General features: G+C 42.6%; 7 protein-coding genes and 1 non-coding gene across 8 annotated transcripts in view; 5 read left to right on the top strand and 3 right to left on the bottom strand.

The window, feature by feature from the left end:
• The window catches only part of wrn (WRN RecQ like helicase), a 64420-nt gene extending 62214 nt beyond the window's left edge, over positions 1–2206 (bottom strand). Inside the window, exons 1-2 of the mRNA XM_042338600.1 lie at positions 2105–2206; positions 1–50 (exon numbers count right to left, since the gene is read on the bottom strand). The exon at positions 1–50 is cut by the window's left edge and continues 49 nt beyond it. Of these exons, the coding sequence (XP_042194534.1) occupies positions 1–26 (26 nt within the window). The 5' untranslated portion in view covers positions 27–50; positions 2105–2206. The remainder of the gene's footprint in view (positions 51–2104) is intronic.
• A 1184-nt stretch (positions 2207–3390) lies between these two features.
• LOC121849776 (transcriptional activator protein Pur-beta-like) lies at positions 3391–4329 on the top strand. Its single transcript, XM_042338645.1, has one exon. It carries the CDS (start codon positions 3391–3393, stop codon positions 4327–4329), a length of 939 nt encoding a protein of 312 aa, XP_042194579.1.
• A 26174-nt stretch (positions 4330–30503) lies between these two features.
• On the top strand, positions 30504–37114 carry LOC103187854 (trypsin inhibitor ClTI-1-like). The gene is made up of 6 exons (XM_042336823.1): positions 30504–30565; positions 31667–31766; positions 32041–32170; positions 35068–35096; positions 35204–35319; positions 36795–37114. Exons 3-6 carry the CDS (start codon positions 32116–32118, stop codon positions 36838–36840), a joined length of 246 nt encoding a protein of 81 aa, XP_042192757.1. The 5' UTR covers positions 30504–30565; positions 31667–31766; positions 32041–32115; the 3' UTR covers positions 36841–37114.
• Positions 37115–41007: 3893 nt separating this feature from the next.
• Positions 41008–59374, top strand: LOC103187856 (centromere-associated protein E-like). Its single transcript, XM_007907541.2, has 13 exons — positions 41008–41129; positions 42046–42131; positions 43535–43624; positions 45019–45137; positions 45550–45666; positions 46514–46595; positions 48298–48365; positions 50045–50119; positions 51769–51820; positions 53922–54009; positions 54147–54276; positions 56787–56906; positions 59314–59374. Exons 1-13 carry the CDS (start codon positions 41056–41058, stop codon positions 59365–59367), a joined length of 1155 nt encoding a protein of 384 aa, XP_007905732.2. The 5' UTR covers positions 41008–41055; the 3' UTR covers positions 59368–59374.
• A 730-nt stretch (positions 59375–60104) lies between these two features.
• Positions 60105–113394, top strand: LOC103187855 (centromere-associated protein E-like). Its single transcript, XM_042338588.1, has 42 exons — positions 60105–60116; positions 60201–60350; positions 62445–62562; positions 63871–64039; positions 65356–65467; positions 66403–66474; positions 66583–66717; positions 68610–68735; positions 72388–72522; positions 73925–74102; positions 74643–74797; positions 78752–79051; positions 79492–79737; positions 80425–80550; positions 80815–81081; positions 81540–81785; positions 82462–82587; positions 82871–83134; positions 83590–83835; positions 84531–84656; positions 84923–85177; positions 85643–85888; positions 86579–86704; positions 86910–87164; positions 87630–87875; positions 88566–88691; positions 88897–89151; positions 89616–89861; positions 91325–91450; positions 91731–91994; positions 93898–94161; positions 96192–96365; positions 97475–97696; positions 98991–99215; positions 101497–101712; positions 104114–104326; positions 105201–105404; positions 106805–106917; positions 107003–107100; positions 108736–108901; positions 111211–111515; positions 112487–113394. The coding sequence occupies exons 1-42, from the start codon at positions 60105–60107 to the stop codon at positions 112585–112587; spliced, it is 7755 nt and encodes a 2584-aa protein (XP_042194522.1). The 3' UTR covers positions 112588–113394.
• A 7411-nt stretch (positions 113395–120805) lies between these two features.
• Positions 120806–120878, bottom strand: trnaa-cgc. The gene has a single exon. It is a non-coding gene; the product is annotated as a tRNA-Ala (tRNA).
• A 7366-nt stretch (positions 120879–128244) lies between these two features.
• LOC103187859 (trypsin inhibitor ClTI-1) lies at positions 128245–132470 on the bottom strand. Its single transcript, XM_007907543.2, has 4 exons — positions 131932–132470; positions 130283–130311; positions 130060–130175; positions 128245–128574 (listed from the first exon to the last, which is right to left on the bottom strand). The coding sequence occupies exons 1-4, from the start codon at positions 131984–131986 to the stop codon at positions 128529–128531; spliced, it is 246 nt and encodes an 81-aa protein (XP_007905734.1). The 5' UTR covers positions 131987–132470; the 3' UTR covers positions 128245–128528.
• A 7563-nt stretch (positions 132471–140033) lies between these two features.
• The window catches only part of noa1 (nitric oxide associated 1), an 11168-nt gene continuing 7507 nt past the window's right edge, over positions 140034–143694 (top strand). Inside the window, exon 1 of the mRNA XM_042338577.1 lies at positions 140034–141333. Coding sequence (XP_042194511.1) covers positions 140034–141333 — 1300 coding nt within the window. The remainder of the gene's footprint in view (positions 141334–143694) is intronic.

Raw genomic sequence — 143694 nt, 5'->3', positions numbered from 1 at the left:
GGGAGATTACGCTGCTGATTGTTCATCTCTCAACCATGTGGTAAAATACTCTTTAAGAGAAAAAATTAAAAAAAATTCTTCAGTCAATCAAGACGTTACATCTCAGTAGTAATAGAAATAATTTCATTTATAGATAGTGATTTCACTCCTTGACCGGTTGCTGTCCATCACTGAGCAACGTTTAGCTGAGGTCAGGTATAAGACTGGTTTTCACTTTATCAAAACACTGGAATTTTACACCTTGATTACTCCTGGTGCTGTTTGCCACCACCTTAACTTAATCTCACAAAATTTGTCCTGGAGACTTCCTAATAAAAGATCAGTAGTTGCAGCAATTCCTATTGAATCCTGAGAGTTGTTGATCAGGAAGGTAAGCCATTCCTATGGACCAGAGCTCACAAAGATCAAACCAACCACAGCCCTTGAATGCACGTTCTAGGAGTTAAGTTGAAGACTAGTGCTTGAAGAGCATTGGAAGCAGGTTGAATAGCCACCCTTTATTTCTGGTACCAAAGGCATCTGAAAGATAGCACCAAAGTATGAGTACGTGACTGGAGGACAGTACTGGCAGCTAGGCAACAATACACACCAATACCTTGTCTTTTCTGACTTCAGATACTCAACAATAATTTTCATTCAGAAATATACATATATATATATTCACACTGGATAGTGTTTCAGACCACTGCCCAGTGACCGCTGCATAGTCGAAGAGGTAGGTTTTAAGGTAGGATACTAAAGGTAGATAAAGAGGTGATGAAGTGGAGGGATTGAAGCACTGTGGACCAATACACAAGCAGGTCCAAATTAACCACAACCATTAAATGGACTGCTCTGTGATACACCAAAATCTTCCCCAGTAACTTCCCTATAAACAGTGGTATAGGAGCTGAGGGCCAGGGATGTGCTAAAAGCAAGGATCCTTATTTCAGGTAGAAAAATACAGTTATATATATGCTGTATACATTTCTACAATTTTTGGAAAAGACTACTTTGTGCAAAAGTGTTCTCCACTTTTATTCTCCTTTTAATCATAACATGCTCTCGGATGCGATATGGAAATTCTCCAGTGAGAACACTCAAGATCCTCCTCTTCGATTACGCTTTTGACCATTATCCACTCCTTTCTTATTTGTTATTATCATGAAACACGTTATTCCAATAACTAATGAGATTCCCACATGCGAAATAGTTACACGATCGCTGAGCACTAATGACTCCTTCCCGGCCGGGTGGGTGGGGGGCGGGTGTAAGTAAGCGACATCTCCTGGGAGCTGGACTGGCTCCCCGGTGACATGCCTGGCAATGGACTGTCAGAATCGAGCCAGTGATGGTCTCTAGTCTGGTTCCTGAGCCAGGCGGGTCCGCTGTATTCCAGGGCTGATAACAGCACAGCCCAGTCTGGCTCATCAGCAGGACCTGGAAGGGCAGACCAGTCACTGGGGGCAGGGAGTCATCCCACTCAGCTCCTGTTAACCCTGCAAGCCAAAGCCCTAAGGGGTAGGGTGCCTTCAGCTCTCCTCTCGACTCTCTACCCCCTCCTCGCTCCCTCCCTCCCTTCCCTCCCCTCACCCTGACCATTTCCCACCCCCCCCCCCAAGGGTGGGCCCCGACCCAACTGTTCAGCGCCTTGGGACGTCCTCCTGACGTGAAAGGCGCTCCATAAATCCAATCTTGTTGTTGTTGTTGTTGTCGGGTGGTCCCAGCTGGACAAGCAGCGGGAAAGCTTGTCAGACTGCGGCATCAATGGCAAGTTACACGGGTTTAACTGGTTAGGCTCCAGCAGTTACCCCACCGCACGCTCTGGGGTCCCCCGAGCCTCGGCTCTTGCCAACCTGCGCCGAACACTGTCTGGAATGAGGCAAACAGGATGTGTCCCTCCAGCGAGAGACAGAGAGACAGAGAGACAGAGCACAGCGCGCACCGTCCCAGCAGCTGTGTGTGGGCTTTCCCTGTGGAGGTGAGGCCTGGGATTCTCGGTTTGGTTTGGAGACTCTGAAATACGGTGATGGGTTTCCTCAGTGGTTCACCACAACCGTTATATATAATATATAAAGCCGTCAGTCAGGGTGTGTGTGTGTGTGTGTGTGTGTCGGGGACTCACCGGGTCTCCGCGCCGCCGGTGTTTGGGCCGCTCTCTCCCTGCGGACCGTTTGAGACGTTCGACACCACGTGACAGCGGCTCTCGCGTTTCCCGCTTCGTCCCCACCGCGGAGGGGCGGGGGGGGGAGGGGCGGGGCGGGGGAGGAGCTACTTCACGCGCTGGCGCAGTCCGCACCTGCCCTGCGCGGTGACAGCTCTCCAAAGGATCACCACGCGCCTCCCTCCCTCCCTCCCCGATCGATTTACCTGCGCGCGCTTGGCTTGGCGTCGCGGCGTTCGAACCTCTCGGCGATCGTTAGGCGACGCCTGGACCACCAGCGCAACCGCCGCCGCCGCGGCGCGAGGGACGCTGTCCCACGGACCGTTGTTAGGGCAACGAGCGGTTTCCCCGCCCCTCCCGCCCGCCCAGCCAAAGTTTGGGCGGCTTCACGCCCAATCGGGCGGGTTTTTTGTTGCACTGGTGCGTTTTTTAAAAAAAAACACAAAAAAAGCAAAACAGCTTTGGTCGAGTGTCTAATTTTTTATTTTTTTTTAAGAAAAAAATGATAAACCCTGAAAAATCTTCCTGGGAAGGTCCTTTCTCTGACTGAAAAGATTCTTTTTTTAAAAAAAAACGATACGCGCGCGCGCGCGCGCGCACACACACACTGTACCTGGGAGACGGCGCGTGACATTGGGCTACTTGTGGTGGACTTTGGGCTACAAGACGTCGTGTAATTGCTGAGCAAACCCGAGCGTATGGGCTGAGCTGCCCGAGTCTGCGCTCGGAGAGAGAGAGCGTCTGTTAGTCTGTCTGTCGGTGACAGTGCAGAGAGAGAGAGAGAGACCGGGCCACACACTGAGGGCACGTCTGCCCCCCCCACCCCCGCGCCTCAGTTAGAGGACAACCCGCCGCGGTAGCAGCTGTTGCTCGACCCTCACTCCCGAGGCCGGTGAGAGAAGCGAGCGCTTCCCGCCAGCCCCTCCTCCCCTCTCCCCCCCCCGCCTCCGCCCCCCTTCCACCGACACATGGAGAACCGAGGCGGCGGTGGCGGCGACCACGATCCCCGCGGCGGGGCGGCGGCCGCAGCAGGAGCCGCTCTGGGCCCCGGCGGCCCGTTATTACCCGCGGCCTCGGGCCCGGACCCACCGCAGCAACAGCCCAGCCCGTCACCACCGCCGCCGCCGCCGCATCTCCTGCTACTGTCAGGTCGGCCTGACTCTCCTCCACCTCCCGCCGTCGCCGCTCCCCCTCCTCCCGCCGCTCCTCCTCCTCCTCCGCCGCCGCCGCCGCCGCTGCTGCTGATGATGCTGGAGACGGAGGAGTTGGCGTCGCGGCGGTTGGACATCCAGAACAAGCGCTTCTACCTGGACGTCAAGCAGAACGCCAGGGGCCGCTTCCTGAAGATCGCCGAGGTGGGCTCCGGGGGCCACAAGAGCCGCCTCACCGTCTCCATGGCCGTGGCCGCCGAGATGCGCGACGCCCTGGGCGACTTCATCGAGCACTACGCGCAGCTCGGGCCCAGCAGCTCAGGGGGGAGCGGCGGCGGAGAGGAGAGGCGGAGACCCCAACAACACCCACAGCAGCCCCAGCAGCAGGGCCCGGGGACAGGGAGGCCGGAGGAGCCGGGGGCTCAGCAGCAGCAGCAGCAGCAGCAGCGGGTGCTGAAGAGCGAGTACCTGGTGCGGGAGAACCGCAAGTACTACCTGGATCTGAAGGAGAACCAGCGCGGCCGCTTCCTGCGCATCCGCCAGACACTGAGCCGCGGGCCGGGCTGGGGCTACTCGGGACAGGGACAGACCATCGCGCTGCCCGCCCAGGGCCTGATCGAGTTCCGGGACGCGCTGGCCAAGCTGGTGGAGGATTACGGCGGAGGAGCGTCGGCGGCCTCTGCAGCCTCGGGCTCCGGTGGTGACGAGGCCGGGGCGGGGGTGGGGGGAGCCGCCGCCGCCGCCGGCCCCGAGGAGCTGCCCGAGGGTATCTCGGTGCCGGTGGACAACAAGCGCTTCTTCTTCGACGTGGGCTCCAACCGCTACGGCGTGTTCCTGCGGGTGAGCGAGGTCAAGCCCTCGTACCGACACTCCATCACTGTGCCCTGCAAGGCCTGGGCCCGCTTCGGGGACCATTTCCTCCGGTACGCCGAGGAGATGAGGGGCATCCAGGAGAGGCGCCGCGACCGCAGGGCAGAGCTGAGCCGCCAGCCCGCCGCCCCCGAGAGCGAGGAGGAGGAGGAGGAGGAAGATTGACGGCCACTAAACAGCCTCCAAACCCCTTGCCTTCCCTTCCCCTCCTTCCCCATCTGTTCCCTATCCCCTCTCTCCGGCCATCTCCACCACCCGCACAGTCGAGAAACAGCCCAATGCAATGCCTCAGACTCCAGCTTTATTCTGTTTGTTTCTTTGTTATTTTGGGGCCCAAACCTTTGGAAGAGAAAACAGTATCAACAACAAATCACATTTAGGTAACAGCGCCTTTCACTTTCCAAATCAGTGGAGTTTGATTTATAACCTCTTCCCATCTCTTCCCCTCCCCCCCCCCCCCCTCCTCCCCCTCCTCAACACACACAACTGGAGGAATTCCAAAAGCGTGGAATATCGCTGTGGTTTGAGTGGGTAACTAACGGTGCAATTTTTTTTACAATCTTTCCGTTCGTGGAGCCTTTGAACGATTACGAACACGAAGAGCACTTTTTAAAGATGAGTTGCGGGTGTTTGCTTTTACCTTTTAAGTAGCTGCGTCTCTGTCAAACTAAAATCAGAACGACCCGCACCTTGAAAGAATCTTAAAACAAGCATCCAAGGAGGAAGGGGAATAAGAACAAAAATCAGCACCCATTCTCCTCCTTGAACGGTCGGAACCCGCTTGCTGTAAGTAACGTTGTAGCAAACTGTTTTCCACTTGATTCAACCCACAATGAGCCAAGTGTCCCATTATTTTCCTAGAAGAACAGCTTTTGTACAGCTCTTAAGTTATAGAAGACTGTGGTCATTGTCATCATATGGCAATTTAAACAAAATAGAAGTCATCTGAAGTGTGTTTAAATTGGCACAAATGTGATATGTGAAGTTTTGCATGTATTGTAATAATTGTAATTTTAGTTTACCAAAATTGGAATGCTACTCTATTCCGAGAGTACTCTCCAAGAACAGTGTGTACCGCATCCAGTGCACGCACATCTTTTCCTCTCCTCCATTAAATAGTTGGGGGGGGGGGGGGTTCAAAAGCAGGCAATAACTCCATAGATAGCTCACTTTATATTGTCTGTTGCACTTTATAAACAATCTGTGACCAACGAGAATAAGTGCATTATAAATACAGTGGAATCCGCTTTTGCTGTACGCCGGTTTGCCCCCGGACGCTGGGTAAATCGAACCCCGATTCATTTGTATTCTTATCCGTTTTACGTATCCCACTGGCTACCGGCAAAATCACTCCTCACTCGGGCTTTTTGTGGTGTCCCCATCCCTGATGTAGATATGAAACATCAAATCGTGATTGATTGACAGCTGAGTCCAGCCATTGACAAGCAGCTGGAGTTGGGCTGTCAATCAGTGAGGGGGGGAACAGGAGGGATATCGCGATTGATTGACAGCCTGGAGCTGCTTGTGAATGGCTGGAGTGCCCGTCCAATCACAAGCAACTACAGGCTGTTGATCATAATGAAAAAAATCCTTGTATTTGATACAGCGCCTGATCCCGTCTCCGAGACGTCTCAAAGCACTTCACAGAATCGCCTCTAATCCGCTGCTAATTGATCCCCTTCCCGTCCAATGGGAACGGCAATGGGAGGGAGGAAGCTCCTCTGCTGGTATTTTGTAGTTAAACAAAGTAAATATCTTTTACTGAATTGTGTGACAGAGTAGTTCAACTTTAACCGGTTAGTAAACATTGCTCCAAGTGAAACAACAATATTATATACTATTATACGGCGTCGGCAGGGCTCCTCTGCTAGGCGGGAAGGGTATTTGAGTTAACCTCGGACACCTCTTAAGTCAGACAAAATGTCCGACCCAGATATGTCCATCTTAACCGGCTTCCACTGTATTTTATTCCATGCTCATATTGAATAATGATTGAACACACCACTGTGCCAGTGTGCGGCTTGTTGGTAGAATTGTCCCCAGACAAAAATGGAAGACCGAAGTGCATCTGTCTGAGGGGAAACTTAGACTTTGGAAATGCTTGAAATAATTGATCCCTGAAAAAATAAGTTCCTACTGCACTAAGTATATTATAACTGACAGATGTATAATGTATTTACTAACCTCTCCCATAAAGAACAGAAATGGGGTGTTAAACTCTCTCTTATGTTACTGGGGAAACCCCATCTCTAAAATGGATTTTTGTCCTGCATCAGGCCAAACTATTCCATAGTGTCCACTTTTCATCTTGAACAAAATGAAGATTTCTGCTGATCCTTGTTTCACTTGAGCACAAACATGTGATACCAACAACAGTTATAACATGAGTATGGAATAAATATGGTACATCATGCTGCAGTCACTTTCATGATATGAACTTTTGGGTAGCAACTCTGCTTGTGGCATCATGTGGACAACATTAATCCTCTGCATCACAAAAAGTGTATGGTTTAATAACAATTACTGACCTCACCGGGGATTTTTATATTCTCCCTTTGACCATGGGATGCACACTGTTGGATATGATCATGGTATCCCCATGCAGGTTATTCGGTAATGTTTTGACTGCTAATTGCACTATATTAGAGACATAAGTTATTACTTTATAACATCAGTTGCATCCTAACACATTTTAACAGATGTACTCTAGAGAACGTGCTGCAATTCATCAGCAGCCGTTCTGATGGAACTCCTCATTGAGAAGAAAATGCAGAAAACCCCAGCTCCGAGTATCCAGAATTCAAACCTGGCCTGAAACCAAAATAATTGTTTAAAAAGAATGTCATCAGGCCTGCCTGTGAACAGATTCCGGCACCCCAACTCTCCTCATTGGGCTGCAGGAATCTACAAACGTTGCACTGAGCAGCCCACATGATCCCCACTGCTTCCTGCCTCACCATCCATTGGTATCCGGTGGGTGAGTAACTACTCTTGTATATAGCGGTAGAAATTCATATGCAGCGCTTTACCGGCACTGCATATACATGTTTTGCATTACCAGCATTGTAATTGCACTTAGTTGGAAATTGTAGCTTGTCGGACCAGATCTCTTCCCCCACAGCCACCACCACTAGTCCAGCTAGCTGAGGGTTATCTACACAATACAGATAACTGATGCCTTCAAGTGACTTGTAGATTAGCACCTCATTTTACATCAAAAATCCTTAAATCTTCCCAACTCAGTAATGTTTATCTGAGACAATCAAGTGGAGATGCTGACAAAAGTACTTTAGTTCTTGTATGTCACGCAAGTCCACAGAAGGGAACCCCAAATGTTTGTATATTTTACAGTATTACTTTCCACACTGGGTGGTGTTGATGTTTACAAGGGGAATCTGTCCTTGTAACTCGTGTTGAAAATGTGACAGCTCTAAATTGGTCTGTAGCTTTCAGTAAACCATTCAATATTCTGGCAGGGATACTGTTTCAAGAACCAGTTGGTGGTATTTAATGTTTAATCTGTTGCCTCTTGAAAGTTCCTTCACTAAATAACTATTTCAATTGCCAATTAGGGTATGTTATATATTTGTGCATCTATGTACTTTCAGTTTGAGCACAAGGTTTCCTGCTTTCAGACAATATTTTTAATTTATAGAACAGCAGCTGTCAGTCCTCTGATACAAGTATTACCAGTGCCTCTTTACATTATGTAGAATGTATTGCACATGGACACTGCATACATACAAAGGAATGCTCATTTTAGCCCCAGCAGTGTCCAGAATTCTGAACCTTCTCAAAAGTAATCTATCAAGATTAAACAGGATCAAAGTTTTGCATTATAAATTTTAATCTATCTATTATTAAACAAATGTAGTCATTCATTACAATAAATGTGAATGATAGTACAGTCATAAATACTCAGAAGAATAGACTGGAATTTCTTGCCTGTAGACTGCATTAACTATTTATACGTGACTTCTTTAAAGATTGTTAGCAGCTATTTGATCATGGAAGGGTAACTCCTTGTGATTTTAGTTAAGCAATAGAGGTCTGTTTGTGTACTGTAGGTTGTAATTCACAGTAGATTTGATGGAACAATCAAACCATCTAACTTGTAAGCTTCTATAAGCTACAGACGTTGTTTCCATTGTATCTGCACAATATCTCTGGAAATGTGTCCATTTGTACTTATTTTCTTTTAGTTTGCTACCTAATGACTATTTGTCCTCACTATTCAATATTAACATTACAGGATGATAAATGACTGAGGGCATCATCATTTAAATTTAACTTTCACGTTTCTTCCATGTGTTTGTTTTTCAGCCAGCCTGATTTCTCTAGAATTTCTATTAATGTCATTATAGAAGCACATTATTTTATAGCACAAAAGGGGGCCATTTGGCCTATTGTGCTAGTGCAGAAAGAATTGGTAAATAGGGCACGCTGTGCAAGGAGAGGATTTCAATCTCATTTTACATTTTGTCAGGCGTTGGAGCAAGCTCACTCATGTCAAATTTGATCCATGGAGGGCAATCAGTTTAAAAAATGCTTTGGGTCCAGCTACAAGATGTGTAAAATTAATTTACGGTAATCGTGATCCAGTTTATAGCTAATATTTGGACAGGACACAATTTTCACATTTCAACCCCAAATTTGCAACCTCCCTTAGAGGAGAGGAGGTAAACCTGGAATGGAAGTCGCACTGAAGGAATAGGGGATTCTCTTCTGAGTTAGGGTAAGCAAGAAGACTGACCTTTATACCTAACCAGGGATTGCTTGAAGCTGGGTAACAAATGGACCATCCCTTATCTTTATAACCATAATATTCACCTCATGCCCTCCAAATATGAAAAAGGAAAGATTAATTTTAATCTGATCCCTTCAAATACAAATCCACTGCTCTGCCAGTATAGACTATTTGATTATTGAAGCACTTTTAATACATGAAATACAAAGTTTTCCAAAGTGAATTGTTGTATCCTTTAGGTTTTATTCTTCTTGTTTGTCATAATTTAATAGTCTTATCCATTTGAGTGCTTCAGGTTGGATTTATGAATCAGTTAATGTAAATTATACCTTAACATATTATTGATGTTTTAGTCCATGGCAAATTAGAGAAGCTTTCTTTAATAAAGAGCAAGATGATGATGATACCTTGGCAAAGTGATATTAAGTAGGTGTCTGCAGACTGACTTATTATGGACAAATTTCAAATAAATTGTCAACAAATGAGCTTTAAATGCAGTTGTCTCCCCTGCTGGCAGCCTACACCCTAGACACTGTTTTGATGCAGATATTTTGATGATTTTCTTTGTAAAACTGTTGTAAAACTTGTGGAGATTTCGCACATTTTGAATCTCAAATATAGTGCAATAGGCAAATGGTCCGCCATTTGTCATTTTTGATGCAGTTCATTATATTTACTGCATAGCAGAGTGTGCAAGGTCAACCTGCTTTTGTATTGAGTGCAATATAATTTGTACATGTGCTGGCATCTAGAACCCGCCTGTTTTGTGTTTGCTTTCCTGTTTGTCTTAGCCTACCTCTTTTTCACAACATTGCACCTTTCAACAGAACAGGTGGTAATTAAGATGGAGCAAAATATTACTTGTACTGGTATATATGTTTGAAAGAGTAAATAGTCTTTAGTGTGTGTGAGCATGTCTATATCTAATATACATATACACGTTATGTATCAAAAACACTCAAATGAGGAAAACTCCATATTGCTTCATTAACATAATATTTCCGTATTAAGAACACCTACATTGAAGGGTTAAGATTAACTAGCCTATCGTTAATGTATTCTTTATGTAGGATTTAGTCACAACACCAGCTCTCCTGTGATAGTGTTTCACCATTTTAGTTAAAGCTCTTGACATTTTCATAAAATATTAAATATATTTTGAATATTAAATATAGAGGCAAATGGAAAAGTATCTGATTCTATGACCATTTGATATTTTTTAAAAAATTCTTTAAGATCATTTTAATGGGATTGAAGGTTTTAAGGATACATTTGGGCATAAACTCTCAAATACTCTGTGGAACACTATAGTTCCTGGGATTGTGGGATTTAGGGACTTGCCTTCTATAGACACATTTCTATGGAAAACAAGTCCCTAGGATTGAATACCATATATCTGGAGGTTTTCTCTGTTACCTTTCTGAGTAAGGGAGATTTTTTACCTCTGGAATGCTTGCCTTTGAAAACAGATTAAGGAAAAGTTGGATAGAGTCCATCATGGAAAAATTGTGCTTAGTCTATGGATGGATTGGTCATGATAGTTTTTTTAAAAATGTCTTATTTCAGTTTTATGTTTTTCTGCATTACATTTGGAGCTGCACAATTGTAGAACATAAGTTTGTTTTAAATATGTTTTTGAAGTACTAATGGGCAAGAGTTTTGTGTTTTGCTACATTTAATAGAATATATCTAATGGGCACATGCAGGAAAAAAAAGCTTTATCCGAAGCATTGAGTATTCCAACTTTTAGAAGGCATTACTTGTGTGCAGCTTGGATACAAATGTTTTTTGTAGTGAATGTGTGCAATTCAGTTTTTTTAAGAATGTATCTTGGGCATGGGAATTGCAATGCATTTGTGTATGATTGTCAACGGAGATTCGGTAACAAATATATGTTTGGCTGATCTTTTTGAGTAGGTTCAATGAAAACCTAACATGTATGCTAAATCCACATATTTAAATAAAATGGCATCAGTTTAAACTGACAATCTGCTTTAAATTACAAAGTAGAAGACAGCACACAAACTTCATCTTTTAATCTAAATCAAGTATACGCTGTACATTTGTGTCTGGGCGAAATCCCAGAAAGTTTGTAGCATTCTGATTGGTGTTCTGTGATCACCAACTGAAATTGTAGTTCTATAGTAAATTAATTGGAACATTCTAGTAAGTAAATCTTGTGTGTTTTTTGGTCAATCCTGTTCGAAGCATAGCTTTATTTTACAGTCCTCCAAATTGACTAGCAATTGTACAAATTAAAAACGTATCTTGGGGATTCAAAAACCATTCCAGAAAGGTCATTTCAGATTTTTTCTATCCTGTTACATAGTGTAGGCGATTCGATGCGTTCTCGGTGTAGAAGGTTTGATGCACTCATTGTAAATTCTGTAGACTGAAAAGTGGATAATGTAGTTTAAGTAGTGTGCTAGTTTCTTGTTAACATTTTAGTGAGTGAAATCTTTTTTGCAGCTTATAAAATGACTAGTAAATGACCCATCCTAAATATGTTAAAGTAGAAATAGAGGAATGTGCAGCATCATTTTTTATTAGTTTTCAGTGGGGAAAATGGATGCCGGGGTGGTGGGGAGTTGGATACAAAATTGTTACTGGAATTTGTAAAATGTTAAAATTTTAGTAATTCTTTCCTTGGCCAAACAATGAGCTTCAGCAAAATCTGTCACAAGTTTAATAATTACCTTTTTTTGTTGAATCATTTTGTGTTTTTTGGGGGTCAGCTGGGTGTACAAGGCACGCGGAAACCCATCACCATGCTTAAGAGTACCAAACTAGACTGAGAGTTCCGTACATCCCACCTACACATAGAAATTCTCGAGGTGTTTATTGGGATGGAATGTGCATTCTCTTCCTGTAGGGACATATCCCACTTACCTAATTTTGGAAAGTATTTGGCACAGATTAACAAGAGCGAAGGCTTGGGGACCCCAGAGTGTGCATTGGGGCAACTACTGGAGTCTAACTGGCTATAATTGCAAAGCCTGCCATTAAAAGCACTGTCTAAAAAGATTCTCCGCTACTTGTTATCGAGCCGGCACAGACGCCATGGGCCGAATGGCCTCTTTTTGTGCTGTACGATTCTATGATTGTCCAGCTAGGATCCGATCCGTTAGAGTTTTGGCTTGCAGGGTTGATAGGCTGAGTAGCAAATCCAAGTCGTGCCACTGAGCCAGGCTGGGCTGCACTATCATCAGCAGTGCCCTGGTGAGCTGCGGACCCGCTTGGCTCAGCTCAGTCCACTGAGACGGCAAAGGGTTGGCTTCGATCTGACATTTTGTTGCAGAACATGTCACCTTAGAGCCACTTCAGCTCCAAGGAAACCCCACTTATCATCTCCTCCTCCCCCCCCCCCCCCCCCCCCCAGGACAATCTTGTGCTTTGACTTCCAAGTACCATTTTATATGGGAAGGGGTCAGAAGAAGCAATAGAAAATGTTAACTTTGTGAAATAGGCCTCGTGAGTTTATTCTAGTCAAAGGTTACTGTAATGTCATTCAAATAGAAAGTAGTATCAATAGAGATTCTGTATTTTTTCATTACTGACCAGGAAAAGCGCTAATGAGCTGCAGGTGAAAACATTTTGTGGAATAATTATTTATGGATCCCAACAGTTGCTCTGGAATTTTCCTTTCAGTAGCTTACATATTTTGTCAGCTGTGTGTTGTGAATTGTTCTGGTACTGGCATGGCATTGTCTGGTGATGTGCAAAGTGGTACAGATGTGTTCAACTAGTTTATAGCTGACTGACACTAAAAAAAAATGTGTTTGAAGTTTCCTTCCATTTATTTTATTTTTGTACTTTGCTACGTTTCTCAAAATACGTGGAGTTGAACAATATGATGCAGTTATAGCAGGCAGTACCTGTTCTAGTCTGAGATTGGGGAATGTATAAACAAGAATTTAGTAAATCTTTTGTCCTACATTTGCTGTATGAAGTATTTTGTAAATATGCTGTCAAATGCATTGGAGTAAACCTATATAACAAGTCTATTAATAATGCACTGTTGCTATTAAATATATTTCGACCTGTTTTAAGATATTGGTCAATTTACAGTTAGCCGGAAAATTGTTAAGATTCTAGAGATGAAATGTCCCCATTTCCTGTGGATACAAGTCCACCAATTTGTTTGCACTACAGTATTTGCATTCCCCTCCCTTTTTGAAACCTGGTCTATCTTCATTAAAGCCAAGCAATAGTCTTAATTAATTATATGAGCAGTTTGTTGTTGTCAGATTCCAGAGTGATTTTTGGCAGCTTTTTTTAAAAACCTGTGCATAGGCTGACAAACAGCAGGCCACCCACCACACCATTACTGAAGTGTGGACATTGAACCTTATTGCCTTCACTCTAAATAGTTGCCATGTTAGTGCTACATTGTGCCCAGTATCCTATTTTATAAAGTGCCCTCTTGTTTGACACCTGAGCTGGTGTTTTCCTTTTGTTCCTTGTTCTTTGGTACCTCCAGCCGTGGACTGGCCGGCACCTGAGCTGCTATAAAGCTGAATGTTTTACTCTAGGAATCGTTTCCTTTAATGTTGCAGTCTTTCTCACTCTGGTCTGAAGTCTCACACACTGAAGGAACAAAAATCTTCCTTAACAATAGGTGACGGTTTATATAGAAAGTCACACTGAAATTTAGAACATCGAATTTGACTCCAGTTGGTTATAGACACAAGACCATTACATTACTTACAGAGAACCTCCCATTCTCAGTGTTTGGTTATCTGGGTTATTTCTAACTGAAAAAAAAGCTCTTTGAGTGTGTACAGAGGCTTATTCTGATCCAAATAATTTGCCATGATTAATAGAAAGCACAGGTCTTCATAAAAATCAATTCAAGCACAAATTAGATTTTTAAATCGTAGAATATTAGAAAATAAGCTATTTGGCTCATCAAGGCTGTGCCTGTTTTTTCTCTATGTGAGGAATTAAATCCCACTTTCTTCCCCCTCATTCTCTTCAGTATTCCTCTTTTTAAAGGAACTATTGCATTTTAATAGAATCTGTGGTCTCTGTTTCAACAGTGGTTTATAACGGAAGATTCCATATCCTCCTTTTATAAGCTATTGGTGGAAGTTTGCCTTCAAACTGACCATATTTTTTCCCCAGAATTTTAATACAACGCAAAAGGGAACTACAAACGTATTTTAACATCAACCTTAAGAAGTTAAAATTGTAGATTACTTTCGTAAAAAGGCTAAAAAAATTGCAAAAATTCGGATCAGAATAACATGCTTTTTTTTAAGCTACAGCAAGTAGTTGTCCCAAATGCACTTTCAATAGGCACATTTTTTTTAATATGGTGCCTGTATCAAAGCATCAGAGTATGAATTGCTTTTAATCCACAAAATTAATTATAATTTATTCATATATAGCCTTTACATACAAAATAATCGCCTAAAAGCTTCAGATCTGGAATGAATGTTAACTTGTGCTGCATTTGGTTGCAGAATTCTGACTGCAAGCTGTTATATTGGTTCTGCAACGCATCTTAATAAAGGAATGCTACAATATTAACTCTTCCATACTGTAATATTAATCCTGCAGATTCATATTTACTGGGCCAGTTGCTAATAATTATTAATTCATTTGTGCCTCTCATTTCCGTTTTTTGAGGTGATTTCTGCAACAAAGAACCCAGTTCCATGATGTCAGCATATCAAGCTTCAGTGTTTGGATTTTCATCGTAAAACATGCCTATTAAAAACATTTCATCCAATGATAAACAGTTAATAAAGAGTTAGTTACAAAAATGTTGTTCCTCCTACCAAAATAAATGATGGGAGTTTGAAGTACAGTAAGCCATGTAGGAAACTGATTGGAATGGAAGGAATTGCAAGTTGGAATAGGTTGAAAATAAAAATACAGGACATATCATAAAGTAGAGGGGGGAGGGGAAGATAGCTGGTTGTAAAATGAAAACCCGTTGCCTTTGTTTTCAGTTTTAATCAAGTATTGTGGTAATTTTCAAAGATAAGTACTGTTTAAGTAAAATACAATTAGCTTTGTAGACCTTCCTCTTTGTCCCTTCACCTCACCTGCCAATTAGTGAATTTTAATGGGCTTTTTGATTTTTAACTTCCATAAATAATCGATTTATCTTTGCTTTGCATTTCAATGGTGTTCAAAGTAGACTTTCTATTAAAGATGTTACAATCTCATAAGGTGTCCTGTACATGAATTCTCAGCAAACGCTGAATTGGTAGGGATAGTAACTCAGCTTCTTTGCTTAGCCTTGCATGTCAAATTGTGTTGTTTTGACATATGCATGTGTGCAGATAACGCAGAAGGAATACTGAATTTATAGTATTATCGAGTATTATACCCATTTATTTTCTAGAATCAATGGATGCTAACTGTTAAATCTTTTCTAAAGAGAAAGCTGATATGCAAATTGTTCTTTGGTTAGTAGTTAGATGTGTTTATTGTTGCTGAGTTATAAATAAATAGTGGTATAAAGGCTTCAGCCTCAATGATGTTTCTGTATCAAAGCTCCACCAATGCTGACCAGAATTGAAAAGCACTGGAAGCCATTTATCAAAATTGTCTAACTTTAAAATGGCACCTAGTGTTAAGCATCATGAACATTAGAGCAAGTTGTGCATTCTGGCATTATTTTGCTCTGTCTCTAGTGGATTCCAAAAATGCTAGTTGTTAAAACGAATATCTTTGAAAACTGCTGAACGAAGTGCACTGTAGTTATACAGTACATAGACACTTAGTGTTTCAATTAGGAACTAGTTTTTGTATGGATCACGTGTAAGAGTTTAAGAGCTAAAGATGGTTATGAGATTGTGTACAGTAGTGCTTCAAAAGAAAGGAATCTTGTTTGCGGGTAGAGAATGTATTTTAATGTTCATGACTGCTCAGTGACATGTCTACTGTTGCTTATATCTGGTAGAATAAAGAGGGTGATTTTGGGGGTCTTCAGAGTGCTGCAATTTGGAAAAGTAAACTAGATAGGATTGTTGTGGCACTGATTGCTCAGTGTCACTCAGTATTAAAAGTAAGAATAGAGTGTTTGCAAATAGTTCATTTCAATCCCTGAATTTGTTAAAACAGCTACAGTCGAACTTCACTATAACAAACCTGCTCAGAACCAGCAGAAAAGCTTGTTATATCCGGCTGTTCACTATGGTAGGCTTTGGCGATTTGTTGCATCAGAAAAATGAAGAAACAACCAATTTGAATTGCACATCATTTTATTCTGTTAGAAAAACTATACAGTGTATAGTTTATATTATTTGTATTATTCATGCTTCCATCTTGTTAACCAGTCCAAAAAGATCCTCCGTTCCAAGTAATGACTGTGTGAAGTTTCACACAGTTGCGATTGTCTTTCTGAACTCATCCAGTGAAGGGATTAACTACTGGGCTTTCCACGTCATCACCAGAGGTTTCCTCATCCTCTCCCTGACTCAATGACACTGATTCAATAATGTCCTCCTCGCTCCCAATTCTCTCATGCATGTATTCTTCAAATTCAAGTTCCTGTCATTTTGTTTCTGAAATTACCAGTGTTATCACAATTTTCTGCAGACCATCCAGCATGTTTAAAGCAGTTCACACAACACCTTTCTGACACCTGCCCCCGTGCTTTGTGTGTGAAGTGCATGGCTTGCAGAATGTACACCTGGATTTGTATACCACTGTCCATGCTCTCTATCATCTCCCTGCATAGGAATGTTTTCGTAGCAGGATTTGAAATACAGTTAACACTCTGCTCTGTGGGCTGTAGAACACTTGATGCATAAAGGGGAGAAAGTGAAAAGCAGCAATTTACGCCATTGGTATTGCATTTTTCTGTCCAACCATATGATGCATTCAATCCAGGTGGCTCCATTCATTCAGGCTTTTTTTTTGTTTTTTGCTTTTTTTGTTTCTGCTTTACCAGCAGCATTTTTATATTTTTTTAAACATCTGGGATTCGCTGCTTTACTAATTAAAAAAGGGGACATCCAAGTTCCCAATTTCATTGCCAGCACTGGCCAGAGTTCTATTGGGAAAGAGCTGATTTAAAAAAAAAGTTCTGTCTCGTCAATGTTCTGAACGTCTCTCGGTCTGTAGTTCTGTATAAGAGATGGCAAACCATCAGCCAGCTATGAGCTAGTTAGTTCCGTCTCAACTGCACCATTCTCGCCATTGAAGGTCTTGCATTTTAAATCATGGCCCTGCTTGAAGCGATATAGCCATCCATTTGAACATTTGAAGTTTTGGAGGCCTAAAGAACAGGCAGATTTTTCGGCTTTTACACTTCACATCGCCCGACACTGGAATGTTAACTTCTCTGGCTGTTTTAAATCAGCAATACGCTGCTTCATCATGATCTTCATGTCTCCGCTCGACTGGCTTCGGCCTCCTGCTTGTCCCTCATGCCCTCCATTTCAATATCGGCACCACGTTTTCAGCCACTACACCCGGAAAATCTGGAACACTCCCTCAATGCCTTCGCCTTGCCCCTTCCTTCCCCATCTTACTCTTCGACCGTGTTTACGGTCATCCCCCGCCCCCTGGCTCAGCATCAGTCTCCACCACTGTCAAGCAATCTGAGTGCGTGGGGCATGCGATATACATATTCTCTCCAGCAATGGATGGGAGAATAGTCCCTCTGATGTAGAGAATTCTATAGTAACTGTCCTTTCTGATACTCTTTCTTCCCACCACAGTATGACACCGATCAAATTGCAGGCATGACTCCTGCTGACTCCATCACTCCATAATGCAGCGCTTTGAGACTTTACTGAGTTATGGCATCATCCTTTCCTCAAAATAATTGCTTTGTTTGCTCATGTTTTTGTGAAGTGGCATGCTAGCAAAAGTCTGTGATTTGGTCTTGGGTTGAAGAATTGGATATGAATAATAATCCTTGCAGATGATGTATGAAAAATTGTAAGAAAATCAACACTTTTGATTTAATTTACTTGGAAATTATTCTAAATTTATGATCATCTGCTGTTGAAATGATCATAAATTTAGAATAATTCGCAAGAAAATAAAATTGAAAGTGTTGATGGTGTCTTAGTAAATTAAGTTGTTGAATATTTGATAAGATACTACTAAATGTGTGTAAAATTTTAGTGCAGCCCTAGCCTCGAAACTAGACCATGCACCAGCCTGTAGTTTATAATTAATGAGGTCTCAGTTGGAAAGCTGCTGAGAATTGTGTAATCGGTTGCATTCCTCATCGGGTTTGGTTCATGGCAGCTCACAGACACTGTAAATAACGGTGTATGAAAACCTCACAGAACAGTGGTAATGTGAGCAGATCTGCCCAAGGTCTACCATACTTTCTGGAGAGTTGCAGCTTGTCAGCAAAAGCAGGTTGTGAAATGATATTGCTGATGGCTGTTTTTCACACTGGGGAGGTCAGTTCCCATGATCTGCTGCTACAGGATTGCTTCCTTGAAGGTTACATTGAAAGATGCAAAAATGAAAAATACGGCACTTGTACCAACCAGCCACTTCAGCAATTTTGATGCAAACAAAGCAAAAATATGGAAGGATTCACTCATAATACAGAGTGAATTACAGCGAAGTTCTTGAACAAAGTCCTACAATCATTGCTCTGAATGTTATCCTGCCTTTTATTTGTGATTGGTCAGACCCAGATATAATTGCAGTAAGCAGCTGATCTGTTTTTTTTTGAAGTTGCATATAATGAAACTGATAATTTTACACATACATTTATACTCGGTGTATATTGGAGGAGGGTGGCATAATGAAGTCATCTGTTTGGTCGGAGATGAAAATGATGCAATGTTCACTTAATAAACAGGCCCCTCGTGGAGATCCCTCCTCATTCATTGTGAATCACGCAGGATCTACAGAATCTTCAGGATGCTATAAATATTACAGTGTGTGATCATTCTGAAAAGTTGCCATCTGTTGTTGGGTACAACTGCATTATTCGAAACATTGATGGACCTTATCTTCTCAAAATAGTAGCAAAATCATTAAATAATAGCTTATCCCTTTTGAGGTAAAATGATTAATAAATGGCCCAGCATCACCTGGCTCTGTAGATATTTTACATGGGCTGAATTCCAAATTCCCTCCCCCACCCCCACTAATTCCCCCCAACAATTTGACATATATACATTAAATGATATACAAGCAGAAATAAATGCTCTTCCCAACACCAAATACTGTGGTGGAGGAGTTTAGAATTAGTTTGATTTCAGCTGTAGCAGTCAGTATTGATATTGATCTTCTGTTATTCCTTTCAAATGCCATTCATTTTGTATCAGATGGACCTTGATTGTTATTACTGCAAGTTTGCAGAGGAATACATTGAGGTTAAATAGTAGGAAATGCTTTTGAAGGATGTTCCTTTAGAAACTTTTTGGGGTACAGATCGTGTAACCAATCTAAATAGGCTACAGCACCAGTCCGATTTCCCCCCACGTATCATGTGGTCCAGTGAAATGCTCATCACCTTTTCAATTGAAGCTGCCTCAGAAGAGGTTGGCGATGATTTTTGTTATTAACTTTGTTGTTCAGGCTCTTAGTCATTTAATGTGTCTTGCCTATTTTAAAGAAAACAACTGCTTTGGTTAAGATTACGCTCTAATGGAATGTTTAAATAGTGCTGATTTTCTAGTATCTTAGGATGTCAGTGTGGTTCAGTTGAAATTGCTCCTCCCTCACTTCTGGGTTAGAAGGTTGTGAGCTCAAAGCCCAATATTGGGTCTTGAGATTAATAGTCTAGACTGACAGTCCAGTGAAATGTCTAGTGTGTGCTTATCAGAGGTGCATCCATCGACTTTTGGGATAGAGAAAAGATCTTTTTTTGTGCCTATTTTAGAATTCCTTAGAATATTTGTGGAGTCCTGCAGCTCAGTGGTTAGAGCACTCACCTCTCAAGCGAGAGACCTGGGTTTGATTTCCAGCAGGGTGAAACCTTGGGCAAATTTCCTTACTCCACACGCCTAATAATAATCCCTAATCATAATCTGTGCGCAATTGGCTGCTGCGTTACGCCCACAAATATACAGTCAATTCACTTTACAGTATATTCTGTGAAGCACTTTGAGACATCTAGAAGATGTGAAAAGCGCTATATCAAATGCAAGGATTATAAGATGCAGCTGGTTTAGAGAATGGATTCTGTCATTTGGCACCATTGCAATTACACAGCTTGTTGGAACGTCAAAGTATTGTATTGCAAGATTGCCCCAGTGGAGGTCATTTGATTTCACATAATCTGCCCATGCCTTCTAGTAATTGACTGTAAAAGAGCATTGGCAGATGCTTTAACACCTTGTCTCAAACTCACTATTTGGGCAGGGAAGGTATGTAGTCCAAGAAACATCAAGAGAAGATGAGAAAGTAAGTAGCTAAAATTATATCCTCAACAGTAGTGTGTGTTACATTTATAATAATAAAATCCATGCTCTTGTGTTACTGTTGCACAAAGTTCAGGAGAGTGCAGAATTCCCAGGTCTCAATTAGCATGGTTTGTAGTCGTACATTGTGGTTCTAGCAAGGAATTTTGGTATGGTTGCTATTCCCTAGGTATTCTGAAGAATATATCAATTATAGTTAGAAATATTAATGTTTAATTTTATCAGTTTCTGAAAGAAGGTTTCCTCATTTCATATGATGCCTTATTTTGACGCCCGTAATTTGGATATTTCTTATAGATTTGCACTATTTGATAGAGATGCTGCCCTAATGTGAAGTTTTTTTCATCTGGAAAGCAGATTCTCCATCATATCCTTCTCTGTTTGCCTTGCTGTACTGAAGCTAAATACTGTACTTGCATCAGAGCGCAGAATAAGAATTTTACAACTGAAGCCATTCGATCCATCCAGCTTTTGCTGGCTCTCTGAAAGATCTGTAAGTTTAGTCCCACTCTCCTGCCCTTTCCCCATACATCTTTTCAAATATTTGTCCTTTTCTCTCTTAATAGCTATTATGAATTTGGCTTCAACCACAGTTTTGGGTTGGGCATTTTAAGTTCTTAGTAGTCCTTTTAGTAATATTCTCTTAATCGCTTTGTTTTTTGGTGGTTCTTGTACGACAGTAAGTGTCAGCAGGGCATTTTAATCGCAGGGCTGTCAAGACCAAACCTAGCCTTTGCCAAAGTCCACCCCGGTTTACTTTCAGCAGCATTTGCTGCACAGTGATTAGGAGCAAAGATGCCTACGCTCTTACTTAAATTAAAACATTATGTTACACAATGGTCCAGTATACATCTTTCTTTGAAGAGGATAGGCCGGTAATCTTGTATTTTTAACCCAGTATAAAAGATGACTTATCACTGTTAAAAGGGTTACCAACACATTTTCAATTTTCTATGCATACTGTTGTGTACAAATTGCCCGGATGCCCTCTTAATACCATATCTTACCACATTCAAAGAACTGCTTGTAACCAAAGATGAAAAATCAGTGGACTTCTGTGCAATTGCAAATTACTATAACTGGAGTCAAGTGAGCATTCTGCAGCTTAGATAGCGAGTGACTCCATGCCCAAACCCCACCACTCGCCCAACGTTCACACATGCCCACACATTCCATCAGTACTCACAGAATAGTGGTCAGAAATGGAAACCCTAGTTGGCTTATTTTTCCCCTTCTCCGGACAGTGGACAGTGATGGGACCAATTATAGTGCTCTAACCTGTACATGACTGAGTTAAAGTAAGACAGAGACTTCTGCCACCTAGGGTGTATGGTTTAAGGTTGCCTCGTGCAGGACTCTTATCCATTTCACTATCAGTACAAACACTATTGACACTTAATTTGGGCAAATATTAATCTAAAACTACTAAATGTCCTTCTGATTTATCAAATCTAATTTATAGTTAGAAATATAAATTGGATCCTGATGTTCCTTTCTACTGTAATTATTACAGTAAATAAATCCATTTTTTCTTAGATAGGTTGGAGGTTATGTATCCAAACTCCCTTGTCATTCATTCCTTAGTGCTTTACAGGATATAACCTTTTGTGGCATAAAATAATTAAAATAATTATCCAAAAACTTCCAATGATTTTCCATTGAACGAATGAGAAACCATATAATCAACATGGGAAATGTAATTTTTGAACCTAATTGAAATAAGTGGCATACTAAATAAAAAGAACTTTGATAGGATTCAGTAAGGAGAAGGATATGTAATCTGTTGTGTGGGTTACATGTCCATAAACAGGTGTGAAATGTGTGGTTGACAATTTTTAATGCGGCACTGACTAATGTATCAGATTTTATAGTTCACACTCACATTTAATAAACTCAGACAAAGGAGATTGCACAATAATCTGAACCATCTTGTAGAAACTTAGTTACAGAGTGAAAGTGTTCATACTGCCTGTGACAGTGATGATTAATTTAGAAACCCATTCCTGCAATATTTCTTCTGTGATCAGGCAGCACAGACAGAAAATATCATGTGTTCTCAGTTGAATTAGCTTAAAAGGTTTGGATAACTTTGACGCACCCACTAAAATTGTGTTTAGCCCTACTGCTTCCTATGAAGTTCAATATCGTAGGTGGAATAAACAGAATACAATAATTCCATTAAAGTTGAAGCCTATCATTGGCAATACTACAAGACCAAGCAACATTCTCTTAATTCTTTCCTATTGAGTGAAAGCTGTACAAAACTTGCGGGGATTTAATTGGTGTTTTGAGTAAGTGCTCCGTTTAAGCAAATATTTTAGTTTACAGAACACCAATTAGTTGGGTGTGCTATAATACTGAAGTGTTTAGTATCCTGAGACTTTGCTCCAATTAGTTGGCAGTAAGTTTACTATTAAACTATTGCACTACTATACTGATTCAGAATCTCTTTTGGTGCTTAACTGTTTAAGAAACATTTGGCCAAAATTCTGCAATTTTGCACATTATGTAGTTCACCCTCTGAGGTTTGCATTATTTTTTTTAAGCCTGGCAAAATAAGGCGGTATAATTATTTTTGTGGTCTGTTCAAAGACTGTATATATTCTACTAGTTTTACTTTTTTGGAAACTATTTATGGTCATTTTACTTGTTGGAATTTTTATATCTTGCTGCTGTGAACCTGTTGCATGTATTTTTATAATGAAAACAAAATGACATTTTAGATGAACTTTTGTTAAAGATTATGTAGTTCCATCCCACTAGTAGATTTGTTCTGTTGCACCAATGTTACCTGGTAACTAGTTAATCTAATGACTATACCTTCAAACGCTGAAAGGAATTCTGGAACATGCATCCTCAATGGTAGGTTTGAGATGTAACAAACTTCCTTTCTGCAAAATCAGTCTTTCACCATGATGGTGAAACAAAGCTAATATAGTAATGTAAAATTTATACAGTTTTTGAATCACCAAATAGACCACGTGGGTGGGTGGGGGGAGAATGTGAGAAAATTTAATTTTCATTGTGAAAAATGTCTCAATCCATGTATTTGGGGAACCACGTTTCACATTAAAATGTCTTCTCAAAGGCCTTGTTAACTATTTGTGTATAACGATGTGTAATCCCTGATTACTGCTCTGTATTAATATTGCATATGATGCAGTATTGTGGCCTCCAATTTTTGCAACAAGCAGCATCATTTCAAACTTGTACACTATATGTGTTTAATTGCACTAATAATTGTGTATCTACCTGCTGTCTGTGTATGTGAGAGCTTCTGCTGGTGACTGCAAAAGATTTGTAATGTTTCTTATGATATCTGCACAGTGAAGCGATAACAGCATGAGGTAGTCACAAAATCAAGCACTTTACACTTTGAATTAATTTCTCAATGTTTTAAAACCTTGCATTTGATTTTGGAAAGATTTGGCTTAATTGTTACGGCTGAGTTTCGGTGGACAAAATGGCCTTTGCTCATCCAGAGAACCACAGACATTACAGCACAGAAAAGGGCCATTTGGCCATTGTGTCTGTGTTGTCTCTTTGAAAGAGTAGACCATTCAGTTTAATTTACCTGCATTTTCCTCATACCCTTGAAATTACTTATTTTTAAGTACGATATCTATCTGATTCCATCTTGAAAGCTAACATGAATTTAGCCTCAACCACCACTCCAAGTAGAGCCTTCCACATCCTAACAACCTCTGTTTTTAAAAAAAAAATCCTAATCTCTCCTATTGCTCCTTTGGTAATATTTTAAATTTAATATCCCTGACATCTTTCTCATTCAAAATATTGTATGTTTGTACATCTATTCAAATGTAAGTTTTCTTTCAGTGAAACCTGAAGTTTTTCAAAAGTTGTACAAACAATGCATAATTTAGAATATTTTGTCCATTTCGTAATATAAACCTTATATTTTCCCTGTCTATTATTGTCCCTATTTATAATAAATAATGTGCAACTTTTGACTTCTAACGTGACGATATTGGTAGTTTTAATATCAAAGATGATTTGTCACTTTTGTGCATTGGTATTAAAAATAACTTTTTATTTGGGGTTCCTGAGAAACGTAATGATAAGTTGTGGCACAGTAACACTTTAGTTATTGCATTTGATTCATATTTTGTTTGTATCAACTCTCAACTGTTCAGTATGACAGTATGGTATGTATTCAAAACAGTAGATGTGTTTTTTGGTAAAAAAATATTTTCTGGTATCTCAGAATTTGTAAGCAATTTTGTTTCCTGTTCTGAAGAGAAAAATTGCTGTATTCAACTCTACAAGCACACATAAACTGCCTTTTATTTGAATTGTGACAGCATGATATGTCTGAGATGAACAGAACAGGTCTTGATGCTAAACATTTTGCCTGTATGGCTTATGGAACGATTTCCACAAGAACAAGTCACATGAGTAAGCAATTGATGTCTGGTAAAACAAAGTGTTTAGATCAGCACATTATTGTTTAATGACAAGCCTTGACTACCATAAATGATTTTTTGCTACAAAATATTGCCGTTGTAGCCAAGCATCAAGCCCTTGTTACGGAAGAGATCATTTTTCAGGAGAAACAAATGGCAACAATGCTATTTGAAATGATGGTCAGGTAGAAGGTTAATTGTTAGTTTTACACCCACAGGACATAAACACACAAATATACCACTCGTTCCCAGTTTTAAGCATAATACAGGTTATCAGTTAGGTCCTTAAACTAGCATTGCCAAGAAACCACAAACTCCTGTGTGGAAAATGGGTATTTTCCACTTCAAGTCTACGTGCAGTCAAAGTGCACACAACATTTTCCACTTAATATGGTGCTTCTGCAGACCCTAACTGTGCTTGTGTGCAAATAAAACTTGAAGTTTCAAATACAAACATTCAATAGTGCTGTTATATTTGTATAGTAAATGTTCATAAATGACGTTTCATATCTGAAAAGATTTGTCATATGTTCCTTTCTAACAGTCACTGACAATCCATAAACAAAATTGTTATTTTATTAACAAAACTAAAAAAAAATATTTTTGTATGGAAAGTGATCTCTTCCCCAGAAGTCTTCAAATTCAGAACTGCTGTGTCAGCTATAAGAAATCTGTATTTATGTAATAAATTGCTTTACTGTATTAGTAAGTTGTGAGTCTAGTGCCGCTGCTATGTTTGTTATGCATTTGATACTGTATGTAAAAACTCATAATAAAAGTGGTAGTCTTGTGAAACCATACCAGGACTATTTCTTTATGGCCATTGAAGTTATAGTAAAATGCTTAATGATTAAAATATAAATCAATTCAGCAATGATACCGTAAATAATACAGTAGCATTGTTGACCAACAACTTGTTTTAAGCGATTTGCCCATTCGTCTCAGACACTCCAGGAGTTAATAACACCACAGATAAGATGTGCATTTTTATTGACTGGTTCATGCAATGACCTTGTCATGGCTTTATAACGCACATGGATTCTGTTCAGATCCTGATCTATGGCAGATCCATGGCACTGATGCCAATCACACATTATATACTTAGTTTCTAGTTAATACCCAGACAATTAACAGATACTATGTACAGTGGTTGAAAAGTAAGGTTGGATTTATTCATTGTAAAAAAAATATTGCTGTGCATGTCATGCCATCCAAATCTAACCAGGAGCCTTTTACTGCTGATTTGGTCATTTCTGTGCTGAATGAGACTTCTCCTGGGGAATGCAACAGTTTATCCCCTTTTGGTTCCCGATGCCAGAATCCAGATCAGCTAATATTAATAAATAAATGATAATCCTTGCATTTGATATAACGCTTTTCACATCTTCTAGACGTCTCAAAGCTCTTCACAGAATATACTATAAAGTGAATCGACTGTATATTTGTGGGTGAAACGCAGCAGCCATTTGCGCACAGCAGATGAAATAATGTCAGGTAAAACTAGATATTTTCTGTCCCCAACAATTATTAATATTATTATTATTTCCCACATTTGCAGTCCTTTGGCCTCTCATCAGCAATGTGCAGACCTGAATGAACTGTGAACAAGTGTAAACTGTAAATAATTTGACAGGCAGTGGTAAGAGTATAGAGTTTATTGCATAAGATGAAACATAAGGTTTAATAATCTAATCAAATTATACCAAACATAACAACACAATAACAATACAACACATCTGTGTGAGCAAAACATTTATCACACAGCATGCATACAGGGGTTGCTCAGTACTCCAGACAAACAACACACCTTAAAATACACAGCAGAGATCAACCCCTGGAAATCCCTCAAGTACAACTGATTCTGGTAACACATACACTAAACGGACCAGCGACCGGTAAACCCTCGGACCCAACCAGTCGTACGCAGCAACAGCAGTACCGACGATATAGGGACGACAACACGTAGCCAAGCACTGTTTTGTACTGCAGACTAAACAGTAGACCTGGGAGCACACTGGAGAGATCACAGAGCTATCACACTGAGTCACAGCGAGTGGCTCCTGGAAACCCAAAAGAAACAATCAGCTCTTAGCCCAACGCCTCACTTGTACTGTCTAACCTGACTTCTGTGTTTCAAACGGACCAACCACTACTACTGTTGTTATTACTTCTCTGCCTAGCAAACAGAACCAAAAACATATTACCCACTACTCCTCTTTCACTTTTCATGGTCACTTTCTTACTGGAGGTAAATTCCCTCACCCCTGTACACTATACATAGATACGCTAGAATCAACATCGATTCCACTGGGAAGTGTGCTGACCCTCTACACAACTCCAATTATTTTCAAAATTAATCTTTTTATGTGTTTCTAACTCCACCTCCCCTTGTCACAGAGATAGCCCCCACCCTTCACAGGCTGCTAACAATCTTTGAGCAGGCTCTTTTCGCATGGGAAAATATCTGATAAGGAGAAAGATATGGACAACTTCTGGGCAGCCTTCCACAGCCGGTTTGTTTCTCAGCCTCGAGATGGCAGGTGTCTGAGGTTGTAGCCTTTTTTTTCTGTGATCCATTGTTCTTACATCGGTGCTCAAGGACCCGATTGCTCATTATCTCAGAGGAGTGAACATCTTCCCAGGAAAATATGAAATGTAATCAGAAGCTGACCTCAACCCGTCCAGCGAAGCTCCTTTTAACCCCTGCTAAGCTAGTCATTCTATCAAACAAACCTTATTAAAGAATTATGGGTAGATTACATTCTAAATGCATATAAAGAGTAATTAAAAGTCTTAATAAACATTAAAAATCACAAATATAATCTTACACAAGGTTGATACTACAATTGATGTATCATAAAGAAGTAAGTCCCATCAGTCAGGGCTGGATTTGAGCCCATAATAATAATTCTTGCAATTGATATAGCGCCTTATCACGTCTTTGAGACGTCTCAAAGCACTTCAAGGAATATACTGTAAAGTGAATTGACTGTATATTTTGTGGGTGAAACCAGCAACCAATTGCGCACAGTAGTGTCCCACAAACAGTCATGGATTGAGTGACCAATTTATTATTTTTTGAAGGGATTATTACCCTCAGAAAAGCAATCCGCCAATCGATTAACAACCGGGTTCCTACTTACTGCTAGGTAAACAGGTGTGTGGAGTAAGGAAATTTGTCCTTCTGCTTGGAATCAAACCCAGGTGTCTCGCTTGTGAGACAAGTGTTTTAATCACTGAGCTACAGGATTCCACGTGCCAGAGATGAAAAGACTGATTAACCCCTAGTCCCAGTTTTCATGATGTTTATCCATTTAATTGAATGACAAGGAACATTTTTGTGTAGCAGCAACATGGAGTTGATGTGACCCTGATCTGTGCTCATTTCCCTAATGTGGGAAAGGCCTGATGTTGACCCCTCTTTCTGTTAGGCCACACTGTTGAGTTTTGCACTTGAGCACCTTTCAATGGGGGGCTGAATCAAAATTGTCAGAGCCTTCAAAATCAGTCCTCTTCCTGCTACTCAGCTGGAAGAAAATGTGTCATCAGGAGGTCCAAAGGACAGGCAAGAACATGTTTCTGTGGAATGGAAGCGGGGGTTGAATAACCAACTGAAATCTATGTTGCCACTTTTTGTAAAATTCCACATTATAAAAGTAAAATATAGCTTCATTTGATAGCAGTGTATACCTCAATAGTCTCAAAGTTCTTGGATTTTTCTTCATAGGCAAGGAATAAAATGCTTATGAGCAGTTGATGAACGATGCTAGTAACAGAAGTCAGAAACTCGGCTAAGTGAAACCAGTGTCCCACCGCACCATCACCTTGTTTGGCTTCACTTTGTTTCTTACTGTTGCATGAAACCAAGATGTTCCCCCTAGAAGGAGAGCGTGGGTTGTCATGGTACTCTTATCCTTTTTTGTATGTGTGAATTACACGTTCCAGGTGCAGGCTGAAAGTCACAATCCTTCACTTCTCATTTTTGTCCAAGTTTTGACCCCAGTCAGAGGGATCTCAAGAACATCCCACAACAACAACAAATTATATTTGATTAGTGCCTTTCATGTCAGGAGGCACTTTATTTATCTTAAACTATTCTCATTTATTCAAACAATAGTCTAAAACAGTTTTTTCCGAATGCAGCACAGTGACCCAAAAATAAAAACTAGCACGTGTGGAATCTTATACTTTTAAAAACCTGCTGAGTCTCAATAAACGAAAACCACTTGGAAAACACAGAAGAGGTCATTTGAACAATTTTACCTGTTCTGGAAAGGTTTGGGAATTTTGAGTGGAGCTAGATCCCTCTTAGACCCTTACTCAGGTCCCCGAATTTAGCTAAACTGTACCCGGTGCCGAGAGGACGGATCGGGCAGAACTGCCCCAGAACATGCCACATAGTTGTCCTTTGTCCAGAGACTTCTAAATAGCCTCATGGCAGCCATTGCCAGCCACATCCAGCAGATCACCTCGTCACCAGCCCTGTGCAACAACCATCAGGACCCGGCGTGGCTGGCCATGAGCTGGGCTTTCCCTCCCCTCCCCATGCACAGCGAGGACATGTCCAGTCAGTGCTGCCCTCAGGGCCGCCTGCAGAGACCAGGAGACCAAGGACCTCCTCTTCCTGGAATGTTGATACATGAAGGGGGTAGAATGGCTGCTCTGGGGATTGGTCCCTGGGGCCCGCAGTCACTGCACTTAGTGCTGACAGCCTCTTCCCAGAGACTTACACAGACACACACACCCACAGACACACTCAAACCCAGCCATACCCACAGACACAGCCATACCCACAGACACACACAGCTACACCCACAGACACACTTAATCACCTGGTGGATCAGTAACTGGGTGAAGGAGGCCTTTTGGTTCCCGAGACCTGATGGCTTCCAGAGGGACGAGTTGTTGGAGACGGCCTGCCTCAGGCTCACGCACGCTAGGATCAGGGGCTACGCACTAAGGGACACGCTGAAGTTCGGCTCAGCCGCGGCAAAGACAAGCCGGAACCGCTCCTGCACTAGCCACTCTCACATCCGCGTCACACCCCCACGTGTCAGGGTCCCTACCAGGGGAAGGGGGGCATCAGGGCGCGCTCACTGGGTAACTCACCAGCAAACCCAAAACTAAATATGTGTGTAGCCATGTAATGTACAGAGAGACGCTCGATGTGTAACCAAAAAGCGCCCGAAAATGTATGTATGTCTGCCTGTCTCTTCCCATAAGGGGAGAGCAGCAGAGAGGGAGGTAAGGGCTCACCGTCCTGTAGATAAAGGGAACAGAACCTCGGCGGGGAGACTGCGGTGACAGGAGCAGGACTGGTTGGGTTGATTAGTGTACGTGTACGGTGTTGTGTTTGCGATGTTTTCAGGTTTTTTTTATTGGGTAAACGTGTGCGTGTACAATACACATCGAGCGCCAATCGAAATCAGCAATCGCGCCTTGTCAGGGTATGTGCGGGTACCACATGTACGTCGTGCACACGGGGAGGGTTTCAAACTGTACTTAAAGGGAGCGTCCCAAAAAATGTGTGCACATCCTGTGTGCTGTTAACCTGGCCAACAGCAACAACAATATACTTTCAAAGCACCTTTAATGTCAGAAGCTCGGTGGGACCTGACCCCGGCCACTGGCTGTCCTCACATCTCCCTGCATAACAGGGTATCTACTCACTGAGGGGTTCAAAATGGGGATCGTAGAGAGGAACACTCGCCTTGTAACCAGAGTTGTCCCAAAATGTGATGTGCGCATGTGTGTACACTTACCTTTATTTTTTATATACATTCATGTATTTATATTTTATTTATGTAGGTCGGCAAAGCAGACAGGAAGATATCCCAGGCCGCTACAGAGGGGAAAAATTTTAACGGCTGGTGAATGTGGTGCTTAAACCCCTTTCGTGCTCCCCCCACCGCCCCTCACCACACCAAAATGCACCCCCGCAAATGGCCTGTTAGCCTGAACATTTTCTATCCAGAATCCCTTTATGCTATTCTCCTATTCGCCACCACACACATACAACATTTTATGTTGGGTATTGTTATCTTTGTTAACCCCCTTTCTTAAAAAGAAAAGCCCCCCCCCCCCCGCCACCACCAGAGAATTAACAGAGAGGTAATAGAGTTCTGCCAGCAAGAGCCGCTGTTGCACCCTGACGTGACCGGGAGCTCTGTGAGTGAGTGTGTGGCTGAACGTATGTGGGTGACTGAGAGTGAGTGTCTGAGAGTGTGTGTGTCTGAATGAGTGTGTGACTGAAAGTGAGTGTATGAGAGTGTGTCTATATGAGTGTGTCGATGTGCGTGTGTGTATGTTGAGAGTGTGTGTGTCTGAGAGTATGTGGGTGTGTTGGGAGTGTCTGTGTGAGAATGTGAACCTTGTTGTTAGTCGATTGGCGGATCGCTTTCCGGGCATAATAATCCTTCCCAAAGAACTAATAACGTGGTCACTCATAATAATAATAAGAAGAAGAAGAATAACCCTGGCATTTGATATAGCGCTTTTCACGTCTTTGAGATGTCTCAAAGCGCTTCATAGAATATGCTATAAAGTGAATATTGACTGTATATTTATGGGTGAAACATGGCAGCCACAAACAGTCGTTAATTGAGTGACCAAATTATTATTGTTTTTTTTTCTTGAGGGATTATTATCCCTGGAAAAGAGATTTGCCAATCGGGTTCCTACTTACTGCTAGATAAGGCAGAGGCGTGTGGAGTAAGGAAATGTGCCCAACATTTCGCCCTGCCTGGAATAGAACCCAGGTCTCTTGCTTGAGAGGCAAGTGCCCTAATCACTGAGCTACAGGTGTCCTCATGACTGTTTGTGGGACACTGCTGTGCGCAATTGTCTGCCAATTTTTCGCTCAGAAAATTCAGTCACTACACTTTACAGTATATTCTGTGAAGCGCTTTGAGACGTCTTGACGATGTGATAAGGCACTGTGTCAAATACAAGGATCATTATTATAATTCCAGGAAAGGAGGTTTCCAGAAGAGACATCACCTTCTCATGAGACAAGGAGTACTGTGGGGAAGGGACAGTACTTTTCCTTGGGACGTCCTCTCAACGTGAAAGGTGCTACACAAATGTAATTTTGTTATATAAAAACATGTTATTATTATGTCAGTATTTGGGAGGAACGAGATAAGCAAAGAGCACTCCCTGTACTCAGTGAATAGTAATATTAGAAGATCCTTGAATAAGCTTTATCCTGTGTTTGAGTAAAACCATTGCTTTACACGGAAACACTTGAAACACGTGTAATTCTTTATCTGTTGGTTGACACATTCATTCTATGTTGCACATTCCTCAATGAGTCATTGACCAGCCTTTCCTTTATATAAACCAGCACCGGTATCAGCAGTTTACACTGACAGACACGCAGACAATTACTAACAACAGTCAACATTTCTGCTGCAGCAACATGAAATCCTTGCCAGCTTTTGCTCTGGTTTCCATGTTCCTCGTCTGTGCTGTGGGTAAGTTCCTTTGTGGATTTTGATTTCTAACATTAGGTTTTTTATTTGCTTCTATTTTATAGGTGTTAGTCTGTACCTGCAAAACAGCCTTTCCACTTTAAGATGCGCTATTGTATAATGTAAAAATATCCCAGGTTGGTTTGGGTCAGGACTGTGGGGGACATAAGCTGAGAGAGAAAAATAAAAGAATTACAATATTGGACGTAAGATGATTTCTGAAAAGCGTAGCACAGTTGAAGGTGATTGGGTCTGAAAGGACTGGTAGTCTTATCAACTCGCCCCTTTAACTGCTTCGCGATACTGCATTTCCAATAATGATAATTCTAATGAATGATTATTATCAGCGCCTTGGGACGTCCTCCCGACGTGAAAAGCGCCCTATAAGTGTAATTTTGTTGTTGTTGTTGTTATCATTATCAATTAACTCCCTTTTTTCCAGTAGTTGATTACGCACTTTGTAAAGAAAGAAATTCTGGTATCTGGCCTGAAATTGGCCTTTACAACTCGAAATACTTACAGGCTGCCGGGTCAAAATGTGGATTCCGCGCCGACCTCAAACAGACTACCGCACATCCTTACTCCAACAATCTTCGCACCCGTCCTCCCGAGGAGCAACATCAACATCATCGCACACGGCAGTGGGGGGAGAGGGGGTGGTGGGGGTGGCGGGGCTGAGAGAGGAGAGAGAGAAGGGAACTCGTCTCTGTTGTTAGAAAATCCAAATAAGAGACACGCTTAAATGGATTATATTGGTTCTTTTAATACTCAGAATCCCAATAGTTTAATACACTCTGCCAATTGCCTGCTACTCACACATATAAGGTTACATAAGACTATATACTTGTATACAAATAATCAAACCATATTACCAAGTTCTAGTAGGTTGTTTCAGGTTTTTCAGCTTTCAATCTTCCGTCTAAAGCAAAGCACTTTCGAATCTTATAGCTTTCAATCTTCTGTCTTAAGCAAAGCGGTTCCAAGTCTTCCAGCTTTCAATTTTCTATCTGGCCTGCAGACTGCTGCAGTCTTCCTTCTTCTTTTCCAAAGTTTCTCAACGGGGTCTTTTATGCCCCCTTTCATCCAATCATTTGTCAAACCTTGAGCCATATAACCAGGTCACCAAGGTCTCAAAAACATCTCAGGATGTGTAGTGCAGGGCCCCACATCTTGTTTTCGTCCCCCCCCCCCCCCCCCCGCTGTTATTCTGTCTTTACCACACCTTTGTTCTGCTTCTTCACTCTACTTTCTTATCTTTATCATCCATCTGTCTCAATAGTTCCGTCTATCGATTCTACCTCTTCAATCTCACGTGGAGTCCTGTAGCTCAGTGGTTAGAGCACTCGCTTTGCAAGCGAGAGATCTGAGTTCAATTCCAGGCAGAGGGCGAAACCTTCGGCAAGTTTCCTTACTCCATACAGAGCCTAATAATAATCCCTTCAAAAAAAAACAATAATAAAATTGGTCATTTTCAATCTACGACTGTTTGTGGGACATTGCTGTGCGCAATTGGCTGCCGCGTTCGCCCACAAATATACAGTCAATTCACTTTACAGTATATTCTGTGAAGCGCTTTGGGACGTCCTCCCGACGTGAAAAGCGGTATATCAAATGCAAGGATTATTATTATTATTATTATTATTATTATTATTATTATTATTATTATTAAGTGTAGCTAAGTTTCCAAATTAACTGTTCCTTTCCTCTTAGCCCATAGTTCTAACTTTCCGGGTCTTTATTTCAACATATGATTTTGTATTAAAATGGCGAATCTGAACACTGTATTATCCTCCTGATGTGAACGGCACTGTACAAATGTAATTTTGTATTGCATGAATATGAAAAATACAATAAAACAAGAACAACAAATTACATTTGTAAAACACCTTTCACATCGGGAGGACGTCCCACGGTGCTGAACAGTTAAGAGATTTGCACGCGAGCTGTGGTTGGGATCATGTGAAGGCTGGGAGTAGGAGGGTGTCTGAAAGCACAGTCGAAGAGGAAGGTCTTGAGATGGGCCTTGAAGGAGGCAACGGAGGGAGCAAGGTGGAAGGACTGTGGGATGGAGTTCCAAAGGGTGTGGGCAGAGAGGCTAAAAACTTGCTCTCCGATGGTGGGGTGGGATGGGATGGGCGGCGGACATGGAGCAGATCGAAGCCCGCTGAGAAGAGAAGCCAGGAAAGACAACAGGAACATTCAAATAAAACATTTAGAGAATATAAAACAGGTTGAAAAGTACATGAAAATGATTGTTCTGGAAAATGATGGGTCTGAAAATTTCCAGTTTGAAACCTTTGCCTTAGTGTCACCAGCCAGCTCAGTACTTGTGTATTTGTTATGTTGGATCATAACAAAATCCAACAACTGTACATAAGTCATATATGGTACGACTTGTGCAAGTTTGACACACTTTGCATAAGTCATATTAAATGTATGGTCCCAAATGATATGACTTATGTGAGGTTTCCAGCGTGACCCAGAGAGCAATAATATCTTTCAATATGAACATAAAGGAAATTAAAACTGGGAGAGATTATATTATTTGTATAAATGTTTAAATCCTGATTTGTAACATGTTTTCTTAGTGTTTATACTCAATGTTTTGGAATGTATTGTACAACAACTTTCATGTATATAGCGTTCTTCACGCCGGAAGGCGTCTCAGAGTGTTTAACAGTGGCGGAGCCTGATGCCGAGTCAGTGGTGGGGGGAAGGTGACCGTAGGCACGGTTGAACAGAAAGGTCTTTAAACGCGACCTGAAAATGAGGAGAGTGTGGGCAAGGCGAAAGGATTGAGGGAGAGAGTTCTGTGTAAAACATAAGGATTGTTATTATATTTGTTTTGATGATTAAGTAATTAACCTAACCTTTTTTTAACCCTTTGCATAATTTTAAAGAGGCCAGAAAATATGTCACAGTCATTGAGGTAAGATGATCTTTAATGTTTTAGGTAAACCGTGTGCCTTAAACTTTCATTTTACTTTGTGCGCATTTCTTTTTGAACAACTGCAGTGATTGTGTTTTCTATTCCAGCCAAACTGTGAGAAGTACAGAGAAATGTTCCCAGCTTGTCCACTGAACTTCCGGCCTGTCTGTGGATCTGACGGTGTGACCTATGACAATGAATGCATGCTCTGTTTCATTAACTGGTAAACATAAACACATATCTCTGCTTTCTTTAAGAGCAGTTCTGTGTTCTTTAAGAGGAGCTGCCGTGTGACATAAGTAAAATGGGAAATGTTTGAACATCAGCAGCGCAGCAATGCAAGGCAGATAGCATTGAGTTAAAGTATCCGACAGTGTTACAGCACACACAAACCAACCATTACATCCATCACATCCGCAGTGATGTAATCAGAATCGTAAAATCTTACAGCAAAAAGGGCATTTGACCCATCGCGCCTGTGAATAGCTACCAACTCCCCCGCTCTTACCCCATACCTTGCGCGTTTTTAAGTATCTGTCCAATTCCTTTTTGAAAGCTATTAGCGAATCTGTTTCCACCATCCTTTCAGGCAGTGCATTTCAGACTGTAACAACTCTCTGGGTAAACAAAATTCTCCTGGTCTCCCCTCTGTTTCTTTTGCCAATTATTTTAAATCTGTGTCCTCTGGTTACTGCCCACCTGCTAAAGAAAACAGTTTCTCCTTATCTACTCTGTCAAAACCCCTCATGATTTTGAACCTCTGTATTAAATCTCCCCTCAACTTTCTCTGCTCAAAGGAAAACAATCGCAGCCACTTTCGTGTCTCCACATAATTGAAGTCCCTCATCTCTGGTATCATTATAGTAAATCTCCTCTTCACTCTCTCCAAGGTCCTGACATCCTTCCTAAAGTGTGGTGCCCAGAATTGGACACTTTACTCCCTGTTCTTATACTCTGTCTCTATTTATAAAGCCATGGATCATGTATGCTGTTAGAACAGCTTTGTCAATTTGTCCTGCACCCTTCAAAGATTTGTATGTGCGAATCTCCAGGTCTCTCTGTTCCTGCACCAGGTCATAAGCCTCCTTTTCCTGTTTCATTTTAATCCCAGTTTATTTAGTCATCAGGGAGCACAGCTTTGGATGCCCCACATAGGAATGTGTTCAGTTTTGAAGATGCTTAAAATCAAGCAGCTAAGATCACTGCACAGCAATGCGTGTTTAATTTTGTAATCCTTGCATTTGATATAGCACTTTTCACGCCTTCTCAATGTCTCAAAGCGCTTCACAGAATATACTGTAAAGTGAATTGACTGAACATTTGTGGGCAAAACGCGGCAGCCAATTGTGCACAGCAGTGTCCCACAAACAGTCGTGGATTGAAGTGACCAATTCATTATTTTTTTTTGAAGAATTATTATCAGGCGTGTGGAGTAAGGAAACTTGCCCAAGGTTTCTCCCTGACCTGCCGGGAATCAAACCCAGGTCTCTCCTTGCAAAGCGTTTACACATTATGCGTGTAAACATAAACACACATCTCTAGTTTCTTTAAGAGCAGTTCTGTGTTCTTTAAGAGGACCTGTTATGTGACATAAGTAAAATGGGAAATGTTTGAACATCAGCTTGAACAACAATCATATTAAACAACAATTCAATTAAGATTTTGATTTCAGCACAACTGATGTTCTCTACATTTCAGGAAACTCAAGGAAGATGTTGTTATTGAGAAGCTTGAAGAATGTTGAGCTAAATCTCACAAGAATCTAAGCAGTCTCCGGGTAACCAGGACATCTGTGAATCCAAATCACATCAATTCTCATCAATTCTAGTTAATCACCATTTGTTTGCAATGATTAGCCAAGTAGACTATTTACAAAATGTTGACATTTTACTAAAAAGTTTTGCACTGTGAAACAATACAATGTACAATAGTTTAACTATTTAAGTTAGTGATGTTCACACTGGTCCTATCCAACTCCTCTTTTCTAACAGCCATAATAAATGAGTCTTTGCACCTCACTGATTTTACAAATGATCTGTTATTTTTCAATGATTTCTGTTTTGAAGCAGGAAGTTGGACCAACATGTTTTCCGCTGAGCCTCAGCCTCCTCCCCACTCTGTGCAGGTCCAGCAGTGACTCTAGTCTCTATCCCAGTGGTCAAGTTTGGCCGGGGCCTGGAGATGACTTGAAGTTATCAGAGCCCACACGCACTGTTTCCTCAGCTCATTGCCTACACATAATCACTGAACCCTTTCCTCTCCTTCCCCCACACTCTCCCCTGCCCCACAGACACTCTTAATTATTGGGCTGTACAGTAAAACTCACGTAAGTCTGATCTGTTTAAATTGTACAATCTGCCCAAGTCCCGTTCAATTTCCTATTAAATCCACTTAAACTTACCTGCACTAGTCGTATTAACAGTCACACAACTCGTAACCCTGCTACCTCACTAACAGTAACAGTTTCCTGTTCTGTACTGCACACATGTACCGAAGATGAGGGTTTGACCAGCTATCAGGCAATGCAGATTAGGCTAATTAAACACAAATTATTGATAAGGATCGATTAGAAATTCCAGATTCTCCAGTTTTGCGAGGCAAATCCTGAAATGAAAATGGACATTGCCCCTCAATGTGATTTGCAGCCGCGGAATTTGAATGGGGGCGATCAGGCAGAGTGAATTAAGTGGTTATATCTGATTTAACATCTTAAAAAGTGATTGATAATTCAGTTACAGTGTTAATACCATCCTTCTTTGTAAGAGTGTATCTTCTATCTATTATCTATTATATACTAATAAAACGACAATATATGTCTGCGCTTCAAGAAGGACCTCAATTGACACATAGACATGATTTCTACCTCACCGGAAAGGTCTTGCAACATTTATTTATTTTCGGGTATTTCCTATCGTTCATGAGTTATTTTCAGTTTTGCGTTTTTCACTGCAATTACACCTGGTGGCTGCCGAGTCAAAGTGGTGTTGTGGCATCCTGCGTCACAGAGCACGTAAGCGGCGGGAACAAAATAAAGAACACAGACAAAGCTAAGTCACGACAACAACAACAAAATTACATTTTTAAAGCGCCGAGTCCGCCCACTGAGTCCTCCCAAAAGGAGTCCTCCCAGATGATGAGTATAGATTAAGATGAAATGTCTGTCTGTGTGTCAATCTACATTCCATGTTGGATCCTTTGGTCACAAGCGAAGCTGCAATAGGTACAGCTAGTATTCTAATAAAACAATTCTGTTTTGAAACCTGTTTGGTTTTTTTCCCATTCATGATACAGTACGTTATCTCCACGAGGTACAGTACTGTGCAGTACTGTATATAGAAAGAATGGGCTACCACAGCTTTAATACTCTCTCACATTCTCCCCCTCACATTCTCAATCTTTCACAGCTCTCTCGCTCTCAATCACACGCTCGAGCCCACCCACCAAACACAGACTCTCTCTACCTCACCCTTTCTTACCTCTCTCTCACATACATATACTCTCCTCTTCTCTCTCTCCCCCTCTCCCCCCCCCACCCACCAACCCCCACCTCTCCCACCACCCTCTCAATCATTCTCTCAATCAGCCGTGCTGGTCACTATCTGCAGTGGCAGGAGCCGGCGGTCGCTAAGGATGCAGTTGGTAAGAGATGCACTTGCCTTCTTGACAGACTGCAGCAATGGCAGGTATTATTTTCACTCTCCACGCTGCGTCCTCATAACCGCCGGCTCCTGCCACTGCCCTGGGAGGATACTCGGGTTTGAGGGAACGAAAATTGAAATGTTAGAAATGGTCTCGGGCTGGATAAAACCACCCACTGGGCCAGATGTGGCCCGCGGGCCGCCAGTTGGTCCACACTGTCCTACAACAATATGGTAGCACATTATTGTTGCAGATTGGCTGCTGTGTTCGCCTATATAAAAAATATGGTTGCTACAGTAAATCCTGTGAAGCTCCTTGTGATATCTCAATAAGACACTATATCAAATGCAACAATTATTGCAGTAAAGCTTGCACAGGTTGTCTCTATTTAAATTGTGCATGCACCTAAGTCGTACATCTACCCGAGGCGCATTCAATTTCCTATTAAATCCACTTAAATTTATATGCAATCGTCGTGTTTACCACAGCATAACTCGTAACATTGCTACTGCACTGGCCGCTACCACACTTACCGGCTGCAGGGTCAAAACTTTATTTCCCGTGCCTATCTCAAACGTGTCACTGCATCCCCACACTCTCCGGACCCTCCCTCCCACTCGGGGGGGGGGGGGGGGGGGGTGGGCAGCGCATACCATCAACATCATCGTACACGGAAGGGTTGGGGCCTGAGAAAGGAAAGAGCATCACCTGATGTATGGTGAGCTAGGTGGGGGGCAATTATGTGGAGAGTGAAGGGGACCCTTCATCGCATGAGCACTTATCAGCCTTGAAGTAGCATGTGCAGTGCTCTGCGTCACCACTTGCAGACAATGCCGAAAAATCACATGCACAATACAGAACAGTCAACAGGTACGGAAGACCGGTTTTGTACAGTACATGTTTTCTGCATATGAGATACCGTACTCTAACCAATATGCCACAGTGAAGTCCTGTGGGGTATTGGTTAGAGCACTTGCCTCACCAACAAGAAAGACCTGGGTTCGATTTCCAGGCAGGGTGAAATGTTGGGCAAGTTTCCTTACTCCACACGCCTCTGTTTACCCACCAGTAAGTAGGAACCCGGTTGTTAGTTGATTGGCGGATCTCTTTTCCAGGGATAATAATCCCTCCAAAAATAAGTAAATAAATAATAATTTGGTTACTCAATGCACGACTGTTTGTGGGACTCTCTGCCACCCCACTTGGAACTCCATTCCCTATGCCTCGCTCCCTCCCATGCCTCCTTCAAGGCCCATGTCAAGATGGCCTTTTCGACCGCTAATTCAATCGAGCTCCTATTCCCACCCTCCCTGCCTCCACCCCCTCCTGATTCCCAGGTCCAGCTCAGGTCCAAAGCCTTGACAGTCCTCCCATATCCCTTAATACCCTAATCTAACAAATGTCAATTCAACTCAAGTCTGGAAGATGTGATTGGAGATTATTGACAGCTTATTTATTTTTTTGCCCAATTTTCCAAATCAAGAATTCACTGAACATCTTCCACCCCCCACCCATGTTTGATCCCATGTTTGACACCCCCCCCCATGTTTGACACCCCCCCCCATGTTTGACACCCCCATGTTTGACACCCCCCCCATGTTTGACACCCCCCCCCATGTTTGACACCCCCATGTTTGACACCCCCCCCCCATGTTTGACACCCCCCCATGTTTGACACCCCCCCCCCCATGTTTGACACCCCCATGTTTGACACCCCCCATGTTTGACACCCCCCCCATGTTTGACACCCCCCATGTTTGACACCCCCCCCATGTTTGACACCCCCCCCATGTTTGACACCCCCCATGTTTGACACCCCCCCCCCATGTTTGACACCCCCCCATGTTTGACACCCCCCCCATGTTTGACACCCCCCCCATGTTTGACACCCCCCCACCCATGTTTGACACCCCCCCACCCATGTTTGACACCCCCCCACCCATGTTTGATCCCATGTTTGACTACCACCATGTTTGACGCCCCATGTTTGACTACCCCTACATTTGACCCCCCCATGTGTGACCCCCCATGATTGACCCCATGTGTGACCCCCCATGATTGACCCCATGTGTGACCCCCCATGATTGACCCCATGTGTGACCCCCCATGTGTGACCTCCCAATGTTTGACTAACGTTTAATGATTGGAATGAGGATGAACTGCTCACTGATTGGTCAATCCGCTTTGTTTCCGGCAGTGCATGTCCCGCCTCCCCCTTTGGCTTCCGGTCTGCGGCAACCAATCAGAGTGGAGCGGAGCGAGATTTAAACGGGTCGCGGCGGTTGGTGATCTGAAGCGGCGGAGCGGCGCGAGGCTGAGGATGGAGAGCGCTGCGGGAGACGACACCGCCGCCGCCGTGAAGGTTTGCATTCGTTTGAAGCCGCTCTTCCAAAGGTCAGTTTCTGAAAATACCTCCTCCTCCTCCTCCAGAGCGGGACCCCATCCCTCACCCCATCCCCATCCCTCACCTCATCCCTCACCCCATCCCCATCCCTCACCTCATCCTCACCCCATCCCTCATCCTCACCCCATCCTGGGCCCCATCTACAAACCCTTCACGGTCTTGCTGTCCCCCCTCCCCTCCCCCCCGCCCCTCACCTCTCCCCCTCACCTCTCCGACCACCTAACCCCCGCCATCCTGCCCGCTCCCTCCCTCCGCTCAGTGGGCTCCGGTCGGCTCCACACCCCCACCTCGCTCCCCCCCTCACCTTCTGGAACTCCATCCTGAAGTTCCTGACCCCCCCACACACACCGACCCCCCCACACACACTGACCCCCCCACACACACTGACCCCCCCCCACACACTGACCCCCCCCACACACTGACCCCCCCACACACTGACCCCCCCACACACACCACTGACCCCCCCACACACACACTGACCCCCCCCACACACTGACCCCCCCCACACACTGACCCCCACCCACACACTGACCCCCCCCCCACACACTGACCCCCCCACACACTGACCCCCCCCCACACACTGACCCCCCCCCACACACTGAACCCCCCCCACACACTGACCCCCCCCCACACACTGACCCCCCCACACACTGACCCCCCCCACACACTGACCCCCCCCCACACACTGACCCCCCCACACCCACCGGACCCCCCACACCCACCGGACCCCCCCCCCACACCCACCGGACCCCCCCCCACACACCCACCACCGGACCCCCCCCCACACCCACCACCGGCCCCCCCCCACACCCACCGGACCCCCCCCGCCCCCCCCCCCCCCCGCCCACCGATCCACCCTTCCCCAGTTTTCAGAAACCGATTGCATTCCTCTTTTGTGTGTGTTAGAGAGAGCGGAGAGCCTCCTGCGGTTCATTGGAAACAAGATGAACAAAGCCTTTGTCAGATTGATGGAACCAAATCATTCAGTTTTGGTAAGCTCTCAGGAGGCGTCTTCTGATGAACCTTCTTTTGTTTGTTGTGGGTATTTGGTTATTTCGTGGAAGAAATCCATGGAGCTTTCAATAACAACTTTGTGTGGTTCAGTTGGAGCATCTGAACCGTTTGTGAGATATGAGAATGCATTTGTATGAACAGGTTAGTTAAGCGACGAGGATCACTTGTAACTTTACAAAGTCACTCTCACAAAGACTATAGCACGGAAATAGGCCATTCAGCCCAACTAGTCCATTCTGATGTTTCACTGCACATGAGTCTCCACCTATTCCTTATACCCTCCTATTCCTTTCTCCATCATGATTTCTTTTCATGTTACACAAAAATATTTTCACCCACATCAGCACACTTTCGTATTGATTTGTACCTCCAACATCCATTTATTATTCTCCTTTCGCTTCACCTTTATCTCATTTCACTACTTCTGATCTGATCTGTTGATCTGAACATCAGAGCATGATGCTTGGGTGAAATGCAAAATGGCCTTGTGTAGGTCTTCGCAGCTCACTGGTACAAAGCACCAAATGAGTTTTTTGCTGTTACTCCCAAGAGAGTAACGACAACATCATCACTGGGACGGTGGAGCTGAGAGAGGAAAAAGCATCACCTGATCAAGCGGTGAGCGAGGGCGCAGGAGATGCCTGATCTTGTGTAGAGCAAAGGGGACCCATCTCTGTATTATGAATGGGAATTCTGCCCATTCATGTCATGACTGGAGCACAGCCTTGTGGCTATAAGAGCAGTGTTGTACTCACTCGCTTTTTTCAGGTGTCCTCCAACTAACGGCTGTGTAAAGTATAAGGCTGCACATATCTCTTTTTATAACTGAGACAATTAAGTGGACTCTTAACATGTCCCTTCAACTCTTACATAATTCACACATTTGTATCATTTCCCACTGCAAGAAAAATACAATAAAATCAGGGAAGACAGCAGGAACATTCAAATAGAACATTTAGAGATAATAAAACAGGTGAAAGAGTACATGAAAATGGTTGTACTGGAAAATGATCGGTCTGAAAATTTCCATTTTGAAACATTGCCTTAATGTCACCAGCCAATTCAGTACTTGTTTATTTATGTGTAAGTCATATCAAATCCGACTTATACATAACTTTATACAAGTCATATGTGATATGACTTATGCATGTTTGACATAACTCATACTTTGCATAAATCATATTAAATGAACTGTATGGTCCCAACTGATACGACTTGTGTGATGTTTACTGTGTTCCATATAGTTGACTTACCTTTATTCGTCCATAACTAAATTCAGTGATTAATGATCATAAGATCATACATTTCAAGGAATAAGGATTTTTTAAAGTTAGTTTAACTACTAATAGTTTCCACGTTTCTGAATTGTGGTTCCTTCTAGACCGAGTCTTCCATGCTGGAGAGTCAACACAAACTGTATATGATGAAGTCGCACACTCTCTTGTCCTTTCCACTGTCCAAGGCTACAATGGTGAGTGTTTTTTATTTTAAGTATCAATAAATTTATGTTCGAATAGTAGTATTAAACTCACATTAGTTGTCACGTTATTGTATAAGATAACCCCATTATTACGCAAAAAAAATTATAAAGAAATAAATGTCGGACATCTGAACCACTGGGTCACTGCAAATATCACTTCCTGCACTTGTTTTGTTCAGCTGGACACCCATCAATCACCCTGCTTAAGTGCATCCAAACTAGACTGAGAATTCCACACATGAATATATGCCTCGGTACATGGAACTTCCTCTCGTCCAGCAGGGAATGCAGACTCCACGGAGGAATGAATCCTGCTCAACTAATTCCAGAAAGTGTTAGGCAGTTTGGCTTGGTAGAAGACTACTTAGAGAGCACCTCATTGAGGTGTGTAGAATTATAATTGGGATTGAATAAGTAAACCCAGATCAATATTCTTTTTGACTAGTACCATGGAATCTTTAACGTCCACTTGAACAGGCAGCAGGACCTTAGTTTCATATCTTACCCAAAGGGCATCACCTTCAACAATGCAGCACCCCCCAACCACCCCAATCCTTAGTGCTGCTCTGGAGTATCAGCCTCAACACGGAGAGGCCATGGTCCAGATGTAGGGCTTTGAACCCACAACCTTTTGACTCAGAGGTCAGAGTGCTACCAATTGAACCAAGCTGACATGCAAGCAGAAACAGAGAACCAAGGCAGAAGATCCAATTCTTAAAATATTATCCACCTTTATGAGGTCCCCTGTGAACTGTTTTCTCTCAAGATTGAATTCACTGATATTTACTTTCTCTGGTGAGAAAGTGCTTTATTACAGATATTGTTCTGCATATGGATTTAATTTCTGCTAAATGTTACACAAACTGGATGTCATTTCTAAAGAATCCTGGTCATCTTTAGTACATAAGTTTTCTCTGGAACTCCCTCCTTCGAGCCCTCCGGTTCTATCAAACATTGGCTTTGACCAATGTATTTGACTGTGCATTTGGTCACCTCTTCTGCTCCTCCCAGCTGCTTGAGGCCCACTCTGCTATTGTAAAGTGCTCTGACACATTATTTCTACATGAAGGTCATTACGTAAATACAAGTTGTTGTGTTGAGCGATTTTACATGTTTAGAAAATCAAATCCTTGAGTAAGCATCCTTTTTTTGTATTTTACCTAATTTGCTCAAATAGCCTGGAATCCAATGCTCCAGGCCATTGTTAGACCAAAAATATTTTTATGCTGAATTTTTCATAATGTAAGATGTGCTGCAGTAATTTTTTTTACTCACCAGTCAAGATCCAAAATTAAAACTGCTGGACAGTGATTTTAGGTGTAGTTGAGTCAATATAACTTTATACACCTTTGATTTTTTAAAAAATAAAGTTTGTTTTTTGTCAGGTACTATATTCGCTTATGGACAAACGTCTTCTGGAAAAACTTACACAATGATGGGAAGTAAACTATCTCCTGGAATTATTCCACTGACCGTTCACAAGCTATTTAAAGTTATTGAGGGCGTAAGTAATGTTTCATGTTTTCATGCCCTGGCATTCAACCACAGGATCCGACAGTATACACCTTCCCGGTTTCTCCCTCCATCTTGCAGAGCTGGTGCACAGGGCTGCCATTTTGTCAAAGCCCCCCCGCCAGACCCTTCCCCCACCCCGCCGCCAGACCCGCACCCCCTCCGCCAGACCCCTCCCTCCCCCCGCCAGACCTTCCCATCTACACTGTGCCCCTCGCCCTCTTGGTATTATATTAACTGCTCTGCCTAGCGAATTGTGTTCATCAGTCCTATCGTGATATATTTTTTTGCTGAACCCATTTATCTTTTTTTTGTTAACTTACTTGATAAACTTGTACTAAGTAACTTAGTTTTGCTAGTTTTATCACAGATACTTACTTGTTCTTGTTCCAAAAACCCTGCAGGTGCCAAACAGAGAATTTCTGCTGCGTGTTTCTTATATGGAGATTTATAACGAGAATGTGACTGATTTACTGGTTAAGCAGAAAGGAAAACCCTTAGAAATTAGAGAAGATATTCAGGTAAGTATTCACTACTTGCATTCAGTTCTTCTCTCTTTCAGCCTTCCTCACCTCTCTCTTCCACTGCCTCCCCCTGCTCCAGCCTGAGTAATCATCGATGGTCATCTGTCCCATCACCCACTCTGTCCGCGAGGCTTATCTCTTAAAGGTAACGCCCCACCCCTTCCCACATTCACACCCTGTACAGCTCTCCGTGCCCCTCACAATCTACAGTTGTTTTCTCCTCCAAAACCTACACCTGCCCCCTTTGCACTACCAGATAACTGACTTCTGCAGTAACCTGTTTGTGTGTGTCTCTCTCTCCCTCGAATTTAACAGAGACTCGAGATCCACTTTTTAGAAAACACAACAGTTCTTTATTGGTCCTTAGAACTCACTATGTGGAGTCCTGTAGCTCAGTGGTTAGAGCATTCGCTTTGCAAGCGAGAGACCTGAGTTCAATTCCAGGCAGAGGGCAAAACCTTGGGCAAGTTTCCTTACTCCACACAGAGCCTAATAATAATCCCTCCAAAACCAAAAGCAATAATAAATTGGTCACTTTCAATCTACGACTGTTTGTGGGACATTGCTGTGCGCAATTGGCTGCCGCGTTCGCCCACAAATATACAGTCAATTCACTTTACAGTATATTCTGTGAAGCGCTTTGGGACGTCCTCCTGACGTGAAAAGCGCTATATCAAATGCAAGGATTATTATTATTATATTATGTTTTACTTGCACTGTCCGATCTAAGACAAATGGCCTCAACGTTTTATTTTTGTTTGAATGTCTGTTTTAAATAGAAGCTTTTGCGAAATGTATTCACTTTGCTAAATTGATTTTCTTGTTTATATTCCTCATCATTCAGAGAACAGTTTATGTTGCTGATCTTAACGAAGAAGTAGTTGCAACTTTTGAGGACGCAATGGCATGGCTAAGGAAAGGAGAAAGTGAGATTCATTTTATTTTCTTCAATGTTTAAGTTTATGTCAAATACATTTATGATTATTTACTACTTCAGCTGCTTTTTTAAAAAAAAATCAGGTCCTGCATGTAAATATAGAGTGAATTATTTCAACAGTTTCGATCCAAAATATTTTATTTACTGCAAAACAGACTATTTAATCCATCAGCAAAACTTCAGAGTGTCTCTTTTCGTGTTCAAGCCCATTCACTCCCTGGCACCTCCCTTCCTTTCCGACCTGCTCACTCCCCAATCCACCACCCAGTGCCTCCGCTTGACTGGCACCAGCCTCCTGCTCGTCCTTCGTACCCTTCGCCCCAGCCACTATAGTGGCTTTCAGCCACTATGCCCCAAAACTCTGGAACACTCTCCCTCCATCCGTCCGCCTTGTCCCCTCTCTCCCCTCTTTCAAGTCCGGCCTGAACACTTTCCTCTTCGACCACGCTTATGGCCACCTGCCGGCTTGGAGTCAGGCTTCGCCACTGTTAAGCACTCTGAGATGCTACCCTGTGTGGAGGGTGCTATATAAGTGCAAGTTGTTGATGGGTAGTTTGATAGTTTTAGATGATCAGAGAAGCTTTCTAGTTTGAGAGGGAAGGCACTTGTTTGAATTGTTCCAGGTATGCAAGTCTTGTTCTCATTTATGCCAATTCTTTATCTTTTCCATTCGTACCTTCAATCTAGTAATGCTGCTGTTTCCTGGATGCTCTCCGGTTGCACTTGCTTCACTTCATTTCCTGAAGCAAGATCAAGAACTGCCTCCTTCCTAGTTGGACTGGAGATGCACTGATTAAGGAAACAATTCTGTACACAGAAACGCAGAAAAACGCCCCAATTTCGGCAACGCCTCCTCGCTCCCAATGCTGTTCTCATTGGATAGGAACTGGACCAATTAGTGGGGACTTGCAGTGATTGACAGCCTGGAGCTGCTTGTGAATGGACGGGCTTCAACCAATCACAAGTGGCTCAGCTGTCAATCAATCATGATTTCCCTCCCTCATTGTGCCCAGTAGTCCCCCCCCCCCCCCATTGACAGACCAACTCCAGCAGCTTGTGAATGGCTGGAGTCCGCTATCAGTCGCAATTTGACCTCACCCATCTACATCCAGGAGCCGCTCCTGGCTGAATGGAGGTGCAGATGGACAGACCGAGTGCAATGTGTGTGTATAAATATATATATCTCTCATATTATGATCAAAAACCACTTGCACAACCTGCTTTTCGTCTTATTTTACCAACAAACGCACAAAGGTCAAAGTAAACCTGCATATGCCATGCGAATATGAGTTTTGAGATCACATGATTGCCCAACAACTGTCTATTACTCTTTTTTTTAGACTTGCCTCTTTGACAGAGCCTACCCTATGGGTCACTGCCTTCTCTCCCTCTCTCCTCTCCCTTCCTCGCTTGGTGTCCAGCCCAGCTATTAAGCAGTGTACAAAGTGCAATTGTGCATGAAGGGCAAGTTATTGTAGTTTAGATTTGGATTGAACAGGGAAGTTTCTAAATCTTTACAAAAATAGTCTATAGTTGCATAATTGATACATTTTGACTATTTTTGTTTGCGGAGAAATCCGAAAAGTAAGAAATGTATATCTAAAGTCTAACAATGTATCTAAAGTATCTTCATGCAAATGTATTTAATCTATTGACAGAGAAGTTTTGACTTTTTTGTGCTTTTTTTTCAGAGAACCGCCATTATGGAGAAACCAAAATGAATGAACACAGCAGTCGGTCACATACTATTTTTAGAATGGTTGGACTTTTTAATTCTAAATGCTTTTATGTTTATGCATTGTTCTGAAGAAAAGTAACATTTCAGATTGTTGACGAGCTACAGTAAAATGTTGTGGGTCATTGTATATGAAATTTAGTATTGCAAGCTAATCATATGTACAGTCACTACAATTATTATATAGGTGATGAAAACATGAACGAGTGTTTCAGCAGTGTTTGAAGTAAGATGGGATGAAGGCAGGTGAAGGAAGAAGGCAGTCCTGGTCAGGGACTGGATATGGGGTAGGAAGTATAACTGAGGATTGAACCTGATGCCAAGGTTATGTTCAGGTTTGGTGAGTCTTAGGGATAGGCAGAGAAGGTTATGGTGTTCAAAACCAAAGTTGAGAAGACATTGATGGGAGTCAAAAGAAGATGGCTTCCTTGCTGTCCATATTCAGCTACAGGAAGTTGGTGCTCATCCAGGCCTTGATGACGGACAAACGGGCAGTCAGAGCATTGGTTGTACTTGTCTAGCAGTGAGGAGGAAAAATAGATTAGGTGCATTCTGCATACGTGAAAGTTTATCCTGTGTCTACACTGATGTCAACAAGAGGGAACATGTAAATGAGAGCCTTGGGGTACACCACAGGTAATCTGGAGGATAAACCATTGGAGGAGATAAAATGTGTTGATGGGTCAAATAGGACTTGAACCAGGTAAGGGCTGACCCACTGAGGTAGGTGGTGAGGGAGGAGAGGCAGTTGAGGAGGGTGGCATGTTAGAAGCAGCGAGAGGTTCAGGATGGATGACAAGGAGGCAGAGGGAACCCTGATCACAGATAGAGGGAATCATTTGTAACCTTGAGTGATGTCTCGGTGCTGTGAGAATGTGTTTCAGTACTTGAAAAATGAAGGGCAAGTTTGAGATAGGCTAGTAGTTTGCAGAATTTGAAAGATCATGGGTGTTTTTTTGTTTGAGAAGGGGTATGATGACAGTGGTTTTGAAGGGGAGTGGGATTGTGCCTGAGGAGTGAAACATGTTAACTGTGGTGTGCAGGTGGTGTGCTTCATATGGGTGATGATGATTGATAGGGAGGAGGGATAAATGGAAGAAAAGGAGTGCAGGGATGGGGGCAGAGATTGGAGTATTGGTGGAAAATGCGGGGTAACTCGAAGACATGGGAGTAATGTCATGAGATGGGGACAGGAAAAGCATGCAGCTATCTTTGATGTGAAGAATATGCAATTCAGGAGAAGTTCCTAATATCAGTGTGTTCCAGGTTGGAACTTGAAACCCAAAGTCCAAACTGACACTCCAGTGAGGTCCTGGGGGTGTGCTGCATTGTCAGAGGTGCTGTCTTTTGATTAAACCAAAGTCCTGGCTGCCTGTTGAAGTGGAAGTTAAAGATCTCGTGGCACTATTCAGAAAGAGAAGGGAGTTTCTCCCAATGTCCTGGCCAACAATCCTCCAAATAAAATTTGTATTCACTCCATGGCTGTTTGTGGGAAATAATTGTGCAAATAGTAAACCCTATGAAGTCTTGAAGACGCAAAGTGCTATATTAAATACAAGGGTTATTATATATCATCTTTGAATGTAGGGATCCCACACTCAAGGGGGGTGGAGCCTTTGACCTGTTTTCCCATTGTTATAGCCTAACAGCAGAGTTTAAGCCAGAGTTATGTGAAATACAATTCACACATCTGTACTTTTCAGATCTTGGAAAGCAGAGAGAAAAATGATGGTTCAATGCCGGAATCGATCGACGAAGCAGTAAAGGTTGCTCATTTGGTGAGTTGTGGTCATTGTTTTAAGCTCTTCGAGACACTGAAGGCTGATATACGCAGTAAAACTCACTGAAGTTCTTTATAAATCATATAATTGCCCAAGTCATACATTTGCCCAAGACCGGTAAATTTCCCATTAGGTCCACTTAAACTTATCATAGAATTATACAAACAAAGGAGGCCATTGGGCCCATTGTGTCTGTGCCGGCTCTTTGAAAAGAGCTATCCAAATCGATCCCATTCGCCCGTGCTCTCCCCATAGCTCTGCAAACTTGTCCTCCCCAAATAATTATCTACTTCTCTCTTAAAAGTTGTGATCGAATCGGCTTCCACCGCCCTTTCAGCCAATGCATTCCAGAGCTGAATAACTCGCTGTGGGAAAACATTTCTCCTCACTGTGTCTTTTAAGAACTATTTTAAATCTGGGTTCTCAGGTTACCGACCCACCTGCCAGTGGAAATAGTTTCTCCTTGTTCACCCTATCGATCCCCTCAAAATTTTGAAAACTTCTAATAAGTCTCCTCTTAACCTTCTCTGCTCCAAGGAGAATAATCCCGGCTTCTCTAGCCTCTCCTGATAACTGAATTCCTGGTAAATCTCCTTTGCATCCTCTCCAATTCCTTGACATCCTTCTTAAAGTGCGGGACCCAGAACCGAACACAGTCTCTCGCTGAGGCCTAATTAGTGTTTTATAAAAATGCATTAGTTGTATCAATCACACAACTCGTAACCCCATTACCTCACTTGCTACTAGCAAACTTACCAGCTGCTGAGTCAGAACTTTGTTTCCTGCGCTTACATCAAACAGAACACTGCACATCAGCACCCAAACACTTTCTCCTTCCCAGGGGTGTAACATCAACTTATAGAGAAGAGAGCAAGTTATCTGATCACGTGGTGATTGCAGGGGCAGGAAATGCCTGATTACAAGGAGAGCGAATGAGTTAGGTCAGGAGGGGTAGGGTAGGAGAGTGATCAAAAGTGTGGTCAAAGAGGAGGGTCTTGAGATGCGCCTAGAAGGAGGCAAGGGAGGGAACAAGGCTAAGGGATTGAAGTTCCAAAGGGTGGGGATAGAGAGGCTGAAGGCCTGACCACCGATGCTTGGGCAGGGGACATGGGCAGGCCATTGCCTGCTGACCAGACAGGTTGATATGAGGTTAGCAGATTGTAGAGGTAGGAAAGAACAAGGTCAGGGAGAGCTTTGAAGGCGAGGATGGGAATGTTGAACTTCCCTCTGAGAGATGGGGAGCCAGGTGAGGGTGGGGGTGATAGAGTCATGAAACATGGTCTGGAGAGGACACGAGCTGCAGAGTTCTGAATGAACTTGTGAAGGGAAGAGTTGGGAAGGTCGACAAGCAGGGAGTTGGCATAGTCGAGCCTTGGTTCAATGAGTGAGTTGATTAGGGTTTCGGCAACCTGAGAGGTGAGGCAGTGGTGGAGCCGGGTGTTGTGGCAGAAGTGGGAGAAGGCAGAAAGAGTCATGGTATGGATGTGGGGTAGAAAGAACAGTTGAGGGTCAAATGAGACGCCAAGGTTCTGGACTGGTGATGCTGCCAGCGTCACACTTTCAGTCTTCTTTTCCCCTCACTATCCCACCACAGATACCAAATACTTGAACTTAAAATTGTATCTAACTACTTTTCATAAATGCAGAATTTGGTCGATCTAGCAGGAAGCGAGAGGGCCAGTCAAACGGGAGCTGAGGGTGAGTTTTTGTTTCAATGAGTTGTGCCTTTCTGAAAAAATTAGTTCAACGTTCAGCAGATCCTAGTTCTGTTCTGTTGAATTTTGGGCGCTCACTTAATGCATGATTTTTCTCCATTTAAATGTGCAGTTGTCTTTGGGAAATGAGGTTTGTACAGTGTGATTCAGGTTAACGCTTATTTAAACAACTGTATGATGCTGAGCCTATTAAAATCAAAACAGTACAAAGTGCCTCTGGATGATTCTTTGGTCACCCTGGCACGTATGGAAACCCATCACCATACTTAAGAGTATCCAAAACAAATTGAGTTCTACATATATATGCTACCTTGTATAATAATAATAACCTTGCATGGAAATTTCTGTCTAGAATGTAATTTGCATTCCCTGCTCCAGGGGAAAATGTACAGAACTTTTAACCTTATTTGTAAACCAATATTTTGACCTGCTCTTTATCCTTTTTGTGGCTCTTATGTTCTTTTTGTAAAACTCTGTACTTCAATCAAGTATAAATTTAACATCACTTCCTTACTTTTATATTGAATGCCATGTTTACAGTGCAACTTTGTTACAACATGTAATGTTTGGGATCCATAAAATTGCAACCCCCATTTTAGCAACATAATCGTGAGTATGACTGGTAGCCACGTATAAGGAGCAAGCTGATTGGTTCCCGCACTAAACAGGTTGTTGGGTCATGACTTCCAGTTCCTCAGATCACCACAGTGTCACTTCTTCATTGCTTGGAAGTGGGGTCTCCTTGGAGCTGAACTAGCTCGGAACTGGAGCTGACATGCTCAGCCACGGAACGTCGGAATCAAGCCAGCTCTCTGAGGCGGTCTCTAGTCCGGTTCCCGAGCCAGGGGGGTCCGCAGTATTTTAGAACACTGCTGATGACAGCACAGCCCAGTCTGTCTTATAGGCAGGACCTGGATGGCAGACCAGTCATTGGGGGCAGGGAGTCATCCCACTCAGCTCCTGTTAACCCTGCAAGCCAAAGCCCTAACGGGTAGGGTAGTCCTAGCTGGACAAGCTCGTCAGACACAATATCAATGGCAAGCTGTGTGGTTTTAGCTGGCTAGACTCCAGCAGTTACCCCAACGAGTTATCTCTGGGGTCCCCAAACCTTGGCTCTTGCCAACCTGCGACTAATAGTTTCTGGAACTAGGTAAGCAGGATACATCCCTCTAGTGAGAGAGTGTGCATTCCATTCCAACAATCCTATCTCTGGGATTTCAGGTGGGATGCATGAATTTCTCAGTTTGGTTTGGATACTCTTAAACATGTTTCAGACACCTGAGTGACCCCCAAAAATGGCCTGAAACTAAGTGCAGGAAGCTAAAAGCTAAATGATGGTCATCTTAGCTAAAATCGGTCACCACCTAATGTTTCTTCCTGTTTTTCCCTTACACACCAATGCAGAAAGTGATTTCAACACAATCTATTGAAAGGAAGTTGGTGAGCGCACAATATAATAATAATTCTAGCATTTGATATAGACGTCTTTGAGATAATAAAAAGCACTTCACAGAATATACTGTAAAGTGAATTGACTGTATATTTGTGGGCAAAACGCGACAGCCAATTGCGCACAGCAGTGTCCCACAAACAGTCAAGGATTGAAAATGACCAATTTATTATTTTTGGTTTTTTTTGGAGGGATTATTATTAGGTGTGCGGAGTAAGGAAACTTACCCAAGGTTTCACCCTTCCTGAAATTGAACCCAGGTGTCTCGCTTCAAGGCAAGTGCTCTAACCACTGAGCTACAGGCCTCCACGTAGAAATAAATTGGAAATGACTTCATGTGGAAATGTGGACTTCTACATGACTTCATGTGGAAATGAATTGGGTGTCAGCAAGTACTCCAGCTATAAGCAAATTTGCACTATAGTGTTATAACAGGGCCGCACTGTATAAAACCAGATTCCATATACCTTTTTATGTTTTCTACTTGTAATCCCAGCTATAAATCTCTATATCTGCACCCCTAGATGGCTTACTTTCTCAAAATCATTAACATAACATGGTACTCAACAATTCAAATCTGATTTCACTTTGTTTTAAGGCCAATGTTTGTAAAACTTTTTTTTGTATAACTTAGGTGTCAGACTGAAGGAAGGATGTAATATCAACCGTAGTTTGTTCGTGCTTGGCCAAGTAATTAAAAAACTCAGTGATGGACAGACGGGGTAGGAAACTGTTTTGATTTTTCAGAATAAGGTTATTGGAAGGCCATTTTTGTAGTTTGCTTTGTGACCTGTTTTCTTTAAAATAAATAAATCGCTGGGTGTTTTCGTATAGTAATTCAATATTTGTTTTCTTTTAGTGGATTTATAAATTACAGAGACAGTAAAATAACTCGGATCCTGCAAAATTCATTGGGTGGGAATGCAAAGACAGTTATCATTTGCACAATTACTACAGATGCTTTGGAAGAAACTGTTAGTACGCTTCAGGTATGGTGACCCTCTTTTGCTTGCTTCTGTGCCTATTGCCTCCCTCCTTCCCCCCGGCAGTCTCCTTAGCTCCACCCTCCTTTTATGCAAGTTTTCTGTATTTGAGCTAGCGCCTTTTCATGCCTTATCTTGATAGACGGTAAGGTGCCTTGTGGGTAGAAGTTTGAAGTAAAAAGGGAGTGGTCACTATATTAGGATTCCACCTTAGACTGCCCAATAGTGGCAAGGAGATTGGAGAGGCCATTTGCAAGTAGTTTAGAAAAGTAAGCAGCTGTTACAAAAGAATGGTAATAATAGGGGACTTCAACTACCTCAAGATTGACTGGAATAAGGAAAGTATTGAGGGGCAAAATGGAGTTGCATTTTTAGAAAGTATCCAAGATTGCTTTCTTAAGCAATTTGTGGACAGCCCAACATGAAGGAGGCAGTGCAAGATTCAGTTTGGAGAATTAAGTGGCCCAAGTAACTAATCTGGAGGTGGGGGAAAATTTGTGAACAGTGATTATAGTTAGATTCCATATAAGAATACTAAGGGAAAGACAGGACTTGGAGTTAAGCGTGTGAGAAAAGCAAATTGTGTAGAAATATCGTTTGCCGTTTTTCATAAGGGGACAGGAAAACAACTCAAAGTGATATTACAGTTGTATAAAACCCTAGTCAGACCTCATTTGGAATATTGTGTGACTTAGTGTTAGCTTATCATCAGTTATAGAGAAAATACTGGAATCCATCATCAGGGACAGAGTGATTGAACACTTAGACAGGTCGACAGGTATGAGCTAGTCAAAGAGAATTAGCATGGGTTTATGAAGGGCAGCTCATATCTGAGTAATCTAGTTGAATGTTTCAGGCGGTCACTGAAATGGTGGATTAAAGAGTGTCTATGAAAGTTGTTTATATGGACCTTCAGAAGGAATTTGATAAGGTTCCACCCAAAAGATTATTAGCGAAAATGGAAGCGCATGGAGTCAGAGCTGTGACGTGGTTTGGTATTGGTTGGGAGACAGGAAACAGGATAGGGATAAAGTGAACGTGACAAGTGGTGTCCCTCAGGGATCTATACTGGGACCTCAGCTATTCACCATATAAAATATATATATTTTTGTAGGAAGCTACAAAGGGACTGAGACAGATTAAATGATTGGGCAAAACTGTGGCAGATGGAGTTCAATGTAGGAAAGTGCAAGATCATCCACTATGGACCGAAAAAAGTTAAAGCAGAATATTTTCTTAATGGGGAGAAATTAAGAACCGTGGAGGATTGAAGAGATTTGGATATCCATATCCATAAATCACTAAAATCTAGTTCCCAGGTGCAAAAAGTAATCAAAAAGGCTAATAGAATGTTGGCCTTTATCTCAAAGGGCCTGAAATACAATGGGGAAGAAATTACACTTCAGCTGCGTGGAGCGTTAGTCAAACCCCCATCTGGAAACTGCATTCGGTTTTGGGCATCACACCTCAGGAAAGATATATTGGCCCTGGAGGGGGTGCAGCGCAGGTTCACCAGAATGTTTCTAGGCCTAAAAGGATTAAGGTACGAGGAAAGGCTTCATAAACTTGGATTGTATTTCTTTGAGTTTAGAAGGTTGAGGTGTGATTTGGTTCAGGTATTTAAGATGATAAAGGGATTCAATAGGGTAGTTACAGTGAAGATATTTTCTCTGGTGGGGGAATCCAAAACAAGGGTCATAGTCTTAGAATTAGAACCCGGCCATTTAAGAGTGAAATCAGGGAGCATTTTTGCACTCAAAGAGTGGTAGAAATCTGGAATTCTGTCCAAAAAGGCTATGGATGCTGGATCCATGCACGCCTTCAAAAGTGCGGTTGTTAGATTTTTGGTAGGTCAGGGTATTAAGGGATTTGGAGAGAAAGTGGGAAATTGGAATTGGAAGGATTAGTTGAAGTTCAGATTAGCCATGGTCTAATTAAATGGCAGAACGGGATTGAAGGGCTGAATGGCCTACTCCTGTTGCTATGTACAGGATTGTTCCTTAATGCATTAAGTTTTGTCCAGGCTGTACTTGAAAAACAAGGCGGTCTTGTCCGTGTTGTAAGTTTGGTCTGAATTGTAGTCACACAGAAATTCCAGGAGATGGGTCTTCCACTCTTCAAAGCGAGACTTGCCGACAGACTTATCCTCACTGCTAATATTTTTGTATACTCAAGCGATGCTGCTCCTTGAACTGATTGACTCACCCGTTGCTAGCGATGACATTTTCTGCGCCTAGCTCACCAAGCCAGGCTTACCCTGCCGAATGGCTGGTAATGGAATAACCAATGGGACTTCAAACTAGGGGACTTTGCTTAACACAAAGTCTAGGTGAAAAGGTTTGGGTGAAAAAGGTCCATTGGGTGTTTGTTAGAGCCCTAAAATTTTCTGCATAGAAGGACATTTAGTTTATAATTTTTGTGTTGCTATCTGTTTTTCTAGATCATTCTTATCTTCCCATTGCAGCAGCAAATGTTAATGAGTACAGAATTGATTCCAATCTTATTTTTCATTTCAGTTTGCAAGCACTGCTAAATTTATGAAGAACACCCCTCATGTGAATGAAGTGTTGGACGACCAAGCAATGCTTAAGCGTTACCGCAAAGAAATAATGGATTTGAAAAATCGTCTTGAAAAAGTAAGTTGATGCTGCTGGTGACAAGGTTTGGAAACCCTAAGATTTTTATTTGCACAAAATCGTTTTTTTCACATTGGCTGTGGATTCCCTATTTGAGAAACGTCAGCGAGCCGCACAAGCAATATTTTGTGTTTCTCTCCAGAGATGTGACATTTTCACATTGAAAGGATGTTTCAAAGCACTCGACGCTGCTGGCTGGGCACCTGAGCTGGGGGTGGGAGCCGAGGGAAGTGGGATGGGGACAAGATGACTGAAAGCGCGGTCAAAGAGTCAGGTTGACGCGCTTTAGAGTATCCAAATCAAACTCCCTTTTTCTCCTCCCCCTCTTTCACCACCACCCCCACCCCCATAGTCCATAGTCTTCTGAGTTCAGATAGTCGAAGCTCAGTGCTGGGGGAAGTGTCTTTCGGGTGAAACCTAAAATGTCTGGTAATTTGTGGTTAGAGCACTCGCCTTGCAAGGAAGAGGATGGACCCATGTTCGATTCCCAGGCAGGGCAAAACCTTAGGCGAGTTTCCTTACTCCACACTCCTGTTTATCTAGCTGTAAGTGGGAACTCGATCGTTAGTTGATTGGCGGATCACTTTTCCAGGAGTAATAATCCTTTTTTAAAAAATTCCCAGACCCCGGCTGTGCCGTTACCTGCCGGGTGCTGCCGACCTCACTCCCGGAGGCCTCGCTACCACTATACACCTCTCACACTGACTCTGCTCCTGCAGTAACCTCGTGCCGGAACAGCTCGGTTTGCCCTCCTGCCGCTGCTCCTGATTATCTTCTGCCCACCACCCTCAAACTCGCTCCCAGTCGCTTCCCCCAGGTTCCTCTTCTCGCCCCCCGTTTCGTCGACTGAGGAAGTGGGTTGACAACGTTCACCTACAAAAAATGCAGTTGCTAGATAGCCTACATTAAATCTTGTGAATTGCTTTAAGACATTTCAATGATTTGATAAGGTGCTATTATTATTTCTCAAGTCCCTCCCTGTGCAAATAAAAACCCTGCAAACTGACACTGGTGATATCTTCATACCTTAAAGTTACTTTAACAAAGTTTGGCTTCCCTTAAAGTAACTATTTCAAATGCTATATTTATTAATAGGACACTGTAGGAAACAGAAAAATCAATTATATTTCTATGAGATTGTTTATTGAAGTATTAAAGATACAATGAATGCGGATTGCAAAGTAGTAAGTTAAAACTAATTGTCAATACTTGAAAGAGTATGTGATGTATGCCATGCCTTCAGCCACTACATTTTGGAAATCTGTCCCTCAATCCCTCCGGTTTGCTCCCTCCCTCCTAACTTTCAAATCCCACCTAAAGACCTTCATTTTTGATTGTGCAAATGGTCACCTCCCTCACTCCGTGGCTCGGTGTCAGACTCTGCCCTTATCAAGCATTCTGGGACACTATCCTGTGTGACGGGCACTATATAAACACAAGTTGTTGTATACGATCAGTAGCCTTGAAATTTTAAAGCAGCGTTCTGCAAGCGGACTCATTTTATAAAAGGACCTCATTAAAATAAAATACTAACATTCAAACTATGGCAACCTAGGTGGAGTAATTTTAATACCCAGTTGGTCCATAATCTGTCCCTTATGAATCCAGACATTGTTTAGTGTTTTCTGTACTGTAAGGAATCCTGAGACTCAAGTCTGCACCCATCATTCTCATGTGATGGGTGGTGTTTTCACCCATAAGGCCACCAATGGGGCTCCATATTTGTGGGAATTTGGGTTGGAGAGAGACTAAGAAAACGTATGAAGCAGGCCATAAGTTGTAGGAGCAGAGGGAATGTGTAGTCGAGTAGAATTGCAGTTTTAGAGCAGAGGTAGGGTGGGACAAAGCTGTGGAGACATTTGAAGATAAGGACAAGGATTTCAGTGCTGAGGGATAGGGAGTCAATGTAGCCAGGAGAGGTTGGTGACTGATTTGCAGAGCCAAGTGCAAGCCCAAAAAATATTTTTTTTTTGTTTCGGGAGACTTTCTTAAAGCGATTCACAGGATATAATCTTGCATTTATTACATCTTTGTGGCCTTATTACATCTTTGAGGCATCTCAAAGCGCTTCACAGAATATACTGTAAAGTCAAATAAAGTGTGTTTTGTGGGCAAACGCCAACCAAGTTGCGCACAGCAATGTCCCACAAACAGCCATGAAATGAAGAAACAATTGTATTGGGCGATTGTTGGTCAGGAAATCCAGAGAAACTCCCTTCTCCATCGGGTCACTTCACATCCACGGCTGTTTGTGGGACGTTGTTGTGTGCGATTGGCTACCGCGTTTCGCCCCAAAAATATGTAGACAATTCACTTTACAGTATATTCTGTGAAGTGCTTTGAGACGTCTCGAAGACGTGATAAGGCACTATATCAAATGCAAGTATTATTATTGTTATTATTACAGAACCAAATCAAATGCAACTCAGAACTCACTCCCGTCCAGAATTGGGAGGATTAACAGGGTCACAACCGAGCACCATTTTGTGAAGCCCAAAAATAAGAGGCTTTTGAATGTAGAATCAGCAACAAACCTGAAGAAACAACCATGGATTGAAAACATAATAAAAAGGTCAATAAAGATTCGATCTGTCCCATTTCTTCAAATGTTTAAGTTATTTTACATTAAGTCTGAAGTTTATAAGAAGTGACCTGGCCCCAACAAGTCAGTTTGGCCCTGAGTCAGAGTTGTCAATGAATATTCTCAGGCTTGCTAATGTTCTCTCTTTGACAAGGCGCTATATCAAATGCAAGAATTATTATTTTCTATTTGAATTACACCATGTGATCTTTAACATACTCTTGACAGACTGATGGTACCTCAGTATAACTTCTCATCTAAAGGCAGCACCTCCAACAATGCAGCACACCCTCAGCCTAGATATGCAATTGAAGTCCCGACATGGAGCTTGAACCCAGAACCTTCTAACTCAAAGGCAATAGTACTGTAAGCTGAGCCAGGCTGATCCACAAACTGAGCATTACATAGTTCTAGATTTTCTGGAGCTTGTGGAAGGTCGACTTGAGAAGGCCGACGAGCAAGGATTTGAGAAGTTGAGTCTAGAGTTGACTAAGGATGTGTTGAGGTAGTGGTGGAAGTTGGTGATGTTGTTGAGATGGAGGAAAGTGGATATGGTCAGACCTCAGAAGAAAGGTTTAAAAAGAGAGTTGAACAAAAATCCAAGGTTCTGAGAGGCCATGGGAGTTGGAGTGAGCGACTGGGAGTGTGCAGTAATCTCATTCCACATTCGACTAAAGTATGAAATTATAAAATTGCCTCCATTTGCTCTCTAGGTCACTTCTGAGACTCTTGCTCAGGCAATGGAGAAAGCTCAGCTGCTGGCAGAAAAACAGGGTCTACAACAAGAGCATGAGCACAAAATGAAGAATCTAGCCAGAATGCTTGTCACTGCTTCAACAGAAGAGAATTGGACAGAACTTAGGGTAAGCACATTCCTTGAACTGTTGCACAGTCTAATGATTCTTTAATGTTCCTTAATATTCTTCATATTTAATTAGTATATTCTGTGAAGCTCTTTGAGATGTCTAGAATACATGATAAGGTGCTATATCAAATACAAGATCTTAAATTTAAGTAGAGCTAACTTTGCTGGTATGAGAGAGGATTTAGCTAAAATAAACTGGGAAATTAGACTTAAGGATTTGACAGTAGACCAGCAATGGCAGACGTTTAAGGAGATAGTGCAAAATTCCCAGCGAGCACATATTCCTTTGTGGAATAAGAATGCCACGGGAAAGGTGGCCCAACCGTGGCTAACTAGAGCAGTTAGGGAAAGTATAAAGTTAAAGGAAGAAGCCTATAAAACAGCTAAGATGAGTTAGCTGGTCAGGTCTTAAAACTTATAAATCCCCTGGACCTGATGGCCTACATCCTATGGTTTTAAAAGAGGTGGCTACTGAGATAGTGGATGGCTTGTCTTTGATCTTCCAAAATTCTCTGGATTCTGGAACGGTTCCCATTGATTGGAAGATTGCAAACATAACACCACTATTTAAGAAGGGTGGGAGAGAAAAGATGGGGATCTATAGACCAGTTAGTCTGACTTCAGTGGTAGGGAAAATTCTTGAGTCCTTAATTAAGGATGTCATTATGGGATTCCTGGAAGACCATAACAAGATTAGGCAGAGTCAACATGGCTTTACAAAAGGGAAGTCATGCTTAACTAATCTTTTAGAGTTTTTTGAAGATGTATCTAGCAGGTTAGATAGGGGGGAACCAGTAGATGTAGTATATTTAGATTTTAAGAAGGCATTTGACAAAGTGCCACACAAAAGGCTATTGCACAAGGTTAAGGCCCACGGGATTAATGGGAACATATTAGCATGGATTGAAGAGTGGCTAATGGGTAGAAAACAGAGAGTAGGGATAAACGGGTCATTCTCGAATTGGCAGGAGATGTGACTAGTGGAGTGCCACAAGGATCAGTGCTTGGGCCTCAGCTATTTACAATTTACATCAATGATCTAGACGAGGACTTTGAATGTAATGTATCTAAATTCATGGATGACACTAAACTAGGTGGGAGAGTAAGCTCTGATGCAAAAAGATTACAATGGGATATAGATAGGCTCGGGGAGTGGGCGAGTAGGTGGCAGATGGAATTTAATGTGGGGAAGTGTGAAGTTTTTCACCTAGGTAGCAAAAAATGGAAAAAACGATTCTTTTCTAGAGGGGGAGAGATTAGATAGTGTTAGTGTTCAGAGGGATTTGGGTGTCCTTGTACACCAGTCTCAAAAAGTTAGTTCACAGGTGCAGCAAGCAACTAAGAAAGCAAACGGCATGTTAGCGTTCATTGCAAAAGGTTTAGAGTACAAGAGTAGGGAAGTCTTGCTGCAACTGTGTAGGGCCTTGGTGAGACCACACCTAGAGTATTGTGTGCAGATTTGGTCTCCTTATTTAAAAAAGGACATACTTGCCTGAGAGGGGGTGCAGAGTAGATTCACTAGGTTAGTGCCTGGGTTGAGGGGACTGACCTATGAGGATAGGCTGAATAAACTAGGGCTATATTCTCTAGAGTACAGAAGAATTAGGGGGATCTTATTGAAACATAAGATTCTTAAAGGGCTGATAAAGTAGACACTGAGGGTCTGTTTCCCCTGGTAGGAGAATCTATAACCAGCTGTCACAGTCTTAAAATTAAGGGTCAGCCTTTTAGAACAGAGTTGAGGAATCATTTCTTCACTTATGGAATTCACTACCCCAGAAGGCTGTAGATGCTCAGTCCTTGAACATCTTCAAGGCGGAGACTGATAGATTTTTAAAAATAGAGGGATTAGGGGATATGGGGATAGGACAGGTAATTAGAGTTAGATCTGAAGATCAGCCATGATCTTATCGAATGGCGGCGCAGGCTCGAGGGGCCGAATGGCCTACTCCTGCTCCTAATTCTTATGTTCTTATTATTAAACAAACAACTGACTTTCTCCTAAAATTGAATTGAAACATTACACTGCTGGAACAAAATTATGTAAATCAAAAATAATCTATAAAATGCCCATTTTATGCTTGCTTTACAGGCAAGAAGGAAGAGGAGAGTTACCTGGGCTCCTGGAAAACTAAAGCTCAGTTTATATCCGGATAGTGTTGCAGCTAAAAGAAACAAGTTGGATGATATCTTTCAAGAACTGGATGAAAGTTAGTGGAATAGAGAAGTTTGCAAAATCCCCCTTCAACATTTTTTTTAGAAACATAGAAATCTGAGGTACAGAGGGAGGCCATTCAGCCCATCAAGCCTAGACCAGATATTGCTTCAATCCCATCGTCCCACCTTATTCTCTGTACCTTTTCAAGCTTCGCTCTTTCATATTTCGCCCACAAAATACAGTCAATCCACTTTGCAGTATACTCTGAAGTGCTTTTGAGCCATCAACGATAAGGCTCTACATTAAATACAACGATTATTATTATCATTATATGCCTCTCTACTTCCCTATTGAAAGCTACAATGGACTCTCCCTCCACTATCCTACTTAGCAGAATATTCCATAACCCAAATGCACTGGGGAAAAAATAATTCTAAACTCCCTTTTTGTTGTGTTTGTGACTATCATAACTCTGCATTCAAGTTACTGACTCCCCTATCAATGAACCAATGGACATAACTTCTCTTTATTTACCTGAACAAATCCCCTCATGATTTTGTACACCTCAATTAGGTGCTCTCTTCAACAACAACAAAATTACATTTGTATACCTTCTCAGCTCCAATGAAAAGAGTCCCAACTTCTCCAATCTTTCCTTATAACTGTAGCCCTTGATCCCCAGAATCATTCTCATAAACTTCTTCTGCACCCTACCCCCCCCACCCCACACCCCGGAACTGGACGCAGAGAATTTGGGTTATGGCATGTTCTGTTGAGCGGGATGGTGGAGGGAGAGTCCATTGGAGAGAGTCTGATACTCCAGTTGCTGCTTAACCAGTGATTTACACCAGGGTTTGATTCACATTTTTGGCTCTTGGCTGTCAGATGCCCTATTTGAGAAAGGTCCGTGGGCCACATAAACATTATGATTGTTGCTGCTGAAGTTTAGTGCCAGTCCCTCAGAGATCACAGGGTGCCTTGTCTTTTTGAGATTTATCTTTTCAAAAGTCTCCAGAGAAAATATTATTTGCTGATTTCTAGGTTATGAGGTCATCACTGATGTTACTTCTTGCTTTGCACGTAAGAACTAACTGGCATTTTGGGAGCGAGGTGACCACTATTATAATGGATTTCACAGTAACAAATTAATATTAATTGTGGATTTTTAGAAGCTAGAAAATGTTTTTGCATACTGTTTTAACAACAGAAGTTTTTCTTGTCTTTTTCGTGCAAACCACCCTCCCCACCAAAATGTTAAGGAGAGCTAAATCTCAACTCTTGATTTGTACAAATTTGTTTTTGGATTCTTTAAAGTTTTTGCTTGAACAGTCGTTTTTTGTTTTTGTGGGGTAAAAAACAGCTGAAGATAATGAAGACTTTTGGGATTCCGGCTGTTCATTCAGTACCTTTATGGATTCAACAACTGAATACTCCGATACGAAACGAGGTGGAAGATCAGATCTGCAGAATATATCTGTCCCTGATATGAATGACAAAAGGAAAACAAGATCAAACCACTGTAATTGCAGGTAAGCATATATCTTGAAACTGACAAGTTGAAAGAGGGAGCAAGTTGTAGGGACTCTGTTGACATTCCAGAGTGAGGACAGAATGCCCACTGATAGTGGGGCAGATAGGACGGGGATGTGAAGTGAAAGGAGCGCAATAGTTGTAACATAATAGTAATTTTTAAAAGATTGAGTCCTGTAAATGTAGTAAAACTCTCCAGCTTGGCTCCCATTATCGCATTTTCACCATGGGTACTGACAGCAAGCTGCATGGATGTGCACTCCACCTCACAACCAGTGAAGAACCCCATATCTGTGTTTGCACACGATCAGTTTTCCTTCAACTCCAAAACATTGCCCAACTCTACCACTACCTCTCCTCTTGGGCCACTCAGACCTTCATCCATGCCTTATCAATGCCAGGCTTCACTCCTCCCCAGCTCTTGCCTATACTTGCTCCTCCTCATCCTTGATCAGCTCCATTGGCTCTCAGTTGATTGAGTTCAAGATCCTTGTTCTCATTCTTAATCCCTCCATGGTCTTGCCCCACTCTACCTCTCCCACTTCCTTCAACCCCACTGACCCACTGCTCCCTTCACTCAGTGTGCTTGCTTCATGTCGCTGCGCTATCTACCTCACCTTTGTCTTGTCGGAGGAACTCCATCAACAAAACTTGGGATTATAAAGCGCCCTCCATGCCGGGCGGCATCTCAGAGTGCTTCACAGTAACGGATCCCAGGGCAGAGCCAGGGGGAGGGGGAGGAAGGTGACCAAAGGCGTGGTCGAAAAAAAAGGTCTTCAGCCGAGACCTAAAAATAGGAAGAGAGAGGGTGAGGCGAAGGAAGGGAGTTTCAGAGCCTCGGCATGGTGGCTGAAGGCACTGCCGCAGAGGATAGAGCGGAGGACTCGGGGGGGACGAGGAAGAGGCCAGACCCAGTGGAACGAAGGCAACGGGCACTGTTTTGAGGAGAGAGGCGGTCAGAGAGGTAGGGAGGTGCAGAAGAGTGGTCCTCATTCACCTCCCGCCCACAGCTCAGGTGCCCATCGAGCACTGTCAATGTGCTTTGAAAAGGAAGGGAGTTTTTCTCTTCGTGGTATCCCGACCACCAATCCTCCGGATAAAATTTGTCGCGACTTCATGGTTGTTGTAAGACATTATTGTGGCCAATTGGCTGCCGGATGCCTGCGTGGTGCACAGTCACTGCAACTTTCAGTGAGTCCTGTGAATCAGCAAAGTGTTGGGGCACTGTATCAAATGTAAGGATTGTTATTCGTAATGCTAATACTCAAAATGTGTAGTGGATTTACCTAACAAAATTCAATCATTTATTCTTCAGTGAGAGTAATAATGGACCTTCAAACGAGGAACTAGTAAAAATGTACACTGAGCTGGAGCAAAATCTTGAAGACGTGATAAAAGAGAGAAGAGAAGAAAATAGGAAGAGCGAGGTTGGTTCTTTATCATTTAATCTGTTTACTTAAATCTGTCAATTTGTATTCATTGCAGCTAAAGTGCTGAAGTGTGCATATATATTTTATATATATATACACAACATAATATATATACACATACATACACACAGTGGAATCCACTTTAGCCGGACGTAGGGTAAATCGGATGACATGTCCGGCCCCGATTCATTTGTATTCTTACCCATTTTAAATATGCCTGTTAAATTTGAACGAAAATCCTGTTAATCTGGGTAATGTTGCACTGTCTCGAGCGGCTCCATTTGGCCACGAGTGGCTCCGGGATGGAGATGGGAGGAGTCTAAGATTAATTGACAGCGGACTCCAGCCATTCATACGTGACTGGAATTGGGCTGTCAATCAGTGAGGCGCGGAGCAATGGGGAAGAAACATGGGAGGAGTTGAATCGTGATTGATGGACAGCAGTTTCACAAGCAGCATCCGATGAATGTGGAGGGGATTGATACCTAGTGGAGCCCCGCAATTGTTCCCCTTCCCTTCCAATGGAAATGGGAGGGAAGAGGCGCTCAGCAGAGTGGAAAGAAAAGAACTTCAGGTACCGGATGCCTGGAAAATCGGACAAAACTCCCTGCCCCGATGTGTGCAGCTTAAACATTCTAATGTAAGTCAGTACCTTATCAAGTTTGCCCTAAGTGTCTGCAATAAATTGAGGTAGAACATTAATTTGATTTCAATATGGTATGAATGTCTAATGTTTCCTTCAGTTTAAGGATCTGCACAAAGTAAAATTTAGGCAGTTTTCTTGGTTTCTAATAGTCTTTGGTGGTGGCCCCACATTGTTGAGGATGCATTTCCCTGCTCCATTGGATCAATTTAGTTTTATGAATCCTAATTTTCAAATATGAAAATGAATCCATTGAAAATTAATTTCCTTTTTCATTTTTGTTTTGCAGAATCATGCAAACCATTTGCAGAAGCAGTTGATTGAAAGTGTTCAGCTTTGTGAGCTTCTTTACTCTGAAAAGGTATTTAAAGCAGAACTCCATCATTATAGCATGAGTAAAACATCCTGTGTTTCAACTTTTGTGATTTTTAAAAAAGAAAAGTTATGAATGAAAATGTCTACTTTCCAGAATGATGCCAAAATACTAAAAATGGAAATCGAGAAACAAAAGCAAGAAATAAGTGAACTGAAAAATCTAATGAAAGGAAAGAAGGAGATTGAAGAATTTGAGTACTTGGAAAAAGAAATTCAAAACATCACTGAGGTACTTTGCAAGTATCAATAGCTAAAGTTGAAAATATACGTAGCCTATTGTAAGTGCCCTGGGATGCTACCCTATGTGAAGGCTGCTCTATAAGTGCAAGTTGTTGTTGTTGTTGTAAGATTAAGAACTTCAAAAAAAAAAGAAGTTTTTTGCAGTTATTAAAAAATCCCATAGCTATGAATCCTAATAAGCAGTGAGAGGCCTTCAGTTTATCCAGCCTATTCTACCTTTAGGTGATCATAGCAGATGTTTTTAACCCATTTCCTTACGTTTCTCCATATTCATTAATACCTTATTTTACAAACATCTACAAGCGATTGCCCATGAGTAATGTTGTCCCTGATTATGGTCTCTAGAACCTAACTGACGTTAGGCTAACTGACCTGTAGTTACCAGGTTTATCCCTCGTCTGTTTTGAACAGCGGTGTAACATTTGCAACCCTCCAGTCCTCTGGCATCACTCCCATATCCAAGGAGGATTGAAAGATTGTGGCCAGAGAACCTGGTTCAGGTTAATTTGAATTCTGATTCAGAATCCAAAAAACGATCAATAAGGCAATCAGGATGCTGGCATTTATTATAAGAGTTCTTGAAGTTTCTTCAAATTTAATTTGACATACGGTTTTCACACAAGACCAAACCCAGAGCTGACTGCATGCCTGAGCGGGGGTTGAGGAAGTTGACAGAAAGCATGATTGGAAAGGAATAATAATAATAATCCATGCACTCAATATAGTACCTTATTATGTTGTTGAGACGTCTCAAAGCGTTTCACGGAATATATTGGAAAGTGAATGGAGTGTATGTTTTGTAGGCAAGACGCGGCAGCCAATTGCGCCTACTGATGGTGGGGCACAGCAGTGTCTCACAAACAGTGGATTGAGTAATTAAATAATTATTTTTTGGAAAGATAATTACCTTTAAAGATGCCTTTAAAGATAGAATTTGAAAGGTCTTAATTTGGTTTGAAAGGTAGGGCAGAAGGGGGAGAGGCTGAGGCACTCTGGAATGGAGGTCCAGAACAGAGGCACAATGAATGCTCATCCACTGATGGTAATGCAATTGTACCCACTGATGGAAGGGCATGGGATATGAAGTTAGCTGCGTGAGGGATGCAGCTGGGAATGGTAAGGCTGCACGAGATTATAAAGGGTGGTGTGAAGCTGGGGAGGAATGTGACCGTGAGGACAAGTCCAGGGAGTTTTATTTTCTTCCATCCCCCCCCCCCTTGCTTTAATTTGATTTCAAAACTGAATTTTTATTTCGAATTGCGAGGTAAAGGTTGTTTCATACAACAAAGAATATTTATGAACATTAATATTGTTCCTTAATTAGCTTGCGTTCAGTGACTCCTTTGCAATATCTTGATAATTCTCTGAGGCCTCTCTTTAATGTCTCTATTCTCGAGGCAGAATTTCACTGAGTAAGAAAACCCAATTTAATTCAGTTTCCTTTTTGTGCCGTCAAAATGTTGATTTTTTTTTTAGCATTAAATAGTTTTAAATTGTCACTAAACCATTGCTGAGGCCCCTTGGCACCATGATTCAGCTCTTCATTGTTTTAAGAAACGGTACCAAGTTGGCCTGTTTGTTTACAGTGTTTCCTAACTTATCCTTTATGTTAATTAACACGAACGGTGCATTCTGAAGCATTGCAATCTTCATATCCTTACCGTGTTCAGACCTGTGTGGGTTCTGTATTGTTCAGAAATCTGTGTATATAATTCAATGTTTCTGCGATTGGTCACGAGCAAGGTTACATATTGATTCAGTTTAGAAGTACAGGCCCTGATTTCAAGTTCTGTTTACACAATGCATTTGATTTACTTGTAATTGTTGTAACTCCTGCTAGCCTAAAATGAAGTTTGAAGATATTTTATTTGTTAATAATAGACTGAAATAATCAGCCAAGCGAAAAAAATACAACAAGATCAACAGATTTTAGACCTTCAAAACCAAATTCAACAGCTGAAAGAAGCGGCAGCAAGAAACCTGAAACTTTATACCTGCACAGCACAGGTAAGTTTAAAATATTTGCAAAATACAGTAGATTGCATTACATTGTAAGTCACTCAAGGTATATTAAAATAATTTTGGGCCCATAATAGTGCAATAGGTGGAATATTAAGAGTAATAGTGTGCAGGCCATTTGAAAACATGTACAAAAGTCTGTTTTTGATGAAAGAAATTATCACAGTGGAATTTTACTATTTTCATAGTTTGAGCCAGTTTTTAGATGACTATAGATTTTCAGACTTAATGAGTGTGTTCCAAGCTGATGAATGGTGGAATGGGGTGTGAGTGATTTGGGTTGTCTTCAAGAGATAATGATCTGAAGCTGGATTTGGAAAGGGATTTGCCCCTTTCGTGATGGGATCAGTTTGACTTCTAGGTGCATCATTACCCTGGTTCCTTGCATGTCACTTTCCAGATAGCCATGTTAACAGTAGTGGGGTGGAAGAGCCCAACGGCACTGGTGCTTAAGCCATACACAGCCAGGCTAACAGTTTGGATGATTTGGGTTGTCTTCAACCATAACAACTTGAATTTATATAGCGCACTTCACGTGGAGTAGTGTCTCGAAGAGCTTCAAAGATGTACCTGAACTAGAGCTGGATTTGGAAGGGATCTCTTAGGAAGAAAGTTGTCCTTTTGGGAATGTAGTAAAGGAATTGTTGGACACATTGATACCAGCTGGAGATGGAATTGGAATTACTATATCCTATTGGAGGTGGCAGAATACAGCAAGGGCATCCAACAGCTGCTGCTCCACAAAACCTTGCAAACTGAACTTTGAGAATTTTCTTTAAGGAGTAAGGAACAATTTGACTTACTATCTGCGTGGTATGTATTGAGCTATGGGTGAATTTGAGTGTACTCCTGATAGATCAAGCATGCATCTCCCGATAGATCAAAATTCTGAATTTGCAGATGTCAGCTTTACCTCGAGAAGAAACTTCGTCTTTGCTGATCCTGCAAACTAAGTCTCGGGTTAATCAGAAGGCAGATGGTGATTTGAACTCCTTGCTTCCTGCCAAATATGCCGATGCTATCATTTACTGTACCGAGCCACTGCACATCAAAACAAGCCAAGGCAGATGCCTTCCTTTAACGCTGCCAGTCAAGATGGGCAACCTTCTGGGGCAAGTCACTAATTGGAACGCCTTCACCCACATTTGCATAAGTAGTAAGGAACAATTTGACTTACTATCTGTGTGGTATATGGCAGCGCCATATTTTTGAAAGAAAGGAAAAAACAAACTCAACTAATGATTTATCAAAAAACCTCGAACATACCTAAGTGTAAATTAACTCAAGGGATAATAATACTTGCATTTGATATAGCGACTTGTCACGTCTTCGAGATGTCTCAATACGCTTCACAGAACATACTGTAAAGTGTAGTAACTATTTTGTGGGCAAATCGCGGCAGTCAACTACACACAGCAGTCTCCCACAAACAGCCGTGCATTGAGTGACCATATTATTATTTATTTTGAAGTGATTAGTACCCCTGGAAAAGTGACACAACTGGGTTCCTACTTACTGCTAGGTAAACAGGTAGGTGTGTGTGGAGTAAGGAAGCTGCCTGTAAATCGAACCAGGTTCTCTCGCCTCTAGCATCTCAAGTTACAACCACCTTCAAAGTTCACTGCCTTGGTTTTCAAAGCCAGATTTTTAAATTGCTTTACTGTAGCGGAAGCTGAAGCTTCCAACGGCTTTTGGTTATACAATTATATAGTTATAATATATGTAAGTATACAATTATACTCTGGTTTCACTGAACATCTGCATTAAAAAAAAGATGATTACACCATTTTCATCAGTATAAAATTATTTTCTGGTTGTCACATTTTGGGTAATGTTTGTATATGGGTATTTCTGTAACATTGAATTTGGTATGCTTTGTGGTACAGTCTTCTGGTGCACGGGCACACATTTTTACCTTTCCACTATCTCTTAGTTATAAATTTTACTTTCCCTTCTGACATGAATATGTTCTTAGACCATATACATGCATGCAATTTTTAAACATCGTTTTTTTCAAATCGAAATGTGCATTATTTTTGTAGTTACAAGCTCCTCTCCTGTACGCCTGAATGTATGTAATACAGTAAAACCTCCAAAGACCCCGTATAATTTTCTGTTCATTTTTAATAGTTCGGGTTACTGCTCAGGACTAATGTGGGTGGGCATGAATATCTGAACTCTGGGTTGGAAGATGCTGGCAATGTTTTCATGTATTTCATGTTGAGCTGTGCTGCTTGCGAGGAAGCTCCTGGTACCTGGCATCTGTCTTGTGAGGGCTCAAACCTGTTCATGTTGGAGGTCGAATTACTAATTAGTGACTATCCTATTGAGGGTGGGAAGATAAGATGAACTGGCCTTCAGGTGACATACAGACAAACCCTGGGTAGAAGGACAAATGGAGGGGAGAGGGGATATAGCTTGCCAGACAGTGCTTTCAATGGCAAGCTATATTTTTAGGTAGCTAAACTCCACCTAAGATTGAGATGAGATTGACATGGGTGAGAAATGGGTGGTGACACAGGCACAATCTGGGGACCCTAAGCCTGGACTCTTGCCAACATGTGCCTAATACTCACTCCTAGGTTAAGTAAGTTTGGAATGGAATTTGCACCCTCTGGGCCGAGAATGCAAATTCTATTCCAAACTCAGGAATTTCCATGTGGATGTTGGTAAATGAAGCTCTGTCTGGTTTTAATACTCTTAAGAATGGCAGTATAATGTCGGTTCTGGCATTTAATGGTCTTCCACATGTGAACAAACCTGTGTAAACCTAGTGTGGTTGCTTGGGGGGTGTTTGTGCTTTGTTGAGCCCAGAAGTTTCCCTGTCAGATTGACTCCTTGTATGACTAGGGTATGATTGCCTGCTCCATTTCCCACTTCATGAATGGATCTATCTGAAATGTATGCTTGAGGAGTCCTGTAGCTCAGTGGTTAGAGCTTTCGCCTCGCAAGCAAGAGACCTGTGTTCGATTCCCAACAGGGTCAAACTTTGGGCAAGTTTCCTTATTCCACACGTCTGACAGTAATCCCTCAAGGAAATAAATAAAATAACAATTTGGTCACTCAATCCACGACCGTTTGTGGCTCACTGCTGTGCACAATTGACTGCCACGTTTCGCTCACAAATATAGTCAATTCACTTTACAATATATTCTGTGAAGCGCTTTGAGACATCATCTCGAAGACATGAAAAGCACTATATCAAATGGAACGTTTATCGTTATGCACCTCAGAATATCTTGCGCAACTGAACAAGTGTAAAGGCCCATAAACTCTTTCAACATTTTTCACACTGAATTTTGACAATTTTGACCTTTGTTTTTAACAAAATTAAAACAATCTACAGACAATGTCTCTAAGCTATAAATAAAATAAATCACAATTTACAATACAAATTTACACTTGTTTAGTGCATTTCAAATCAGGAGGATATCACAAATCACTTAACAATATTGGCTTGGCACCCAAACTGGGGTGGAGCCAAAGGGGGTGAGGAAGGGAAAGCTAACCGAAAGTGCAGTCAAAGAAGTAGGTCTTGAGATGGACCTTGAATTTGGGGTATAATCATTCTGTGGAATGAGGAAATAGACCGTCATTTCATAGTTGTGTAAATTCCAATATCTTGATTTGTATTCCTCAGAGTGACGGTGAGGATTTGAAGAAGCAGATTGTGCAGTTACAACAATCACTGAATGATGCTGAAATCTTAATATGTGATGGAAATAAGCACTCTGCCTTTCTAAGAAGTGAAAATGCACAGATGAAGGAAGAAATGGTAATACAAAAATTGAATTATTTGTTGATGTTGATCAATGTCAAGGTCTCACCTACAAATCCATTCACTCGCTGGCATCTTACCTCTGAATTCTCCTCCCCGACTTCTCTGCTCGCTCCCTCAGCTCAGGGGTCTGCTGTGTCCCACTCCCTCTCCATGCCGCCATCGGTGGTTGAGCCTTCAGTTCTACGCCACTCATCTCTGGAGCTCACCCACCCTACCACTCCACCTTGCCTCAAATCCTACCACTATGAACGTGCCTACGGCCATCCCCCTCTCTCCTTCCCGCTCTTCCTTGCTTGGTGTCCGAAGGTGAAGGGTGCTATATAAATGCACCTTGTTTGTAGCTACTACCTCCATTCTCATTTCAGCATTCTATACATACAGATTAATTTGCTAAAATCGCTCCATGCCAAAAGTGGTAAATTCATTTCTTTAAGTTCTTCAGAAGTACCGTCCTTGTGAATGACCTTTTTTTGAGCGATTAGAAATGTTGCCTCAGTGCTTCATTTGCTGCTTAACTTTATAAAGTATCAACCTGGCTCAGTTGGTAGCACTTACAACTGAGTTAGAAAGTTGTAGGTTCAAGCACATAGAATTGAGCTCACGTAGTCTAGATCAACCCAACACTCCAATGCATTACAGGGACTGCATTGTACTGTACATTGTACTGTTGGACATGCCATCCTTTGGGAATGAGATGTTAAACCAGGGTCCCATCTGCCTCTTTAGGTGGATGTTAAAGATCCCATGTCATGACTCAAAAAGAGAAGAAAGTTTCTCCTGATGGCCAACAATCTTCCAAATAACATTAGTAATTTACTTCATGGCTGTTTGTGGAACATTACTGTATGCAAATAGGCTGCCACATTCACCTACAAATACAGAGCAAACTATAGCCAGAGAGACAAACTGAGAAAGGTAGAAAATTAATTAATTAAAAATTAAATTGGGCTGGCACAATGTGGTACTGTGTTTTTTGGTTGGCAATGTAGCCCTATTGTATTTTGCTTGATGACTTGATATCCACATTAGACTCGGTGTCAATTTGTATGGATATGGTTTCAAAGTTTCTGTGCTTCAGATCAAGAGTGACACCGGGAACTTTAATGTTTCTGATAGGCTATTGTGAGATTCAATCAAACGCCTCTATTCAGCAACCCCTTGTTAACAACCCCCCTGGACACCCAGGTTCACACATCAAAGCACCCTTATTCAGAGGCCACCTTATTTACATTAAGGACACTTTGGCCCAGTCCCCTGATACGTTGCTGAAGACAGCTTTGACTGTATTTCTTATCAATGTAGCAAAGTACACAAATCAAAAATAATTTCATTCAAAATGAAATCTCGTGTTCTAAAGTAATTTTTTTTTCTTTCCCCTCTAACATTTGATCTGAAGAATGAAATGAGAATGAACTATCAGCAGATGGAGAAGGACACACAATTGTATCGGAACCAGCTGGATGCTGAGCGAACACGCTACAATCAAATGCAAACTGATATGCAGAAAGAGTTGCAGCACGTTTTTATTGAAAATACCAAGCTAACAACTCTTATGGATGGAAAAGTTCCCAAAAGTATGTCACTGCAATTTATCCCAGTCACAAAAGTATTTGCTATAGAGGCGATTTGATTATAGCTAGGCATACAGTTTTCCAATTTTAATTCGTAAAAAAAATTAGTGTTATGCCTGGACCCTCTGCCTCCTCCTGCCACCAGGTCTCATCGAATTTCCATTGTTAAATGTAGATTTTTATATACCATCTATTATTGTTTTGAACAACAAACATGACTAAGTTAGGTCACTTCCTCCTCCAAAAAAATTGCAGAAATGCCACTGATTTTGTTTCCTTTCAGCGAATTGAAGGACTGTCGATTCATTCCATTAGTATATGTAAAATAGATAATCTGTGTTCAGTAAATGTCATCAGAATGAAGGTATAGAATGAATTATTTTGGATGTTGAGAATTAAATGAGTCACAGTGACCCATTGTACTGCTGTACTGTATTTTTGCATCCATTACTTCTTATTAATGTTTTTAAATTAATTGCTGTTGTGTGATTGAAGAAGTTCATCAGTCTTCTAATGTATTTTTTTTTAAAAAAACAATATTAGACTTGTTGGACTGTGTTCAACTAGAAAAGACGATTTCTGAGCTTCAGCAACAATTGGCTAAAACATCAGAAGAAAAGACTTGCCTGCAGCAAGAGGTGAACCGCTTATGTGAGTGCAAGTCATTGCCTGATGAAGTGGAAAAATTGACAACACCGGTAAGGAACTGTAAATACCCATTGTGCAGAAAATTGATTACTTCAGCAGTGATTGTGGTGTATGTTTTACATGTAAATGGGTTTATCTACTAAATTAGCATTAGGGCTTGCAACTTCAGTAATTGTATGATTCTTTGATTTCTTTGAATGTCTAATTCAGTTTTCAAATGAGACTGGAATAGCGACAACTAAATGAAACACTTACTGTATTATGTTAGAGTCTATCATCTGTGTCATTTGTCACCCTCTTGGAAACCCCAGTGGTTTCCAAGAATGCTGGAAGGAGGCAAATGTCACTCCATTGTTTAAGAAAGGGAAGAGCTGGTGATTGTTACATCAATTGTAGGGAAGCTACTTCAAGTCATAATGACTGATGTTGTTATGAAACATTTAGAAAAAATGTAATTGATGAGGGATGTCCAGCATGAATTTGTAATGGGAAGAACGTGTCAACTTAAATTGATTGAACTTTGAAAAAGTAACAAAAGAGGTGAATAAAGGAAATGCAGGAGGTGTTTATTTGAATTTTAGGAAGATGTACTGTCACAATTTGCATGGATTCAGTTTTATCGAATTTCTAGGACTTCTTTTCACAGTTTCATTCATACGGTGTGAAAATATTAATCTGACAGGTAAACTTTTTCAAATACATTTAATTAATAACAGCTTGTGTTGGTACTGTGCCCTTCAATATAAGTAGTGTCTCAGAGTGCTTAGTCCTTGTATTTGTTGTAGCACCTTTCATGTTAGGAGGCCTCCCAAAAGTGCTTCATAGGGTATACAGTACTATACAATGGAGTGAGTGCATTTGTGTGGGCAAAAACTGTAGCCAATTTGTGCACAGCGATGTCCCACAAACAGCCATGAAGTGAATGACCTATTATATTTGTGGGATTGTTAGTCAGGAGTAATTTCCTTCTCTTTTTGAGTGGTGCCATTGACTATCCGTCGAATGAGATGTTAAACTGAGGTCCCATGTGTCTGTTCAGGTGGACATTAAAGATTCCATGGCACTATTCACCAAGAGTAGGGAATTCTTTCCAGTATCCTGGCCAATGAATCTTCAGGTGAAATTGCTGATTCATGCCATGGCTGTTTGTTGGACACCGCTGTGCACAAATTGGCTGCCGCATTTGCTTACAAGTACATAGTCAGTATACCTTACATTTAATCTCCACTTTCTCATTCTGCCCCTGGAACATCTCTCCCCGTCCCCACTCCCTCACAAACGCTTTCTCGGCCTTCAACCTCTCCCTTTGGTCTTCATCAACAGCAAATTTAATGCCACCATCTGCTTAACAGCTGTGTTTTTCCCATGTTTAACACACTTTCCTCCCCTTCCCCTGCCCCCTGAAAGCCATTGCTTTGTCTCTTTTAATGTTCGCTCCTCCCACCCTCACATCATCAGTTGTAGAGTACTTCACAGCTCTATCCTCGGGGACCCTACTTTTCCTTATCAACATGCCCTTTCTGTAGACGTTATCCACAGTCAAAACCCAAATCTACTTTTCCATTTCTAGTCTTGATTCCTGGTCCTGTTGTTCTGTCCACTTACCTTGTAAAACACCATCAGTGATCGGGCCTTCAGCCTTTCTGCCCCCATCCTATGGAACTCCATTCCACATTCCCTTCGCCTTGCTCCCTCCTTTGGCTCCTTCAATGTGCATCTCAAAACCCTCCTCCCGACATGAAAGCGTATAACCTTGGTCCTTATCAAAGCTGCTTTTCTTCATCTTTGCCATCTGTCCCCATCTCTCACAAAATGCTGCTAAAATCTCATTCATGCCTTGTTACCTCTTGCCTAGATTTTCCTAACGCAATCCTTGCCAGTCTCGTTATTTCCACCATCCGTAAGGTCCAGATAATTCAATACTTCCAACGCCTGCATCCTCACCTGTCTGCTCTCACGTATTTCATGCTGAGATGTGCTGCTCACTAGGAAGCTTGCGGTGGTTCCTGATACCCATCATCCACCTAACTCAAATTTGTACATGGCGGATGTTAGATCAACAACCAGTGATTATACTCCTGGCGGGAGGAAAGGCTAGCGGAATCTCTTGGAGCTGAACTGGTTCCAAGGTGATATGCTTGGCAACATTACTTCGGAAATGAGTCAACCCTTTTTGGTGGTCTTGTTAGTGCGGATCCGCACTAGTCCAGGGCAATGCTCATGACAGATCAGCCAGCCTGACTCATCATCACTTGGGGAGGTGGGGATGATGGGGGCAGGGATTCTTCCCACTCAACTCCTATCAACTCTACAAGCCGAAACCCTAACAAGTAGAGGAGTGCTGGCTGGACAAGCAGTAGGAAGCTTTTCATACAGAGTTTACAATGGTTGAATGCAGTTGCATAAAACCATGCAGCTTTGGCTGGTGAAACTCCAGCAGTACAATAGCAAACACTCTGGGGACCCTCCGAATCTTAGATCTTGCAAGCCTGCTCTTAATATTCTCCAGATCTGAGCGCTCTGAGATGCCGTCCAGTGTGAAGGGCACTATATAAATGCAAGTTGTTGTTTTTGTTGAATTAGGTAAGCAGGATGCATCACTAAGGAGAGAGTGCACTATCCATTACAGTCATGGGAATTCAATGTGTAGGTGGCATGAGGGGAACTCTGATTGGTTTGGTGTGGTCCTGTAGCTCAGTGGATAGAGCACTCACCTTGCAAGCGAGACATCTGGGTTCAATTCCAGGCAGGGTGAAACCTTGGGCAAATTTCCTTACTCCACACGCCTGATAATAATCCCTCCAAAAAAAATAAAAAAAATAATAAATTGGTCATTTTCAATCCATGACTGTTTGTGGGACACTGCTGTGTGCAATTGGTTGCTGCATTTCGCTCACAAAATGTACAGTCAATTCACTTTACAGTATATTCTGTGAAGCGCTTTGAGATGTCTAGAAGATGTGAAAAGTGCTATATCAAATGCTAGGATTATTATTATAAGAAATATTTAGTAAACCAGATAATTTTTGCACTAAAGAGAGGTTTACAGTTGGGTCCTTGATCAGAAAAAGGTTGAGAATCACTGCTCAGTATTGCCAACACAGTACTGCCAATTTGCATAAACTTTAAGTTTTTGTCATTTTCTTATTAAATTTTGAATTGTTAGATAAATATTTTAGGGGCGATACTACGAAAAAACAGTAATTTTACCTACCAAAAAATTCTGTAAAGCATTATATTTCTAAAATGGATAAGTACAGTAAAAATTGCATAAGTCTTCTCATTATAAATCGTATAATCACCTAAGTGTTATGTGCACCAATCAGTTTCCTACCAAAAAATGGTTAGGTTTCTTTGCATTAGGTCATTTTATAAATCGGATAAATGGCTAAATTGTAATGATCCAAAATACATCTTAAACTCTTTGCAAACCTCGTAACACCGCTACCATATATACTGACTGATTGAAGTATGTGTGCAGTGTCTTGACTTGTCAACCATGCCAACCTACCAGCCGAAGTAAACATGCGCAGTATTCCGTTTGAAACGAGCGTGGGAAACATCTTAATCTGTCACCACATGTACACTTATCAGCTGCAATGATGATGTACCACCTGCACACTACAGTACAATATACTCAGTTGAAATGAGTGCGGAAAACGAGGGACTTGTTTACTGTTATGTGTTCGTAGTATAAAATCCGACTTGTGCAAATTGTCTTGTCACTCATACTTTTCGTAAATGTTATTGAATGTTGGGGTCCCAACTGATACGACTTGTGCGAGTTGTACTGTATAAATAACTTGTACATAGAAAGATTATTAGGTATTAGGGCACTTTTTTGAACCAGTTAGATAGCCTGACACAAGAATTGACTACTCAGTGCGTGGAAATTTTGATCAAGGCAGAACTTGTTGACAAGTTATGTCTCCTAAAATGTAGGCATGTGCTTTTTTCCATACCTGGACTAGATCACTGAGTTCTTCCCTCCTTTGCATGTTTAGATGGCCGAATCTGCTACTGAACTGTGCATTTTGACTGAAGAGAAAGATAAATTATTAGCTGAGAGAGAGGAATACAAAAATAAATATGAAGAGTTGACGATAGCAAAAGGTCAGCTTTATGAAGAACTAATGGCTGCACAATCCAGACTAAAAGAATCAAAACATGAACTAAATGGACTGAACAACCAGTGCAAACAACTGCAACTGCAGCTCTCAACGGTTGTCCAAGAAACAGATCAAATGGAACGTGACCTCACAGGTCTGTCCTCTGAGAAGGATGAACTCAGAAATGATAAGCAGGTTGGTTCAAATTATACTTTGGCATTTCTTCTTGTGTTACCCTTTGGGCTCGATGTCGAGCAAGATGTCTAATCTTTTCCCTCTGAGCATGGGTTGAATTGAGCACAACTGCTGTTAACATGACAATAAATGCGAGCGGTTAGGAGAGTTTTATGGAATGTGGAATTCAGTTTGCATCATCATAATAATCCTTATATTTGGTTTAGAGTCTTTCAAGTCAGGAGGATGAATGTGAAGTAGAACATTCTGGAGAAGTACAATAGAAAATGGGATTAAACTGTAAATGATAATATTCTCAGTGGAGTGGAAGAATCAAGGGATACAAAAACATAGATTGTTAAAAATTGGGCTTCGCTCCCTGTAATTCCATCCCAAAGTTAAAGGCATTCAAACCCATCTTGTGATCAAAGGATTTATCATATGTCTGTACAACTATTTAGGAGAAACGATACCAAGATGGATGTGGAAATCGTATCCTGGAAAATGAGTGTTTAAATCCAGATCAGAGTACAGTGATTGAGGCAAGAAATGAGATTGAAGTAAAGGAACTCAAGGAGCAGCTTTATTCCCTTCAGCAAAACATGAACACTCTGAGGACCGAGAAGGAGCAGTTACAGCAAGAACGAGCAAGCCTTCAAACTGAGAGTGAACAAATGAAGTGTGATCTCCAAGAGAGTATTGAGATGGTAAATTGAAGGGTTTAATTCCCCACAATAACCTTGAATTTCCCGGAACAAAAGTAAAATAAATAAATAATCCTTACAGCTGATTTAGCATTTTTTGGCTTGGGAGCACGTCTCAAAGCACTTTACAGGAAATACTGGACAGTGTTTAGTGACGGGGTATTTTGTGGGTGAAGCAAGCACTGCAATGTCCCACAAACAACCATGAAATGATTGACCAATTCTGTCTGGAGGATTGTTGGCAAAGTCATTGGGAGAAACTCCCTTTCTCTTTTTGAATAGTGCTATACTATCTTTAACAGGCAGAGGAGACCTGGATTTAATGTCTCATCCAAATGACGGCACCTCTTACAATGCAGCGCTTTCCCAGATCTTGGCTGGTATGTCAGCCTGGACTGCATGAGTTCAAAGGATGTCAATTATTTAGCCATCGGTGGCTGCACTTTCAGCCACTACGCCCTTGATTGTAGAACATGCTCCCTCTATCCCTCTGCCTTTCCTCATCCTTCTCAGTCTTCAGGTCACACCTGAAGACCTTCCTCTTCAACCGTGTCCCCAGTTCAGCGTCAATCCCCGTCACAGTCGAGCTTTCTAGGATACTGCATGAGGGATGTTATGTAAATGTTGTTGTGGCTTAAAACTCTACCTTACTTTTGTTGCAACAGGCAGCTCATATTCATTCTTTTGCAGGCTGTGGAGAATCAGGCAGAGATGAGAAATCTACAAGAAGAACTAAATGAAAAGCAGAAAAATGAAATTGAATTGAAACAATGTCTGTCGGAAAAGGACCACACAATAAACAAAGAGAAACAAAAGGTAAGTGATGTGTTTTTCTGCTCTCACTTATTCACAGCCCAAAACAGCCAGAAAGAGTTTTGCGCCAAGTAAATACTTTGAACAATTTGTTCTCTGAGGATGGGATTTAGAATTAATCACCACTTAATCCTCATACGAGTTTCAAGCAGCTGGAGCCCATGTGGTCCTGTTGAACATGATCTTTTATCTACAGTTATTCCTGCACACCCTCCCGTCAATCAAATATTGTTATTTTCATGTAAAACCTTATGTTTTTTCTGATAGACACTGGAGTGCAAAAATGAACTTCAGCAGGTAGTATCTCAACGTGACCACTTACTGATCGAGGTTGAGCAACAAAGGCGTGAGCTTATAACTAACGTTTCCAAGGCACAAATACTGGATCAGGAATTCAACCATCAAGCCCAGCAACTGGAGAATGCAAAATCATCTGTGGTGCTGGAGAAAGATGAACTGCAGCTCAAAAAAATGGAAAGTGTTCAATCACAGAGAGATGCAATGGAGAAGACTCTGTGTGAAAAGGTTGAAATGGTATGTAGTAGATTCCTAGTTTTGGCTACTTTTTGGTAAAGATAAGTGATTAATTTCAACAACTGATTTCATCCATTCAGCAAGATTTTCTTTTGTCAGCATGTGTGTATTTACTGAAGATATTCTGACTGGTAAGATACCTACCAAGGAATTGAGGAGACTTGTATTTAACACACTCTGACAGGTCTTTGAGTTCTGCTCCATTTGTGTCAAAATATTTACAGTGAAAGTCGAAGTTAACATAATACACATTCCAAGCTTTTCAGTTATAACCTGATTGAATTGGGAAGTTACCTAGATCCTAGAAATCTGATTGAGTTTAAAAAGTAGCTTGAAGCTGTAATGGGAAGACAGAAACGTAAGTATTTTGAGAAGATGAGATCAAATGGGCCAATATGTCTTCAATCAAACCCATCTTGTGATCAAAGGATTTATCATATGTCTGTACAACTATTTAGGAGATATGTTACCAAGACGGATGTGGAAATCGTATCCTGGAAAATGAGTGTTTAAATCCAGATCAGAGTACAGTGATTGAGGCAAGAAATGAGATTGAAGTAAAGGAACTCAAGGAGCAGCTTTATTCTCTTCAGCAAAACATGAACACTCTGAGGACCGAGAAGGAGCAGTTACAGCAAGAACGAGCAAGCCTTCAAACTGAGAGTGAACAAATGAAGTGTGATCTCCAAGAGAGTATTGAGATGGTAAATTGAAGGGTTTAATTCCCCACAATAACCTTGAATTTCCCGGAACAAAAGTAAAATAAATAAATAATCCTTACAGCTGATTTAGCATTTTTTGGCTTGGGAGCACGTCTCAAAGCACTTTACAGGAAATACTGGACAGTGTTTAGTGACGGGGTATTTTGTGGGTGAAGCAAGCACTGCAATGTCCCACAAACAACCATGAAATGATTGACCAATTCTGTCTGGAGGATTGTTGGCAAAGTCATTGGGAGAAACTCCCTTTCTCTTTTTGAATAGTGCTATACTATCTTTAACAGGCAGAGGAGACCTGGATTTAATGTCTCATCCAAATGACGGCACCTCTTACAATGCAGCGCTTTCCCAGATCTTGGCTGGTATGTCAGCCTGGACTGCATGAGTTCAAAGGATGTCAATTATTTAGCCATCGGTGGCTGCACTTTCAGCCACTACGCCCTTGATTGTAGAACATGCTCCCTCTATCCCTCTGCCTTTCCTCATCCTTCTCAGTCTTCAGGTCACACCTGAAGACCTTCCTCTTCAACCGTGTCCCCAGTTCAGCGTCAATCCCCGTCACAGTCGAGCTTTCTAGGATACTGCATGAGGGATGTTATGTAAATGTTGTTGTGGCTTAAAACTCTACCTTACTTTTGTTGCAACATTCATTCTTTTGCAGGCTGTGGAGAATCAGGCAGAGATGAGAAATCTACAAGAAGAACTAATTGTAAAGCAGAAAAATGAAATTGAACTGAAACAATGTCTGTCGGAAAAAGGCCACACAATAAACGAAGAGAAACAAAAGGTAAGTGATGTGTTTTTCTGCTCTCACTTATTCACAGCTCGAAACAGCCAGAAGATGGATTCCACACCTGAGAGAGTTTTGCGCCAAGTAAATACTTTCAACAATTTGTTCTCTGAGGATGGGATTTAGAATTAATCTCAACTTAATCCTCATATGAGTTTCAAGCAGCTGGAGCCCATGTGGTCCTGTTGAACATGATCTTTTATCTACAGTTATTCCTGCACACCCTCCCGTCAATCAAATATTGTTATTTTCATGTAAAACCTTATGTTTTTTCTGATAGACACTGGAGTGCAAAAATGAACTTCAGCAGGTAGTATCTCAACGTGACCACTTACTGATCGAGGTTGAGCAACAAAGGCGTGAGCTTATAACTAACGTTTCCAAGGCACAAATACTGGATCAGGAATTCAACCATCAAGCCCAGCAACTGGAGAATGCAAAATCATCTGTGATGCTGGAGAAAGATGAACTGCTGCACAAACTGGAAAGTGTTCAATCACAGAGAGATGCAATGGAGAAGACTCTGTGTGAAAAGGTTGAACTGGTATGTAGTAGATTCCTAGTTTTGGCTACTTTTTGGGAAAGATAAGTGATTAATTTCAATAACTGATTTCATCCATTCAGCAAGATTTTCTTTTGTCAGCATGTGTGTATTTACTGAAGATATTCTGACTGGTAGACACCTGCCAAGAAATTGGGGAGACTTGTATTTAACACACTCTAACAGGTCTTTGAGTTCTGCTCCATTTGTGTCAAAATATTTACAGTGAAAGTCAGAGTTGACATAATACACATTCCAAGCTTTTCAGTTATAACCCGATTGAATTGGGAAGTTACCTAGATCCTAGAAATCTGATTTAGTTTAAAAAGCAGCTTGAAGCTGTAATGGGAAGACAGAAATGTGTGTATTTTGAGAGGATGAGATCAAATGGGCCAATATGTCTTCATTCAAACCCATCTTGTGATCAAAGGATTTATCATATATCTACAACTATTTAGGAGATACGATACCAAGATGGATGTGGAAATCGTGTCCTGGAAAATGAGTGTTTAAATGCAGATCAGAGTACAGTGATTGAGGCAAGAAATGAGATTGAAGTAAAGGAACTCAAGGAGCAGCTTTATTCTCTTCAGCAAAACATGAACAACCTGAGGACCGAGAAGGAGCAGTTACAGCAAGAACGAGCAAACCTTCAAACTGAGAGTGAACAAATGAAGTGTGATCTCCAAGAGAGTATTGAGATGGTAAATTGAAGGGTTTAATTCCCCACAATAACCTTGAATTTCCTGGAACAAAAGTTAGATAAATAAATAATCCTTACAGCTGATTTAGCATTTTTTGGCTTGGGAGCACGTCTCAAATCACTTTACAGGAAATACTGGACAGTGTTTAGTGATGGGGTATTTTGTGGGTGAAGCAAGCACTGCAATGTCCCACAAACAACCATGAAATGATTGACCAATTCTGTCTTGAGGATTGTTGGCAAAGTCATTGAGAGAAACTCCCTTTCTCTTTTTGAATAGTGCAATACTATCTTTAACAGGCAGAGGAGACCTCGATTTAATGTCTCATCCAAATGACGGCACCTCTTACAATGCAGCGCTTTCCCAGATCTTGGCTGGTATGTCAGCCTGGACTGCATGAGTTCAAAGGATGTCAATTATCTAGCCATCGGTGGCTGCACTTTCAGCCATGTACCCCGAGATTCTAGGACATGCTCCTTCTATCCCTCTGCCTTTCCCCATCCTTCTCAGTCTTCAGGTCACACCTGAAGACCTTCCTCTTCAACCATGTCTAAGGTCCCTTCCCCCAGGTCAGAGTTAATCACCGTCACAGTCAAGCTTTCGAGGACGCTACCCTGCATGAGGGATGTTATAGAAATGTGGCTTAAAACGACCTTACTTTTGTTGCAAGAGGCAACTGATATTCACTTTTGCAGGCTGTGGAGAATCAGGCAGAGATGAGAAATCTACAAGAAGAGCTAAAAGTAAATCAGAAAAATGAAATTGAACTGAAGCAAAGTCTGTCAGAAAAGGACCACACAATAAACAAAGAGAAACAAAAGGTAAGTGATGTGTTTTTCTGCTCTTTCACTTACTCACAGCCAGAAGACGGGTTCCATAACTGAGTTTTGTGCCATATAAATGATTTGAACAATTACTTCTGAGGATGGGATTTAGAATTAATCACCACTTAATCCTCATATGGGTTTCAAGGAAGTGGAGCCGTGGTCCTGTTGAACATGATCTTTTATCTACAGTTATTCCTGCACATCCTCCCGTCAATCAAATATTGTTATTTTCATGCAAAACCTTATGTTTTTTCTGTTAGACACTCGGGTGCAAAAATGAACTTCAGCAGGTAGTATCTCAACGTGACCACTTACTGATCGAGGTTGAACAACTAAGGCGTGAGCTGATCAATAACATTTCCAAGGCACAAATACTGGATCAGGAATTCAACCATCAAGTCCAGCAACTGGAGAATGCAAAATCATCTGTGGTGCTGGAGAAAGATGAACTGCAGCACAAACTGGAAAGTGTTCAATCGCAGAGAGATGCAATGGAGAAGACTCTGTGTGAAATGGTATGTAGTAGATTCCTAGTTTACGCTACTTTTTGGGATAGATAAGTGATTAAGTTCGATAACTGATTTCACCCATTCAGCAAGATTTTCTTTTGTCGGCGAGTGTGTATTTACTGAAGATATTCTGACTGGTAGACACCTACCAAGGAATTGGGGAGACTTGTATTTAACACAGCACCAGTCTGACAGGTCTTTGAGTGCTGGTCAGTTAGTGTAAAAAAAATCTACAGTGACAAGTCAGAGTTGACATAATACACCATCAAAGCATTTCAGTTATACCCCAATTGAATTTGGAAGTTACCTGGATCCCAGAAATCTGATTTAGTTTAAAAAGCAGCTTGAAGCTGTAATGGGAAGTCAGAAACATAAGTATTTTGGGAGGGTGAGATTAAATGGGCCAAACTATCTTCATTGAAACCCATCTTGTGATCAAAGGATTTATCATATGTCTGTACAACTATTTAGGAGATACGATACCAAGATGGATGTGGAAATCATGTCCTGGAAAATGAGTGTTTAAATCCAGATCAGAGTACAGTGATTGAGGCAAGAAATGAGATTGAAGTAAAGGAACTCAAGGAGCAGCTTTATTCTCTTCAGCAGAACATGAACACCCTGAGGACCGAGAAGGAGCAGTTACAGCAAGAACGAGCAAGCCTTCAAACTGAGAGTGAACAAATGAAGTGTGATCTCCAAGAGAGTATTGAGATGGTAAATTGAAGCGGTTTAATTCCCCACAATAACCTTGAATTTCCCGGAACAAAAGTAAAATAAATAAATAATCCTTACAGCTAATTTAGCATTTTTTGGCTTGGGAGCACGTCTCAAATCACTTTACAGGAAATACTGGACAGTGTTTAGTGATGGGGTATTTTGTGGGTGAAGCAAGCACTGCAATGTCCCACAAACAACCATGAAATGATTGACCAATTCTGTCTGGAGGATTGTTGGCAAAGTCATTGGGAGAAACTCCCTTTCTCTTTTTGAATAGTGCTATACTATCTTTAACAGGCAGAGGAGACCTCGATTTAATGTCTCATCCAAATGACGGCACCAATGCAGCGCTTTCCCAGATCTTGGCTGGTATGTCAGCCTGGACTGCATGAGTTCAAAGGATGTCAATTATCTAGCCATCGGTGGCTGCACTTTCAGCCATGTACCCCGAGATTCTAGGACATGCTCCTTCTATCCCTCTGCCTTTCCCCATCCTTCTCAGTCTTCAGGTCACACCTGAAGACCTTCCTCTTCAACCATGTCTAAGGTCCCTTCCCCCAGGTCAGAGTTAATCACCGTCACAGTCAAGCTTTCGAGGACGCTACCCTGCATGAGGGATGTTATAGAAATGTGGCTTAAAACGACCTTACTTTTGTTGCAAGAGGCAACTGATATTCACTTTTGCAGGCTGTGGAGAATCAGGCAGAGATGAGAAATCTACAAGAAGAGCTAAAAGTAAATCAGAAAAATGAAATTGAACTGAAGCAAAGTCTGTCAGAAAAGGACCACACAATAAACAAAGAGAAACAAAAGGTAAGTGATGTGTTTTTCTGCTCTTTCACTTACTCACAGCCAGAAGACGGGTTCCATAACTGAGTTTTGTGCCATATAAATGATTTGAACAATTACTTCTGAGGATGGGATTTAGAATTAATCACCACTTAATCCTCATATGGGTTTCAAGGAAGTGGAGCCGTTATTGTTATTTTCATGCAAAACCTTATGTTTTTTCTGTTAGACACTCGGGTGCAAAAATGAACTTCAGCAGGTAGTATCTCAACGTGACCACTTACTGATCGAGGTTGAACAACTAAGGCGTGAGCTGATCAATAACATTTCCAAGGCACAAATACTGGATCAGGAATTCAACCATCAAGTCCAGCAACTGGAGAATGCAAAATCATCTGTGGTGCTGGAGAAAGATGAACTGCAGCACAAACTGGAAAGTGTTCAATCGCAGAGAGATGCAATGGAGAAGACTCTGTGTGAAATGGTATGTAGTAGATTCCTAGTTTACGCTACTTTTTGGGATAGATAAGTGATTAAGTTCGATAACTGATTTCACCCATTCAGCAAGATTTTCTTTTGTCGGCGAGTGTGTATTTACTGAAGATATTCTGACTGGTAGACACCTACCAAGGAATTGGGGAGACTTGTATTTAACACAGCACCAGTCTGACAGGTCTTTGAGTGCTGGTCAGTTAGTGTAAAAAAAATCTACAGTGACAAGTCAGAGTTGACATAATACACCATCAAAGCATTTCAGTTATACCCCAATTGAATTTGGAAGTTACCTGGATCCCAGAAATCTGATTTAGTTTAAAAAGCAGCTTGAAGCTGTAATGGGAAGTCAGAAACATAAGTATTTTGGGAGGGTGAGATTAAATGGGCCAAACTATCTTCATTGAAACCCATCTTGTGATCAAAGGATTTATCATATGTCTGTACAACTATTTAGGAGATACGATACCAAGATGGATGTGGAAATCATGTCCTGGAAAATCAGTGTTTAAATCCAGATCAGAGTACAGTGATTGAGGCAAGAAATGAGATTGAAGTAAAGGAACTCAAGGAGCAGCTTTATTCTCTTCAGCAGAACATGAACACCCTGAGGACCGAGAAGGAGCAGTTACAGCAAGAACGAGCAAGCCTTCAAACTGAGAGTGAACAAATGAAGTGTGATCTCCAAGAGAGTATTGAGATGGTAAATTGAAGCGGTTTAATTCCCCACAATAACCTTGAATTTCCCGGAACAAAAGTAAAATAAATAAATAATCCTTACAGCTAATTTAGCATTTTTTGGCTTGGGAGCACGTCTCAAATCACTTTACAGGAAATACTGGACAGTGTTTAGTGATGGGGTATTTTGTGGGTGAAGCAAGCACTGCAATGTCCCACAAACAACCATGAAATGATTGACCAATTCTGTCTGGAGGATTGTTGGCAAAGTCATTGGGAGAAACTCCCTTTCTCTTTTTGAATAGTGCTATACTATCTTTAACAGGCAGAGGAGACCTCGATTTAATGTCTCATCCAAATGACGGCACCAATGCAGCGCTTTCCCAGATCTTGGCTGGTATGTCAGCCTGGACTGCATGAGTTCAAAGGATGTCAATTATCTAGCCATCGGTGGCTGCACTTTCAGCCATGTGCCCCGAGATTCTAGGACATGCTCCTTCTATCCCTCTGCCTTTCCCCATCCTTCTCAGTCTTCAGGTCACACCTGAAGACCTTCCTCTTCAACCATGTCTAAGGTCCCTTCCCCCAGGTCAGAGTTAATCACCGTCACAGTCAAGCTTTCGAGGACGCTACCCTGCATGAGGGATGTTATAGAAATGTGGCTTAAAACGACCTTACTTTTGTTGCAAGAGGCAACTGATATTCACTTTTGCAGGCTGTGGAGAATCAGGCAGAGATGAGAAATCTACAAGAAGAGCTAAAAGTAAATCAGAAAAATGAAATTGAACTGAAGCAAAGTCTGTCAGAAAAGGACCACACAATAAACAAAGAGAAACAAAAGGTAAGTGATGTGTTTTTCTGCTCTTTCACTTACTCACAGCCAGAAGACGGGTTCCATAACTGAGTTTTGTGCCATATAAATGATTTGAACAATTACTTCTGAGGATGGGATTTAGAATTAATCGCCACTTAATCCTCATATGGGTTTCAAGGAAGTGGAGCCGTTATTGTTATTTTCATGCAAAACCTTATGTTTTTTCTGATAGACACTCGGGTGCAAAAATGAACTTCAGCAGGTAGTATCTCAACGTGACCACTTACTGATCGAGGTTGAACAACTAAGGCGTGAGCTGATCAATAACATTTCCAAGGCACAAATACTGGATCAGGAATTCAACCATCAAGTCCAGCAACTGGAGAATGCAAAATCATCTGTGGTGCTGGAGAAAGATGAACTGCAGCACAAACTGGAAAGTGTTCAATCGCAGAGAGATGCAATGGAGAAGACTCTGTGTGAAATGGTATGTAGTAGATTCCTAGTTTACGCTACTTTTTGGGATAGATAAGTGATTAAGTTCGATAACTGATTTCACCCATTCAGCAAGATTTTCTTTTGTCGGCGAGTGTGTATTTACTGAAGATATTCTGACTGGTAGACACCTACCAAGGAATTGGGGAGACTTGTATTTAACACAGCACCAGTCTGACAGGTCTTTGAGTGCTGGTCAGTTAGTGTAAAAAAATCTACAGTGACAAGTCAGAGTTGACATAATACACCATCAAAGCATTTCAGTTATACCCCAATTGAATTTGGAAGTTACCTGGATCCTAGAAATCTGATTTAGTTTAAAAAGCAGCTTGAAGCTGTAATGGGAAGTCAGAAACATAAGTATTTTGGGAGGGTGAGATTAAATGGGCCAAACTATCTTCATTGAAACCCATCTTGTGATCAAAGGATTTATCATATGTCTGTACAACTATTTAGGAGATACGATACCAAGATGGATGTGGAAATCATGTCCTGGAAAATGAGTGTTTAAATCCAGATCAGAGTACAGTGATTGAGGCAAGAAATGAGATTGAAGTAAAGGAACTCAAGGAGCAGCTTTATTCTCTTCAGCAGAACATGAACACCCTGAGGACCGAGAAGAAGCAGCTACAGCAAGAACGAGCAAGCCTTCAAACTGAGAGTGAACAAATGAAGTGTGATCTCCAAGAGAGTATTGAGATGGTAAATTGAAGCGGTTTAATTCCCCACAATAAGCTTGAATTTCCCGGAACAGAAGTTAGATAAATAAATAATCCTTACAGCTGATTTAGCACTTCTTGCATTGGGAGCACGTCTCAAAGCACTTTACAGGAAATACTGGACAGTATTTAGTGACTGGGTATATTGTGGGTGAAGCAGCACAGCAATGTCTCACAAACAACCATGAAATGATTGACCAATTCTGTCTGCAGGATTGTTGGCTGAGTCATTGGGGACAAAACTCCCTTTCTCTTTTCGAATAGTGCTATACTATCTTTAATGTCCACCTGAACAGGCAGAGAAAACATTGATTTAATGTCTCATCTGAATGACGGCACCTCTCACAATGCATCGCTTTTCCCAGCTCTCCACTGGTATGTCAGCCTGGACTGCATGAGTTCTAGCTATTGGATCATTATTTTTCTTAAGAAAATTATACTCTTTCAATTCGATCTTTTCCCACCATACCAAACTGAACAAAAGTTTATTTTCTACTTTGTCCATTTTGGCATCCCGAGGCACTGTGCAGCTCACATTTTAGAGTTTTAGGAAAGGAAAGGTCTTAATGAACAAATTTTCCAGTAACATCACTCCAGGTGGATAGGTGACCTATTGTAATGGAGTAATCTACATTTGCAGGTGCAGATTTGCTTTATCAAATGGTGCAACATATTGTGTGTTTAATCGTCTTGTTTGTCTTGTTGCCCATCCTTCTGACTCACCGAACCAAACTATGCATCAAGTTCGACCCACAGCTGTCCTTCCTACAGGACCGCTTTCCTCCACCTCCAGCACATTGCCGACCTCCAACAATTCCTTACCCCAAGCACTACTGAAACACTCGTCCATGCATTCGTCACTTTCCGGCTTGACTACTCCAACACCCTCCTCGCGAGTTTCCCCAGCTCCAGTATCCCAAAGATCGGGTTAATTTAAAAACTCTGCTGTCTATATTCTTACGCGCATTCAACACTACCCTATCACACCAGTTCTAGCCAGACTCCACTAGCTCCCAATCACTGAATGGATAGATTTCAAAATCCTAAAACTCGACCAAATCGGTTCATGCTGTAGCATCTGCTTGCCTCTCTGACCTGCATAACTCCACAACTCCCTACCCTTTACCTCCACTCGACTAGCTCTGGCCTCCTCCCATGCCCTCCGTTCCACTATTGGTTGCCGCAAGTTCAGCCACTACTCCCTCAAACTCTGGAACATGCTTCCTCTATCCTGCACTCTTGCCCCATCCTTCCCGATCTTCAGGTCGCACCTCAAGACCTTACTCCTCAAAGGTGTCTAAGGTCCATTCACCCGGCTCGATAACAATCACCGTCACTCTCAAGCGCTCTGGGATACTACCCTGTGTGAGTGGCGCTATATAAATGTTGTTTAAAACTGTACCTTACTTTTGTTACAATAGGCAACTCATATTCACTCTTTTGCAGGCTGTGGAGAATCAGGCAGAGATGAGAAATCTACAAGAAGAACTAAAAGTAAAGCAGAAAAATGAAATTGAACTGAAACAATATCTGTCAGAAAAGGAACACACAATAAACGAAGAGAAGCAAAAAGTAAGTGATGTATTTTTCTGCTCTTCCACTTATTCACAGCCCAAAACAGCCAGAAGATGGGTTCCATGCCTGAGAGAGTGTTGTGCCATGTAAATACTTTGAACAATTTCTTCTGAGGATGGAATTTAGAATTATCCCCGCTTACCTGTCATACGAGTTTCAAGCAGCTGGAGCCCATGTGGTCCTGCTGATATGATCTTTTATCTACAGTTATTCCTGGATACACTCTGGTCAATCAAGTATTGTTATTTTCATGTAAAACCTTATGTTTTTCTGATAGACACTGGAGTGCAAAAAAGAACTTCAACAGGTAGTATCTCAACGTGACCACTTACTGATTGAGGTTGAACAACAAAGGCGTGAGCTGATAACTAACATTTCCAAGGCACAAATACTGGATCAGGAATTCAACCATCAAGTCCAGCAACTGGAGAATGCAAAATCATCTGTGGTGCTGGAGAAAGATGAACTGCAGCACAAACTGGAAAGTGTTCAATCTCAGAGAGATGCAATGGAGAAGACTCTGTGTGAAAAGGTTGAAATGGTATGTAGTAAATTCCTAGTTTTGGCTACTTTTTGGTAAAGATAAGTGATTAATTTCAATAACTGATTTCATCCATTCAGCAAGATTTTCTTTTGTCAGTGTGTGTGTTTGACCGAGCCTTCAGCTCCCCTCTCGACTCTCTTCCTCCTCCTCGCTCCCTCCCTTCCCTCCCCTCACCCTGACCATTTCCCCCCTCCTCTCTCCCTCCCTTCCCTCCCCTCACCCTGACCATTTCCCCCCTGCTCGGTCATGACCCAACTGTGCAGCGCCTTGGGACGTCCTCCTGACGTGAAAGGCGCTCTATAAATGGAATCTTGTTGTTGTTGTTGTTGTTGTTGTTGTGTGTTTGCTGAAGATATTCTGGCTGGAAGACACCTGCCAAAGAATTGGGGAAACTTTTGTATTTAACACAGGTCTTTGAGTTCTGCTTGGTTATTGTCAAAATATTTAGTCACAAGTTAGAGATGACGTAATACGTCATCCAAGCATCTCAGTTATAACCCGAGTGAATTGGGAAGTTACCTGGGTCTTGTGATGTACACAAGTCATTTTAGAAGAGGAGAGCTTGAATTGTGTATTCTTTGGTATTACTGTACTGGATTCTTCATACCCACTGAGAGGGACATCTTTAGGGAGTGGATGAAGGTAAAATGTTATTTGTTGAATGAAGGTAAAAAGGCTATTTTTGCCAACTCTTGAATCTGCTGCTCCTATAATGAATATGGCCATTGAAGCTGAAAGTTTGGCAAAACGCGAGAAATGTATTGTTGAAAATCAAGTGTTATTGCTGTTGGAAACCTATCTATGGGTGGAATTGAACAACCTGAATGATATAATGCAATGCACAGCATTGAAGAATGAGAAATATTGGAAACTTGTGTTGTAGCCTCAGGTTTCTTTCCAATTTTAGAGCATGGAAAGAATTAAAGCTATGTTTTGAAATGTTATTAGGTATAATGTTTTTTAAAGAAAGTAACTTTTTAAGCAAAATTACTGAAGACAGAAAATGTTTAATTAACAGGTTGTAACTGCAGAAAGGAGAAACCAAGAACAAGCAGAACTAGTTTCTGTTTTAGAAAAACAAATTGCTACTTTGAAACAGAGGCTGGTAGACAGTGAAACGAGTCAGTTGGAAAATAATGGAATTGAAACAGATCTTTCGTGCCATCTACAGGAAAAAGAGCTGCAGTTATAACGTGGTTAGGGTGCAATCCCATTCGATACGCATCTGCGCTGCCAACCAGCGCTCCTCCAGCATGCCGTTCAGCTCACACACCAAAATGTCTGACTTCCAGTTGTTTAGATGTCACTCGTGTTGTGCAGCACACAGGAGTTAGTTACTTGTTGGGTGCTGAGGGGTCTGTACTGGGACCCCTCATGTTCCTTGTATACATGTCAATGACCTGGATTTGCAGACCCAGAGAACAGTAGTTAAACTGCAGATGACACTGAATAGGAAAGCCGTGCCCTCCATAGATGAGATAAAACTTGCCAGGAAGGAAGCTGAAAGAGAACTAGGGGTTTCAATCGTTCTGTTGATTTGTCTTGTTGCCTATCCCTCTAACTGACTATACCTTATACCCATACCTTACCCAAACACTGCTGAAACACTTGCCCATGGGTTCATCATCTCCCTGGAGGTGATGCTGTTCCTCCAGAACCCAACAACTAGAAGATGGGTTCCGTACCTGAGAGAGTTTTGTGCCGTATAAATACTTTGAACAAATACTTCTCTGGGGGTGAGATTTAGAATTAATCACCACTTAATCTTCATATGGGTTTCAAGCAGCTGGAGCTCATTGGTCTTGTTCACATGGTCTTTTATCTACAGTTATTCCTGGATACCCTCTGGTCAATTAAATATTGTTATTTTCATGTAAAACCTTATGCTTTTTTCTGATAGACACTGGAGTGCAAAAATGAACTTCAGCAGGTAGTATCTCAACGTGACCACTTACTGATCGAGGTTGAACAACTAAGGTGTGAGCTGATCAATAACGTTTCCAAGGCACAAATACTGGATCAGGAATTCAACCATCAAGTCCAGCAACTGGAGAATGCAAAATCATCTGTGGTGCTGGAGAAAGATGAACTGCAGCACAAACTGGAAAGTGTTCAATCGCAGAGAGATGCAATGGAGAAGACTCTGTGTGAAAAGGTTGAAATGGTATGTAGTAGATTCCTAGTTTTGGCTACTTTTTGGGAAAGATAAATGATTAATTTCAATAACTGATTTCATCCATTCAGCAAGATTTTCTTTTGTCAGTGTGTGTGTATTTGCTGAAGATAATCTGACTGGAAGACACCGGTCAACAATTTGGGGAAACTTGTATTTAACGCAGCACTGTCTGACGGCTCTTTGAGTTCTGCTCAGTGTCAAAAGATTTACGTGGAACAGTTGGGGTAAATATACGATCCAAGCATCTCAGTTATAACCCAATTTAATTGGGAAGTTACGTGAGTCCTATGATGTATACAAGTCATTTTAAAAGAGGAGAGCTTGAATTGTGTATTCATTGGTTGTACTTTACTGGATTCTTCATGCCCACTGAAAGGGACATCCTTGGGGGGTGGAGGATGATGGTAAAGGTTAGATGGTGGAATTAAGGTAAAATGGCCATTTTTACAAACTCTTGAAGCTGAAAGTTTGGCGAAACGCGAGAAATGTATTGTTGAAAATCAAGTGTTATTGCTGTTGGAAACCTATCTATGGGTGGTATTGAACAACCTGAATGATATAATGCAATGCAGAGCATTGAATAATGAGAAAGATTGGAAACTTGTGTTGTAGCTTCAGGTTTCTTTCCAATTTTAGAGCTGACGCAATGAGTTTTACTAGCTGTTAATAATAATCCTTGCATTTGATATAGCACTTTATCACGTATTCGAAATGTGTCATAGCGCTTCACAGAATATATTGTGAAGTGTATTGATTATATTTTTTGGGGGGTTGAAACACGACAACAACAACAACAAGATTCCATTTATAGAGCGCCTTTCACGTCAGGAGGACGTCCCAAGGCGCTGCACAGTTGGGTCATGACCCGAGCAGGGGGGAAATGGTCAGGGTGAGGGGAGGGAAGGGAGGGAGAGAGGAGGGGGCAAATGGTCAGGGTGAGGGGAGGGAGCGAGGAGGAGGAAGAGAGTCGAGAGGGGAGCTGAAGGCTCGGTCAAAGAGAAAGGTTTTGAGACCGGCCTTGAAGGAGGAAAGGGAGGAGGCGGCGAAGGCACTGGGGATGGAGTTCCAGAGCCTGGGGGCTGAGAGGCTGAAGGCCCGACCACCGATAGTAGGGCGGTTGGGGCGGGGTACGTGGAGTAGACCAGAGCCAGAGGAACGGAGGGTACGGGCAGGTAGGTAGGGGGATAGTAGGTTGGAGAGGTAGGAGGGAGCAAGGCCGTGAATGGCCTTGTAGGTGAGGATGAGGATCTTGAAATCAATCCTCTGGGGGATGGGGAGCCAGTGGAGGCGAGCGAGGGTGGGAGTGATGTGGTCGCGAAGCCTGGTGCGGGACAGTACACGAGCTGCAGAGTTCTGAATGACCTGCAGCTTGTGGAGGGAGGTGCCGGGAAGGCCGGCGAGGAGAGAGTTCCCATAGTCCAGCCTTGAGGTGACAAAGGCGTGAACCAGGGTTTCAGCAGCGTGAGGGGTGAGGTAATGGCGTAGTCTGGCGATATTCCGGAGGTGATGGAAGGCGGTGCCAGTTGTGGTGCGGATGTGAGGGAGAAAGGACAGCTCAGGGTCGAACAAAACGACAGCAGTGTCTCACGAAAGTCATGGATTCAGTAACCATTTTCAAAATTGTAGTTGCAATTTTTTAAGTGTATCGAAAGGATTATTACTCCTGGACAAGTGTTCCGTCAATCGACTAACAACCGGGTTCCTACTTACTGCTAGGTGAACAGAGGCGTGTGGAGTAAAACAACTTGCCCAACATTCTGGCCTGGAACCCGCGTCCTCTCACTTGCGATGCGAGTGCTCTAACCACTAATCTACAGAACTCCACATGTATATTGGAAAACTTTCCACCATGTTTCAATAATGCAGAAGTTAACTTGACTGTCAATGCAACTACAATTTTGAAAATTGTTGCATGGAAAGAATTAAAGCTGTTTTGAAATATTATTAGGGTATAATGTTTTTTTTAAAAAGTAATTTTTTAAGCAACATACTAAACATGGAAAATGTTTAATTAACAGGTTGTAACTACAGAAAGAAGAAACCAAGAACAAGCAGAACTAGTTTCTGTTTTAGAAAAACAAATTGCTACTTTGAAACAGAGGCTGGTAGACAGTGAAACGAGTCAGTCGGAAAATAATGGAATTGAAACAGATCTTTCGTGCCATCTACAGGAAAAAGAGCTGCTCCTTCAGGTGTGTTCTATACATTGCACATATATTGTGCTTGTTGGTTATACAGTGCAACTTTATTTTAATATGCTTCTTTGTAATACTGATCTAGTTATAATGTGGTTGGGGTGCAGCCCCATTCAATATTCATCTGTGCTGCCAACCAGCGCTCCTCCAGCATGCCGTTCAGCTCCCACACCAAAATGTCTGACTTCCAGTTGTTTAGGATGTCACTGATATTGTTGTGCAACAAGGAGTCACTTGTTGGGGTGCCTGAGGGGTCTGTAATGGGGCCCCTCCTGTTCCTTGTATACATGTCATTGACCTGGATTTGCAGACCCAGAGAAAACTAGTTAAGTGCAGATGACACAAAGTTGGGGATACTAGAATGAGTGGAGGCAACAAAGATTTACGAGGAGAACTTGATAGGGTGTAATTTGCTAATTGGCAAATTAAGTTTATTACAGATGAATACCTGAAGTCAGAATAGGAAAGCCATGTTCTCCAAGGATGGGTAAAAGTTGCCAGGAAGGAAGCTGAAACGGATTTCGGGGTGTTCATTGACTTATCGCTCACTGTTAGAGTTGCATAAAAATGTCAATGGAATTGAAGAAGTAAACCCAAGACAAAACTATACAATACGAAGATGGATGTGGAAATCGTGTCCTGAAAAATGAGCATTTAAATCCAGATCAGAGTACAGTGACTGAGGCAAGAAACAAGATTGTAATAAAGGAACTAAAGGAGCAGCTTTATTCTCTTCAGCAAAATATCAGCACCCTGAATAAGTTGGAATTGGTTGAATCATAGAGGAAGTGAAGCTGGACTTTCACATGAGGGGGAAGAGTATGGGAGGGAGGAAGGAGTGTGTGTAGACCTCTGTAGTTGGGCTGAATTACCTATTTCTCTGCTGTACGATCTTTGTAAATTCTTTGTAAAAACTAAATCATCACATCTGTTTTATTATTAAAAAAAGGAATAGATTCCTTTCAACCACTGACTGTCTTGCTACCACCAGAGTAACTTGTGGAGTTCTTCTATTGACAAAAACCATGACGATGTATTTCTGAATGTTGTATTCATATTATTCACTGGCAATTTTTCTTACGAGAGAGTCTTCCTGTTTAATCCAGAGCACCACCCAGGATTTTGTAGAAATAAAAAGCAAGTACAGCATCCGACTTTCCAATTCTGATAAAGAACTTTCACAAGAGAGAGAGAAATGGAGAGATCTACTCGCTGGATTTCTATCTGAAGCAACTGAAAATGTAACCCTGTCAAAAACTATTGAAGAATTACAGAGAGAAAATTTGGAGCTACATGAACAATATCAGACATGGAGTTTGAAATTTACGGTAACTTACATAAACATATTTATGGTGCTCCTATCAATTTGTTTTCAAGCAATTTAACTGCTTAAACTTTCTTAAAGGAACTGTGTGCCAGGCACTTTTTACTATTTTTCCTCACTCTGTTTTATGCTTGAAAGTTCTAAATAAAGAAGAAACAGTGTCCTCAAAATAATGTTATGTTATCTTTTGAAAGCAGGGAGGTGCCATATACATGACTCGTATGCTGCATCAATTGCCTCTTAATTGCCTGTATTTATTGTTCTATTGTTGGATAATGGATTGGATCCTTATGTATGCATGCAACAACAACAACTTGGATTTATATAGTGCCCTCCACGTCGGATGGTGTCTCAGAGCACTTTACAGTAATGGATCCCGGGGCGGAGCCGGGGGGAGGGGGAGGAAGGTGACCAAAGGCGCGGTCGAAAAGAAAGATACCTGAAAATGGAAAGAGAGGGAGTGAGGAAGGCAGTTCCAGAGCCTCGGGGTATAGTGGCCGCCAAGGGTGGAGCAGAGAACTCGGGGGATGAGGAGGAGGCCAGACCCGGACACCCTATTTTAACATGGAAAAAAAATAAGGAAGAGACTTCTGTCTCACGCGCCATATAGTTCCAGCACCGCTCATCGTGCTCGCCCTCTCAAATGAGCAAACCCTCTTGCTCTGAAAACAAACTTGATTTGCTTTGTCTCCAGCACTCTGTTTCTGGTGAGCTTTCGACCAAAGCCCTGAAACTCCCCTTCAATATGTAGTCAATGATGTATTATATTTTCCTTTTAGTTTTAAGACAATTACATAGAATCTATAGCATCTTTTTGTTATCCTAGTTTTCTTCCTGCAACTTTTTGAAGTCCTCGTTATTCGCTGTAGCACTCCCACCCTCACCCACACACCTCTGCAAGTTTTGACACCAACAATGTCTTTCGCATTGGGGGGACATCTCAAAGTGCTTCACGCAACTATAGATCCATATATTTTCTGTAACCGGGTCTAAATCATGTATGTAAATAGTGAATAATGTGCATGATCCTGATACATATCTGTCTGGAACACCATTTCCTACTTTTTGCCCTTTATTCTTACTGAGGATCTATACACTCCACGTCCACTGCATTTCTCTGTTACTTCTTCAAAAAGATTGATAAGGTTGGATAAGATTACTTTAGTCTTTGCTTTATCTATAAAACTTATGTATGGAAAATGGAAATTTTTACAGAAATAAATGTTGCACATATAATGGCAATTTATACTGTTCACTGTACAACTATACTTTTATTCCAACTTTTGCTTCCCTAATAGATTAGTCTAAGCACCGTGCCTTATCATCAAAATAAATTTGTGACGCTCATCACCAAAATTGATGCAGATCTAGTAAAAGAGCACAGGGAGCAAAAAGAACTGCTTGTACAGCTACGGGCTCTGAATTCTGATTCAGCTAATCTACCCTTGCCAGACTGTGAAGAAAGAAACTCGGAGATAAGAAGACTTTCCAGCTTACTTGAAAATAAAGAACAACAATTGCAGGTGGGCATTGAATTGGATAAAAATAATAAAAATAATAATAAACCTTACATTTCTAAAGGGCCTTTGAAGATTTTCTGTAACGTGCATTGACTGTGTGTTTTGTGGGTGAACAAGGTAGTTGACTTGAGCACAGCAATGTCCCACAATCAGCCATGAAATGAATTATTTAGGATTATTGGCCAGATCACTGGGAGAAACGCCTTCTCTTTTCAAATCATGTAATGGGATCTTTAATGTCCACCTGAACAGGCTGATGGGCATCGGCTTACCATCTAAACCAAATGACATCACCTCCAACAATGCAGCACATCCCCTGCACTGTATAGGAGAGTCAGCAAGCTGCAAGTTCCAATCAGAAAAACAAATTGTTCAGCGAGTGAAAATGCTGTTAGTTCAAGATTTGATTGATGTGATACAAATTTTTCATTTGAAAGTTTGCAACACTTAATGCTGCATCCAACAACACAATCCCATGAGTTTAGAAAGTTGAAGGATGATCTAATTAAGATTGTTAAAATAATAAAGGGATTTGATAGGTTAGCTGCAGAGAAACTATTTCATCTGGTGGGGGAATCCAGAACAAGAGGGTACAATCTTAAAATTACAGCTAGGCCATTTAGGAGTGAAACCAGAGGCAATTTTTCACAACAGGGCAGTGGAAATCTCCCCCAAAAGGTTGTGGATGCTGGATCCATTAAAATTTTGAAGACTGAGATGAATTTAAGTAAGCGTATCAAGGGATATGGGGCAAGGATGGATAATTGGACTTGAGGTACAGATAAGTCATGATCTTATAGAATGGTGGAACAGGCTCAAGGGGCTGAATGGCCTACACTTGTCAAAGTGCATCCTTCTAAGACCAACCATTGAAGACTGTTGTATTTTGGGCAATTTGAGCTTAAGAATTCATAAAAACTAAAAATACACAGGTCAACCTGTGCTAAACCAGAAAAAGATGCTTCTAGTGCCTATTTCCCATGTTAAAAATGGCTGCGTTATGGGTTGTCACTGATATCACTGTGTGAAGTGACCATCAATACCTGCTTTCTCAGGAAATATTCAGCAAGCGATGTGACATCATCGGCGAACTGATTTCCTGACTGACCTCCCAGAAGTTGGTCATTTTGTGCGTCAAATATATCGGATCCAGGCAACCGTGTTGCCCATATTATCATGGCTTGCATGGTGTGCTTTCCAAGGTTTAGATTCTTTGCTGCCTTGTGGTGAGATGCTAGGCATTTCTCTGCCCTCATTGTTCCTGGACTTGTAAACCAATATCGAAGCACTGTCCTAGTAGCTTCTGATACAGTTAATGAACACTGTCAATATTCAGTACAAGGATATTTTGCAATTAAATACAATTGTGCTAAAACAGACGCCCTTTTTAATGGCTTAAGCTCTGTTTCCATCAAAATAAAATAAAATCTATTGACAGTCATTCAGATTCCGTGATTAATATTTTAATTTAGAACAGATCAATGTTGGGTGGTTCTATTTTCTGGTGTGATTGGATTCTCTGGGTGGGAGGGGAGCAAGTGAAGTCTTTTTGGAGCTTTGCTGGAAGATCGGAATCAAGTCAATCCCTCTGACTTTTTTTAGTTGTCTGGTCATCTCACTTTGAACCACGTGGGTTTGCAATCCTCTCAGGCACTGATGGTGACAGGCTGGCCATTGGCAGAATTTAGAGGGCAAACCATCCACTGGAAGGAGAGATTCTTCCTATTCAACACCTGTTAAGCTTGATAGAGTAGTCCTCGCTGGACAAGCAGTGACAAGCTTACCAGACACTGCTCTCAGTGGCAAGATATATTAGCTTTATCTGTTTAAACTCCAGCAGTATCTCAATACGCACTGTGGAGTTCCCAAGCTCCGGCTCTTGCTAACCTGCACTGAACACTCCTTGGACTTGGGTAAATCAGGGTGTCCCTCCAGGAAGAGAGTGTGCATTTCATTTCAGACACAGGGAAATTTCCATGGATATTCTTAGTTGATGGGTTTCCGCATGTGCCAGACACGAAAACATGCCTCAACACCAGGAGTTGCTGGTGTTTATGCTAAAAGTACAATGTGAATAGTTTGATGGGTATTTGATGTTTGATCTTGATCATCTCTGTCTATTTCAAGTTGGTAACTTTGGTCAAGCTTTTTCTTGCTCAAAATACTATAAAATATTTGCCAACAAAGAGGCCCGATAGGAAGAGTTGTACTTGGCAATGTTCTTTACATATTTTAAAAAAGCTCCTCACGTGGCAAATGCCATTCTGTCTAATCTTTTGTTCAGGAAACCAAACAGAATTTGTCTGAATTGGACTCAAAATATCAAAACTATCTGACCATCACTGAAACTGAATTACAATTTGAGATCAATGCCCGAAAGGAACTTCTGAATCACAGTTCAAATCATTCAAGTGGAAATATATCCAGCACAATTGAAAGAATCAAACATGAAAACAAGAGACTACAGGAGGAAACTGAGCTGCTGAAGAAAACAGTCCTGGTAAGTAGCTTTTTTTAAAAAAAAATTCAGTGTTGCATCCAATCCTAAAAAAAATTGAACAAGCTAAAAATAATGAAAAACATTTAATGATCACTCTTGGTCATCTTTACATTGTTTTAATTTAAACATGAAATATTTTCTGAACCTAAATTCAGAATAGGAATAGGATCGTTCTACAACAACAATTTGCATTTATACAGCGCCTTTCACACGGGATAGCGTCCCGGAGAACTAACATAAGTCTTATCTTTATAAATCGTATAATGGCCAGTCATACATCCATCCATTTTCCATTCAGTTTCCTATCAAAACCACTTAGATTTCTTTGCACTACTCGCATTAATCATCTCCTAACTCGTGACGCCGCTCCCCTACCCTCCATTATGCATCCTGCATTGAATCGTGGGAAAAATCCTTTTAAGAGCTGAGAGTGGACATTCCCAACAGACTGAAATATCCATGTATGGGTGACGTGCATATATGGACTCTGGTTTGAATACTGTTAGCATGGTGTTGGAATTCCACAGGTGTCTGACCACCTTGGCAGCTGACAAAAAAAGGTTCCAACGTCAATTCACCAGCATTACACTACCAAAGCCTTCCTTAGGTTTGATCTCTTATTGAGCTTTTAATAACCCTTGAATTTGGTATCCTGCCTCACCACATTATCGAGCTGGGTCAAAGCGATTTCCTAAGAAGTGTAGCAGTGATTATGTATTTGTAGATGAATGTATTGGGCAATAAGCGTACCGTCACAGAGACAATCGTATATTTGCAGCAACCAATTTGTGCACAGCGAAATCCCAGAAACAGCCATGAATAATAATCCCTCCAAAAAAACAAAACAATAATAAATTGGTCATTTTCAATCTACGACTGTTTGTGGGACACTGCTGTGAGCAATTGGCTGCCGCATTCGCCCACAAATATACAGTCAATTCACTTTACAATATATATTCTGTGAAGTGCTTTGGGACGTCTAGAAGATGTCAAATGCAAGGATTATTATTATGAAGTGAATGACCAATTTTGTTTGGGGGCTTGTTGGCCAGGACACCAGGGAATAGATGCACTGAATATAAGAACATAGTCAGTGGAACTAGAGATTCTACACTAATGCTGTGCTTGACTGGATTCCTGCAAGAATTACAGTTAAAGGTGGGCGTGAGTTTTAAAAAAAATTACATTCAACAAATAAAACTAGCAGGCTCAGGCTGATCCAACCTTTTGGCTGCCAACGGACAGATGCCCCATTTGAAAAACGTCTGTGGACCACATAAGCAATATTTTTGTGTTTTGCTTACACAACGCCCTTTTCATGTCAGAAGGATGTCTCAACACTGCCGGCTGGGCATCCAACCAGCAGTGGCGGTGTAACTGGGGGTGGGAGTCGATGGGGGTGTTTTGGGGAAAAGTTAGGACTTGACGTGCTTTGAAAAAGGGGAGGGAGCAGGTTAGAGGGTCTCTGGGAATGGAGCTCCAGAGAGCAAGGGCAAAATGGCAATTGTGGGGCAGATGGGGTGAGGCAAGTAGGTGTTTGCTGGGCAAAGGGAATGGTCAGTTAGGAGGTGGTATGGGAGGGTGGGGTAAATGAAGTACATAGAGTTTCTCACTGGGGAGGAGGGAGTTTTTCCGATTGTCTGTCCTGACAATGAACCAACCACAAAACATTGACCTCATTTTTCTCTCTCTCTGTCTCTCTCAAATCACTCTCTCTCTCTCGCTAATACTTTCCCATCTCTCTCAATCATTTTCTCCCCCTTTCCCTCTCACACACCCTCACTTCCCCTCTTGCCCACACACTCCCCCTCTCACTCCCTCAATCACTCTCTCTCTCTGCCCCCCCCACCCCCGTTTCTTTCTCTCTCCCCCCCCCCTAACTTCTATTCTCTCGATCTCCTCCTCTCTGTCGATCAATCATTTCATCTGGCCGGAGACCATTTCCAATTTGGGGCCGTCTTTTACCTCCATCCCAGAACCATCCTCACATGGCAGAAGCCGGAGGTTGGTAAGGACGCGGTTGATAAGCACTTGCTTTCCCCTCAGGTCAGGAATGACTTCCTGACACATTGCCGCAACAGCCGGCATTATCTCCACTCTGCGCCCTGCATCCTCTCGACTATCGGCTCCTGCCGCTGCCGTGAGAGGACGGTTCACCAGGGAGGGAGCGCAAGGCCCAAAGTTCGAAATGGTCTCGGGCCGGATTAAATCATCTGCCTGGCTGAGGGCAGCCTGTTGGATGACCCTGATCTAATTTAATAAACTGACGTGAAAGATGCTATACAAATGTAATTCATTAATGTTGTTGTAAACTTAAAACATTGTGCTCTTATTTAATTAAAGTGCTAAATTTGTCTAGAAATTAGATTTATTTAACACTTCATTCCTTTTACCCTTACAGAGCACAGTGAAGATTTTTTCACCAATGTGGGATTCCCGTAATAAATTCATCATAAACTCTAATCTTCAATTGGCTGATCAGAGAAGAAAAAACAAGGAATTACTTCTACAGATTCAAGCACTAAGAGAACGTGAATCAACTGAAAATAGATGTGATCCATTACAGACTGTGGAAGACCAGGAGCTGCCCAGAAAATTTGAGCAAGCAATTCAGGTATTCATTGTGGTTAATGCTTAATTGCTGAGCTATTGATACTGCCCATACATGGAGTCCTGTAGCTTAGTGGTTTGACATCTGCCTTGCAATCTGGGTTCGATTCCTGGGCAGGGCAAAACATTTCCTTACTCCACACGGCTCTGTTTACCTAGCAGTAAGTAGGAACCTGGTTGTTAGTCGATTGGTGGATCACTTTTCCGGGGATAATAATCTCTTCAAAAAAAAAAATAATAATTTGGTCACTCAATCCACTCCATGTCTGTTTGTGGGACACTGCTATGTATAATTGGTTGCCGCGTTTCGCCCACAAAATACACAATCAATTCACTTTACAGTATATTCTGTGAAGCGCTTTGAGACATCTAGAAGATGTGATAAGGGCTATATCAAATGCAAGGATTATTATTATTATAAATCGTATAATCGCCTAAATTGTACATTCACCCAAGTCCTATTCAATTTCTTATCAAAACCACTTTGATTTCTTTACACTACAGTAAACCTCACATAAGTCATATCAGTTGGGACCATATATTTGACATGACTTATGCAAAGTTATTATGCCAAACAATCCACCAAATTGGTCATTCACTTCATGGCTGTTTGTAAGAAGTAGCTGTGTGCAATTGACTACTTTCAACCAAAAAAAAACGCAGTCACTACACTTTACAATATATTCTATAAAGTGCTTTGAGACTTCCTCCTAATGTGAAAGACTCTATACAAATACAAGGCTTATTATTTGTATTCATAATATCAATTAGTCTTTTTTCATTTGTACATTGCATCTAAAGGAGTCTGCTTGACCTAAATGTTCTAATAACTGATGGGTTATTACATATAGTCACATTATTACTTTTTATAATTGTAGGATAGAGAGATGAAAATTGGAAAGCTTGAGATTGCACTAGAGATGAGTCGAGAGAAGTGCAAGCTGCAGGAGAATAAAATATTGGCATTGCAGACTGAATTCAGCTCCAAGCCTCTGGACAAGAAGGTTGAAGCTCTTCAGGCAGAACTGGTGAGAAAGAACGATCAGATTCAAGATCTTTTGAAGGCTACAACACAACTGCAGGTACGTAAGCACAACCAATGTCTATGTATGAAGTTTAGGTTTGTAGCCCTACGTTTCAGCCCACCCACAGGTGTGAATTATAAATGTGTGACGAGAACATGCAGATTTTATGAATGAACATGGGTGTGCTCGGAAACATTTCCCCCCTCCCAATCCCCAAATCTTGTGATTTACTTGAAAATCTACATTGAACAAGTAGCAAAATGACAACTTTCTCATTGAACATGCTCTACATACTGTTGGGTTTTACTGCACCAATGAGTTTTAAGAAAGTTCTTAATGAACCACTTTTCCGGTAACTTCACTCCAGATGGACAGGTGGCCTATTGTAAGTGAGTAATTTATCAAATGGTGCAACGTACTGTGTTTTTAACCATCTTGTTGTTTGTCTTGTTTGCCTGTCCCTCTGACTCACCGAACCGGTGCACAACCTAGGCATCAGGTTCACCCCATGGCTATCCTTCCTACCCCACACCCGTTGCTTGACGAGGACCGCTTTACTCCACCATTTTGTCTGCCTTCCATACCTTTCAAAATCCCCTCATTCGTTGTCAAATCCCTCATGCCCTCGCACCTCCCTACCTATCGGGCGCTTAACAGTGATGGAGTCTGATGTGAGGGAGGGGGGAGGTGATTGCAAGTACGATCAAAAAGGAAGGTCTTTAGGCAAGATTTGAAAGTGAGGAGGGAGAGATGAGGGAGCAAGTTCCAGATTTTTGGGGCATAATGGCTGAAGGCACGCCACCAATGGTGGAGGGGACGAGGGTAAGCCAGCTGAGTGGAGGCAGCAGGTGGAGGAGTGGGGGGTATAGCAGGTAGGTAGAGAGGTGAAAGGGCATGAAGGGATTTGACAATGAGTGAGGGATCTTGAAATCGATCCATTCAGTGTTTGGGAGCCAGTGGAGTCTGGTAAGGATTGGTGTGATGGGGGTACAAAGTTTTGTGCGGGAGAGTATTCACGCGGTGGAGTTTTGGATTAATTTTGTGTATGTTGGAGCTGGGGGGAGCAGCGGGAGGGCATTTCAATAATCCAGCCGGGAAGTGACGAAGGTGTGGACAAGGGTTTTGGGTGCGTTGGTTGTGAGGTGGGCAATGTGACCGAGGCAGAAAAATAATAATAATAATAAAAAAACGGGTCCTGGTCAGGGAACGGATGTGTGTAGGAAAATTAGAAGTGCAAAAGTTGAGAAGCTTGCAGAAGAGCAAAGAGAGAAAAGTGCAGAGAGGTGAAAGGAGGGATAAAAACAGAGAGAATAGCAAGGAGGGGAGGAGAGACGAGCACAGTAAAAGATACTTCTTGCTAAGTATCTTTATTTATTTAAATGTATAATATTGTGTTGAGAATTTTTCTTAATACAGGGATGTCAATTACTGTTGCACTGTTTTTGTGGTAATTACAGGTTAGTGTGGACAAATGTACTGAACCCTTCAAACAGGAAATTATTGATCTGAAAAACAGATGTTCCAAATTGGACTTGGAGAAGATTAGCGAAACCAAACGCCTTGAACAACAGTAAGGATGATTGACTCTTATCATTTTACTATTACATACTTTCACTTAGACCACATTGTAAGTATTCTGAATAATTGTTTTGCAGAGTTTCTTCTCTAACAGCCAGTTCAAGGCACAAGGATGAATTACTGGGAAACATGAAACGAGAACTTCGAAGAAACCAAACACAGCAGAATATTTCATGTTAGTACTTTTCATTCTTAATAATAATCCTTGCATTTGATATAGCGCCTTATCATGTTGTTGAGACTTCTCAAAGCACTCCTTGTCTTCATCTTCAAAGCCCTCCACAGTCTTGCTCCACCCTACCTCTGAGACCTCCTAAAGCCCAACCAACCTCTCCACTTGTCGGGTACTGGCCTGCTCCACATCACCCACCCTACCAGCTCCATCATCGGGTCTTTAGCCTTTCTACTCCCTCCCTCTCGAACTTTATCCCAGAACTTCTTCTTTGCCTCCTTCAAGACCTGTCTCAAGACCTTCCTTTTTGTCATCTTCCCACTACCACCCCAATGGTCTACACTCCTCTTGACTACAGCCCGCAGTTCAGGTGCAAACGTTTGACTGTCCAGGGCCTTGAGATATCCTCGCTACGTGAATGGCGCAATATAAAAGCAAGTTGTTGTTGCTCCGGGTGAAAATCTTGACTGTCTAAGCGCTTTGGGATGTCCTTCTGATGTGAAAGGTGCTGTACACATTTTCAGGCGGAGTGGGCAATCAATACAGACGAGATGGAATGAGGTCAGTCAAGATACTAATTCTATGACCATTTAACAAACCAACAACAAATTACATGTGTACAGCACCGTTCACATCGGGAGAAAGTCCCACAGTGCTGGATAGTCAAGATTTTCACCTGGAGCTGGGGGTTGGGAACAGGAGAGATGAAGGACAGGGAGAGGGTGGGAGGGTGACCGAAGGCGCATTGAAGAGGAAAGTCTTGAGACGATCCTTGAAAGAGGCAGGGGGCGGGGGGGCATGAGGCGAAGGGACTGTGAGATGGAGTTCCAAAGGTTGGGGCAGAGAGGCTGAAGGTTCCACCACCAATAAGAAGAAAAGTGAAGCTGGGAAGCAATAACTCGTTCCAGCTCCTTGGAAAGAAAAGGAAGATTGGAAATTGGTGACCAGGGAAAGTTTTTTGAGGGTGGGGGTGATGCAATGTTTTAAGGGGGTGGGAATGGTGCCAGTGGACAAGGAGAGGTTGACAATGTCTGTTAACAACAGGAGCTTGCATTTATATAGTGCCCCTCGTGGAGAGTAGTAGCAAAGCACACCGCCGAGCTGGAGGAGCGAGAGGTGACCATAGGCACAGTCGAATAGGGAGTTTTTCAGCCACAACCTGAAGATGAGGAAGGAGGAGGCAAGGTGGAGGGATAGAGAAAGAGTATTCCAGAGTTTCGGGGTGAAGTGACTGAAAGCTCGGCCATCAATGGTGGAATGGAGGGCATGAGGGACATGCATATGACCAAGGCCGGCGAGGGGAAGCAGTGGGTTGGGGGGTATAAGCAGGTTGGAGAGGTAGGTTGAAAACGAGTGTGAGGATCTTGAAATCGATCCGTTCGATGATGGGGAGCCAGTGGAGACTGGCTTAAACTGGTGTGATGGGCTACGTAGTTTAGTATGGGTGAGTATGCAGGTGGTGGAGTTTTGGATCAGCTGGATCCTGTGCATGGTGAAGCTGGAGAGACCAGTGGGGGGGGCGGGTGACGAATACAGGGACGAATGTTTTGGCTGCATCTGGGGTAAGGTACGGTCAGAGGCGGGCTCTGTGGTGGAGGAAGCAACTTATGCTAATATATTTGTCACTTGCACCTTCAGATGTGGATCAAACTGAAGAAGCGATTTGTTCTTCTGATTCACCAACCACTTGTGGTTCTGGGAGTGGAATCGTCCAGAGTGCATTGGTTCTCGTTTTACAGTCAGAGAATGCAAAGCTCGAACGTGAAGTTACTCAGCTCAGAAGGAAAAATCAATCTCTATCAAGGTAGTTAAGATGTCCTATTATATTTGTTTTAGCAATTTAAAAAAATTGCTTCATTTACATACAGTTGGATGGAGTTTGGATAATCATATCTGGAGCTACACTGCTGGTTAACATTGATAACAAATCCATAGGATATTTTTATGTTTATTCATTGTGATGAAGGTCAGGAAGCTGCACCCACTTGGCAACTGTTTGATGCTGTTTAGAATATGGGTGGGTATTTTGGAAAGATGAGACCAAATACTCTACTTTTTGTGTAGAAAATTTCTGTTGCCTAAATGATTTTTTTTTCATCCACCCAAAATCTTATGGGAAGATACCCAGCACTGCTTTACAAATTTGTCCAACAGTTGCCATGTATTAGTTAAATCAGCGTGGTCTAATATCTGGCCCGGTCGGTAATTTTATTCGGCGACCATTTCCAATTTACCTTCCCTCCCTGGTGAACATCCTTCCAGGGCAGCGGCAGGAGCTGGCGGTTGGGAGGACCCAACACGGAAAGTGAAAATAATACCTGCCATTGTCTGTCAGGAAGACGAGCGCATCTCTACCAACCACATCCTTAACAAGCGCTGGCTTCTGCTGCTGCAGAAAGTACCCGCGCGGCTGATTGGGAGGGGAGTGTGAGAGAGGTAAAAAAGGGGGAGTAAGAGAGAGTGGTGGGGAGAGAGGGAGTGATTTGAGAGAGGTAGAGAGCAGAGGGAGAGTGTCTGAATGAGATTGAGGGGTGAAGGGGGGAGTGAATATGAGGGAGACGGGGAGAGAAAGAAAATGAGATAGAGGGGAAAGTGATTGAGTTTGAGAGGGGATTGAGAGAGAGTGTGTGTGTGTGTGAGAGAGAGAGAGGGGGAGTGAGCAAGAGTAATTGAGAGGGCGAGAGTGTGTGAGAGAAGAGAGGGGGTGATCAAGGTTGGCAAGAGCCAGGGCTTGGGGACCCCAAGTGTGCATTGGGGTAATTGCTGGAGTCTAACCAGCTAAAACCGCATAGCTTGCCATGGACAGCACTGTTTGGCAAGTTTTCCCACTAAGTGGCATAAAGCCTCAGCCTCAATTTTGAGCTGTGACTAAGCAGGTGGGTCTGTCAGTGAGCTGGTATAAGGCAAAGTGGATCGAATGACTTCCTTCTGTGCTGGAAAATTCTACTTTCATGATGGACCAACCCTTCAAATTGTGGACTAGTATTGTGACTATGCTGTGAACATTCTACATCAAAGCTGCATTCTGTCTCTGACATCCAACAGCATGTATTCCCTCTTGAACCTCAGTTTCTGTAATTTTGTGAACAGTACCTTTTTAACAGCTTCACGACCAAAAACCTATTGTTCCAATTATAATTCATTGTCACATTCTAAATGGCCTCTTCAAACTAATGTTCACCATCTTGAACACTGGGACACTCAGTGGAGCATGATGATGGTACCCCACAGTGCAGAGTTATGGCTCAAATAGGGACCTTAAGGGTATTTACTGAAGATATGTCCCCCATTATTGATCCTTATCAATAAGACCAAACAGCTCTCCTTCATGGGTTCGAGCTCCTGGGAATGAACTAACAATTTTGCATTTATATAGCGTCCTTCACGTGGGTGGTGTCTCAGGGTTCCTGACAGCCGTCGTCTGGCCACTTTGTGAAGTCCAGGATCAAGTATTGAGGTGGATTTGGGGTAAACTCTGGATTAAGCAGCTGGTGTTGAGTAAGCCTGGTAAGCAGCATTGGACCTGGACTAGAGAATATTAAGGTCTGGTACGTCACAGGCTGCTCTGTAAAGATCCTAACACTACACTGAAGGCAGATGTCCATCACATAATTCCTCTGTCAGTAAGACCTGAAACTGATGCACCGAGTCCATCTCCTGCAATGCCATCCAAAACCTCATAAATGCATTGACTAAGACAATGAACAGCTTTAACCTACCCCACTTTCAAGACACTTTGGCTCACGTGAATCTTGGATCTGGAATACACATTCTGGATAAAATCCACAATTTGACAATGTATTCCCATATCTTCCAGTTTAATCCGAGAGCTTCATAAGGCACAAGGTTGAAGGCCTTTTGGAAATTAATGAAAGCAATGAAGGTGGTTTAGGCTTAGGTTTACGATGTTCTGTGATCTCATTCAATGCCACAACCTGCCACACACACCCCACAGGAGAATGCAATCCAGTCTCTTCCTCATCAAACCCTAGCCTCCAATTTGCCTGGTACATGTACACAAATAATGCAATAATGAAGGTAGAGTTTTTATGTTTACTTAGGTTGCAACATGCTGTTGACATTAAATTATACTGACATTATTAAAATGTTTAGTTCTGCAGCAGAGTGGGAAGGTGAAATTCGTAAGTGGAAAGGAAAATTAGCAAGAAAGGAAGAGGTGAGAGCACTTGATCTGAAATCCGAAGATGTGAACGTGCCTTCAACTTTGCTATTGCCTCTCAAACAACAAACGTCATCTCCACAAAAAGTTCCACCTTCAGTAGAAGTCTCAACATCTTTTCAAGGACAAACACAATCTTTTGACTCTTCTGAAAGCAGGTTCTTCAATTTGGAATCACAATCAAGGCTTTCACATCCCTCCAAGTTTTTTGATAATTCAGGTCTGGGGTCATTGGCAGGTAAGGAATTCTGCATTTGAGGAAAGTAAGAGACCCAAAGGTATCCCAACTCATAAAGGATATGACTTGGGATAAAACGTGTTTTATATTTGGCTTCTATACCATAGAATATAAGTTAAGAAAAGTGCATTCTGTAAATTGTGTATTCTGTAAGATATCTTGGTATGTAAATTTGTATTGTTTCTGCAGTTTAAAGTGGGTTAAAACTTTACGTTTGTCAGGGATGCACCTCCTCTTCCCCCCACCACCACACCAACTTCAAGGAATCAATTTCACCCATGCCTGCTAATGATTCAATACTGCTGCTTTTAGCAATGGAGGAGCAAAGTTGCTGCTATTTCAGTGCTGCATATCAGAGTAACTTTTCAGCATGTCAGATTGTTCTAGGAGTTTGATGCTTAGACTTGGAATCCTGTAGTTTAGAGATTTGAGCCCTCGCCTCGCAAGCAAGAGGACCCAGGTTTGTTTCCCAGCCTGGGCAAAAGTTGGGCAAGTTTCTTAACTCCACACACCTCTGTTGACTTAGCAATAAGTAGGAACCTGGTTGTTGGGGGTAATAATCTGTTGAAGAAAAAATAATAATAATTTTGTTACTCAATCCACGACTCTTTGTCGGAACACTGCTGTGCGCAATTTGGCTGCCGCTTTTCTCCCACAAAGTGTACAGTCAATTCATTTTACAGTGCATTCTGTGAAGCTTTGAGACGTCTCAAAGATGTGATGAGGCGCTATATCAAATGCAAGGATTATTATTATTTCAGTATTGGCTTAATGTAAGCACTGAAAAGCTGCTCCCAGTACCTGAAATAATAATGACCACATTCCTTGTTCCTTGAAAGAAATATATTCAGGAACTTTCTCCCCAAGTCTCGGAGGAGAGATGTTTAATCCCCCGCAATACCCTCAGTTACAAGTGTAGTCAAGTTGAATATAATTATTTTTGTTCTTTAATGTACTTTATTTGTTGTCAGGTGAAAGTCCTCAGAAGAACCCTGAGAAGAATGATCGTAAGGATTGGTGGAAGAAGTCCTCTTCTGCTGCTGCTAATGATGTTCAGTGCAAGACCCAATGAAAATTTAAGTGGAGGCCACAGCTTCTGTGTGCATTCCTCACCCACAGCACAATGCATTATGAATTGCAACAAATTTTACACCACATTAAATGATTCAAATAGTTTATTTTTTGAGGTACAATTGGCGTGCAAAATGCCTCCATTTCTGAAACTTGAGTTCAAATGCTGTTTGAGCTCAGGATGATCAGTGTTTGGTTTCTTAGTCAACAATAGAAAATTACGCCAAGTATGTACCAAAGTGGCAATTTGAGTTAATGCTGGGTTTATTGCAGGAGGCAATGCGAAACCATCGCCCAAAGTACTGACATGAGAAGCAGTTTTCTTCTCAATTCATCAATTAAATACTTCGCATTAACCCCCACGCCCCCTGCCTATGAGTCCTGGGATATTCCATCCCACTACCCACACTCGTCTTGCTTTGCTCAACTTGACCGGTTCTTTTTCTTCTGTTTCTTATTTTCACCAATTTTGATATTTTTTGTCTTTGCATCCTCTTTTTCTTTTGTCACTTACATACTTCTGTTCCTGTTTAAGCCTTAATGCAGACAGCAAACAAATAACATTTTGCCTATGTGTATATATAAAAAAATGACATAGATAACTAGGGTATCATGACATGTGATATTTGAATAGTGTTTGGACTAATCATTCAACAAACTCCTGCATATTTTAAAAAATATATACATTCACAATGTCAACATTATTGCAGATGCATTAAGAAATGTCAAATAGCTTCCAGATTTATTGTAAAATGTTGTTTGCTGAAGATGACTGAAATCTTTGTTTGTTGTCAATAAAAATATTTCTTTACATTAGTTTGGGTTTAACAATGTACTTTGTTAATTAATTCACTGTCTACAAGCTTTGAGTGCATGTGTGTGCGTGCGTGTGTGTCCACCAGTCTCAGTTGGTTCAATTGGGTTCAAGCCCAACACAGCAACTTGGAACTCAGATACAGCCTGACCTCGGTGTAATGAATGCCCTGTGGACTTTGGGGTGGGGGGGGGGGGCAGGAAGAGCATTGTATCTGGGTGTTTCCTATAAACTCCCTTGAGATAGTAAAGCACAGTAGAACAGTAAAGCACACTCAGGCAGCGCGGGTCTCGGGGAGTGAGACCTGCAGGTGAGTGGGACCAGTGCAAGAGTTCAGGGTGGCCGCTGTTGAGACAGCCAACAGCATCTGCCACAATGAGCGCAGTGGAGAAATCCAAGGCTGGAAGCTGGGACAGTCCAGGTGACGTTAAAGAAGAACTTTAATTTGATGAGTTCAGGTGATCCAGGTGCAGAGGTGCCATTTCAAATCTCCTGTCTGAACTTGGCAAAACAGACATAATTTCTGCCTGGCAACTTTCAAATGTCCAGGCTAAGTATAATTTTTACTATCTTTTAAGGAAATAATTTTAGTCGCTTCTCTCTTACCACCCTACCCATCTCTGTTCCCTTCTGGACTGTCCCACAGACTCCACATGCTGTTGGCTGCCCAACAGCAGCCACCTTGACTGTCCTATTCCCCATTTTCACTGCAATTCCTACTGTTCCCAGCCACTGGGAGCAAACCTCCTCTTTCATTCACATTACCTCCCCTTTCTTTCCATTACTCACACTCCCCGCCGGTCTCCCCAGCTCCACTATTCAAAAGCTCCAGCTCATTCAGAACTCTGCTGTCCGCATACTGACCCGAACCAAACTCCATACCCACATCTCACCAGTTCTAGCCAGGCTCCACATCACCAAACGGATTGACTTCTAAATCCTCACTTTCGTGTTCAAATCCCTGGCACCTCCCTACCTCTCCGACCTCCTCACGCCCCAATCCACCACCCGGCACCTCCGCTCGATTGGCAACCGCCTCCTAGAACATAAGAAGCAGGAATAGGCCATTCGGCCTCTCTACCCTGCCCCGCCATTCAATAAGATCATGGCTGATCTAACTCCACGTACCTGCCTTATCTTCATATGACTTAATCCTTTTATCCACAAGAAATCTATCAATCTCAGTCTTGCATATGTTCAAGGACTGAGCATCTACAGCCTTTTGGGGTAGAGAATTCCATAAATTCACTACCCTCTGAAGAAGTTTTTCCTCAACTCACTGCGAAAGGGCTTACCCCTAATTTTAAGACTGTCAATCCTGGTTATAGTTTCTCCAACCAGGGGAAAAAGACTCCCACTATCCATTCTGTTGTGCCTCTTAATCTTATAGGTTTCTATAAGATCACCTCTCATTCTTCATTCTTGAGAATATAGGCCTAAATTGCTCAACCTATCTGTCTTGTCCTTCTTGATTTCTTCGCTGCCTTTGACAATGTTGACCACCTCCACCGTCTCGCCCCTCGGGGGGAAGCACAGCCATCCTGGATCATTGGCAGGACTTGGAAGGGCAGAACAGTCATTAGCTCCTTTTAACCCTGCAAAGTCCTAACAGGTAGGGTGGGAAAGCTTGCCAGACAGCAATATCAATGCAAGCTTTAGCTGGTTAGACTCCAGCAGTTACCCCAATGCACACTCTGGGTTCTCCAAGCCTTGGCTCTTGCCAACCTGTACCTAATACTTTCCTGAATTAGGTAAGCAGGATGAGGCCTCCGGTAGAGAGTGCACATTCCATTCCAACAATCTAGCTTTGGGATTTCCATGTGTAGGTGGGATGCATTGAAATCTCAGTTTGGTTTGGATACTCTTATGCACGGTGATGGGTTTCTGCATGTGCCAGATACCTGGCTGACCAAAAAAAAATCTCCCCTCAGGCTCTTAAAACCCTCATTCGTGCTTTCATTATGTCGAGGCTTGACCCTAAATCTACGACTTCCCAACTTTTCTCTCCACAACATCCAGATTATTCAGAACTCTGCAGCTCATGTCCTCTCCCGCACTAAGTTTTGTGAGTCGATCACCCCCATCCTTGACCGACTTCACTGGCTCCCCATCCATCCCCCCTACCTCCACATCCTATTAAAACTTAACCAACCTGTCCACTCCCTCCACTCTGTAGGCACTGGTCTGCTCCATGTCCCCTACACCGCGTGCTCCACTATCGGCGGTCAGGCCTTCAGCCTTTCCAAACCCACACCTCCGGAACTCCATCTCGCCCCCTCCCTTGTCTTTTTCAAGGTCCATTTAAAGAACTTCCCTTTTGATCGTGCTTTCGGTCATCTTCCCTCCACCTCCCCCTTGCCTTCCACTACTCTCTCATCCCAACCTGCAGCTCGGGTCCAAACCCCTCTTTGTTCAGTGCCTTGGGATGTCCTGCTGACGTGAAAGGTGCTATATAAATGCAATTTGTTGTACCTGTGGACAAGTGATTGATGTACTTGGAAACCTAAATCCCTTTGCTCCTCCACAGCTTCTAGTCTTTCACTATGAAGAAAATATTCTGATCTGATATTTTTCGATGACCTCACACTTCCCCACATTGAATTCTATCTGCCATGATCCTGCCCACTCGCTTAATCTGTTTATATATCCTTTTATAACTTCCTGCTTTCATCTGCAGAATTAGTATATCTCAATTTAGTGTCATCTGCTAACTTTGATACACAGCCCTCTATCCTTTCATCCAATACAGATTCTTGGGGAATACCACTTGTTACATCCTGAGAATCGGAGAATGCTCCCTTTAGCCCTAGTCTCCAATTACCAACCCATTTTTCAAAGTTATCTCCAATTTTCATTTTTGCTATTAATCTCTTGGGCAGAGGCAAATACCTTCTGAACGTTCATCTTGACAACAACATTATGCAATCCCTTATCCAACATGCTAGTGTAGTGACCTCAAAAAAAAGTCAATTAGATTTGTCAGACATGACCTACCCTTCACAAATCCACAAATCTATTTAATCAACTCATGCCTGTCCAAGTGCTCAGCCACTCTGTGTCTGATGCATAATAACCTTTGCATTTGATATAGCACCTTATCATGTCTTTGAAACGTCTCAAAGAGCTACAGAGAATATACTGCAAAGTGAATTGAATGTATATTTTGTGGGTGGAACATGGCAGCCAATTGCGCACAGCAGTGTCCCACAAACAGTAATAGATTGAGTGATTAATTTATTATTTTTTTGAAGGAATTATTACCCCCAGAAACGCGATCCCCCAATCGACTAACAACCAGGTTCCTACTTACTGCCAGGTAAACAGAGGCATGTGAAGTAAGGAAACTTGCCCAACGTTTCGCCGTGCTGGGAATCAAACCCAGGTCTCTCGTTTGCGAGGCGAGTGCTCTAACCACTGAGCTACAGGACTCCACTGATAGATTCCAGTGACTACCCACAACTGAAGTTAAACGGATGTAAAGTTCTGTAGGTGCTCAGTTTCCCTCTCCCTTCTCAAATAATGGAGTGACATTTGCAAACTTCCCTGGGGTGGAAACCATTCCCTTTTTGGAATACATCTAGTTTGTCTCCAACTCATTTTTGAATGTTACCGAAGACTTATGCAGCAGCTTATCGGTACATTTTCCTCCCCAATTTATCTGGGATAATTTCCCCTTTATATATTATTCAAATTGCTTTTTTTCCAGTCCACTACTTTCTCCTCTTCAATTTTATATGAAACCTAAATATTACTTTTAAACTATTTTTCTACCCGGTATAGCCCATCCATGTAGCCTTTTTCAAACTTAAAAAAAATGTTTAACTCATCAGCCTCTTTTATATTCTTTTATATTCACACCTCCAATTTAGAAATTTAGAAAGTGAAACTTCTAAAGATATCAAATGCAAGGATTATTATTGAAGTAATAGACTACAGCAATCACACTGTCGCAGCAAACTCAAGAAAGTATTCTGAGACAAAAGCCTAACAACATTCAATTAAGTATACTAATCCATGTACTGCAAGGATTACATTTGTACAATTTCATCAAATTAAGTTTTGCTGCAGAATGAACTGTAATGTGTTCTGAGTGAACAACAGCAACAACTTGGGATTATAGAGCGTTGGATGGCTTCTCAGAGCGCTTCACAGTAACGGATCCCGGGGCCGAGCGAGGGGGAGGGGGGAGGAAGGTGACCAAAGGCGCGGTCGAAAAGAAAGGTCTTCAGTGATTATACAGGATTATACTTTATCACCCACTTTACACAGTGTATCCAGAAAAGTGATTTGAGATGTAATCCCAACCTGAAAGGCATTACGCCAAATGTAATGATAATAATAACTATTTCTGCATGTAAAAAACAGCTAAAGACACCAACAGCAGCAAAGGGGATAATTCCAAGAAAGGAGGTTTCCAGAAGGGACATAAGACAAGGAGTACTGTGGGGAAGGGACATAATTTTCCTTGGGACGTACTCTCGACGTGAAAGGCGCTACACAAATGCAATTTTGTTGTTATATAAGAACATGTTATTGCTTATTACGTCAGTATTTGGGAGGAACAAGATAAACAAAGAGCACTCCTTGTACTCAGTGAATAGTGATATTAGAAGATCCTTGAATAAGCTTTATCCTGTGTTTGAGTACAACCATTGCTTTACACTGAAACACGTGTAATTCTTTTATTTATTGGTTGACACATTCATTCTATGTACGAGTATGTTGTATGAGTCATTGACCAGCCTTTCCTTTATATAAACCAGCACCGGTATCAGCAGTTTACACTGACAGACACGCAGACAATTACCAACAACGGTCAACATTTCTGCTGCAGCAACATGAAATCCTTGCCAGCTTTTGCTCTGGTTTCCATGTTCCTCTTCTGTGCCGTGGGTGAGTTCCTTTGCGATACGAGATTGAGCTAAAAATCATTCTGTTGGTTCCTGACTTTCAACAACAAAAAACTGCCTTTGAGTACTGAATAGTGATGACTGAGCAAAGGTCTAAGGAAGCCTGTTAAGACGGACACATTGGGGATGGCCATTTTGTCCGATTTAAGAGGTGTCTAAGAGGCCACCGAAATACCATTCCCACCCAGCAGAGGAGTCCTGCCGACACTGTATATAATATTTAATAAAGTTGTTTCACTTGAAATAATGTAAACTGCTCAAACAGGACACCAAGTATTTTAACGTAGGAATTATAGTTAAAATCCTGCACCTCAATTCAGTAAGATATATTTACCTTGTCCGGCTAAAAATTACCAGCAAAGGAGCTGCCTCCCTCCCTCCCTCCCAATGTGACTGCAAATTTTAAGCGCGAAAACCAATATGTCCCATAAACAACAAAAACAAAATTACATTTGTAAAGTGCCTTTCCCGTCGAGAGGACATCCCAAAGCGCTAGACAGACAGAGTTACGAACCCAAGCTGGGGGTAGGAGTGGGGGAGAATGGAGGCTAATGACCAATTTTATCTGGTGAATTGTTGGCCAGGATAGCAGGAGAAACTCCTTTTTCTTTTCGAATAGTGCCATTGGTTCTTTAATGTCCATGTGAACAGGAGGATAGGACCTCGGTTTAATGTTTAATGTCTGAACCCACAGTCTCTGACTCAGAGGTGAGAATGTACCCACTGACACAGACTAACACATGGGGTGAATCTTCGCAGATGCAGCAAATGTCTTGGAAAATACTTAAACTTCCAAAACTAGCAACAACAACAAATTGCATTTATATAATGCGTGTCAAGCTGGGAGGACATTCTAACAATTGTTGTGTAGTTTTTTTTCATATGATCATTCTTTTAGTTGCAGGAACAAGTTTTTTTAAAGAATTTGTGCAGGTAAGCTATGTATCCTTCAGTTTCCATTTCCAGAATGTTTCTTTTTTGTTCATTTGTGCTTTTTTGTTAAAATAAATTTATGTTCTTTGTTTACAGCCAAACTGTGAGAGGTACAGAGAGACAGTGAAATCATGTCCTGGATCCTTTGAACCAGTCTGCGGAACTGACTGGGTGACATACAGCAATGAGTGCTTACTCTGTTCTGCTTCCTGGTAAACCACAATTTTATATTCTTTCAGAGTAGTTTGTTTATCACATGTGTTACAAAAAATGAGATTACACTTTACTTTAGCTTCATTTATTTATTTAATTTAGCTCAGTGGTTAGAGCACTCTCCTCGCAAGTGAGAGGACCTGGGTTTCGTTCTCGGGCAGGGGAAAACGTTGAGCAAGTTTCCTTATTCCACACACCTCTGTTTACCTAGCAGTAAGTAGGAACCTGGTTGTTAGTCAATTGGCAGATTACTTTTCCAGGGTTAATGATCCCTTCAAAAAAAAAAAAATTGTTCACTCAATCCACGATTGTTTGCGCTCAGCCAACTGCAATTGGCTTCTGCATTTCACCCACAAAATATACCATCAATTCACTTTACAGTATATTCTGTGAAGTGCTTTAAGACATCTCAAAGACGTGATAAGGCACTATATCAAAAACAGGGATTATGATTATTATTATTAATCATGTAATGCAATAAGACAAATGACCATAAGACGTAGGAGCAGGAGTAGGCCATTCGGCCCCTCGAGCCTGTCCTGCCATTTAATAAGATCATGGCTGATCTTCTAACCTAATTCCATTTACCCACCCTATCCCCATATCCTATAACCCCTCTATCCTTTAGAAATCCATCAACCTAAGTCTTGAATACGTTCAAGGACTGAGCATCCACAGCCTTCTGGGGTAGAGAATTCTACAAATTCACTACCCTCTGAGTGAAGAAATGTTTCCTCAACTCAGTTCGAAAAGGCTGACTCTTAATCTTGAGACTATAACCCCTAGTTTTAGGTTCTCCAACCAGGGGAAACAGTCACAGGGCACCTATCCTATCAGGACCCTTAAGAATCTTATAGGTTTCTATAAGATCACCTCTCTGAGAATATAATGAGTATATAAGCACAATTAGATATTCTGTGATGAATATCTATTCTGGATCTATTCTGTGTTTCTCCTCGTGTTGATGAACAATTGTGGAGATGGTAGTGATGGTACCCAGAATAATGCACTGGATCCAAAGAGATAGTGTTCTGTGTATGTTCATAATGAGATTGGAATTTTTCAAACTGATCTTGACTGACCATTACTGCTATGAACTGCAAAACAAGAAGCTGATTTGACTTGATGCCAAATTTGTTCCTAACATTCACTTTCCCTCCTCTTGAGAAGGTACAGTTACACACCTGACTGACCTCTGTAAAGATTCAATATTATATTTGCTGATTTTCAAGGCGAGACACCAAACTCATTACCCCTGGAAAAGTGATCCGCCAATCGACTAACAACCAGGTTCCTACTTACTGCTAGGTAAACAGAGGTGTGTGGAGTAAGGAAACTTGCCCAACACATTGCCCTGCTGGGAATCGAACCCAGGTCCTCTCGCTTGCGAGGCGAGTGCTCTAACCTCTGAGCTACAGGACTCCACAAACTCTAAAAGCACTTCACACAACTGACTGGGAGCCCAAGCTTTGAGGGGACAACTGAGGAGAAGAGAGGAAAGGTGACTGAAGACATGCTCCTAGACCATAGGTCTTTAGGGGATGTTGAAAGTGTAGAAAAAAGGGCAAGACAGAGGGACTGGTTCCTGGACAGTAAAAGGATTCAGAGGTATTAGATGATGAGATAGATGTGTCACAGGAATCTGTCAAATTGAACAGGTATGCCAAATCTACTCTTGCCTGAAACTGTCATTGTGTTACTGTGATTTTATTTCAGGAGACTCCAAAAGGAAATCTGGATTCATAAATTGGGAGAATGTTGAACTCAGTTTGACGCGGGATCTTAGTCGGACATTTGTGTCAATCAGATGTCTTTAATATAAAGTCAATCAAACTGTTTCAATGTGATAAGATGGACATTAAAATTGATACTAATATATTTTTGTACAACTGATTATTAAAAAATTTGGTTTGTGAACCAAGATTTTCAGCACGAGTACTATTTATTTTAGTGTCGTCAACACTAATCATCTGCAACTACCATAACTTAAATCAACTTATTAAAGAACGGTCCTTATAGTGCCTTCAGCCACTATACCTTCTAGATCAGCCTGTCTGAATTCTTTGCTTCACTCACTCCTTAGGTATAATAATAATCCTTAAATTTGATATAGCGCCTCATCACGTCTTTGAGACGTCTCAAAGTGCTTCACAGAATATACTGTAAAGTGAACTACAAGTGAATTGTAAAGTGAATTGTATATTTTGTGGGCGAAACACGGCAGTCGATTGCACACAGCGGTTTCCACAAGCAGTTGTGGATTGAGTAACCAAATCATTATTTTTGTAAACTTGTTTTGAAGGAATTATTAAGGGAAAAGCTCAGTAATCAAAATACTCAGTAATCACCTTCAGGCGTTTATTCAGACACTGAATAAGTTTATTTGCTGATGAGGCAGAACTTTTTCAATGTATTATTTTATTTGAGCAATTGCAACATTTGTATTCCCCCCCCCACACACACACATTTTTCAAAGTGATGAAAATGTTTCAAACACCCAGATTTTATTATTATTTTTATTTATTATTTATTTATTATTATTTATCATTATTGTCTCTTATTAAAAATTATTAAAAAGCCTGATAATAATCCCTAAAAAGAACAATAATAAATTAGTCATTTCAATCCATGGCTGTTTGTGAGACACTGCTGTGCGCAATTGGCTGCCGCATTTCGCCCACAAATATACAGTCAATTCACTTTACAGTATATTCTGTGAAGCGCTTTGAGATGCCTAGAAGACGTGAAAAGCGCTATATCAAATGCAAGAATTATTATTATTATTATTATAAAAGTAATCCACCAATCGACTAACAACCGGGTTCCTACTTCCTGCTTGGTAAATGGAGGGGTGCGGAGTAAGGAAACTTTCCCAAGGTTTCGCCCTGCCCGAGAATTGAACCCAGATCCTATTGCTTGCGAGGCGAGTGCTCTAACCACTAAGCTACAGGACTCCAATCTATCTGTACAATCTATCTTTAAATCACGCATGAAGACCCACTGCTGGCTCCCCTGAGCTGTTTCCTGAGGAGTACACAAGGACAGATGCCCACAGTATAGTAACTGAGAAACCAGGGTGTTGTGAGTCACGAGCGAGAAGTTGGTGAGTGTAAGACAGGACACCGACTATGACCCCAAGCCCTACACCTCTTGATGAGTATGCAAAGTCTGTTGCTTCCAGAGAAGCTGAAGGCATCTCCTGTATTAATAAATTGTCTATTAATAAACCGAGTCTGTCTCTGTGTGTTCATTTGTCTGAGAGCTAATAATTAGTCAGAGCTAATAAATACTGCACTCACAGACAAAATTAATTGTCCATAATGATTGGGTTAGCCTCAGATGTGTGTGTACTTGGTGGTACCTTCTAAAAAGCTTTCAGTGTGAAAACCATTCCGAAGCAGCAGAAAGTATAGTTTTTCTAGGATTGCTTTCCTCACATAATTGCTTATTGACTACCACCCCCGGATTAGTCCTTGGATTGATCCTAAATACCCAGCAGGAATCCAACTTCTTGTAGTTGGAGAAGCTGCTCGCCCCCATGACCTAGTGATAAACCTTTCATGAACACTGCTATTTGGTCACGATGCAAAAACAATTAAAATCAATCTTTGTTTTCAACCTGATGATGCAAAACTTGCTGACCGACATGGGATTATACATATCCTCAAACACCATGTTGTGTCAAATGTCACATGAAGGAAGATGTCCACCAGAGAGCTGACGTGGGAACTCTGAGACTTGGGGCGACAGCTGCTGGAAGGCATTACCTGGATCGCAGTTTGTGACACACGTTCATACGCTCAGCGCCTGGAACCCACCCCGATTGGCCGCAGAGAGACCGGCAGCTGCTGCTTAAACTCCACACCTCCAACTGGTGGGACCATCGCTCAATAGGAAGGGACATGGTCTGAAATGTGAACAGGAAGATGGTGGCAAAGCTCTCAGACATTTCATGCTAGAAGGGAGTTCCTGAGGCCTCCTATCCACTTAGTGAGGGCTCAAACCTTTGCCTATTGGACGTCGAACGACCAACTTGTGAGTATCCTCCTCGGGACTTGGGGTAAGCTCCTTAGAGTTGAACTGACTCCAAGGTGTCATGCCTGGCAATGTAATGTCAGAATCGAGCCAGCCCTCTGTTGCGGTCTCGGTAGTCCAGTTTCTGAGTCAGATGGGTCCGGAATATTCCAAGCCAAAGCCCTCATGGGTATGGTCCTCACTGGACAAACAGTAACATCAATGGTAAGCTATGTGGCGTCAGCGAGTTGGTCTCTGGGGTCGCCAAGCCTTGGCTCTTGCTTACCTGCGCCTAATATTTTCTGGAATTCCATAAGCAGGAGGCGTTCCTCTGGGGAGAAAGGACACATTCCATTCCAACAATCTATCTCTGGGATTTCCATGTGTAGGTGGGATGCATGGAATTCTCAGCTTGGTTTGGATACTCTCAAGATACCCGGCTGACCCAAACAAATACCATTCTTACCTCTATTATTTCAGCAAAATGTTACAAACTCAGATACTGATACTAATATGAAGTCTCAGTCACAGAAATCCTTGCCTTTTGAACACTATTTTCACATTTAATGTCAAATAATACAATTATAAACAAATAATCCATACTAATAAAATGACATGTCTATCTGTCAGTCAGTGTATCTGACAATCGCGCAATAACTTATTGACATAGAGATATGATTTATACCTCATCGGAAAGGTCTTGCAACTGGCATGTCATAGGCATGTTGTTTGGCGTGGGGGGGAGGGGGGAATTCCTTTCGTTGAAGAACATAATAAAAAATGCTTTAATTAAGCCCCAAAATATGAAGTATGCAGTTTATTCTGCAACTATGTAGCGACAGAGGAAAGCAAACACAGTTTGGAGAAATACATCGATATTCTGCAACAAATATATGGTACTTTTTTCTGGTTGTCACGGGAGCAAGAGTCCATTCTCGAGCCCCGACACCTGATTGTTCAGCGCTTGGGAATGTCCTCCTGATGTTAAGGGCGCTCTATAAATGTAATTTTGTTGTTGTTGTTTTTGTTGATGTGGTACAGATGGAGAGAGAGAGAAAGAGACTGAGAGACAATCTGAGATAGTAAGAGAGATTCAGACAGAGAGGGAGAGACTGAGAGAGGGAGAGAGAAAGACTGAAATAGTGAGAGAGACAGAAAGCCAGAGAGAGAGACAGAGAGAGACTGGCAGAGAGAATATATTATAAAGTGTAGTGACTGTGTGTTTTGTGAGAGTGATAGAGAAAGACTTAGAGAGAGAGAAAGAGAGAGAGAGACTGAGATAGTGAGATAGACAGTGAGAGAGAGACTGGGAGAGAGAGGGAGAGACTGTGTGAGAGAGAGGGAGACTGAGAGAGATACTAAGAGAGAGAGAGAGAAACTCAGAGAGACTGAGAAAGACACTAAGAGAGAGAGAGAGAAACTCAGAGAGACTGAGAGAGACACTAAGAGAGAGAGAGAGAAACTCAGAGAGACTGAGAGAGACACTAAGAGAGAGAGAAACTCAGAGAGACTGAGAGAGACACTAAGAGAGAGAGAGAGAAACTCAGAGAGACTGAGAGAGACACTAAGAGATAGAAAGACTGAGACAGACTGTGAGAGAAAATATATTTAAGGAGTTCTCTCACTGAGTCCTCCCACAGGAGTCCTCCCAGCTGAGTATACAACAAGATTCCATTTATTGAGCGCCTTTCACGTCGGGAGGACGTCCCAAGGCGCTGTACAGTTGGGTCAGTACCCAAGCAGGGGGGAAATGGCCAGGGTGAGGGGAGGGAAGGGAGGGAGCGAGGAGGGGGTAGAGAGTCGAGAGGGGAGCTGAAGGCACGGTCAAAGAGAAAGGTCTTGAGACCGGCCTTGAAGGAGGAAAGGGAGGAGGCGGCGAAGGCACTGGGGGATAGAGTTCCAGAGCCTCGGGGCTGAGAGGCTGAAGGCCACCGATGGTAGGGCGGTTGGGGCGGGGGATGTGGAGCAGACCGGAGCCAGAGGAACGGAGGGTACGGGCAGGTAGGTAGGGGGATAGTAGGTTGGAGAGGTAGGAGGGAGCAAGGCCGTGAATGGCCTTGTAGGTGAGGATGAGGATCTTGAAATCAATCCTCTGGGGGATGGGGAGCCAGTGGAGGCGAGCGAGGGTGGGAGTGATGTGGTCGCGGTGTCTGGTGCGGGACAGTACACGAGCTGCAGAGTTCTGAATGACCTGCAGTGTGGAGGGAGGTGGCGGGAAGGCCGGCGAGGAGAGAGTTCCCATAGTCCAGCCTTGAGGTGATAAAGGCGTGGACCAGAGTTTCAGCAGCGTGAGGGGTGAGGTAGTGCCGTAGTCTGGCGACATTCCGGAGGTGATGGAAGGCGGTGCCAGTTGTGGCGCAGATATGAGGGAGAAAGGACAGCTCAGGGTCGAACAGAACACCGAGGTTCCTGACTGGCTTTGAGAGGTGGAGAGTGCAGCCTTGGATGCTGATGCTGTCAGCGCCTGAGGTGCGGAGGCGCTGACGTGAGCCAATCAGGAGGGCCTCAGTTTTGCACACGTTGAGCTGGAGAAAGTTATCTCTCGTCCAGGACTCGATGTCGGACAGGCAGGCTGTCAGGACATCGGTGGTCGTGGAGTTGAGGGTAGAGGAGGAAAGGTAGAGTTGGGTGTCATCCGCATACATGTGGAAGTTAACCCCATATCTGTGGATGATGTCACCAAGGGGGAGCATATAGAGGGTGAAGAGGAGGGGACCGAGGACAGAGCCTTGAGGGACACCACACGAGACAGTGCGGGGGCCGGAGGAAAAACCATTCGTGGAGACAAAGTGAAGACGGTGGGAGAGGTACGACCTAAATACATGCTATGGGCAGCACGGAAACCCGACTGAAGGGGTTTGAATAATGAATGGTTGGAGAGGAAAGAGCGCAGCTGGGAGGCGACAACTCATTCCAGGACCTTGGATAATGCCTAAACAAAATATCTGTCTGTGTGTCTGCCTGTGTCAATCTACATTTCATAGTGAATCCTTTGGTTGCAAATGAATTTGCAACGGGTACATCTAGTACATTATAAAAAGTCCAAATAAATTTGCAATCACCAATTCAGTTGTGATAGCTCAAGTCTGAATTCAGCACCAAGGCTTTCAGTTGTGTGTACCATTTGAGATCTCCACATTTGGTAAACAAAAACTTGCATTTATATAACGCCCCTCATGCAGGGCAGTGTCGCACAGCGCTTGACAGTGGCAGAGACTCAGACGATGCCAAGCTGCGGGGAGTGCGGGGGTGGCCATTGATTAGGATGATTTCCAGGAGCGACCTGAAGATGGGGAAGGAAATGACAAGGCGGAGGGATAGAGGAAGAATATTCCAGAGTTTCGGGATGTAGCGGCTGAAAACGCAGCCACCAATGGTGGAACGGAGGGCACGGGGGACATATAGGAAGCTGGAGCCAGTTGAGCGGAGGTAGCGGGTTGTTGGTTGGGGGATAATCAAGTCAGAGGGGTAGGGAAGTGCCAGGGCACTAAGAGATTTGAAAACTAGTGTGAGGCTCTTGAAATCGATCCTTTCAGCGATAGGGAGCCAGTGTAGCATGGCTAGAACTGGTGTGATGGGGTGCGGAGTAAAATCCTATTTAATTATCCCTTTAAATCATCAATTTTAATTTCAATTTCTGTGCTATCCAATATGTTTATAATAAACCAATACTTTTTGAGAGGATATGGCTTTGCTGTTGTTGACTCTTCTGCTATTATTGTTGTCATTATTGTTATTTTATGTGCCCAATTTTAACCTTTATGATGTTTCCATTAAACATGATGGAAGAGCAAAGTATAGTAAACCTTGCATGAGTCTTAACAATTGGGACCATACTTGTAATATGACTTATGCAAAGTATGAGTTATATGAAACATGCACAAGTCGTATCATATATGACTTATGTAAAGTTATGTATAAGTCAAATTTTGTATGACTTAACACATAACATAAATGCACAAGTACTGAACTGGCTGATGACATTAAGGCAATATTCCATGTTTAACCCATGCATATTAAAGCAATGATCACATATTCTTTCTATATGCAGTTCTGCACAATACCGATCCTCATGTGCAGAAAATGTATATTGTACAATGAATAGCAAAACCAAACAAGTTTCAAAACAGAACTGTTTTATTAGAATATACACTCTTACAAAGAACTACAGTATTAACACTTTAACTGAATCATCAATCACTTCTTAAGAATATGTTAAGTCAGACATAAACCCTCAATTCACTGTGCCTGATCCCCCTCATCCAACAACAACTGGTCAAACCCTCATCTTCTGTACATGTGCAGTACAGAACAGGAAACTGTTACTGTTAGTGAGGTAGCAGGGTTACGAGTTGTGTGACTGTTAATACGACTAGTGCAGGTAAATTTAAGTGGATTTAATAGGAAATTGAACGGGACTTGGGCAGATTGTACAATTTATACAGATCAGACTTACGCAAGTTTTACTGTACAGCCCAAAAAATGCTGATTGTGAAGAATGTCTGTGGGGCAGGGGAGAGTGTGGGGGAAGGAGAGGAAAGGGTTCAGTGATTATGTGTAGGCAATGAGCTGAGGAAACAGTGCGTGTGGGCTCTGATAACTTCAAGTCATCTCCAGGCCCCGGCCAAACTTGACCACTGGGATAGAGACTAGAGTCACTGCTGGACCTGCACAGAGTGGGGAGGAGGCTGAGGCTCAGCGGAAAACATGTTGGTCCAACTTCCTGCTTCAAAACAGAAATCATTGAAAAATAACAGATCATTTGTAAAATCAGTGAGGTGCAAAGACTCATTTATTATGGCTGTTAGAAAAGAGGAGTTGGATAGGACCAGTGTGAACATCACTAACTTAAATAGTTAAACTATTGTACATTGTATTGTTTCACAGTGCAAAACTTTTTAGTAAAATGTCTATGCAAGTCAACATTTTGTAAATAGTCTACTTGGCTAATCATTGCAAACAAATGGTGATTAACTAGAATTGATGAGAATTGATGTGATTTGGATTCACAGATGTCCTGGTTACCCGGAGACTGCTTAGATTCTTGTGAGATTTAGCTCAACATTCTTCAAGCTTCTCAATAACAACATCTTCCTTGAGTTTCCTGAAATGTAGAGAACATCAGTTGTGCTGAAATCAAAATCTTAATTGAATTGTTGTTTAATATGATTGTTGTTCAAGCTGATGTTCAAACATTTCCCATTTTACTTATGTCACATAACAGGTCCTCTTAAAGAACACAGAACTGCTCTTAAAGAAACTAGAGATGTGTGTTTATGTTTACACGCATAATGTGTAAACGCTTTGCAAGGAGAGACCTGGGTTTGATTCCCGGCAGGTCAGGGAGAAACCTTGGGCAAGTTTCCTTACTCCACACGCCTGATAATAATTCCTCAAAAAAATAATGAATTGGTCACTTCAATCCACGACTGTTTGTGGGACACTGCTGTGCACAATTGGCTGCCGCGTTTTGCCCACAAATGTTCAGTCAATTCACTTTACAGTATATTCTGTGAAGCGCTTTGAGACGTCGAAAAGGCGTGAAAAGTGCTATATCAAATGCAAGGATTACAAAATTAAACACGCATTGCTGTGCAGTGATCTTAGCTGCTTGATTTTAAGCATCTTCAAAACTGAACACATTCCTATGTGGGGCATCCAAAGCTGTGCTCCCTGATGACTAAATAAACTGGGATTAAAATGAAACAGGAAAAGGAGGCTTATGACCTGGTGCAGGAACAGAGAGACCTGGAGATTCGCACACACAAATCTTTGAAGGGTGCAGGACAAATTGACAAAGCTGTTCTAACAGCATACATGATCCATGGCTTTATAAATAGAGACAGAGTATAAGAACAGGGAGTAAAGTGTCCAATTCTGGGCACCACACTTTAGGAAGGATGTCAGGACCTTGGAGAGAGTGAAGAGGAGATTTACTATAATGATACCAGAGATGAGGGACTTCAATTATGTGGAGACACGAAAGTGGCTGCGATTGTTTTCCTTTGAGCAGAGAAAGTTGAGGGGAGATTTAATACAGAGGTTCAAAATCATGAGGGGTTTTGACAGAGTAGATAAGGAGAAACTGTTTTCTTTAGCAGGTGGGCAGTAACCAGAGGACACAGATTTAAAATAATTGGCAAAAGAAACAGAGGGGAGACCAGGAGAATTTTGTTTACCCAGAGAGTTGTTACAGTCTGAAATGCACTGCCTGAAAGGATGGTGGAAACAGATTCGCTAATAGCTTTCAAAAAGGAATTGGACAGATACTTAAAAACGAAAAACGTGCAAGGTATGGGGTAAGAGCGGGGGAGTTGGTAGCTATTCACAGGCGCGATGGGTCAAATGCCCTCCTTTTTGCTGTAAGATTTTACGATTCTGATTACATCACTGCGGATGTGATGGATGTAATGGTTGGTTTGTGTGTGTGCTGTAACACTGTCGGATACTTTAACTCAATGCTATCTGCCTTGCATTGCTGCGCTGCTGATGTTCAAACATTTCCCATTTTACTTATGTCACACGGCAGCTCCTCTTAAAGAACACAGAACTGCTCTTAAAGAAAGCAGAGATATGTGTTTATGTTTACCAGTTAGTGAAACAGAGCATGCATTCATTGTCATAGGTCACACCGTCAGATCCACAGACAGGCCGGAAGTTCAGTGGACAAGCTGGGAACATTTCTCTGTACTTCTCACAGTTTGGCTGGAATAGAAAACACAATCACTGCAGTTGTTCAAAAAGAAATGCGCACAAAGTAAAATGAAAGTTTAAGGCACACGGTTTACCTAAAACATTAAAGATCATCTTACCTCAATGACTGTGACATATTTTCTGGCCTCTTTAAAATTATGCAAAGGGTTAAAAAAAGGTTAGGTTAATTACTTAATCATCAAAACAAATATAATAACAATCCTTGTGTTTTACATAGAACTCCCTCCCTCAATCCCTTCACCTTGCCCCCTCTCCATTTATACAAATAATATAATCTCTCCCAGTTTTAATTTCCTTTATGTTCATATTGAAAGATATCATTGCTCTCTGGGTCACGCTGGAAACCTCACATAAGTCAAATCAGTTGGGACCATAAATTTAATATGACTTATGCAAAGTGTGTCAAACTTGCACAAGTCGTACCATATATGACTTATGTAAAGTTATATATAAGTTGGATTTTGTTATGATCCACACATAACAAATACACAAGTACTGAGCTGGCTGGTGACACTAAGGCAAAGGTTTCAAACTGGAAATTTTCAGACCCATCATTTTCCAGAACAATCATTTTCATGTACTTTTCAACCTGTTTTATATTCTCTAAATGTTTTATTTGAATGTTCCTGTTGTCTTTCCTGGTTTCTCTGCTCAGCGGGCTTCGATCTGCTCCATGTCCGCCGCCCATCCCATCCCACCCCACCATCGGAGAGCAAGTTTTTAGCCTCTCTGCCCACACCCTTTGGAACTCCATCCCACAGTCCTTCCACCTTGCTCCCTCCGTTGCCTCCTTCAAGGCCCATCTCAAGACCTTCCTCTTCGACTGTGCTTTCAGACACCCTCCTACTCCCAGTCTTCACATGATCCCAACCCCAGCTCGCGTGCAAATCTCTTAACTGTTCAGCACCGTGGGACGTCCTCCCGATGTGAAAGGTGTTTTACAAATGTAAATTGTTGTTCTTGTTTTATTGTATTTTTCATATTCATACAATACAAAATTACATTTGTACAGTGCCTTTCACATCAGGAGGATAATACACAGAGACGAGTCCCCTTCGCTCTCTCCTCTCTCAGCCCCGCCACCCCCACCACCCCCTCTCCCCCTGCTGCCATCTGCGATGATGTTGATGTTGCTCCTCGGGAGGACGGGTGCGAAGATTGTTGGAGTGAGGATGTGCGGTAGTCTGTTTGAGGTCGGCGCGGAATCCACATTTTGACCCGGCAGCCTGTAAGTATTTTGAGTTGTAAAGGCCAATTTCAGGCCAGATACCAGAATTTCTTTCTTTACAAAGTGCGTAATCAACTACTGGAAAAAAGGGAGTTAATTGATAATGATAACAACAACAACAACAAAATTACACTTATAGAGCGCTTTTCACGTCGGGAGGACGTCCCAAGGCACTGATAATAATCATTCATTAGAATTATCATTATTGGAAATGCAGTATCGCGAAGCAGTTAAAGGGGCGAGTTGATAAGACTACCAGTCCTTTCAGACCCAATCACCTTCAACTGTGCTACGCTTTTCAGAAATCATCTTACGTCCAATATTGTAATTCTTTTATTTTTCTCTCTCAGCTTATGTCCCCCACAGTCCTGACCCAAACCAACCTGGGATATTTTTACATTATACAATAGCGCATCTTAAAGTGGAAAGGCTGTGTTTTGCAGGTACAGACTAACACCTATAAAATAGAAGCAAATAAAAAACCTAATGTTAGAAATCAAAATCCACAAAGGAACTTACCCACAGCACAGACGAGGAACATGGAAACAAGAGCAAAAGCTGGCAAGGATTTCATGTTGCTGCAGCAGAAATGTTGACTGTTGTTAGTAATTGTCTGCGTGTCTGTCAGTGTAAACTGCTGATACCGGTGCTGGTTTATATAAAGGAAAGGCTGGTCAATGACTCATTGAGGAATGTGAAACATAGAATGAATGTGTCAACCAACAGATAAAGAATTAAACGTGTTTCAAGTGTTTCCGTGTAAAGCAATGGTTGCACTCAAACACAGGATAAAGCTTATTCATGGATCCTCTTATATCACTATTCACTGAGAACAAGGAGTGCTCTTTGCTTATCTTGTTCCTCCTAAATACTGATGTAATAAGCAAGAATAACATGTTAGAATAAAGTGTACATGAAGTACTGTCCCTTCCCCACAGTACTTCTTGTCTCTTGTGAAAGTGATGTCTCTTCAGAAACCTCCTTTCCTGGAATTGTTAGTGTATTCATCTGCGTATTATATGCAATACAATACAATACAAAGTTACATTTGTATGGCACCTGTCACATCGGGAGGACATCTTTCTGGACAGTAAGGGATTTGGACCCGAGTTGGGGATTGGGGCGGGTGGAGGGCAAGGAGGATAGGAGGGTGGCTGAAGGCTAGGTCGAATAGGAGGGTTTTGAGACGTGCCTGGAAGGAGACAAGGGAGGGAGCAAGGTGAAGGGAATGTGGGATGGTGTTCAATAGGGTGGAGGCAGAAAGGCTGAAGGCTCGGCCGCCAATGTTAGAGCGGGCCTGGCAGGGCACGTGGAGCAGGCCAGACCCTGCTGAGCGGAGGGAGCGGACAAGTTGATATGGGGTCAGCAAGTTGCAGAGATAGGAAGGAGCAAGGCCATGGAGGGCCTTGGAGGCGAGGATGAGGATTTTGAACTCTATCTTCTGGGGGTTGGGGAGCCAGTGGAGCCAGGCGGGGTGTGGGTGAGGGGGTCATGGAGCTTTTTGAGGGAGAGGATACGAACTGCAGAGTTCTGGATGATCTGCAGTGTGTGGAGGAAAAAGTTGAGAAGGCCGACAAGCAGGGTGTTGGCGTAGTTGAGTCTAAATGTAATGAATGCGTGGATGAGGGTTTTGGCGGCCTGAGGGGTGAGGCAGTGGCAGAGCCGGGTGTTGTTGCAGAGGTGGGGGCTGGCAAAGGGTGTCATGGCACGGATGTGGGGTAGAAAGGATAGTTGAGGGTCAAACAAGATGCCAAGGTTCTGGACTGGCTTAGTAAAGTGGAGTGTGTAACCATGGATGGTGATGCTGTCAGTGCCTGATGTATGGAGGAGCTAACGGGAGCCAATCTGGAGGGCCTCGGTCTTGTTGACATTCAACTGTAGAAAGTTGGCTCTCATCCAGGACTTGATGTCTGACAGACATTCTGTCAGGACAGCAGTGGACCTGGAGTCGAGGGTGAAGGCAGAGAGATAGAGTTAGGTGTCATCTTCATACATGTACACATATAGTTGTAATCCGAGCTCACTCAGAAAAACACTATCACATTCTGGGTAAACCATCCAGGCCCCATGTCTGTGTCTCTGGGGCTTCAAGAAAGAGCCCTTGAACCAGGACGCCGAGGGAAGAAGCCTGAGGCCAAGACCACATGGCTGACCAAGTTGAGCACACAGCAGGGCAAATTGTGAGGGTGAGTGCCTGTCAGAGCGGTTGCAGGAGACTGACAGAGACTGTGAACCCACAGGCTTGCTCCCTTCGGGACTGTTGGCAGTAGAGAGTAAGCCTCCACGGCCTTGTTCCTTCCTACCTCTGTGACCTGCTAACCCCATATCAACCTGTCCACTCCCTCCACTCAGCGGCCCTGGCCTACTCCATGTTCCCTGCCTTGTCCCCCCCGCCATCAGTGGTCGGGCTTTCAGCTTCTCTGCCCACCCTTTGGAACTTCATCGCACATCCCGCCTCGCTCCCACCCTTGCCTCCTTCAAGGCGCATCTCGACCCTCCTCCTTGACCGTGCCTTTGGCCACTCTCCTACTGTCCCTCCCCCCCCACCCTCACTGTCCAGCGCGTAGGGACGTCCTCCAATGTGAAATATATAATTTTGTATTGTATTGTGGTCTGCCTCTATCGGGATTTTTGAGGTATTCCCTGCTTGTGATTCACATATCCGCAGAAATTCCATGAAATGTTATTTTGTTGCATGTTTGTGCAGAAATCGCATCAAACACAATTTTACTCAACATTTGTACTGAAATTTGAACTTGAACACACTGTGTGTGTCAGCCTGGCTCAGTCACTGTGTGTGACAGCCTGGCTCAGTCACTGTGTGTGTGTGTCAGCCTGGCTCAGTCACTGTGTGTGTGACAGCCTGGCTCAGTCACTGTGTGTGTGTGTCAGCCTGGCTCAGTCACTGTGTGTGTCAGCCTGGCTCAGTCACTGTGTGTGTGACAGCCTGGCTCAGTCACTGTGTGTGACAGCCTGGCTCAGTCACTGTGTGTGACAGCCTGGCTCAGTCACTGTGTGTGACAGCCTGGCTCAGTCACTGTGTGTGTGTGTCAGCCTGGCTCAGTCACTGTGTGTGACAGCCTGGCTCAGTCACTGTGTGTGACAGCCTGGCTCAGTCACTGTGTGTGTCAGCCTGGCTCAGTCACTGTGTGTGTGTCAGCCTGGCTCAGTCACTGTGTGTGTGTGTCAGCCTGGCTCAGTCACTGTGTGTGACAGCCTGGCTCAGTCACTGTGTGTGACAGCCTGGCTCAGTCACTGTGTGTGACAGCCTGGCTCAGTCACTGTGTGTGTGTGTCAGCCTGGCTCAGTCACTGTGTGTGACAGCCTGGCTCAGTCACTGTGTGTGACAGCCTGGCTCAGTCACTGTGTGTGTGTGTCAGCCTGGCTCAGTCACTGTGTGTGTGTCAGCCTGGCTCAGTCACTGTGTGTGTGTGTCAGCCTGGCTCAGTCACTGTGTGTGTGACAGCCTGGCTCAGTCACTGTGTGTGTGTCAGCCTGGCTCAGTCACTGTGTGTGTGACAGCCTGGCTCAGTCACTGTGTGTGTCAGCCTGGCTCAGTCACTGTGTGTGAGAGCCTGGCTCAGTCACTGTGTGTGACAGCCTGGCTCAGTCACTGTGTGTGTCAGCCTGGCTCAGTCACTGTGTGTGTCAGCCTGGCTCAGTCACTGTGTGTGACAGCCTGGCTCAGTCACTGTGTGTGTGTCAGCCTGGCTCAGTCACAGTGTGTGTGACAGCCTGGCTCAGTCACTGTGTGTGACAGCCTGGCTCAGTCACTGTGTGTGTGTCAGCCTGGCTCAGTCACGTGTGTGTGACAGCCTGGCTCAGTCACTGTGTGTGACAGCCTGGCTCAGTCACTGTGTGTGTCAGCCTGGCTCAGTCACTGTGTGTGACAGCCTGGCTCAGTCACTGTGTGTATCAGCCTGGCTCAGTCACTGTGTGTGACAGCCTGGCTCAGTCACTGTGTGTGTCAGCCTGGCTCAGTCACTGTGTGTGTCAGCCTGGCTCAGTCACTGTGTGTATCAGCCTGGCTCAGTCACTGTGTGTGACAGCCTGGCTCAGTCACTGTGTGTGTCAGCCTGGCTCAGTCACTGTGTGTGTCAGCCTGGCTCAGTCACTGTGTGTGTGTCAGCCTGGCTCAGTCACTGTGTGTGACAGCCTGGCTCAGTCACTGTGTGTGTGACAGCCTGGCTCAGTCACTGTGTGTGTGTGTCAGCCTGGCTCAGTCACTGTGTGTGTGTGTCAGCCTGGCTCAGTGTGTCTGTGTGTGTGTCAGCCTGGCTCAGTCACTGTGTGTGACAGCCTGGCTCAGTCACTGTGTGTGTGTGTGTCAGCCGGGCTCAGTCACTGTGTGTGACAGCCTGGCTCAGTCACTGTGTGTGTCAGCCTGGCTCAGTCACTGTGTGTGTCAGCCTGGCTCAGTCACTGTGTGTGACAGCCTGGCTCAGTCACTGTGTGTGTGTCAGCCTGGCTCAGTCACTGTGTGTGACAGCCTGGCTCAGTCACTGTGTGTGTCAGCCTGGCTCAGTCACTGTGTGTGACAGCCTGGCTCAGTCACTGTGTGTGTGTCAGCCTGGCTCAGTCACTGTGTGTGTCAGCCTGGCTCAGTCACTGTGTGTGTCAGCCTGGCTCAGTCACTGTGTGTGTGACAGCCTGGCTCAGTCACTGTGTGTGTCAGCCTGGCTCAGTCACTGTGTGTGACAGCCTGGCTCAGTCACTGTGTGTGTGTCAGCCTGGCTCAGTCACTGTGTGTGACAGCCTGGCTCAGTCACTGTGTGTGACAGCCTGGCTCAGTCACTGTGTGTGACAGCCTGGCTCAGTCACTGTGTGTGTCAGCCTGGCTCAGTCACTGTGTGTGACAGCCTGGCTCAGTCACTGTGTGTGACAGCCTGGCTCAGTCACCGTGTGTGTCAGCCTGGCTCAGTCACTGTGTGTGACAGCCTGGCTCAGTCACTGTGTGTGTCAGCCTGGCTCAGTCACTGTGTGTGACAGCCTGGCTCAGTCACTGTGTGTGACAGCCTGGCTCAGTCACTGTGTGTGACAGCCTGGCTCAGTCACTGTGTGTGTCAGCCTGGCTGAGTCACTGTGTGTGACAGCCTGGCTCAGTCACTGTGTGTGACAGCCTGGCTCAGTCACTGTGTGTGTCAGCCTGGCTCAGTCACTGTGTGTGACAGCCTGGCTCAGTCACTGTGTGTGACAGCCTGGCTCAGTCACTGTGTGTGTCAGCCTGGCTCAGTCACCGTGTGTGTCAGCCTGGCTCAGTCACTGTGTGTGACAGCCTGGCTCAGTCACTGTGTGTGACAGCCTGGTCCAGTCATGGAATGTCTGTAAAAATGTCAAGTGAAATTGAAATTTTGAGTGGTTTCAGTACAAATGTCGAACAAAATTGCTTTTGCTGTGATTCCTGCACAAACGTGCAACAAAATAACATTTCCTGGAATTTGTGTAAAAATGTCGAGTGAAATAACAAATAAGTCGTGAATATGTATAGACCCACGACAACTAAACAAGGCCATAAAATGAGAACACTTATCTGGCACCAAGGTGACATGCCTGGCAATGGAATGTCAGCATCGAGCCAACCCTCTGTGATGGTCTCCAGTTCGTTTCCTCAGCCGAGTGAGTCCACAGTATTCCAGGGCACTGCTCATGACAGCACAGACAGCCTGGCTCATCGGCAGCATCTGGAAGGGCCGACCAGTCACTGGGGTTAGGGAATCCTCCCACTCAGCTCCTGTTAACCCTACAAGGCAAAGCCCCAACATGCAGGGTGGTCCAAGCTGAATAAGCAGCAGGAACGCTTGCCCCCACAATATCAATGGCAAGCTATGCGATTTTGCTTGTCGGACTCCAGCAGTTACCCCAACGCACACTCTAATTAGGTAAACAGGTTGCGCCCCACCAGGGAGAGAGTGCGATTCCATTTCAACAATCTATCTCTTCCATGTGTAGAAGGGATTCATGGAGTTCTCAGATTGATTTGGAGGCTGTTAAGCATGGTGATGTTCTGAGATGCCGTCCGGCGTGGAGGGCGCTATATAAATCCAAGTTGTTGTTGTTGCTGTGATGGATTTCCGTGTGAGTCAGATACCTGGTTGACCAAAACAAAATTTAAACATTGCTTGATGCAAAATTCTTTGCACATTCATTGGGATATTGGCAGAACAAGTTGACAGTGTGTACTTGACAATATTTTTGCGCACAAAATAAGCAATCAATTCACTTTACAGAATATTCTGTGCAGCGCTTTGAGATGTCTCGATAAGGCGCTATATCAAATGCAAAGATTATTATTATTATTTTTTACATCATATGGAAGATATGAATTCCAGAGAATGCGTTTGGGCAGAAAATCGGCCCAGGAAATATTTCAAAAGAAATTACTTGAAGGAATACCAGGTGTTATAAATTACATTGATGATGTATGGAAGGACAGGTGAAGAAAGAGTACATTGGAAATGTTTCAAACAAAATGTTAAACTGAACAGAGAGAAGTGGAGTCCTGTACCTCAGTGGTTAGGGCGAGCGAGAGACCTGGGTTCGATTCCCGGCAAGGCGTAATGGTGGGCAAGTTTCTTTAATCCACACACCTCTGTTTACCTAGCAATAAATATGAACCCAGCTGTTAGGCAATCGGCGGATCACTTTTCCGGGAGTAATAATTCATTCATTCAAAAAAAAAAAAAAATTTGTCACTCACTGCACAACTGTTTGTGGGACATTAGTGTGTAATTGTTTGCTGTGTTTCGCCCACAAAGTATAGAGTCAATTCACTTTACAGTATATTCCGTGAAGTGCTGTGAAGCAATTTGCGATGACTTGAAGACGTGATAAGTCGCTATATCAAATGCAAGGTTTATTATTATTATAAGTGCAAGATAATAGTAACAGAAGAATTTGGGGCACATAATTATACATGAAGGGTTGAAAATAGATCCACAGAAAGTAGAAGCAATCACTAAAATACCAGCACCCACAGACAAGAGGAGTAAATGGATTAATGGGGATGGTAAACTCGATGGCTCAGTTCAAACTGAAGGTGAGAGGTTATGGAACCAATAAAGAGAAAAGCAGACATTTAATAGAATAATAGACGCTATTTTGAAAGCCTCCATATTGACATTTTATGATGTAAGTATTTGTAGATGCAAGTGAAGCAGGGATACGAGCAATATTGACACAAGGAAAATATACCATAGCTTATACATCAAGCGCACTATCTGAAACAAAATATGCCCAAATGGAAAAGGAGTGTTTATCAGCAGTGTTTGGCCGTGAAAGCTTCAAGTGGCATGTGTTTGGGAAAAAATAATAGAAAAGATCACAAACAATTAAAGGGCATTAAAAAAAACATACTCAATGAAAAACCCTAAAGATTCCAAAGGTGAATACTATCACAAAGATACGCTGTGGAGTTTGAGGATTTATTATATGAAGTTGTGTCTTTCCTCATTCATTTAACCTCCATATACGAATGAATGAGCTGTCACAAGTGCAAATTGAGATGGAGGCATACAGTTAGATTCCAACGCAAGCACTTGTTTCTCCTCTCTTTGTACAAAATCTGGATTTGGTATTGCACCACATTGTTTTCCTTGTTGATAACATGAGTTCACTTAGCTGGTTGGATTGAAAACTGGCTCAGTCATAGAACGTAGAAGGTAATAATAAAGGACATGTTGCTCACTTATACTGATAGTACCATATAGACTGCATGGCTTCTGCAACCATCCATTGATGGCATTGATATGTAGAAGTAGGTTACCGTCTTGTAAACTTTTCTTTCGAAGTTTTATTAGTAAATGTTATGCTTATGCAGGACGTGGAGTCCTGCAGCTCAGTGGTTAGAGCACTCGCCTTGCAAGCGAGACACCTGGGTTCGATTCCCAGCCGTCAGGGTGAAACCTTGGGCAAGTTTCCTTTCTCTACACTCCTGATAATAGTCCCTCAAGAAAAAAAATCAATAATAATTTGGTCACTCAATCCACGACTGTTTGTGGGACACTGCTGTGTGCAATTGGCTGCCGCGTTTCGCCATAAATATAGTCAATTCACTTTACAGTATATTCTGTGAAGCGCTTTGAGATGTCGAGAAGACGTGAAGAGCGCTGTATCAAATGCCGGGATTATTGTTATTATTATTGTTGAGTCGGTGGCCTTTTTTGGGTTTGTCGGAGGTGTCAATCCTAAAGCAGAACGGCACAGAGAATCCCTAACAGAAAGCTGGATTTGTGTAATAATAGCCCTTGTGTTCGCTATAGCGCTTTATCACGTCTTCTCGACGTCTCAAAAGCCCTTCACAGAATATGCCGTAAGGTGAATTGACTGTATGTTTTGTGGGCGAAGCGCGGCAGCCGATTGCGCGCGGCAGCGAACCCCCACAAACTGCCGCGGGCGGAACATCACCAACTTATTATCCTCTCCTCTCCTCTCCTCTCCAGAGGTGCACACGCGGAGTAAGGAAATCCAACCCGGGCCCACGCGAAGGTGAGCGCTCCAACCACTGAGCGACAGGACTGCACTGCACTATTATAACAGGTAATAATAATAATAATAATAATTATAGAACAATAACAACAAGGCCGGGGGAGGGGGGGGGATCCAAAGCTTCACATTTGAACCTGATGACCGGAAGCTGGGAGAGGAGTTCCGGGTCAAAGGTCAGCAGTGAGGGCGACCAGTGCGCATGTGCCCGGGCCGCGGTGGCCGCTGGGAGGAAGGTGGCCGCCATGTTGAGTGTCCGGAGCCGGAGGCCGATGGAGCTGCTGCTCAGGGCCACGCTCGGCCTGAGCCGCCGCCTGACTCTGCCGCCGCGGCTCCTTCTCCGGCCTCCTCCCCGCTGCCGGCCGGCGGGGGCCAGGCCCGAGCTCAGCCCGGCCACGGCCCACGGTCAGCACCGGTGGCTGAGAGCAGGCCGCGCGCGGACGGCGGGGGGCGGCGCGGTGTGGCCGGAGGAGGAGGAGGAGGAGCGCTTCGGGGAGTGCGAGGCCGCGGAGGGGGAGCGGGAGAGCGAGGTTAGGGTTAGCGAGTGCGAGGCTGCGCTCGCCAAGGGGGAGCGCGGGGCCCGGGCTGCCGGGGAGGGGGAGGCCCGGGAGGAGGGTTCCGAGGCCGGGGCGCAGGGTCGCCGCCCCCCGCGGCCCCGCCAGCAGCAGGTACAGAGGCCGCATGTCAGCCCCGGGCCTCAATCCCCCCTCTCCCACCTGCCGTCCAGCAGCAAGAGACGAGCCTCCGGGCGGCACCCGATCTACGGCAGCCCCGACCCCCTGGAGCCGATCAGCAGCTGTAACTGCTCGGGCTGCGGCGCGGTCCTGCACTGCACCGAGCCCTCCCAGGCCGGGTACCTACCCAGTGAGAAGTACAAGCGCCTGGTGCAGGAGGGCGCCCTGGACAAGTCCGTGTGTCAGCGCTGCTTTCTGCTCGTTCACCATCACAGGGCTCTGGACGTCAAAGTGTCGGTTGAACAGTACCGAGAGATCGTGAGCGGCATCCGCAAGGAGAAGGCGCTTGTCCTGTACATGATCGATTTGCTGGATCTCCCCGGTACCATCATCCCCGATCTCCTCGATTTAGTGGGAGAGCAGAAATCCGTCTTAATCCTCGCCAATAAAGTCGACTTGATCCCATCCGATTCTCGGAACTATCTGAAGCGGATCCAGCAGCACGTGTTCGATCTCTGTGTCAGACATGGGATTTACGATGGGCAGAACATTAAAGATGTGCAGCTCATCAGTGCCAAAACTGGGTACGGAATCGAGCACTTGATCTCAAAACTGCAGAGTTCTTGGAAGCGCAAAGGAGATGTCTATTTGGTGGGAACCACCAATGTTGGAAAGTCTACACTATTCAATACCTTGTTGAAGTCAGATTACTGTAAATCCAAAACTCCAGATGTCATTCAGAGAGCAACGATTTCACGATGGCCAGGTGAGAGACAGAAGTAAACTATTCAAGCGTATGGGTCCGCTTTATACAAATTGTATAATCTTTGGATTGTATGAAGTTCAGCTTTGCTTTTTAACTTCATGTTTATAGTTGTGTACAACGCAGTACAGTACAACAACTTTTTTTATATAATGACTCCCAATGACTACAGTGGAGTCCTGTAGCTCAGTAGTTAGAGCACTCTCCTCACACGCGAGAGGACCTGGGTTTGATTCCCAGGCAGGACAAAACGTTGGGCAAGTTTCTGTGCTCCACGGGTCTCCGTTTACCTAGCAGTAAGTAAGAACCCGGTTGTTTTCGGGAGCAATAATCCCGTCTCCCCAAAAAATATAATTTGGTCACTCAATCCAATCGGCTGCTGGGTTTTGCCCACAAAATATACGGTCAATTCACTTTACAGTATATTCTGTGAAGAGCTTTGAGATGTCTTGAAGATGTAAATATGACACTATATCAAATGCAAGGATTATTATTGTATAAAAATGCTGCCCAGCCCAAGAACGGGCAGGCTGGTCTGATAGAAGTGCTCTGGAGAACTGCAGACCCACTTGGTTCATTAAACCCAATACTGAATTAGACCTAAAGAAACCAGTTCATTTTCTCCCTTAAGCAGAGAGCCCGGCAGCATGAGGAGGGACCTGAGTGAGGTGGAACAGAGTGAGAATTCTGTTAAGGAAAGTTAACTAGTGATTGTTTCACGTGGAGCAGGGTGGTCCAACCTTTTGGTTGCTGAGGGTCAGATGTCCAGTGAGAACCACAAAACGCTGCTTGGGGCAGAGAAAATTATTCTCCTTGGGGCAGAGAAAATTAAGAGGAGACTTAGTAGATCTAGTTTTCAAAGTTATGAGGGGATTCGATAGGGTGAACAAAGAGAAATTATTTCCACTGGTAAATGGGTTGGTAACCCGAGGACACCAATTTAAAATAGTTGTTAAAAGAAACGGGAGGTGAGGAGAATTTTTTTCACACAGCGAGTTGTTCGGTTCTGGAATGCATTGCCTGAAAGGGTGGTGGAAGTTGATTCAATAACAACTTTTAAGAGAGAAGTAGATAATTATTTGGGGAGGACAAGTTTGAAGGGTTTTGGAGAGAGAGGGTGGGCAAGTAGGATTGAATTGGATAGCTTCTTCAAAGAGCCGGCACAGGCACAATGGGCCGAATGGCCTCCTGTGCTGTATAATTCTATGATTCTATGATTTGCATATAAAACCAATATAGAGGAGTTCTGTGGAATTGGAGAGCAACAACAGCAAATTACATTTAGCGTTTTTCTCAGTGGGAGCAGACAAGATGGTATACACACATCAGTACAGGCATGCACCTGTACTAGTTGCTAAAAAATGTTTTTAATTGAAGTAGGGGAAGTAAGCAAGTCTTTGAAGACTGCCACTAAAATCCCCATTAAGTCGTTTTGCTCTATATTTTGTCTTTCACTCTTAAGGAAACTGGGGCTGTACTCTATATATTGAATGTGTATGAAAAGGGTACCAGTTCTCCTTTTGCTCTGCTATTTGTGCCCAGTTTTGTTCTAGAAAAGATCCTGACTGTCTCCAGAAATGCAATCTTGCGTTCTGTCAGAGTTGGTAAATATATAAATGAATAATAATTCTTGCATTTGATATAATGCCTTATCACATTGTCAAGATATTGTCTTCAAACGCTTAACAGGATATGCTGTAAAGTGGCGTGACAGTGTAGATTGTTGGTGAACACGGCAGCCAAAATGCACAAAGCAGTGTCCCTCAAACAGCCAATGAGGTGAGTGACCAATTTTTGTTTTTTTTAAAAAAATCTTAGCTGAATGTCTACAATTTGTATGTAAAACGTCCCCATAAAATCTGTTTCGAGCCTTTTAAATCTCTTAAGGTTTCCATTGTTATTTCATAATAATAATCACTTGGTATTCAGTAAACCTCACATAAGTCATATCAGTTGGGACCATACATTTAATGATTTATGCAAAGTACGAGTTATGTCAAACTTGCGTAAGTCATATCGTATATGGCACATGTAAAATTATGTATAATTTGGATTTTATATGACTAACACATAACAAAATACACAAGTACCTGACTGGCTGCACACATTAAGGCAAAGTTCTGCACCATGTTTAACCCATGTATATTAAAGCTATAATTGCATGTTCTTTCTATATACAGTTCTGCACAGTGCTGATCTTTATGTGGAGATAACATGTACTGGACAATGAATAACAAAACCAAACAGGTTTCAAAACAGAACTGTTTACAAAGTTTACAAAAACTCTTCACAACGATTGTTTCACGTGGTCCAACCTTTTGGTTGCTGAGAACCACAAAACGATGCCCTCACTTCCCCTCTCTC

The sequence above is a fragment of the Callorhinchus milii genome, unplaced genomic scaffold (assembly GCF_018977255.1).
Source record: "Callorhinchus milii isolate IMCB2004 unplaced genomic scaffold, IMCB_Cmil_1.0 Scaffold1, whole genome shotgun sequence".
Taxonomy (NCBI): Eukaryota; Metazoa; Chordata; class Chondrichthyes; order Chimaeriformes; family Callorhinchidae; genus Callorhinchus; species Callorhinchus milii.
Note: the sequence above shows the minus strand (reverse complement) of the source record. Positions and strands in the feature narration are given on the sequence as shown.

Bases quoted from the DNA above. Each gene is read 5' to 3' on its own strand.
- LOC103187856 (XM_007907541.2), top strand. From the start codon at position 41,056: ATGGAGAGCGCTGCGGGAGACGACACCGCCGCCGCCGTGAAGGTTTGC. The intron at 43,625-45,018 runs GTGAGTGTTTTT...GTTTTTTGTCAG, and splicing joins CACTGTCCAAGGCTACAATG to GTACTATATTCGCTTATGGA. The intron at 50,120-51,768 runs GTGAGTTGTGGT...TCATAAATGCAG, and splicing joins CAGTAAAGGTTGCTCATTTG to AATTTGGTCGATCTAGCAGG.
- LOC121849776 (XM_042338645.1), top strand. From the start codon at position 3,391: ATGCTGGAGACGGAGGAGTTGGCGTCGCGGCGGTTGGACATCCAGAAC.
- LOC103187859 (XM_007907543.2), bottom strand. From the start codon at position 131,986: ATGAAATCCTTGCCAGCTTTTGCTCTTGTTTCCATGTTCCTCGTCTGT. The intron at 130,312-131,931 runs GTAAGTTCCTTT...ATAATTTTAAAG, and splicing joins GTTCCTCGTCTGTGCTGTGG to AGGCCAGAAAATATGTCACA. The intron at 128,575-130,059 runs GTAAACATAAAC...TCTACATTTCAG, and splicing joins ATGCTCTGTTTCACTAACTG to GAAACTCAAGGAAGATGTTG.
- LOC103187855 (XM_042338588.1), top strand. The intron at 62,563-63,870 runs GTTAGTGGAATA...GGTAAAAAACAG, and splicing joins CTTTCAAGAACTGGATGAAA to CTGAAGATAATGAAGACTTT. The intron at 85,889-86,578 runs GTAAATTGAAGC...TCACTTTTGCAG, and splicing joins TCCAAGAGAGTATTGAGATG to GCTGTGGAGAATCAGGCAGA.
- LOC103187854 (XM_042336823.1), top strand. From the start codon at position 32,116: ATGAAATCCTTGCCAGCTTTTGCTCTGGTTTCCATGTTCCTCGTCTGT. The intron at 32,171-35,067 runs GTAAGTTCCTTT...ATAATTTTAAAG, and splicing joins GTTCCTCGTCTGTGCTGTGG to AGGCCAGAAAATATGTCACA. The intron at 35,320-36,794 runs GTAAACATAAAC...TCTACATTTCAG, and splicing joins ATGCTCTGTTTCATTAACTG to GAAACTCAAGGAAGATGTTG.